Here is a 144,179-nt window from a genome sequence, read left to right as displayed (position 1 = left end):
TGGATACAAGCTACTTGGAAACTGCACAAAAATTGTATGGTGCTAAGGCTTTACAACAAGATCGACTGGCACGACACAAGTTCCACAGCCACCGAACTAAAAACATGGCAGCCCAAGTATGTGATCGCAATAAGCCATAACCCGAGGACGGGTAATATAATGGATCTGGGAGTATGTTGACTCTGTGCCAACATGAACTTATGTAGAAAGAGAATGTGATACAACTTTGTGTTACAACTTCTACATGTAGAGAGAGAATGTGTTACAACTTTGTGATACAACTTTGTGTTACAACTTCTACATGTAGAAAGAGAATGTGATACAACTTTGTGTTGGAAAAAATCTATTATGATGCCCCTTCTGAAGTGATCAAGAAGCTAATTGCTAGCAATTTGATCAAAATAGCTTAAATGGAAGGATGAGAAACTCACCGAGGTGGTTCAATGGGTGCTATATATATGTGTGTCATGTAGCCTTGTCCACATTATTCACAAACAACCATCAGGTTAGTTATGATCTGCATTGTATCAAGCATGTGTATGATGTGCTCATCCCATTTCTTGCATTTTGTCTTATTTTTTTAGATGTCCCTCTTACCTAGAAAAACTCTCCGATTCTCATGCCAAAATGTTGTCATCGATCAAAAACTTTTGCACTTATGCTAGCTCTCCTTTTCTCGCGTTCTGTTGTTGAAGCCCACAAATATCTCGGATCAGAATGATCTTGCATTGCTTTGGGTTTGTGTCCAACTACTAGAGCCATGTTGTTTCTTCTAATTGACAACATCTTTAACATTGTGTGGCCAAGCCTTTTCTCCTTTATTTTAGAGAATACCAATATAGGTAATGTTTCCCTCTTTACAGCTAGGTCATATAAGCTATGCAAGCTAAATCTTGTGAAGACTTGAGATTAGTATTCACCTAAATAGCCTAATATTTCTTCCTCAAATGCTCCCCTTCAATATGATGCCATAGCTCATGCTCTTTGCACTGATGATAATGATCAAATACATGCATCTGCAACCACTTTCTACTACTTTGCAAGGAGTCATCATTCTTCTCATTGTTTCTCCCTCTGCAAACATTAGTCATGGCCTGTTACATAACATGCCATTTCTTTCCTCTCCCTATATTCTATTCCTTGTGCCTAGACCAAGCTTTTCAAGATTCCTATCTTGCAACCTCTATTTGGTTCTCTTGAAAGCCATGATGGGCTGAATTTTGCCATTGATGCCTTGGAGGTGATTAATGAACTTCCACCAAAAGAGAGACTAGCTAACTTGTGAGGAAATCAAAGAATAGATGATGACTTACCCGAGTAAAGAAGATAATGCCAAACCAAAAGAACGAGGTCATGTCAATCTGACTCTACATAGGGCAGGTTGCAAGAGGGTGACAATAGGAGAATGTACTTTGCAAAGCAGCAAGAGATTAATGTTTGAAGAGTTTTAGGGAGGTAGGTGAAAAAATATGAAATATCGTTGAGTAACATATAAGTTATGGGTCAGGCAAGATAAGCATATGCAAAAAAAATCCCTAAACCTCACATAAAATGGCTACACCCAAGCAAACATTGACCCTCCAGTTAGATTGTGAAGATAAAAGGGTGTCACGACTGATCCTCCAAGTGATAACAATAAGATTTCTAGTGATAGTGATAGTGATAGTGATAGAGATGCTATTCCATAAATGGACCCTCACTCGTGATTTTTATTTTGTACAAACATTATAATCTCTTTTTACTTTGATAGGGGTTTGAAAAAATTTCAAGCAATGCTTTGGGGTAGAAATGGGGTCTTATAAGGTTCTTAAATTAATATTTCTTAATCTGAAGGTATTAGGGATAGATTTGAGGTGTACCAATGAGAGTGCTCCAACCTATGGGGCAATGCCATGTTGAATGGACTGTGGGAAAGTTTAAAGAGAGCCCCTATTGGCTATTCCCCTTACATGGCTTGCAAATGTGCACCAAGTATATATAAGAAGATGAAAATTTCCTACCTCTATCACTTAATTAATCTAGGATACCAAGACTCTCTAAAAGTTTTTCTATCTATGTACAGGTTTCCCTTTACACTTTGAGGAGTGGGTACCTATTGAGTCATTCACAAGTAAGTTCATTGTGATTCATGAGGATTTTGGTTAGCAAATGCATGCTGGGAGAAGCCTTCCTCTTTGCAAAATGGATGTGTATTGTTATAATGCAATATACATTAGTCTGAGGATAGCATCGAGCTATGGTTATCGACAAAGCATTTCACCACCACAACTTCAAGATATGGATTGCATCATTGTGGAATCTAGGACATTGTTGTAGAACAAGTTGTATATATCCCCAACCTATTGCTTGAGCAACAGGTTGGGGGATATATCCAATCTGTTACACAAATCAAGAAAATTATTGATTTGTGCAACAGGTTGGATATCCCCCAACCTGTTGCTCAAGCAACAGGTTGGGGGTGCACCCCCAACCACGAGAGTAGAAAAATTTTCAGCTACTGGGTTTCCCCCCTCCTGTGGCGATGCACGTCAGCATAATTGGATATCCCAAACAAGTGCAATGTGGCCTGAAATGCTTTAAAACACAAATAGTCCAAAGGGAATGATATTGGGTTTGATGCTATGTATTATGAAATGCAATGACCTTTGGCATGGTTATGAGCCATATAGCAAGCAAGTGCATGGAAAAAGAAATAATTCAAAATTGTAAATAGTGTTGGATTTATTAAAAGATCTTTGCACAGGCACAAATTGCACATTTTTGACTTATTTCATTTTATGGCGCATCTATATATCAACAATTGTCAATGTTTTAAGACCACCATACAGTAGTCCCACAAGTTTGGATTCCAAATTTTCAACCCGTTTTGGTTTTCAACAAATCAAAAAAAGTTATGGAGGGTGCCATTAAACCATACCTAATGTTCTCATTTAGGTGTGTCCTTGGGTTGGGGAGAAGATCATGTAGTGTACTTTTGAATGATTACTTAGTTGCATGTATGTACAAAACAAAAATTTGATGTTTTTGAATAAATTGTTATTTCCTATACTCTTAAGGATGCACGCTTCACATGCAACATAGCATTTGTAATACCTTGACGGTCTCAATCCAAATCATTATTCCATAATTTTGTGGTCTCATGTTCAAGTTGGAATGTGTACTATAGCTTGAAGACAAATATTTCTGAATACCATTGAGCAATGCATAAGTTATGGGTCATGCAAGATACCTATAAACAAAAAATACCCTTAACCTCACCAAAAATGGCTACACCCAAGCAAACAATGACCCTTAAAGTCATGTAGGTTGCACTGTACCAAAGGGATGTAGGTCTAGGGTAGTCTAAGGGCCGATCCCCAATAGATAAGTCCACATGCCTATTTGGCCAATACGTGTGCCATTTTTCATACGTAGTCACTAGCAGGGATGGCAAAAATGTACGCATTATACCTTCCACGTGGCATAAACCAAATCGATTGGCAACCAAATCGTGCAAGGATGTAGGTCTAGGGTAGCCTAAGGGCATGCAGGGATGTAGGTCTAGGGTAGCCTAAGTTAGGGATGATAAAAATGTATGCATTATACCTTCCACACGGCACATACCAAATTAGTTGGAGACCAAATCTTGCAGCAATGTAGATCTAGGGTAGCCTAAGGGTCGTGCAAGGTTTCATCCCCAACAGATAAGTCCACATGCATATTTGGTTAGTACATGTGCCATTTTTCATACATAGTCACTAGTACTGAGTGCTTGCAAAAATGTACCCATTATACCTTCCACACAGCACATACCAAATCAGTTGGAGACCAAATCTTGCATGGATGTAGGTCTAGGTTATCGTAAGGGCTGCGCAAAGTTTCATCCCCAACAGATAAGTACACATGCCTATTTGGTCAATACGTGTGCCATTTTTCATACGTAGTCACTAGTAGGGAGTGCATGCAAAAATGTACGCATTATACCTTCCACGTGGCACATACCAAATCTATTGGCAACCAAATCTTGCATGGATGTAGTTCTAAGGTAGCCTAAGGGCTGTACAAAGTTTTATCCCCAACAGATAAGTCCACATGCCTATTTGGTCAGTACAAGTGCCATTTTTCATACATAGTCACTAGTAGGGATGGCAAAAATGTACGCACTATACCTTCCACACGGCACATACCAAATAGATTGACAACCAAATTGTGTAGGGATGTAGGTCTAGGGTAGCCTAAGGGCCATGCAGGGATGTAGGTCTAGGGTAGCCTAAGGGTAGGGATGGCAAAAATGTACACATTATACCTTCCACACGGCACATACCAAATCAGTTGGAGAACAAATCTTGCAAAGATGTAGGTCTAGGGTAGCCTAAGGGCCGTGCAAGGTTTCATCCCCAACAGATAATTCCACATGCATATTTGGTTAGTACGTGCATCATTTTTTTCACTAGTACTGAGTGCTTGCAAAAATGTACGCATTATACCTTCCACACAGCACATACCCAATCAGTTGGAGACCAAATCTTGCATGGAGGTAGTTCTAGGGTATTGTAAGGGCCGTGCAAAGTTTCATCCCCAACAGATAAGTACACATGCCTATTTGGTCATTACGTGTGCCATTTTTCATACATAGTCACTAGTAGGGAGTGCATGCAAAAATGTACGCATTATACCTTCCACGTGGCACATACCAAATAGATTGGAAACCAAATCTTGCATGTATGTAGTTCTAAGGGAGCCTAAGGGCTGTACAAAGTCTTATCCCCAATAGATAAGTCCACATGCCTATTTGGTTAGTACATGCACCATTTTTCATACGTAGTCACTAGTAGGGAGTGCATGCAAAAATGTATGCATTATACCTTCCACGTGGCACATACCAAATCGATTGGCAACCAAACATTGTATGGATGTAGTTCTAAGGTAGCCTAAGGGCCGTGCAAAGTTTCATTCAACAGATAAGTCCACATGCGTATTTGGTTAGTACATGCACCATTTTTCATACGTAGTCACTAGTAGGGAGTGCATGCAAAAATGTACGCATTATACCTTCCACGTGGCACATACCAAATCTTGCATGGGTGTAGGTCTAAGGTAGCCTAAGATCCGTGCAAAGTTTCATCCCCAACAGATGAGTCCACATGCGTATTTTGGTTAGTACGTGCACAAATTTTCTTAGTCACATTTTAAAGATGTCCTAAAGCACAAAACACAATTACAACATAACTACTAATAAACAATTTTTTGTTTTGCAAAAACAGCAAATCCCATTGAGAAGACAACAGACATCATGTATAAAATAGAATCTAATACAATGATGTGTATGAACATGTATAAAACCATCATAGTGAAATACAAAATATGAGTCCATGAAAATTACAATGGTACGCTCACACAGTGAGCCTATACTGTAAATCAAATACAAAAATATGTAATGAACTGGTGATACCCAATAAAAATCTATCTGATCAATCAATGATCCCCAAAACTATGATATGTAATGTGCTACTCCTCAGGATTGGCTCTCATGCCAATAGTGGCAAGTATGCTCTCATGATCCTCCACTGCAAGGCGCCATCATGGAGTGGACGTCGCCTTGCAAGAGAAACATGACTCAAAGTAATCTTGATCGCAACAACAAGATGAGAATACATGTATGCCTCTTGATCCGCCATGTACTCCTGGAACTCAATATAACGACCACGCCTCTGTATCTGCTGAAAATAGTAGCCACCTATGATCATGCTATGAGCATTGAAGTGCATCCCATGCCCATCCACTATATCCTCATTTAGCACACTCTTTGCCATAGAGCATCACAACAAGTAATAATCCACACCCTCCTCATTGCCCTCCGAAGCAATGACCGCGAAGATATCACCAATACGCAACATATTTGTAAGTTGGTCGTAATCTCTAGAGGAACTGAATCCTGCATCCTGATCATCATGTACCTCCTCCCAAGGCTGGAAGGGAGAAAGCACTTGCCATGCCCATGGATCGGCCCATGGTATCATGGAGCACCCTCCCCAATCATCACCAATGCATGCGGAGCAAAAACATGCAAACCGTCGAGAAAAGATCATGGGGTGACACTCACCTATGCTCCTGATGGAATGGAAATCAAGAGTGCCAGACACTGAATGACAATCAAAAGGCCTAGACCGATCAATACTCCCAATGTCCACGCACCAAAAACACCGGCTCACCATCCTATCATCACGCAACTGAAACGAGGAGATAGCACTAGTATATAAGTGATGGCTGCACCATATCACCACATCATGTGCATCCTTGAAGCGATCGGCACTATGACACAACTAGTATCGATGCAAAGCACACTTCATGCAAGCACCTACACCATCATGCTCTCCCTTACCGTGCCCTATCTCAAAGTAGCTCCATGATGGAATGGAAATCAAGAGTGCCAGACACTGAATGACAATCAAAAGGCCTAGACCGATCAATACTCCCAATGTCCATGCACCAAAAATATAGGCTCACCATCTTATCATCACGTGACTGAAACGAGGAGATAGCACTAGTGGATAAGTGACGAGATAAGTGATGGCTGCACCATAGCACCACATCATGTGCATCCTTGAAGCGATCGACACTGTGACACAATTGGTATCGACGCAAAGCACACTTCATGCAAGCACCTGCACCATCATGATCTCCCTTACCGTGCCCTATCTCAAAGTAGCTCCATGTGATCGAAATGCCTGTCTCACAGTGCCATCTGTAGAACCAATAAAACTATCTAGCAGATTTGAACCGACCACCACAATGGTCTGACTAGATGCAGTGCCGCTGCCATGTGACACCACGATCCCTCAAGAAAATATCATGCAAAGTGAAGTAGTGCTGCACAAAATGGGCATCATGCGATCGATCATCGCTGATATAGAAGTGATACTCTCGCACAATGACGCATGAGTCCATGGTGCTATCAATGCCGTCCACATGAGCCTATGCATGATGATAGTTAATGTGCACAAATATAGCAAGCTGTAATATGGCATTGAAAAAAACAATGACTATTGAAATAATTCAATATAATGAGTCCATAAAATAACCAATAACTCAATCACACGTCACTTGTTCAAAGAAATAATACTCCGATTGGATCTCATGCTGTGCTGCAAAGGTATAATTCTCCGCAAAGTCCACCACTGAGACAACCACCCCTATAGGAAATGTGCTCAAACATGCACAGAACTGACGATCCGCCCACTTTGCAGTGTGCTAGTGGCGTATGTAGCGGTACAACTTCCCTTGAAAACTGTCAATGAATACAACACGTGGAGTCTCCTTCCCCATAAGCTGCAACCTCCTCAGCTGTGCACCACCATCTAATGCCAAAGGACTGTACTCATACTACTGCCAACGAACCATCTGCACATCACAAGTATCTAGTGCAACTTGTGGCACTTTAGCAAAGTCACCACACAAAGTACACCTGCCTTTAACACAATCAAGGGAATGGAATCCTTCCACACAATCAAGGGAGTGGAATAAAGCATCACCATCTCATGTACACAATATGGAATGAATGAAGTCATGAGGGCTAGTGGGAACCACTCACCTATGACCATCATGGGAACATAATTCGTCATACATCAATCCAAAATCCACATGGTAGCGACAACAACACATGTCATGCTCCTGAGAGCATCGCACAAACATGGCCTGCATCGCTCAAATGACCTCTGCCCAATCCTGAACTCTGGGTGCGCCTCTACAAACTGAGTGTACAACTCAGTCTGCGTACACTCCAAAAAACATGCACCATGCTCAATGTACACACCGCGTGACACCCTCTTCCACACTACCTTCTTGAACACCGAGGATGCTCTGCAATGCTCCTCCCAAAACTATTGTATGAAGGACCTAGTGGAATCATCCAACAATCGATCACGGCGAGGTGCATGACCACTCAAAGCCCAAAGAGCATCAGTCTCACTATCCTCTAGACTCTGCCCCCTAATCATGCCTGCTCGCAATAATGTGCACGGTGCAATCTGAAGAAGACGTGAAGCGGGATGCACATGGCATGTCATCTGAGGTCTACTAATGGCAGCCACAATAGCATGACGTGCTGCCAAGGCATTACTGGAGTTCCTATGCTTAATAGAAGCATAAGAACTCTTGGAGCCGTCATGAGAATTCATTTCCCTAGCTATTGTTTTTCCTATTCCTAATTAGATAAATCATTCAAATAACTACCAATAAATCAAGTTAAGCTCTACATAATGTAAAGAGACCAGCTACAAAGTTTCAATAACATTTAACCTAAAATGAGTGAGAAATTCATAATTTAATATGACACTCTCTGTTCGTGACAAAGGTGTGACCATGCCGTGTGACACAAAGGAATTTTGTGTGCATGCATTGAATTTTTGATCACTCTGGAGGGGGTCCCGAGGTTGAGGTGGTGGGCTCTTTCTGTGCATCCTCGTTAGTGGCGGCATCTTTTCTGAACCTGCATCCATGTGCATGTAGTGTACCATTGATCATAAGATTGATTGGCATGCCGGTATGACCTTTCTGTGTGTGTGTGTGTGGGAGAGAGATCTTTTTTTATACATCCTTTGAGAGTGTGGAATGAAAGTGTGTGGTTCGATTATTCAAGCAATCATCTATGTGTCTAAGTGAAAGCGTGTGAGTGCATGTGACCTAGTAGCTAGGTAGGGACTAACTATATGCTTTTTTGCTAGGATTTTCATAGGGCAGCTAGAACTCATTCATCACTTCTGAGCCCTGGGTAAACTCGATTGATGCTGCCTATATGTGCGAAGATGTACATATGCAAGTGAGTGCTCGCAATACAATCTAATCCTAACTAAGGAAGACTTGGTTTCCCAAATCTTCATTTTTGTCGGGGTTGTTGATGTAGTAGCGCTTCAGTCGGCCGTTTATTGTTGTGTTGAATTGGACTCCATCCAATGTTTCAAGCAGCACAGCTCTGATGGGATTCATCTTTCGTACTCGGTATGGTCCTTGACCTAGATACTTTAGTTTCCCCTTATGTACTTTGGCATTGTATGACAGGACTAATCGCCTTCCTTGATGTCTTTAGCTTTAAGGTTTCCGTCAAACCATGCCTTTCTTTTGCATTTTTCTATTGTCATGGCATGGTAGGCAACTAGTCTCGTCTCTGTATGCTTTTCCAACTGATAGAGCCTTTCTTTCAAGGATTCATGGTCACCCATGCATTCCTGTACTGTGATGTGTAGACTTGGTATTAAAAATTCGAGTGGGACCACGGCTTCAAGGCCATACACCAATTGAAAAGGTGTGTTCCTTGTACTGACCTTGAATGTGGTTCTGTATGCCCATAAGGCCGCATTCAGTTTCTCTGCCCAATCAAAACGTTGTGGTTCTACTACCTTGGTGAGGATAATGCATATGATTTTGTTGGTGGATTTTGCGAGTCCATTCCCTTCGGATAGTAGGGTGTACTTTTTCTATGGATTACCAAGGCACAGTCCTTGCTAGGATAAGCCACTTCATGTGACCCCCTAACTACCACATCATCACTGAGCACATTTGCACTCCTTTTGCCCCTCCACCTAGATCAAGTCGTATCTCTTGATCCAAAAGAATTTGAGGGCGCTCCAAAAAGGAAAATCGGTCGATTTTTTGCTCTACGTGCTCATCATATCATGCGCACATTTCAGCACAAGTATTACTCACTTTTGAGCCTCGCCAACAAATCCACTTCCTGCGTGCACATCCGCCTCTACATCGACGCATTTGACCCAACACATAAAAAGAACCAAAGAAAAGAAATTATTTGATGTTCTTTCATCGATCCGATAGTTGGTATAGATCTATATCAGAGTACACTAGATCACCATCAAGGGGGCACTTTGAATTTCCCCAAGCTGCCAATCTAAGCCATGCTCAAAATTCCTAACTAGTACCTACTCAAGGTATAGATCCCTATGCTCACATATGGTATCACATCATCACATTACCTGAAACCTGATGTTCATCAGTTCAGTGAGCAGACTTCAGAGTGTTCAAAGGCATTGCCGATCGATCAGTGGGCAGGTAGCACATGATTTGATTTCACAAACACATCCCATCATTGTAAAGCCTATTCGGCTATTTCATGGCATTGTGCACATCATTTCAGCCTTGTAAATCCTCTTGGCTATTCCCGGAATCATTTGCCACAAGCCTTGTAATTCACATCGAATTATATATATTGTAGTTCTATTTCACTGATAGTTCAATTTTCACTTGCTATAATTAGTGTTTTGCAGTTGATTCAGACAGTGATTTTCACGACACTTTAAATACATTTCCTACATCATGTCTATGACTAGCAACCTCAATCTAGAAGCATCTGCTAAGCTAGACAACTCCAATTACGGCACATGAAAATACCAAATGGAGACCATTCTTGTAATTCAGGACAAATGGGAGTATGTCGATAGATCTACACCTAGACCATTGGACAATCCAGCCAATAATAGCTCTACTCCACCTATTGTCACAACATTAGCAGTGGGATCTACAGTGAGATCTCAAGCTATACAATCAGTTTCCACACCTGTAGCAGATCCTACCATTGCCCGAGCATAGACATAATAGGATAAGAAAGATAAGTATGCATATCATATGATCAAGCAAAATGTTTGAGATGTCCTAGCTAAGTATGCATATCATATGATCAAGCAAAATGTTTGAGATGTCATGCTAGGACATCTCAAATACACAGGAGATAGACACATAGATTTTACAATCATCTACAGAAAAGGTTGATGAAGTAGAGCAAGAATTGCCAGTGACACCCCAAGAAGAGCCACAACATACCAGATGGTCTACTAGATAAAGCAGACCTCCAGCCAGATTGACATATGCTCATAAAGGCAAAGCAATTCAGGTTGAAACCACCAACTATGCTCTTATGACTATCATCATGCCTATAGAAGAGCCAGTGTACTTTGAAGACGCAGTAGACAAGCCATAATGGCAAACTGCTATGAATGAAGAAATGCATGCTTTGTATAAGAATAATACTTTGGAATTATGCAACCTTCCAGCAAGAAACAAGGCCATAGCAAACAAATGGGTATACAAAGTGAAGTACAATCCAGATGGAAGTATTCAAAGATACAAAGCCAGACTAGTTGCAAAAGGATTTGCATAGCAATATGGTCAAGATTATGATGAGATTTATCCTCCAGTAGGAAAGATGGATTCCATATGGTTCTTGATATTACTAGCGACACTCAACAGATGGAATGTGTACTAGCTCGATGTCAAGAATGTATTTCTCAATGGTTACCTAGATGAGGATATCTACATGCAACAACCAACATGTTATGTTGAGTCAAGAAAGGAGAATAAGGTTTGCCATCTTAAGAAAAGTCTCTACGGCTTAAAGCAAGTACCTAGAACTTGGTACAGCAGAATCGCTAAGTATTTTGCTGATGTGGGATACATGAAGTCCAATGTAGATCATACTCTCTAATACAAAGCTCAAGGGGAAGACATTACTATTGCACTTTTGTACATAAATGATCTGATTGTGACAGGAAGCCAACACTTGAACCATTCTTACTATTTGTAGAACACTTGAGATATCATCACCTTTTAATACAAAACCATTCTTACGGTTTGTATAACACTTGAGATATCATCACCTCTTAATATAAGACCATTCTTAGTATTTGTAGATCACTTTAGATATCATCGCCTCTTAATACAAGACCATTCTTACTATTTGAGAGATTAATGGATTAAAGGTTTGAAGCTCATAGGAGACGAAGGAAGAGAAAGTCAGTTTCAACATGAGGACAATAAAACTAATTGGAATATTTTGACTTATGTATTATACCTTTTTGAAGACTATGAATTTAAGTCAGTTTCAACATTAGGATGATAAAACTAATTAGAATATTTTGACTTATGTATTATATATTTTTGAAGACTATGAATTTTAATGAGGAGAGGCATGCACACTACTTAGTAAATACACTAGTACTACTACTAGCCTACGACTATTAAGCCTAGTAGCACCAGTGTGATTTTGAGCCTTGTATCAACCTTTTGATAATTTTCTTTCATCTTTAGTGCAATAGAAATTATTCCTTCTATCATAAGAATCTTGCCAAATTTATTCAAAGTAATGATTTTGTAGTCTACAGCCACTATCCTCTGACTCTCAAAAATATATTAAATGTGAGCACCCATTTATCGTGTTTGATCAACCCTAGACTATGCTGCGATAGGACATTACTAGAACAAAAAAAAAAAGAATTGATATGGCGATGTTCGGTGTGAAATAACCAAATTAAGGATTTAATAAGAAAGAAAACAATAAGAATAAATAGGCTATTCAATGGCTCAAATCTGCACATAAATTATAATGTGCCTCCCAACTCTTATGCATTCCAGCTCCTCATGTTTGACAAGAATGCAAACAATAATGAAATCACATTATCTTTAGTTTCAAAGTAAACAAAGCACCAAAAATAAATGCAAACGTATTGGATGACGAATAAATAGGTATAGATATAGATAGACCTATATATATGCATTCATAGATATAATGATGATTAAAGTTGGACGGTCGTAATAATATTATGCATACTATCATTGGGATTAGGACTACTATTGGTAATATTGTATGTAGTAGTAGGAGAACTACCATTAAGGAACACTCAAATAAAATTACTAATGGTGGTGATAAAACTACCACTAGTAGTTTGGTAATTACCCCTAACATCTACAACAAATATTTGATGGGTAGCTAGTATTAGGTCAAAAGGCCCCAATTGTGCTATAATAATGGACCAAAAAAGGGAGTGCTATAGCATCACCTAGGGGTCACTTTTTATCCATGAAAGAAACAAGTCGGTGCAACCTAGGTCATACAAATCTAGGTCATGTGGAGTGGTCCGCGTCTCTTTCCTTGACAAAAAAGTTACACTACCTTTGATACTAACTACAAAGATTGCTGCCATAGTGCCGTAGAGTAGCCCCTAGGTTGCACCATCATCCTTTTTTGCTTTTGAGCCATTAAGTTTGATCCACTGATTTTATGTAGAATTATTCTACTATATGTTCACATGTCCTTAATAGGATCTTGATATAATCCCTTCCATTGTAAGTACTTTTACTTCAAGTTTCACATATCCTTGACAAACCACTAGGCTTCAACACAAATTCATTCTTATGTTTCAAGCCTCAAACTCAAACACCCTTGTAAAAGGGATAATGTATTAAAGCTACATTCAATCCATCAAATCTTTTGAATAACAGTTCTATTGAAAATTCATGTATCATCAATAGGATTTCATCCATTATATGTTTATTTGTATTTAATAGTATGTCTAAAAATTCATGTATCTTCCATATTATTTCTCTCATATGTTCCAATATCTTCAAAAGGATACCTTTATTTATGTCCAAACTTGAGCATTGATTTGTATTTATCAAACACAATTTCACTCCACCTATTCTTTAGAATGAAATTTTTTCGCCAAAAGTGGGCCAAATGTAAGGTCTTTCCACATATTCTTAAGAATGAAAATTTTGGCCTTACGTTGGCAAGTCTATGGATTGAGGGTAAGGCCAAAGTCTCTGGTACGATGCATTAGGTCTTGATTAATTCTTCTTTAGGCTTGAATATTTAATGCATTAACTTCACAACTATTATTTATGCTTGAACTTGTAATGTATTAATTTCATGACTTAGGATTTTATGAAGTTATATCTAACATGTCCTAAATTTAATGGAAATTAATATCCTACATAACACAACAAAGTATCATCATATCCCTTCCCAAAATCAATGCTACCTAGCAACTCTCCTGGCATTTTCACTGCCTTGCATTTGAGTTAGCTATGATGAAGAATGTTGCCTGCCTTTGGAACCTCTTAGAGTTACCGTTAGCATGATGTAATTTCATGTACCCCAAAACTTGAGACTTGGAGATTCCCATATCACACCAGCGGTAGCTATCTTGTCCACTCTCAATGCTAGTAAGAGCTAGGCCCCATAGACCGGTAAAAGAAGTATTTTTGGAGGTTCAATTTTTTCCCTCTGTCTTCTGCAGGCCCCCTGATGAAATAGGATATATTCATCACCCTACATTTAATGCAAGAATTGACACAACTTTTTTGGACCTGACTATGTAGTTTACATCCCAAAATTGGTGCTAAAATTGCAGATTGGGAGATTCCCATATCACACCAACGGTAGCTGTCTTGTCCACTCTCAACACTAGTAAGAGCCACGGTCCCCATAGACTGGTAAAAGAAGTCTTTTTGGCGGTTCAATTTTTTGCCTCCGTCTTCTCTGGCCCCAAGACGGAATAGGATATATTCACCACCCTACATTTAATGCAAAAATTGACAACTTTTTTTGGACATGACTATTGTTATGGATAAATTTGACTAAGGAAAAAGACATTAATATGTATGTGTGTTTGAATATGTGGCAATAGTATAATAAACTATGGTGTGCATAGGGCCCAAGGTTGAGGTGGCAAGGCATGACCATGTGCCACCCTTCCATGTAAGAGGACCCATAAGGTGTGTTGTACATAATCCATGATAGTAATATTATAAAATGCAAGGTGGCATGGCTCCTCCATTTGCCACCCCTCCACCTAGGATGCATTAAGTGAGATATGTTCGAGCTTCAAATTGTAATTCTTTTTGGGCTTAAGATAAACTATCAACAAAGAATTGCAAGTTTATTTGGTGCCGAACGTTTGGCTCAAGTGTTGAATTCTCCCCACCCTCTCCTCCTACCTATCTTGGACTACCGAGAAACTTGGGATGTCCGAATTCTCGTCTTGGTGTGATGACATCTTGGATTCTTCAATTTGATGGAGCTTACAAACCTTTGACCAAGGCGGCAGGTGTGGGTGTGAAGCTCACTTCGCCGGGCGGTGAGGAGTTTTGTTACAGCAAGTCTTCGCCCGCAAGTACTTGCAATCAAGCTGAGTACTCGGCGCTCATTTTTGGGCTACAAAAGGCACAAGAACATCATGCCAAGCAATTGGAGGTGCAAGGAGATTCTCAACTAGTGTGTGAACAAGTTAGTGGAAGGTGGAAGGTGCGGAGCAAAGGCTTGGTTCCACGACATCAACAAGCCTTGGAACTTTGCAACCAATTTGAAGTGGTAAAAATTCAGCATATCCCTCGAGCTTGAAATCTTGTTGCTAATTTCTTGGCACGTGAAGCTTGTATTTCAATCACGCATGACGCGAGTGTAAGCGCCACCCCAACAAAGCCGCAAGCCACGAAGGAGGGTGATTGTTTGTAAGGAATGCAAAGGTTGTGGTCATCATGAAACTAAGTGTTGGGCATACTTGATACGAGTTCACTGACTTCGGAAGATCATCAGGAGGGTTCTCAAGGACATTGCTCAAAAGAAGGATGCCAGACCGCACACCCCTTGAAGAAATAGAATGGCGACTACAAGAACTGGAAGAAGCTGAAGGTGATGTGCAAGCTCTCCAATTGCTGACCTTTGTCATGGCATTCTTGTTTGCCTTGATGAACAACCTCATGCAACGCCGCACCTCTAATCCTCGCGTGTAATGATCAATGTGATATCATGAGGATTGGTCCTTTTACGATTGTCTATGAGCTATTCTATGCAGAAAAATCTTCTCGTGTAATATTTCACACTACACCAGTCACACCCTACCCTGCCTATGTGTGCTTTTTGGATGTATCTTCACCCGATTTTCAGTTCAAGCTTCCTCTTACTATTGTTCTTCCATAGATAAGCCCCTCTTTTCTATCTTCCAAGCATGGCTGATATTCCCGTGTTTTGTGGACGGGTAGAAGAAAATCCAAATGAGTATCTTGTGACTTTCAAGCGCCGTTGTGTTTCTCTCAACTTTCTTACAGAAGACAGATGGCTATTGGTTCTTCCCACATTTCTAGAAGGTTTGGCTCAAGTGTGGTATGAGAAGCAAGCCGAAGATGTTCGCCAAAGCTGGCCAAGGTTGACAGCAGCAATGATTGAGTATTTCGGCAAAGAAGAGGAGCCGGAGAATGTGTACCTGCAGGTGGCAAATTTGAAGCAGTCAGAAGGTGAGACGGCGCGTCGATATGTGGATCGAGCGGCCGTGCTCCTGGACCGTTTGATTGCCACACAGGAGGACAATGCCGGGTTTCGAGCTGGAATGACTCAGCATGTGCTGGGCTACCTTGTAGCAGGAGCGAGTGATGAATTCCGCCTCAAGCTTAAATGGGAGAATCCAGAAACTATGGTGCTAGCACATGAGATTGCTCAAAAGTTTGATAAAGTTCAGTCTGATCCCGCTTCAAAGAAGATGATTGTCCCTCCGCAACCCCCTCAATTCCTGCAACAACAACCTGGGGGGTCTAACTCAGGGGCATACCCCCACCCCTCATCAGGGATGTATCCACCGCCTCCACCTCAAATGTATGGTCCTCCCTTAGATGCTTACCCTCAACAAGGTGGATATCCTCATCCTCCGCCTCGAAGATTTCCCCAGCCTCGCCCACGAGCTCCCCTCCTCTCTACTCCCGTGGCCCCTCCAACTAAAGAGGCCCCCCCTGCAACAGAACCTGGAGTCAATGACCTAGCCAAGGCCCTGAATGATCTTCGGCTTGAGATGGTGGGCATCAGAAATCAAGCCAACCGCCCTCCAAGAGATCGTGCTAATGTTGTATGCTACGAGTGCCACCAGAAGGGTCATTATCGCACAGAATGCCCCAATATTCCAAGGGTGAATCTGCTAAGTGAGTCGGGCACGGAGGATTCTGATGTGGAGATCCTTGATCTCGGGAAAAGAACTCGTGCTACCTCGGACCCCTCTCCAAACCGTGGACCAGGCCGCCCCAGGAAGAAGGTGTCCTTCTCAGAGCCCTCAGATGCTGAGATGGCAGACCCACCAACTGAGAAGGCTAAAAGATCTCGCAGGAGTAAGTGGTCACCCTCGGATTTTCCCATCGGCTCAGGGCAAGAGGACTATTCGGTGGTTCAGGACCTTGCTCATCGGTCTTTGAGCATCACACTCCCTCAACTAATAGCATTAAGTCCTAAGGTGAGACGTGAGCTGCAGCAAGGTCTCTCAACAAGGAAGAGCAAGAAAAAGGGAAAGGTACGAGAGGTATCTTCTATCTCCGAAGAAATTGATCGGCACCCACACACAATAGATGTCATCATAGATAATTGCCGTGTCAAAAATGTGTGTGTTGATGGGGGAGCTGCATGTAATATCATGGTGCCCCGCATCATGAAGAAATTGAATATGAAATGTACAAGGCGTTCCTCCACACGAATCAAGGTAGCAGATGGTCGACGACTCGCCACCATGGGAGTCATTGAGGATTTGCCCATCACTGTCAATGGATTGACCACCACTGTCAATTTCTATGTAGTGGACATTGAAGATACAGGCAGAAGTTACCCAGCCATACTCGGGAGACCATGGTTGAGAAAGAGTGATGCAGTCAGCTATTGGAAGACAGGACACATGTCTTTTGGTGCTTCGAAGGAGAAGATCCCAGTGCAACCTGGTGCCATGGAACCGGAAGAAGAAGAGGAGCATGACAGTGATACTATCTCATCTTCAGTGTCTGAGTCCATGGAAGAATCAGACGGGGGGGAGGAATTCTCAGAGGAGGAAGTTTACATGTTGGGGGTGTCTCCGACCCTACCACCTGCAGAAAAGATAACAGCTAGTCCTCAACAGCTCGAATCAATGCTTTCTCCAGACCTCACTCCAGGTGAGAAAGATGAGTTTCTTGACATGTTCAAAGATTTCCCTGACCTCTTTGCAACTAGCTACCACCACCTTCGCCATGTGACTGCCATAGAGCACAAGATAGAGCTGAAGCCTGATGCAAAGCCTGTGGCTCAGAAGTATCGGAGATTAGGGCCCCTACAGACCGACGCTTTGCGCTCAGAGTTGCAGAAGCTTGTAGAGGCTGGGTTTATTGTTCCGGTTCACAATACTAAATGGGTTTCACCAGTAGTTGTCATCCCAAAGAAAAACAACAAGTGGCGGGTCTGCATCGACTATAAGAAGCTCAATGCTGCCACCAAGAGGGATCATCATCCTCTACCCTTTCAAGACCTCATTCTTGAGAAGGTAAGTGGTCATGAGATGTATACTTTCTGTGATGGTTACTCTGGGTTTTATCAAATCAGAATTGCCGAGGAAGATGTGCTTAAAACCACATTTGCCACGCCCTGGGGGACATTTGCATTCAAGGTAATGCCATTTGGCCTCACCAATGCTCCTGCTACCTTTCAAAGATTTATGCAGATGGTGTTTGCTCCTTATTTGGGGGATTTCTTGGAGGTGTTTTTAGATGATTTCTGTATATTCTCATCACGTAAGGAGCACATCATGAAGGTTAGATTGGCCTTACAAAGGGTCAATGATGCAAATGGCAGTCTCAACCCTGAGAAATGCACCATTGGAGCCACTCAAGGGAGGTTATTGGGACATGTTGTCTCATCCGCGGGCATCAAGCCTGACCCCGAGAAGGTAGAAGCCTCATTTGTCAATCTAGCAGGATACTATCGCTGCTTCATTGATCAGTATGCTGCTTTGACACGGCCCATGACTATGCTATTAAAAGATGGGGTTGATTTCTCTTGGGATGAGGATTGTGATCATGGGTTTGCACAAATCAAGAATGCTCTGGCTTCAGAACCCATTCTACGCAATCCAGACTGGTCGAAGACCTTCTATATCAATCCTGGATTTGGTGAGCACACTCTGGCAGGTATTCTTCTCCAGCAAGGGGAGGATCGGTTCATGTATCCTGTTCGATTTGCTTCTCGACAATTGCTCGACACTGAGCGACACTATTCAGAGGCTGACAAGCATGCATTGTCTTTGGTGTTTTGCATTGAGAAATTTAAGCATTATGTGGCTGGAAAGTCCTTCTTTATACTCACTGGCACTGGTCTTGCAAAGCAGGTTCTTCAATCACCAAATCCCATGGGCCGGTTGGCCAAATGGTTGGCAGTTCTACAAGAATATGATTTTTCTTTCAAAATTGTAAAAGGGGGTTGTTCCAACTTGAAGAATGCTTTGATTGATTTAGAGGAGTGCCTTGATGTAACCCTTGTAGCAGCCATAGAAGTTGGGGATCCTTGGTATGGTGGTATCTACAAGTTTTTGACTGCTTTCTCCTTTCCTTCAGAAAGTACTAGCTATGAGAGAAAGAAGATCCGCAGAGATAGTAGGCGCTACACCCTCCTTGATGGGCTGTTGTATCGTCAAGGCATGGATGGGGTACTCAGACGGGCCATTGATGCAGATGAAGTGCCTAAGGTATTGAAGCATTATCATGATGGATTTTGTGGAGGCCACTATGCCAGCGACTATACAGCCAAGAAGATTTTACATGCTGGATACTATTGGCCGACCTTGTTCAAGGATGTCACTTTGTATTGCAAAACCTGTGAACCATGTCAATTCTTTGGTAGGAAGGATTTGCGTCCTGGGCAACATCACCCAGTGATGTCCATCCATCCGTTTCAGAAGTGGGGAATAGATTTTGTCGGACCCTTGCCCATGACTGCCCGCAAAAAGAAGTATCTTTTGGTAGCCACTCAATATGTCACTAAGTGGGCTGAAGCTATCGCCCTCTCTGCTGCAAATGGCAAGGCGGTTTCAAATTTTATATTTGAACGTATCTGCACAAGGTTTGGGACACCCATGGAGATAGTCTCTGACCATGGGAGTCCATTCTTAAATGAAGCAGTGGAGTTACTCATGGATCGCATGGGCATTGATCATCACACTTCTAGCATCTATTATCCAGCCTCCATGGGTCAAACAGAGCGGACCAATGGCCTCCTGTGTAAAACCATGGGAAAAATGGCCGCAGGGAACAGGAGCCAATGGGATCAGAAAGTCACTGAAGCAGTGTGGGCTTACAACATCACTCATAAAACATCCATAGGTCACACCCCTTTTGAGTTGGTGTATGGTACTGAGGCAGTTTTACCACTAGAGATAGAGATTCCAGCCTTGAGATTAGCACAGGAACAGAGGATGACAGAAGATGAACATGTTGAGGCCAGATTGATACAACTTGAGAAGTTAGATGAGACCCGACGCCTTGCACTACACCAAACAGAGATCCAAAAGAATCGACAAAAGGCCCGATTGGATGCTAAGATTCGCAAGGGATGGGAAAGACACTTTGCTGAGGGGGATGTTGTGCTATGCTTTGATAATAGATTGGACCACCAAATGGATAAGAAGTTTCTGCCACTATGGGCTGGTCCATACAAAGTCATCAAAGAACGTAGCAATGGGTCTGTACAAGTTCAGGAGCTGCATGAACCATATGGCAAGAAGGTGATCAACAAGCGTTACCTCAAGCCTTTCTTTGTGCGTGATGGTCCCAGGCATGGAAATGCTGTGCATTCCCTGCCTAGGGGGGGGAACTGTTATGGATAAAATTGACTAAGGAAAAAGACATTAATATGTATGTGTGTTTGAATATGTGGCAATAGTATAATAAACTATGGTGTGCATAGGGCCCAAGGTTGAGGTGGCAAGGCATGACCATGTGCCACCCTTCCATGTAAGAGGACCCATAAGGTGTGTTGTACATAATCCATGATAGTAATATTATAAAATGCAAGGTGGCATGGCTCCTCCATTTGCCACCCCTCCACCTAGGATGCATTAAGTGAGATATGGCTCAAAGTCCATGGGAGAAGCAATATAAAATAGGTGGAGATGGATATTATATTGAGTTATACCCTCCATATGAGATAGGCCCATGTGGGGGAGGTATAGAAGGACAAAGAGAGCTAGTTAAATAATGGGGAAAGTAGGATGAGGTGGCAAGATTCCTTGTGCCAACCCTCCACTTGTCCTCCTAGAGGTTTGAACATATTATAAAATTGGAAGGAGACCAAGGGAGTAACTTAAGATATGGGGCTTGATTTATGTGGAAAATTGAGGCAAAGGGTTGTCGCACACAATTAAGAGTGCGTACCCACCTAGCCCACATGGGAGACTTTTCCACACACACCATGCATGTGGGAGGATACATTAATGAGGAGAGACCCCCTCTCTTGGCTATAAAAGGAAGGGGCTATTCCTTGATGAGACACGCTCATTCTTGTAAAGCCACCTAGCTAGCATTTTGATATTTCCCTCTCTTCCCTTCTTTCCAATAAAGTATGGTTCTCTTCCCTTGATGTCTACATCTCAACATTCCTCCTCCTGTCATGTACATGCTTCTCTTCCCCCTCTCCCTTTCCCCTTGTGTCATAGTCTCCCTTTTCCTTCCCTCCCCTTCTAATTCCTTTCTCTCTCCTATGACATCCCTTCGCCCTCTTGATCTCCTTTTCTCTATGGCCTTTGAGCGTCGCCATACGTAGCCTCTAGCCTCTAGTCTCGAAAACTTTTCCGGCTAAAACTATGCAGCTTACATCCCAAAACTGGTGCTAAAATTGCAAACCGGGCATCTCCATTTGCCGGGGGGTGTCCCCAGCGACCCCTTGGACTTGCTCTATTTGTCTAGTTGTGTCTCTCCACAAAAATCGGAGTAGGGCCTATTTTTCCCATCTAGTAAAACTATATGCATCAATATGTATGTATGTATGTATGCATGCATGCATGCATCCATGTATGTATGTACACACACACATATGTATGTATGTATGTATGTGTACTAAAACTACTAAAACTATATGCATCAAATAATGTTGTTGATCAATTTTTGGCATACCCCACGAAAATCAAGACCCCCATTGCAAAGAAAGGTAAGGAACACAAGTGCTTGTTCTTATGCTCATGAGACAACAAAATGCATGACATAGGCAACCAATGGGGTCTTACTTTTGATGTTTGTATGTATGTATGTATATATATATATGTATGTACATACATACATACATATATATATATGTGTGTGTGTAGGGGTGTGTGTGTGTGTGTGTGTGTGTGTGTGTGTGTGTGTGTGTGTGTGTGTGTGTGTGTGTGTGTGTGTGTATATGTATGTATTATGTATGTATGTATAAATGTATGTATGTATGTATGTGTGTGTGTGTATATATGTATGTATGTATGTATGTATGTATGTATGTATGTATGTATATATATATATGTATCTATATATGTTGATGCATATATGTATATATTGATGCATACAATTTTGATATATGGAGAAAATGGACATAAAAACCATCTAAATTGGTTCTTGTCGTTCAATTTGATATATGACATGCTCCTATTTGGATTTGTAAGTCCAAAGATATGGGGTTCTACTTTTAGGGCCTGAATGCCTAAAATAGGCAGCGTGTTAACGCGCTACCTATTTCATGCATTTAGGCCTCAAAAGTAGGACCCCATTGGCAACACAATGGGATCCTAGTTTTGAGGCTTAAATGCATGAAATAGACAATGCGTTAACGCGCTACCCATTTTAGGCATTGCCCTAAAAGTAGTACCCCGTATCTTTGGACTTGCATATCCAAATGGGGTCATGTCATATATCAAATCGAACGGCAAGATCCAATTTAGATGGTTTTCATGTCCATTTTTTCCACCAACTAAAACTATATTCATCAAATAATGTTGTTGATCAATTTTTGGCATACCCCCCCAAAATCAAGACCCCCATTGCAAAGAAAGGTAAAGAACACAAGTGCTTGTTCTTATGCTCATGAGACAACAAAATGCATGACATGGGAAACCAATGGGGTCTTACTTTTGATGTTTGTATGTATGTATGTATGTATATATATGCATGTACATACATACATACACACACACACACACACACACACACACACACACACACACACACATATATATATATATGTATGTATGTATTTATGTATATGTTGATGCATATATGTATATATTGAGGTATACATTGATGCATACAATTTTGATATATGGAGAAAATGGACATGAAAATCATCTAAATTGGCTTTTGCCATTTGATTTGATATATGACATGACCCCATTTGGATTTGTAAGTCCAAAGATATGGGGTCCTACTTTTAGGGCCTGAATGCCTGAAATAGGCAGCGCGTTAACGCGCTGCCTATTTCATGCATTTAGGCCTCAAAAGTAGGACCCCATTGGCAACACAATGGGGTCCTACTTTTGAGGCCTAAATGCATGAAATAGGCAGCGCGTTAACGCGCTGCCTATTTTAGGCATTCAGACCCTAAAAGTAGCACCCCGTATCTTTGGACTTGCATATCCAAATGGGGTCATGTCATATATCAAATCGAACGGCAAGATCCAATTAAGATGGCTTTCATGTCCATTTTCTCCATCAACTAAAACTATATTCATCAAATAATGTTGTTGATCAATTTTTGGCATACCCCCCTAAAATCAAGACCCCCATTGCAAAGAAAGGTAAAGAACACAAGTGCTTGTTCTTATGCTCATGAGACAACAAAATGCATGACATGGGAAACCAATGCGATCTTACTTTTGATGTTTGTATGTATGTATGTATGTATATATATGCATGTACATACATACATACATATATATATATGTATGTATGTATATGTTGATGCATATATGTATATATTGATGTATATGTGGATGCATACAATTTCGATATATGGAGAAAATGGACATGAAAATCATCTAAATTGGCTCTTGCTGTTTGATTTGATATATGACATGACCCCATTTGGATTTGTAAGTCCAAAGATACGGGGTCCTACTTTTAGGGCCTGAATGCCTGAAATAGGCAGTGCGTTAACGCGCTGCCTATTTCATGCATTTAGGCCTCAAAAGTAGGACCCCATTGGCAACACAATGGGGTCCTACTTTTGAGGCCTAAATGCATGAAATAGGCAACGCATTAACGCGCTGCCTATTTTAGGCATTCAGGCCCTAAAAGTAGCACCCCGTATCTTTGGACTTGCATATCCGAATGGGGTCATGTCATATATCAAATCAAATGGCAAGATCCAATTTAGATGGTTTTCATGTCCATTTTCTCCATCAACTAAAACTATATTCATCAAATAATGTTGTTTATCAATTTTTGGCATACCCCCCCCCCAAAATCAAGACCCCCATTGCAAAGAAAGGTAAGGAACACAAGTGCTTGTTCTTATGCTCATAAGACAACAAAATGCATGAAGTAGGTAACCAATGGGGTCCTGATTTTGCTATATGTATGTAAGTATGTATATATGTATGTATATACATACATATATATCTATATGTGTATGTGTGTGTGTGTGTGTGTGTGTGTGTGTGTGTGTGTGTGTGTGTGTGTGTGTGTGTGTGTGTATGTATGTATATGTATATGTTGATGCATATATGTATATATTGATGTATATATTGATGCATACAATTTTGATATATGGAAAAAATGGACATGAAAACCATCTAAATTGGCTCTTGTCGTTCGATTTGATATATGACAAGATCCCATTTGGTTTGTAAGTCCAAAGATATGGGGTCCTACTTTTAGGGCTTGAATGCCAAAAATAGGCAGCGCGTTAACGCGCTGCCTATTTTAGGCATTTAGGCCCTAAAAGTAGTACCCCGTATCTTTGGACTTGCAAATCCAAATGGGGTGATGTCATATATCAAATCAAATGGCAAGATCCAATTTAGATGGTTTTTATGTCCATTTTCTCCATCAACTAAAACTATACATCAAATAATGTTGTTGATCAATTTTTGGCATACCCCCCCAAAATCAAGACCCCCATTGCAAAGAAAGGTAAAGAACACAAGTGCTTGTTGTTATGCTCAAGAGACAACAAAATGCATGACATGGGAAACCAATGGGGTCTTACTTTTGATGTTTGTATATATGTATGTATGTATATATATGCATGTACATACATACATACATACATACATACATACATACATATATATATATATATATATATATATATATATATATATATATATATATATGTATGTATGTATGTATGTATGTATGTATGTATGTATGTATGTATATGTTGATGCATATTTGTATATGTTGATGTATATATTGATGCATACAATTTTGATATATGGAGAAAATGGACATGAAAATCATCTAAATTGGCTCTTGCCGTTTGATTTGATATATGACATGACCCCATTTGGATTTGTGAGTCCAAAGATATGGGGTCCTACTTTTAGGGCCTGAATGCCTGAAATAGGCAGCGCGTTAACGCACTGCCTATTTCAGGCATTTAGGCCTCAAAAGTAGGACCCCATTGTGTTGCCAATGGGGTCCTACTTTTGAGGCCTAAATGCATGAAATAGGTAGCGTGTTAACGCGCTGCCTATTTTAGGCATTCAGACCCTAAAAGTAGCACCCCGTATCTTTGGACTTGCATATTCGAATGGGGTCATGTCATATATCAAATTGAATGGCAAGATCCAATTTAGATGGTTTTCATGTCCATTTTCTCCATCAACTAACACTATATTCATCAAATAATGTTGTTTATCAATTTTTGGCATACCCCCCCCAAAATCAAGACCCCCATTTTGCTGTATGTATGTAAGTATGTATATATGTATGTATATACATACATATATTTCTATATGTGTATATATATATATATGTGTGTGTGTGTGTGTGTGTGTATACACACACATGTATGTATGTATGTATCTATCTATCTATATATATATATATATACATACATACATATGTATATATTGATGCATATATTGATGCATATCTTGATGTATATATTTATGCATACAGTTTTGATTGATGGAGAAAATAGGCATGAAAACCATTTAAAATGGCTCTTGCTGTTCGATTTGATATAGGACGTGATCCCATTGGGATTTGTAAGTCCAAAGATACGGGGTCCTACTTTTAGGACCTAAATTCCTGAAATAGGTAGCTTGTCAATGTGCTTCCTATTTCATGCATTTAGGCCTCAAAAGTAGGACCTCATTTGGTCCTACATGGGGTCCTACTTTTGAGGCCTAAATGTATGAAATAGGTAGCGCATTGACGCGCTGCCTATTTTAGGCATTCAAGCCCTAAAAGTAAGACCCCGTATCTTTGGAATTACAAATCCAAATGGGGTCATGTCATACATCAAATCAAATGGCAAGAGCCAATTTAGATGTTTTCATGCCTATTTTATCGATTTAATAAAACTATATGCATCAAATAATGTTGTTTATCAATTTTTGGCATACACCCCCAAAATCAAGACCCCCATTGGAAAGAAAGGTAAGGAACACAAGTGCTTGTTCTTATGTTCAGAGACATTAAAAAAGAGGCCTAGTAGCCCAAAAATGGCAGCGCATCAATGCACTATCATTTTTGGGTTGCCAGGTCTCTTTTTTGTTGTCTCACGAGCATACATATGGAGGTTATTATACAATATAACTAAGAAGTAGTATTGAAGTAGTTCTACAATTTGGATGCATTAAGAGCATTCATATAGCAAGGAAGAATATAATAATTGAATACATTTTTTTTTCAATACATATTGCTAGTGAGACTACCAAAAAGAGGCTCTACCCCTCATGATGTCTCTGGATACAGAATATGAGATTGCTTGATGCTTGGATTACAGCTGGAAATAATGCATGGGCAAAGCCACTATATGCCTCAAGTGTTGGAAATTGATGTATGGCTCAAGTGCTAGAATGTGCAAATCATGGCCAAAATCAAGACCCCTTAGAGATTCCATGAGGGCTATCCTTTTTCTACTACACATGTCACCTTTAGTCGAGGGCAGAACCATTCATCATCGTAGGCAGCAGGTTCATGGGACCCCATCCCATGATCCAAGGCATTATTCAAAGACAAAGTATTTCTGACCATTCCCAAATTGAGTTTTCCAATTCCTAATCTGATTGATTTCATTTACTGGACTTGCAATGCTTGCAAAGCCCTTGCTTAAGCTTGAATGAGCCTCTTGATTTTGGGGGTATAGTGGTCAAAAATGGCTTAACACGCCCAAAATCAAGAGGCTCATTCAAGCTTAAGCAAGGGCTTTGCAGGTCTTGTTTTTGGGTGGCAAAAGCACGAAAAATGACAGCGCATTAAGGTGTTGCCATTCTTATGCTTCCCCCCTCCAAAAACAAGACCCCCAAGCTATTCATTGGAGACACCAAAATGAGGAGAAGGATGACGTGAGGAGTAGAGGAGCTGGCCAATGAGGGGAGGGACAGCCTTGGAATTGCCAGCAACAAGCATGATGCAAGGAGGTGAGAAGGCAAAGAAGCAAGGAGGTGAGGAGGTGAGGAAGCAAGGAGGCGAGGAGGCAAGAGGCAGTCTTGAAGGGCAACAAGAGGGTGGAGGTGGCCGAAAGAGTAAGCAGGAAAGGGAGGGATGGAGATTGCTTGTAGGAAATGCTTGGATTAATGCTACAAATGCCATTTTTTTGTGTGTATTTTGCAGCATGAAATTTTTATGGCATTTTTCTTTTAAAAAATGCAAAATTGTTGTGATTAATTGCACTACAAACAACTCAAGCCGTAAAGCACCATGGATTAGTACAACAATATACATCACAAATGGATGCATACACTCATATACATCACCGATGGATGCATACACTTATACTCACATCAATTTCCAATATTGTATTAGATGGACCCTTAGCATATATGTGTGCATAGAAGACCATTTCCTACATTGATCCCTGATTTCATAGTTAAATTATTCCCTTTCTCACATTCTAACATGTGAAGATTTAATGTACATGCATTATGGGCACATTATATTGCAGTTTATGACTAACTTTTTTTATGAATGCATGATACTTGTATATGGTCAAGGAAGGTATATTATCATTTTTGAATGACAACATTACTCTATGCTCCATTTTATCCTATATTAGAAACTATGATCACTAGATATTACATAAATGTATTTCTCCATTATATCCTATACTAAAAACTATTTTGACCCAAATAGATAATGCCAATTGATGTTAGTACTGATCACAAGTGATGAAAACAATCTAATGGTATGAATGAGATCTTGTAAATTTTGGATATATAATATGGGTACTATGTTGATTGAGCTATTTTTCTAAGGGAATATTTTCAACTTAATTACTAAATACATACTTACAATGGTGACCTGATTCCCATCTATATGTATAATCAAGTTTTACTTTGTGTTAAAAAAAAAGCTTTTGCATAAGGTTAAAATTCGAATAGTATTTATATTTGTTTAAGACTACCCATTGAGCTGGCTCCTATCCTTATATTGAACATGATAATGTTCATAAAGATTTTATGAATACAAATAGATAGCATTGGCTCTCTTTTTAGTGGTTGGGAATGAACCCTAAAAGTACCCTAAAATGACTATGTATTCCCTTATTTGTAGCATGGAAGTGATCATGGTAGAGTGGCATAATCCCTATTTTGCTTTTTTCATAGGTTCTTTTGCTACTCATGGTTGGTGGATACACCACGGCATAGATCCGAATAGATATTTGGTTTTTTGCTTCAACTTGCTTGACTAGACTTTCCTTGATGATTGTTTGATTGTGCATGATGAGTAGTCACCGGCTTAACTGATGCATTAAGTGCAATGTTTTCCTTAAAGTTTTTCATACTACAAGATACGACTTTGCTTATACGGGTGGAAATAAAAACTTGTTAACGCCTGGTGCATATCTTCCGTTAGATGCAGTAGGATACTAGTTACAGAGTGTCTTTGCCAATTATTTCACTTGAATCATGCTCCTCTTATGCTTGAGTTTATGGTCACATATTGAGTTTAACATAATAGTCTACAGGATACTGGATGAGCACTCAACATAGTGGTTAGATGCATTCATTTCTAGTTCCGATAGAACTATCATTCAGACATTGGTCATAATAGAAATATGGAGGGCTAAAATCCTTTTTTGGCTCCCTAAGTTTTTTAAAGCATGGTATTTTCCAGATTACATAGGTATTTTCACTAAGCAAAATTAATCCTTATGATAAAAATGTGTTTTTTTTCTTTTGACATAGTTAGTTCTGTTTCCATGTTTTTGGATCGAATGTATGGATGATCTTCTGCAAGCATAAAAGACATGATATGTATATGTAGCACATGATCATGTTTACATACTTTCAGTCATATATTCTACATTGTGATCTATCATTATCTTGCTGTGTGGATGTTCAATCTGAGTAGTGTTTGCTTTTTTTATCGCAAATTTTATGTATTGTTGTGTCTCTACCTCTCCACAACAACTCAAATTGATAGTATGGGAATGAAAGAGAAGTTAATTGTGAGTTTCAGGCATGCCTTCATTGTTGGAATATGTTTAATTTGCTTATGATCACATCAATTGTTCCAATGATATTGAGAGGAATAAGATGCTGGATGAGGTTCTCGCTCACTTGAAACCTATTTAATCTTGCTCGCTTATTTGGGACTGCTCGCTTTTCTCCGCTCGCTTTTTGGTAATCCTCTTATTTTCTATGTATCTCTCCACTCCTAGTGAGGTCATAGTAAAGTTCCTCAAGCCGGGGCGGTGGGGGAGTGGGAGTGGCAGTAGTAGAGCTAGAGCGAGGGGTCATATTGCGAGTGCTTACGGAGTGAGGAGTAGCAAAGTGAGTGAGAGTGAGAGAGGTTAAGGGACCTGACTAGCACTGGGTCTCATGAACAAGTGGATAACTATAGGGATGTGAGTGTGTTAACTCGTCTACATCCCTCGAGTCACCATAGCAACCTCGACCCTTCCTACTCTTCCTTCCCTTACAATGGGTACGCCCTCACAAAATATGAAGAGGGGAGAGGAGAAGAGTGGAGATGAGCAGAGAGGGAACAACTAGAGAGCACACCACAAATGCCTAACTGCACACTAGATTTAGTTGAAAATGTAGAATATATACAAACCCATTTGGGGTTAGGGTTAGGACATCTAACCCTTTCCTTTATAGCACTCTATTGGGTTAGTGCCATGCACATATAATCACATGATGTTGAGTGTGGTCTCTCAACACCTTCCCTCAAGATCAACATCATGAAGTAGGCCTTCCCTCAAGATGATGATTCTGGGGAATCAAAGAAGGACTAAACATTACATTCCATCACACCCCTTTAATGGGAATGTCCTTCCTCTGTGTCAAACCAAGACCTTGTTGGTGTTTCTCAAAAAGATAATTATCGAGTGGTTTGGTTAAGATGTATGCAGCATTATCTTTGCTACCACAATGCTGCATTGTGATGTCACCATGTAGCACTCTTTCTCTGATGAAGTGTTCTCTGACATCAATGTGCTTTGTTTTGGAGCGAAATACTAGATTCTTGGCCAATGCTTGAGATGATTGATGATCACAGTATATTGTTGTTGGCTTTGATTCATCAAAGTAATCTATTTTTGACAATAGTCTTCTAAGCCATATAGCCTCACATGCACCTGTAGTGAGTGCTCTATATTATGCTTCAGTGAAAGATAAAGAAATAGTTGGTTGTTTGTTTGACAACCATGATATAGCATCTTGACCAAGGAAAAATGCATATCCCTATGTGGATCTCCTAGTCTTATGATCTCTGGCAGTTACTGTCATAGTGTCCATAAAACCGTGGATGACTTCCTCTGTATTCTATCCCAAACTATCTTGTACCTCTGATGTATGTCAAGACTCTTTTAGCTGCATTCAAGTGAGACTATTTTGGATTTGCCATAAAATGTGCTAGTGAACTTACTACATAACAAATATTTGGCCATGTGATAGTTAGATATATAAGAGATCCGATGAACTGCCTGTAGTATCTATCATTGACTGTAGGCTCTTCTAAATATCTAGTAAGTTTCAACCATGTGTGATAGTTAGATATATAAGAGATCCAATGAGCTGCCTGTAGTGTCTATCATTGACTATAGGCTTTTTTGAATATTTAGTAAGTTTCAAACTCTATTCCATGGGAGTGGCTGTAATCTTGCAATTTCCACATGAAACTTCTTCAGAGACTATCAACATACTTGAGCTGACTCATGAAGGTGTTGTCCAAATCTCTCCAAAACTCAATACCAAGACCATAGTGCATAAGTCCAAGATCTTTCATGTCAAACTCTGCAGATAAGTCTTGTTTTAGTTTTTTGATGAAGCTATCCTTGCTTCCTATCACAATCAGATCATCTACGTACAAAAGTGCAATAGTAATGTCTTCCCCTTGTACTTTGTAGTAGAGAGTATGGTCTACATTGGACTCATGTATCCCCAATTCGCAAAATACTTGTTGATTCTGATGTACCAACTTCTGGATGCTCGCTTAGGCTTAGGGTTAGGGCATCTAACCCTTTCCTTTATAGCACTCTATTGGGTTAGTGCTATGCACATGTGATCACATGATGGTGCTATGCACACATGATCACATGATGTTGAGCATAAACTCTCAACACCTTCCCTCAAGATGATGATTCTGGGGAATCAAAGAAGGACTGAACATTACATTCCATCACACCCCTTTAATGGGAATTTCCTTCCTCTACGTCAAACCAAGAGCAAATCGGTGTTTCTTGAAAAGCTCTTTACAAAGTGGTTTGGTAAAGATGTCTGCAACATTCTCTTTGCTATCACAATGCTATAGTGTGATGTCACCAAGTAACACTCTTTCTCTGATGAAGTGCTCTCTAACATCAATATGCTTTGTCCTAGACTGATATACTGGATTCTTGGCCAATGCTCGAGCCAATTGATTATCACGGTATATTGTTGTTGGCTTTGACTCATCAAAGTAATCTCTTTCTGATTATAGCCTCACATGCACCTATATGGTTTCATATTTGTGAACCATTCTTGATGATTTGTCATGTGAGATGATGCACCGCTGTTGATGTACCAAGGATCTTGTTCCGCTTGGTCAACTTGATAGCTGAAATCCTCTTTTGGATTGAAATCAGAGTCTAGTTACACTATATCAGTTTGCTGCATTTCCTCATTTGCATTAAACATATTCCCATGTTCATTTGCAAAATGATTGTGACAAGAATGTCCATCACAATGATTTCCTCTACCTAGAAAATTCCCTCGATTATTGCTAGATTGACCGCTTTGGTCGTACTGCTTCTTGAGGCAATCTCTTTCATAGTGTCCAAACTTATGATAGGAGTTGCCCTAGATGTTTGAAACATTGGTGGATGCATTCCCTTGTCCTTGGAATCTCCCTCGATTGGAATGATATCCTCTTTGTTGATGCTGATGTTGCTGATGCTGATTCTAACTTTGTTGATTTTGTTGCTGATGATGACCACTTTTCTGGAATGATCTACCTCTGCCTATGCTTCTGTCTGAAGCTGTGAATGCTTGATCATTAGAATGACCTTTGGGTGCATGAATGGCTTGAGTTATGAGTTCTTCACCAAGTAGGACTAACTGAAGTTCTTCGAGTGTCAGAATTTACCATTGGATGGTAATACTATGGAGTAGATTCTCATATTCCTCTCCTAGTCCATTCAGGATGGCTTGAACCATTTCTATTGGATTCATGGTCTTTCCTACTGCTGCTACAAACTAATTGTTATAGTGTTTAATCTGGAGTACATAAGCATGACCAGTTTCGTTGCAATTGCAGAAACTCTAGTTGATCTAGTTTCTCAGTGTGAGAATCTTGGTTGTGTTCTTGGACTCGTAGAGATCTATGAACATATCCCATGCTTCTTTTGATGTCTTGATTGTGTTGAGCTATCCTAGCAAGACATCTTGCACATTCTTCTTAATCGAATGATATGTGTACTTGTCTCTCTTATCCCATTCTGCCTGAGCTCGAACAATGGTAGGATCTGCTATGGGTGTGGAAACTATTTGTGTAGCTGTAGATCTCATTGTAGATCCCATTGCTAGTGCTGTGACAACAAGTGGAGTAGAGCTACTACTGGTTGGATCATCCAATGGTCTAGGTGTAGATCCATTGACATACTCCCATTTGTCTTGAAGTACAAGAATGGTCTCCATTCAGTATTTCCATGTGCCGTAAATTAGAGTTGTGTAGCTTAGAAGATGCCTCCAGATTGAGGTTGCTAGTTGTAGAGATGGTGCAAGAAATGTACTCAAAGTGTCATGAAAATCATTGTTTGAATCAACTGCAAAACACTGACTGTGGCAAGTGAAATCTGAACAGGCGGTGAAGATATAACTATAATATATAAAATTTGATCTGAATCACAAGGCTTGTGGCAAATGATGCTTGAATAGCCAAGAGGCTTTACAAGGCTGAAATGATGTGCACAATGCTGTGAAATAGCCAAATAGGCTTTACAATGGTGGCATGTGTGTGTGAAATAAAATCATGTGCTATCTGCCCCACTGAACAATCAGCAATGCCTCTGAACACTATGAAGTCTACTCACTGAGTTGATGAACATTAGGTTTCAGGTAATGTGATGATGTGAAACCATATGTGAGCATATGGACTGACTCCTAGTAGGTACTAGTTTGGAATTTTGGGCATGGCTTAGATTGGCAACTTGGGGAGATTCAAAGCATCCCCTCTATGGCAATCTAGTCTACTCTGATCTAGATCTATACCAACCATCGATCTATGAAAGAACATCAAATAATTTCTTTTCTTTTGTTCTTTTTATGTGTTGGGTCAGAGGCATCAATGTAGAGGCGGATGTGCGTGTAGGAAGTGGATTTGTTGATGAGGCTTCAAAATGAGTGATACTTGCACCAAAATGTGTGTGTGATGTGACTAGCATGTAGAGCACAAAAAATGGAGCGACTTTTCTTTTTGGAGCACCCTCAAATTCTTCCTGGATCAAGAGATATGACTTGATCTAGGTGGAGGGGCACAAGGAGTGCAAATGTGCTCAACGATGATGTGGCAGTCAGGGGGGTCACATGCAATGGCTGTGCCTAGTAGGGACTGTGCCTGTGGAGCCCTGTGCTGATGTGGCACGAGTGGCCACATGAAGTGCCTATGGAGCACTGTGTGTGCCTATAGAGGATCAGTGTGCCATGTGGCATTGATGAGGTGGGAGTTGACTAGGCACTGATGACATGGCAATGTTGATGTGGATGCTTATGTGGCACTTGGAGATGTTGCTGGAAATTCTTGCTCTTCTTCATCAACCTGTTCCGTAGATGACTGTGAAGTCGATGCTTCTATCTCCTGTGTAGGTGAGGTTTTTCATTCTGATTCCTCATCAAAGATTACATCTCTAGAGATAATGACCTTGCGGTCAATGGGATCATACAACTTGTATGCTTTGCTTTCTTCACTGCAGCCAACCATGATGCATTTGTGTGACTTCGCATCCAATTTCATGCGATGATGATCATGTATGTGGGCATATGCTATGCAACCAAATATGCGGAGATGCCCAATGTGTGGCTTCTGTCAAGTGAATGCTTCATAAGGAGTCATACCCTGTATCGGTTCAGTAGGAAGCTGATTAAGCAAATAGTTTGTATGGCTATTGCTTATGCCCAATACTGATTCGAAAGATGTTTTTCATTAGGCATTGCCCTAGCACTGTCTGCTAAAGTCCCATTCTTCCTTTCAACTCTTGCATTCTGCTGAGGAGTATCTGCACATGTGAATTGTCTTCAAATGCCGTGATTTGTGCAAAAGTTCATGAATGCTAAAGACATGTAATCACCTCCTCTATCTGATCTCATGACCTTGATCTTTCTACCTGTCTGGTTTTCTACCATGGCTTTGAATTCTTGAAATCTGGAAAACACTTTAGATTTCTCTTTGAGAAAGTAGACCCAACAATATTTGATGTAGTCGTCCATGAAAGTCAAGTAATAAAGTGAACCATTGATGCTGCGGGTTTGGGCATAACCCCATACATCTGTATGTATCAAATCAAGAATACCTCATGCACAAGAGGTACTTCTGACAAAGTTGGTTTGCTTTTGTTTGCCGAAGCAGCATGCTTCGCAAACTTTTCCAAGAAACTGTAGCTTCGAAATCCCAATTGCCATATTCTGATTCCTGAGGTCTAACAAGTACTTGAAGTTGACATGACCATATCTCTTGTGCCATTTTGCAATAGTGGCATCTATTGCGGTTGAGTTGACATGGCATGCTTATCTGGTACTGTAGCTAGCATTTTGTATAAGCAACCTTCCTTACACCTTTTGCTACTAGCTGACATCTTTTAGATTTGTCTCTGATAGTGCATTCATCACCGTCGAAGATGACTTTGTAATTGTGTTCTATCATTTGACCTACTAACAAAAGGTTCTTGCTGAGCTTTGGAACATAGAGCACATCTTTTACTCATCCTTTCATACCGGTGAAATTGTTCATAGGGATAACACCTGTCCCTTGAATCAGATTTGTTGTATTGTCTGCTGTGTAGATGACATTTTTTTGACCTTCTAATGGCTTCATTTCTATGAACCATTCCCTGATGATTTGTCATGTGAGATGATGCACCACTGTCGATATACCAAGGATCCTGTTCCACTTGGTCAACTTGATAGCTGTAATCCTCTTTGGGATTGAAATCAGTGTCTACGGTACAGTGTATCAGTCTGATGCATTTCCTCGCTTGCAAGAAACATATTCCCATGTTCATTTGCAAAATGATTGTGACTAGAATGTCCACCATGATGATTTCCTCTGCCTTGAGAATTCCCTCAATTACTACTGGATTGACCGCCTTGGTCATACTGCTTCTTGCAGCAATCTCTTTCATAGTGTCCAAACTTGTGACAATAGTTGCACTGGATGTTTGACACATTGGTGGATGCATTCCCTTGTCCTTGAAATCTTCCTCGGTTGGAATGATTTCCTCTTTGTTGATTCTGATGTTGCTGAGGATGATGTTGATGCTGATGTTGATGCTAACTTTGATTTTGTTGCTGATCATGACCACTTTTCTGATATGATCTACCTCTGCCTCTACTTCTATCTGAAGCTATGAATGCCCGATCATTAGAATGACCTTTACATGCTTGGATGGCCTGAGTCCTAAGTTCTTCACCAAGTAGGACCGACTGAAGTTCTTCCAGTGTCAAAATTTGCCGTTGGATGGCAATACTTTGGACTAGATTCTCGTATCCATCTCCTTGTCCATTCACAATGACTTGAACCATTTTTGCGAGGTTCATAGTCTCTCCTGCTGCTACAAGTTGATTGTTGTAGTCTTTTATGTGGAGTACATAAGCATGACCGGTTTCGCTCCTGTTGCGGAAACTCTGATTGATTTGGTTTCTTAGTGTGAGAATCTTGGATGTGTTCTTCGACTCGTAGAGAGCTGCAAACATAGAGCAAACATATCCCATGCTTCTTTTGGTGTCTTTACTGTGTTGAGCTGTCCTAGCATGACATCTTGCACATTCTGCTTAATCATATGATAGGCATACTTGTCTTTCTTATCCCATTCTGCCTGAGCTCGGGTGATGGTAGGATCTGCTATAGGTGCAAAAATTATTTGTGTAGCTGTAGATCCGGTTGCTGGTGCTGTGACAACAAATGGAGTACAGTTACTTGTGGCTGGATTGTCCAATGGTCTAGGTGTAGACCCATCGACATATTCCCATTTGTCCTAAAGTACAAGAATGGTCTCCATTTGGTATTTCCATGTACCGTAATGGGATTTGTCTAACTTAGCAAATGCCTCCAGATTGAGGTTGCTGGTCATAGACATGGTTCAAGAAATGTACTCAAAAGTGTCATGAAAATCTCTGTATGAATCAACTACAAATACACTGACTATGCCAAGTGAAATCTCTAAACTGTCGGTGAAGATAGAACTACAATATATAAAATCTCTGGTTTGTATTACAAGGATTGTGCAATGATGCCGAGAATAGCCAAGAGGCTTTACAAGGCTGAAATGATGTGTGCACAATGCCGTGAGATAGCCGAATATGCTTTACAATGGTGGCATGTGTGTGTGAAATCAAGTGCTATCTGCCCATTGAAACAATATGCAATGCCTCTGTACTCTCTGAAGTCTTGTTTCAATTTTCTGATGAAACTATCCTTGCTTCCTGTCACAATCAGATCATCTACATACAAAAGTGCAATAGTAATGTCTTCCCCTTGAACTTTGTAGTAGAGAGTATGATCTGCATTGGATTTCATGTATCCCAGATTAGCAAAATACTTGTCAATTCTGCTGTTCCAACTTATGGGTGCTTGCTTTAAGCCATAGAGACTTTTCTTGAGATGGCAAACTTTATTCTCCTTTCCTGGTTCAACATAACTAGCTGGTTGTTGCATGTAGACTTCCTCGTCTAGATAACCATTGAGAAATGCATTCTTGAATCGAGCTGATACACATTCTATCTACTGAGTGTCACTAGTGATATTAAGAATTGTATGGAATCCATCTTTGCTACTGGAGCATAAGTCTCATCATAATCTTGACCATATTTCTATCCAAATCCTTTTACAACTAGTCTAGCTTTGTATCTCTGAATACTGCCGTCTGGATTGTACTTCACTTTGTATACCCATTTGTTTGCTATGGCCTTCTTTCCTGGTGGAAGGTCGCATAATTCCCAAGTATTATTCTTATACAAAGCATCCATTTCTTATAGTGTGAGCGTATGGACTGACTCCGAGTAGGTACTAATCGGGAATTTCGAGCATGGCTTAGATTGGCAACTTGGGGAAATTCAAAGCGTCCCCTCTATGGTGATCTAGTCTACTCTAATCAAGATCTATACCAACTGTCGATCAATGAAAGAACAGCAAATAATTCCTTTTCTTTTATTCTTTTTAAGTACTGGGTCAGATGCATCGATTTAGAGGCAAATGTGCATGAAGGATGTGGTTTTGTCAACGAGGCGAAAATGTGAGTGTAACTTGTGCTGAAATGTGCACATGATGTGACGAGCGTGTAGAGCACAAAAAAACAAGCGACTTTCCTTTTTAGAGCCCTCAAATTCTTCCTGGATTAAGAGATACGACTTGATCTAGGTGGAGGGGCAAAAGGAGTGCAAATGGTGCTCAATGATGATGTGTCACTGTGGCTCACATGCAATGATGATGTGGCACTATGCTTAGCAAGAGGTGTGCCAGTGAAGCCCTATGTTGAGGTGGTAGGAGTGGTCACATCCAGTGACTATGGAGCACTGTGTGCGCCTGCAGAGGTCACTACTGACTGGATAGCTGAGGTGGCATAGATGATGATGTCAGTAGATGACATGGCAATGATGATGTGGCAAATGACATGGTAGTGATGATGTGGCAAATGATGTGGCACAAGTGACGTGGCTATAATGATGTGGTAATCAGTGATGACATGGTAGATAAGACATGGCAAGTTGACGTTGGAGGTTCGAAGGCCCGTATGGTTGTGTGGAGCTCGGAGTGCGCTGTCTGGAGTGCTAGAGTCGATGCGTTATTGAAGCTGGTCGTATAGTGCAGAGCTTGACCTGTTTGGAGATCTGGATGGCAGGAGCGCTAAGCGCTGGCTACTAGTCCGTGGCACTGTCGGAGAGCCTCATTGTGTAGGTCATTGTAGGAGGTGAAGGCGCAAGTTCTAAAGATCATTGCTGTGGCTAGTTGTTTCGCAGGAGCAACAGGAGTGTCTAGTGAAGGCTGTGTGGTGCTAGAGCACTACGCTGGAGATGTTGCGCCTCAAAGAAGAAGGCACTGTGGTAACGGTTGGAGGAGAGACATCGTCAGAGGTGGAGCCTGGGAAGCTTGGGCTTACTGCTGTGAGGCTGAGCCTTTGTAGATCAGAGGCCGGTGAGACTAGTCGTTTACTAGAGATGTGGTCCGATTACGTAATCTGGCTTTGTGCTGGGCTACGTGAGTTCGTTAGAGGCGGTGTTGCAGTCCTCAACCGTGGCATAGTAAGCGATCGGGTGGCGAGGCTCTAGGAGTTGTCGAATGCATCAGTAGCCTTAGAGCTTTCTATTGGAGCCTTAGTTAGAAGCTTAGGTCGTTGGGCAATGCTGTGTCAAGTCATTGAAGAGCTCGATTGCTTGGATGGCTTGTTGGAGTAGAGGCTAAGCAAGAGTTGATGAGCTCACTAGCAATTGAAGGCGGTTGGTCTTGCTTGAAGCTGGAGCTGAGCCGAGCTTTCTGTAGATTTCCACAAGCTTTTTCTTGCCTTAGCTAGGAGGCTGGAAGTCCCTAGGCTTTCGAGTCTCATAAAGAAATCTCAATAACTCTTTTCCTCTATCTCTGGACAGAAAATGGACCTCTCTCTCTCACACACCAAGCCAAAATCTATTAAAGAAATGAAGGAGCATATATATCTCTCTCAATTAGAAACTGTCTTAAGCACTCAAGCAATGAATGGAAATATGGACGAAAACTTTTCAAATGGACAGAAATTCTATCACTCATCGGAAGTGAAAGGAACACTCAATCTCTCTCGATCTCTCAATCATTCTCACAAGAAGGATGGCACCTCAGTAGAAGGCAAAACAAAGCTCTGATACCATGACAAAATATGAAGAGGGGAGAGGAGAAGAGTGGAGATGAGAAGAGAGGTCACAGCTAGAGAGCACACCACAAATGACTCACTGTAAACTAGATTTAGTTGAAAAAATAGAATATATACAAACCCATTTAGGGTTAGGGATAGGGGATCTAACCCTTTCCTTTATAGCACTCTATAAGGTTAGTGCTATGCACATATGATCACGTGATGGTGCTATGCACACATGATCACATGATGTTGAGCATGAACTCTCAATAGACTTTGCTCGGATGCATGGAGGCAAAGACCTTCGAGAAGCATCGGTGCGCGGTTGTAAGTAGGATGAGGCACAGCTGTTCAGGGGGGGGCCACCTGGAGCAGGAGGCTTGCTTTGTGGAGCAATGGTCGTGGAGGCCTGTATGGAGGTGTAGCAACCCTTTGTGTGCATTGTTTGCTGTGAGGCCACCCTGTCAGAGGTGCATGTATCCTGATAGCCAGCCTGTGTGCTGATTGAAAGCCGTTGAAGGGCGCTAATACTAGTGATGGGTGTTCTGGGCTATAGAATCCATGGGTCAATGGTGTCGCCTCTGCCCAGTACTCTGACTGGCTATGGATGGCCAGGTCATTGGCATTCATGGTCGTTGCAGAGTGGCGACTGCTAGAGGCTCGCTATTCTTCCCATCACCTTGACTACTCAAGGATGAGCTTTGGTGTCGGGTCGTTGCTGTGTAGAGCACCTACGGTGGAAAGCCTGGTAGGAGCTAAGTTGATCAAGGATAGTGTCATTTCAAGCAGTAGAGCCGTCTCTTGTTGGTTGGAACATTGGTCGATGTCTCGTCGATGTGGCAGCTAGAAGCTTGTAGATGGAGGCTTTTCTAGGTGTCGTTGTTCGAAAGCTTGCATGTGCTAGAGAAGGAAATTGATCCCTTGTTGCAGGGAAGCCTGAGTAGCCCTTGCTTGTAGATGCAACTTGGATTCGTTGGAGAGGTATTCGTTGTTGCAAAGGAGCAAGCTAACCGTCTCTCAAAATAACAGTCTCTCCCTATCTAGCTCTCACAGTATCTTACTCTCTCAAAAGTAATCGAACAACCACTCATTCTCACAGAAGAATGAACAGAAATCTATTAAGTATGAAGTGAACAATGTACTAAATCTCTCTATGACGGAAATCTATCAACAATGGACATCAATTCTTCACATGAACAGAAGTCTCTCACAGAAGAGAACACTCAATCTCTCAATCACTCTATCACACTCTCACAAAGATGGCACCTCAGCGGAAGGCAAAACCATGCTCTAATACCATGACAAAATATGAAGAGGGGAGAGGAGAAGAGTGGACATGAGGAGAGAGGGCACAGCTAGAGACCACACCACAAATGACTAACTATACACTAGATTTAGTTGAAAATGTAGAATATATACAAACCCATTTAGGGCTAGGGCTAGGGCATCTAACCCTTTCCTTTAAAGCACTCGATTGGGTTAATGCTATGCACATATGATCACATGATGGTGCTATGTACACATGATCACATGATGTTGAGCGTGAACTCTCAACAATCTTTTCCTGGTTCAACATAACCTGCTGGTTGTTGCATGTAGACTTCCTCATCTAGGTAACCATTGAGAAATCCCTTCTTGAAATCAAGCTTGTACATATTCCATCTGCTGAGTGTCGCTAGTGATACTTCAACTAGTTTGGCTTTGTATCTTTGAATTTTGCCATCTCGATTGTACTTCACTTTGTATACCCATTTGTTTGCTATGGCCTTCTTTCCTGGTCGAAGGTCACATAATTCCCAAGGATTATTCTTGTACAAAGCATCCATTTCTTCATTAATAGAAGTTTGCCATTCTGGCTGTCTACTGCATCTTTGAAGTACACTAGCTCTTCTATAGCCATGATGGTAGTCATAAGAGCATAGTTGGTGGTTTCAATCTGAATTGCTTTGCCTTTCTGAGCATGTCAATTTGGCTAGAGGTCTACTTTCCTTAGTAGACCATCTGAGTTGCTGTGGCTCTACTTGGGGTGTTTCTTGCAATTCTAGCTCTTCTTCATCAACCTTTTCTGTAGTCGACTATGAAATCGGTGTGTCTATTTCCTGTGTGTTTGAGGTTTTCCATTATGATTCCTCATCAAAGATTACATCTATGGAGATAATGACCTTGCGGTTGATGGGATCATACAACTTGTATGCTTTTCTTTCTTCACTATAGCCAACCATGATGCATTTGCATGACTTCGCATCCAATTTCTTACGATGGTTGTCATTTATGTGGGCATATTCTATGTAGCCAAATATGTGGAGATGTCCAATGTGTTTCTTGTGTCCAGTGAATGCTTCATAAGGTGTCATACCCTGAATCGGTTCAGTAGGAAGCCAATTAAGTAAGTAGTTTGCAATGGCTATTGCTTCTTCCCAATACTGATTTGAAAGATGCTTTTGACTAAGGATTGCACACTGTCTATTGAAGTACCATTCTTCCTTTCAACTCTTGCATTCTGCTAAGGAGTATTTGCACATGTGAATTGTCTTCAAATACCGTGACTTCTACAAAAGTTCATGAATGCTAAAGACATGTATTCACCTCCTCTATCTGATCTCATGACTTTGATCTTTTTCCTTGTCTAGTTTTCTACCATGGATTTGAATTCTTGAAATCTAGAAAACACTTTAGATTTCTCTTTTAGAAAGTAGATCCAACAATATCTATTGTAGTCGTCGATGAAAGTCAAGTAGTAAAGTGAGCCATTGATGCTACAGGTCTATGCATAACCCCATACAGCTGTGTGAATAAAATAAAGAATACCTCATGCTCGAGAGGTACTTCTACCAAAATTGATTCTCTTTTGTTTGCCAAAGTAGCCTGCTTCACAAACTTCTCCAAGAAACTATGGCTTAGGAATCCCAATTGCCATATTATGATTCTTGAGATCTAGCAAGCTCTTGAAATCGACATGACCATATCTCTTGTGCCATTTTGCAGATAGTGGCATTTATTGCGATTGAGCTAACATGGCATGCAAATCTGGTACTGTAGCTAGCATTCTATACAAGCGTCCTTCCTTGACTCCTTTTCCTACTAGCTAAAATATTTTGGATTTGTCTTTGATAGTGTATTCATCTCCCTCGAAGATGACTCGGTAGTTGTGTTCTATCATTTCATCTACTCACAAGAGGTTCTTGCTGAGCTTTGGAATGTAGAGTACATCTTTCATCAATCCTTTTGTACTAGTGAAATTGTTCATAGGGATAATGCATGTCCCTTGAACTGGATTTGGTGTATTATCTACTGTGTGTAGATGACATTCTTTTGACCTTCTAACGGTTTCATCTCTGTGAACCATTCAAGATGATTTGTCATATGAGATGATGCACCACTGTCAATGTACCAAGGATCCTAATCTGCTTGGTTGACTTGATGACTGAAAACCTCTTTTGAATTGCAATTTGTGTCTAGATACACTGTATCAATTTTCTACATTTCCTCGTTTGCAAGAAACATATTCCCATATTCATTTGCATAATGACTGTGACTAGGATATCCACCATGATAGTTTCCTCTTCCGCAAAAATTCCCTCAATTACTACTGGATTGACTGCCTTGGTCGTCCTGCTTCTTACGGCAATCTCTTTCATAGTGTCCAAACTTATGACAGTAGTTGCACTGAATGTTTGACATGTTGGTGGATGCATTCCGTCATTCTTGGAATCTTCTCATTGGAATGATTTCCTCTTTGCTCATTCTGATGTTGCTGAGGATGATGCTGATACTGATTATGACTTTGATGCTAATTTTGTTGCTGATGAGGTCACTTCTTTGGAATAATCTACATCTGCCTCTACCTCTGCTTCTGTTAAGCCATGAATGCCTAATTATTAGAATGACCTTTGTGTGCATGAATGGCTTAAGTCTTGAGTTCTATTAGATATGCTCAATGCCCCACCCTCCTGGTAACCACCAATGGTCCAAGGTGCTCAAGTTGTAAGGAACCCATATGAGGAGAAGCCATGTGTGAGCCCAGGACATTGGATGGATCCTGACTTGCATGTCAGATGAGGTCTATCAATGAGATCATTGATGGTAGAAAGGTGATTGTGTGGGAGCCCCTTGCTCTTGCTGGGGTCTGGGGGCCAGTTGGTCCCTAGCTGGGGGGTCCCAGGGGGGCCAGCAGCCCCCCTGGTGACACCCCCAAGGCAATGGTATAGGGAATATTCCTTGAATATTCCATGGACGACTAGTCGGTTCCATCGACTAGGTTGACTGGTCGGCTTCACTGACTAAGTTGACTGGTCGATTCCACCAACTATGTTGATTCGACTACCACCCTCATAGCTATAAAGAGGCGACCTCCCCAATCCATTGTACTAGATCAGATCTTCCAGCAAAGATCTTCCAGCTAGTAGCTCTTCACCTAGTATCTGTCTAGATTGCCATCTAAGCTCCACTATGGGAGCACATGGATGGACAGAGCCATCATTTGTAGTACATCAGTATTGAAGGAGATTTTTGTTCATCTCTAGTTTGCTGTGTACTTTCTATTCTTTGTTCAGTTTCTGTTCCACTGTGCCGTGTAATTTAACAAGTTCTTCACCAAGTAAGACTGACAGAAGTTCCTGCTAGAAGTTCTTCGACTATCCAAATTTGCCGTTGGATGGTAATACTCTAGACTAGATTCTCATATCCCTCTCTTAGTCCATTCAGGATGACTTGAACCATTTCTATTGGATTCATGGTCTCTCCTTCTGTTGTGAGTTGATTGTTGTAGTCTTTGATTCTGAGTACGTAAGCATGACTAGTTTTGTTGCTGTTGTGGAAACTCTAGTTGATTTGGTTTCTCAGTATGAGAATCTTGGAAGTGTTCTTAGACTCGTAGAGGGCTGCGGACATATCCCATGTTATCGTACCATGACATCTTGCACATTCTGCTTGATTAGATGACATGCATACTTATCTTTCGTATCCCATTCTGCCTGTGCTTGGGCAATGGCAGGATCTTTTACAGGTGTGAAAAGTGTTTGTGTAGCTAGAGATTCCACTGTAGATCCCGTTGCTAGTGTTGTGACAACAGGTGGAGTAGAGCTACTACTGGTTGGACCGTCCAATGGTCTAGGTGTAGATTGATCGACATACTTCCATGTGTCCTAAAGTACAAGAATGGTCTACATTCGATATGTACATGGCCATAATTGGAGTTGTCTAGCTAGCAAATGCCTCTAGATTGAGGTTGCCAGTTGTAGACATGGTGCAAAAAATATACTCAAAGTGTCGTGAAAATCACTGTCTCAATCAATTGCAAAACACTGATTGTAGCAAGTGAAATCTGGACTATTGGTGAAGGTAGAACTACAATATATATAATCTGATTAGAATTACAAGGCTTGTGGAAAATGATGCTGGGAATAGCCATGAGGCTTTACAAGGCTAAAATAAAGTGAAAAATGCCATGAAATAGCCGAATAGGCTTTACAATGATGGCATGTGTGTGTCAAATTAAATCATGTGCTATCTGTGACAAAGTGAGGGATCAAGGAGGATCAAAGCACCACAAGACAGACATAGGGTAGCAAACACTCAATCTATTGCAATTTGTGTAATCAACAATACATGATAGGCTTCTTATATAGAGAGAGCCTTTAGAATAGTCAAACCATGTGGGATCCTCTCATCCACATCTCTCCTTGTGGATATTCTCAATCCACATCTCCACATCATGTAGTCCACATCCTAGGGTGGCTACTTTGATTCTTTCCTATACCATACCTTAGCCTCTAATTATGTGCTCATGGCACCACAACTCTCAACACCTCCCCTTGGTGCCATGATCCTTTGGCTACTGCAAGGTGGTCAGATGTGAGTTACAAGATCAAACCCTCCCGTGGATGCTTTCCTAGCTACTCTTAGGTGGTCAGGTTTGATTTACAAAATATAGGCAAGGTTGGCAAGGTTTTTGTTCTCAATACATTCCATTGATGTTGCCTTTTGGCTCAAGGCTTGATGACGATGCTGTGTAGTTGACTTGCTGGTTCTTTAATCTACAATCTTCTTCCTTAATCCAAAAAGGCACTGTGTTCAAACTGCTTGGCATACCCATGGGCTTCGAGGTGTCTATGAAGGATCAATGTTACTAGGTTCTTAACAAGTTCAGTGCGCAGCTGGGAAAGTGGAGAGGATTTCAATCAAACCTGGCAGAAAGAAGAATGGTACCATTTTTTACTTGTCTTGTTGGCATCCCAGTTAGGCGAGACTAGATAAGCTTATCGCCAAATGCAAATCCTTTTTGTGGGGGGGATATAACAGAATCACCAAAGTGAGATGGAACTTTTGCACCCAACCCAAGAGTGGAGGAGGTCTGGGAGTAGTCGACATCAAGTAGGCGGTAGCGAAGTTGGCTACTACATGGACTCTTAAAGTCCTTTTAAGCCCTGAACTTGATTGGGCTACACTTCTAGCTCGGAACTTCAAACTTATTCGGCCCGTCAGAGCTAAGAGGTGGAAGAATTACCCAATACTGTCTACAATTTTCTGTCCCGAACCGTGCTCAACTAAGGGAAGTGATCTATGGAAATCCTTGTGGAGTGCACTAGAATCAATCAAAACTCAACTGCGCTTCTCTGAAAAAGGTGCTTTTATGAGGCTTGACTCCATTTGGACTTCATCAATTCACAGAAATGCTTTACTTAGCAACACATATTTTATTAGAGCCTGCTTCCTTTTCAACAAGGACCTCCAATCTTGGGGACAACTGTGGCAAAGGGATAAATTCAGATGGAAGACCTTGCTAGAAATTAGGAGAGAATTCAGACTTACCAATCAAGATGCGATGTTTGTCACTGCTAGACTAGCTCTTTGGGAAGGAGACACATAGTGGAAGTGGGGCTGAGTGATCAATTACGTGTTAGAGTTTAGCTGGATACTCTCCCCCATTTGCTTCCGGTTCCTACACCCTATGAATCTATTGACTATATCATCCTTGTCCTATATTCTCAGTGGAACACCTCCGACTCTATGCTTTGCTGGAAGCTAAGATTTTGATATATTTGGGCTAAAGCCATTCCGGAGAATATGTCAACCTTGCTTTGACTTGTTATGTTGAAGGCAGTTTGGACAAATGCAAGAGGGCTTAAGATTGAAAAAGGTGATGGCAAGTGCTGACGGTGTTCGAGAGCTCAAGAAGATTTTTTTCACTTATTCGTAGCATGCCCGTCAGTTAGGAAAGTCTAGAAGAAAGTGCAGATACAATTAGGGGAGCCAGTCAATTGGAAAGCAATTCTTCTTGGGGATGCATCTAAAGTCAAACACACATGACGGCCACTCGTGCGGGCACATGCATTGTGGTTTGTGTGGATTTCTAAGAATGAATTTCAATTTAACGCTAAGCATACTGATGCAGAATATATGTTTTTTGAATGGTCAGAAGGCATCGCGGATCTATGATAGCGACCTCGAACAGTTCTTCACGGAGATCGAGTACCATGAATTGGAGCATCACCAGACCTTCAACCAAGAATGCCATTTCAAGGGATCCATCTACTATGAGACTGACTCAGAATGAATTAGTTACGGAGTATCATCTGAATGATTCATGATGTGCAAACCTACTGTTATTACTATTTTTTTGGGAGTTTAAATGTATATCTTATGAACTGCTTATAATATAAAATTTCTTTTCTAAAAAAATAAATTTGTTTTGCTTCATTATATACTTTAATTAGATTGTGTTTGTCTTCTTTTAATAGTAGCAAAAAGGGGGCTCAATGTTCTGTTGTTCCCACATGTTGGGTCAGTAGACGAAGTTGTATATCAAGTTTATGGATCAGAAGCCAGACATTTCAATTGGGCAGAGGAGCTCTGAGCATTGTAAGCCCTGGTATGTCAAGAAAGTCAAAGACAGGAATGTTTGTTGTTGCAAAACACACATAGACTTTGACCTGGCCCGGCAAGCTATGAATGACTTGAGATCTGGTTGTGTTGGAGCAAATGGCTCCATGGGGATTGATGCCCATGCCTACCCAATGAATGTGCAGTCTCTAGGCCACCTAGATCCTCATCGTGTGTTGCAAGGGAGGGTAGGTTTTGTAGCCTAAGGTCTCTGTGGGAGCCAGTGGTTTGTCCAAAGGGAGACCGTGAGTGGCACCGGATTGAATGCATTTGTGGCACATGCGAGCATTACAGTTTGAAGCTGAAGAAGAAGATGTTCAATTTCTATCCAAATGAAATGAGGGAAGACAACCATGTTGCAAGGATCTGATAAAAAGAGATGGCTACTGTCATATAAGAGCACTGAGCCAAGGGAGCTTATAGGTCACGTGGTTCAATCCATCCCAAAATATGTGCTTCACAATTTCATGGCCAGTTGGCAGGATAAGCAATTCAAGACGTGCCTTGCCAATTTTCCCTGTGACACTATTGTCTCTGTCATAGATTTTGCTGAAAATTATTTATTTCAAGAACAAGATGAGATACAAATTGCTCATTGGTACAAGTAGATAACAATTCTTATGCATATCATGTATAGTCATTTGTTTGATTCTTCCACGCTTGATGCCAATCTGCTTGCTGGCTCACGGGAATCCAAGCCAGTGCAACGCACATGCCATTTCTACATTCCAAATGATAGGGAACATGACACCTTATTTGTGGAGCATGCTTTTCTACTACATTGGGAATGGATGAAAAAGGAAAATCACCAGGCAGAAAATATTAAACAACATTGGGTGTGGTTAGATGGTGCTACCTCTTAATTTAAATCAGCTCATGGATTCTTCTACTTCATCTCAAGGTTAAAATCCCCAACCAGTCTAGACATGATGTGGAACTTCTTTGGGTCTAACCATGACAAGGGTGAACATGATGGATGTGGTGTTGTTATTAAGCAACACCAATCAGCATGCCCTCAAGAAAAACTCAATGATGCCCATGATGCTCTAACATGGCTTATAGCCAACCTCTCCACAGGCGCACATTCAACATATAGTAAACAAAGCCTTAAGAATACTGTAGTACGCAGAGTATTCCATGAAGTGACAGTGGATGAAGTGCAAAGGAGAAGCTGGCATGATTGTGAGAAAATTAAAGGAGTTCGTGGTCTGCACAACATATGGGGCTTTTCAAACAACCAACTGATTAAAACAAGAAAACTTTCTTGTTTTTGCAGTGCATGCATCATAGGGAATCATGATGATTGTGAGAACATTGAACTGTTAAGACATGGGAGCAAGTTCAAGTTTTCACTCTACGTTCAGATGGAGTTTGGAGAGACAAACGACTTGCCATATCGAGAGAGTTTTGATGACCTCACTGACTGTCTGGTAGAGGAGGATAACTTTGCAGTTGTCACTGCATCTAGGGAGAATGAGGAAGATGACCCATACTTTCTATTGTAGTGCACAAAACCTAAGCACAAGGTTGCAGAAATATTTAAGGATAATTAGGGAACAACCTATGAGAAGTGGGATGTAGTAGTTGGAGCTTTTTGGTACAAAAAACAATCCAAGAGAGGCTGCAATTATGAACTACTACATAAGAATCCACATACATTTGTGTACTCTCATCTAGTAAGAGCTATTAAGTTCTAGATGATGCAACATGTGCCACAACGAAAGAAGGGCAAGAGTGTCTTCAAATTGGATTTAGACACGCATGAGCACATCTTGGGGTGTCTTGGAGCGATGGATGAGAACGAATGAGATAGTACAAAAATGTAGTCTCATTGCAAGAAAACAATATTCCACTTGTCGTAGAGAATGGAAAATGTACTTGAGACTATGCTTCTTTTTAGTATATCCCAAACAACCACCATGCTGGTTTTATTAAATTGTTTTTGTAAATCCCATGCTTGTTTTTAGTATATCCCAACAACCACTGCACTGGTTTCCCATAACGAATCCACACATCCACAAATCCATTCATCTTGTAATAATAGAAGCAAACCACCATGCTGGTGGCTATTAATATCCTAGTGCAACCAACCATCGTGCTCGATCACTTATCCTGCACCACTACCGTGCTATCCCTACACTACTGCCATGCTATCCTAAAATTTGTTGCATAGTGCTATACTAAAAAAGTCCCCTTTAGACTAGTTATCGTTAACCGTAAAATTTCAGCCACTGGGCTACTTAAAACATTTAAGTACTAACATGGAAGCAGGTCGACACAAAATCAGGTATTAAGAGCACCATGAGAAAGTCCACAAGTCCAAGAAATGTCTACAAGATTTTTACTTTTTCAAAATACAATGACATTTTGCGGCTCAAGGAAATTCCAAACTCCCAACTATCTTATTAGCCCCTATATAGCAAGTATCTCCCAGCTCTTTAGGCCAGTCTAATGCACAATGGCAGACCTCTTCACACACTCGGATTACACACTGCTTGCTTGACTCTTCTGACTTGTACGCCCATAGTAACTCCTCCTTTTGTTGGGGGTCCTCTTTATCCTGGTCTTTGCGCTCTATACATCTTTGCGCCTCCATCATGTCCTACCAAAAGAAACCTACATCATGAGCTTGACAAGTGCCTTAAAGGAGCAGTAAAAACAATAGCCAGGGAAATTAATATTCACCGTCCGTGCCAACTCTAAGTAATACACCCACCAGCGAAGCATGTCCTCCTTGTAGCTATTTTCCTCCTTCTTCTTCGAGTTTGTTTTTGCAAGGAGGTCATCCAACATCATTTTCACATAGAATAAAAGCATTCGAAAGTCTTTTGGGTATGCCATAGAGATTCACAGTAGGTGGATCGGTGTACAGAGTTTTGAGGCTAGATTTCATAATGGGCTCGTAGTTGTGTCTACGTTGCACTTAAATAGGGAGAGAGTTCATTGAACCCGACCTTTTCATTCTTCAGTCTCATGTTAGTTGTCTAATCAAAATCTTTTGTCTCACATTAGTTTTTCTAATCAAATCTTTCGTCTCACATGAGTTGACTCAAATTTCTTATTTGATTCAATTTGAGGTCCTTGTCTTTTGCATCTTTTGCCCAAATGGCAAATTGAGCTATAGCATCTACTTTCTCGTCGTAGATAGCTATAGTAGCAGCAAGCATATTTGATCTATCCATGACCTAGGCAATGGCAAATAGCATTCTCTACATAGTAATTTTGCATGCACAAACACCCCAAAGCAAAAATCGTGCATAGGATGGTAGCATGCAAGCCATGGGACCATGCAATCATCTATGATGGGATCATGCAAGCCATCTATGTTGGTAGCACATAGGCCATCGGATCATGTAGTCATCTATGATGGGGGTATGGCAGACCATGCATTTCGGACCCTGCTACATAACACCATAGGCATTCGGAGATTCCACCAGGATGTAGTTAATTACTAGCCATCGGAGTGGCCTACTCATCCACCACATGGCATCTGTTTCATGATTACTAGCCCGTCTAGGATGGTGCCTAAGATTCCACTGTAGTGGCTTGCAAAAGGCCTCAGTATTTTTAGAGCAGAGTACTCTTGACTTGTTGGGGGGGCCGTAATCTGAGTCCTAGCAATGTGCATCTCCATCGTCTCCTCCTTTGGCTTCCCAAAAGTTTTTAATGCAACAAGCTAGACTGGCATAAATACTGAGTTGTACAAATTCCCTCTTGCTCAGATGAGGTTCTCAGCAATGGTGGCTGGATGTAATCTTTTGGCCACTAAGACTATCAGCGATCTTTTGGGTCACTGGATGTAATGTTTTGGTCTCTAAGGCTCTCAATTGAGTTTTTATTACATGTTAAAATTGAGGCACTCAGTATGCATTGTTGTTAACTTTTATATTTGAATGGTTATGGTCGCTAGCTGTAATCTTTTGGCCTTTAAGACTCTCAGCAATTGCTGAGTTTTTATAAATGTATGATCCTCTATTCAATTTTTGCTCGGTATAAGTTGTTAATTTTTATATAACTTGTTATTGGACGTAGATGTACATTGTAATCCCTTTTGCTCAATTTTCACTCGATAAATTGTTCTTTTGCCCTCATTTATATTTACTGCAACAAAGACTAAAATATCAGTAAAGCAGGAATACAATTTCCTTGGTTTATAACCAAAATAGTGCTAAAATAACTCCCACGACCCACCGTTGTGGTTGCATGGAGATACATCTAGAATAATACAATTAAACTTTTAAAAAATGCAATTGATGATCTTGCCCCTAGAGGGGCCCCCTCAAGGGCCATCCCCTAGAGGGGCCCCCTCAAGGGCCATATCATCAATTGCATTTTGCTTGGTTGCATAAGGGAATACATTTTCCTTGGTACACAAATATATAACTCCAAGAACCTGCGCGATGGATGTCATAGATCTCCTTCTATTTGCAAGCGTGTAGGTTATCATAGACCTACTACTATAATACATAAAAATAGGTAACGGAGCTATAACTCCAAGAACCAGTGCGGTCGTCTCTCCAAGACAACCTTGAATTCTAGGCGATGATGACAAATCATCAGGCTACTATGCTGAGGCGATGCTCAGAATGATAGATTGTGTCTCATTATTATGCCAAAAACTAGCGCGATGGTCTCTCCAAGCCAACCTATGATTTGCATGGGCAAGGATGTGGCAAAAGGCTGCACGATGACAGATGGTCAAGCCAGATATTGCACTACAATGGTGTTCAGAATGATAGATTGAGTCTAATTATTACGCCAAGAACCAGTGCGGTGGTCTCTCTAAGCCAACCTTCAATTTTAATGATCTGCATGGGTGCAGTGCCCAGTGTGACAAGTGGCAAAGCTACACGGCAAAAGGGTGCGTGATGATAAGTGGTCAGGCGGCTCAGGCCAGAGACTACACTGCGCGAAGTAGTGCAGAGATGCCGTGCATTGAGCTATGCGGTGTTCAGAATAAATAGATTGTGTCTCATTATTACGCCAGTGCGTCATCATGATGTTGGGAAAATTTTCGACGAGAGCGCGGGTCCGCGCAAAATTCAAATATTCACCCAAGAGCGCATCGCATCGCGGCCCCAAAATAGACCCGAAAATAGTTTCGTGATTGGCTACACCCAAGTAAACATCGACCCTTTGGGCATCGTTATCATGACAATGGAATTCTTAATTCAACACAAGAAATTGACTAGATATTATGTGCATGCAAATGGACAAGTGCTCAAAATGATTCTTCCCAATGAGCAAAAAATGATCACACTTAGCTTCAATCAGCATTCAAGGTCACAATAAAGCACACTCCATTCTAGCTAGCGTCTTTTGTTCTTGCAACAATTATACTAGTCAAATTCCTTGAGCTAAGCCTCAGGGTGGCCATCCAACATATGAGTGGCAAAAAGGAAGCCCTTAATAAGTGATTGGATGAATTGTACAAAATTGAAGAAGTAATGCTGAGGGCAGGGCTGGATGCAAAGTGTAATCTGGTGGAGAAGAAAGGCATGGCATAATTGGCACATTAAGAAACAAACATTTAAAGATGAGATGCTCATGTTACTATACAATGTGCGGGAGCGAGGCACCAGGAGCAATGAAACTAAATCTACATTGGGTATAGGTATGGCCATATTGAATCAAGAAGTGCTTCAACAATGGGACCACCAATTTGGAAGATTTGGAAGGAACTAAACTGTCGAAGCAAAGAAGCAAGATGAAGGTCAAATTGTTTTGGCCACAAGTGCGATTTGTTTAGGTTAAATTTATTGAGAAAAGTACAAAGGGTCACTTTATGAGCACTAATTGCAAAGGTCTGTTGCATTTCAATCTAGGGTTAATGATGTAATAAGGGATGCAAGGAAGCCCCAAAACATGTCATGAACTCCTAGTAAAGTATAACCATGATTGCACGATGAGGGATGACTTAATGAGATGAAAAGAGAGGCGTGAAGAGGGCGGTGATCTAATAATTGGCATGCTATTGGGGTGATAAACCCTAAACGCCCGCATATATGAACACTTCAAAAAATTTGAGCTCACTTTTCTCTTTCAAGCTTGGTGCAAATTGCGCTCTTGCCTCTATACCCTCTAGAACCCCATCCAAATCCTCCACCTTCCACAAAGAAAGCGAGGGGCTAACCCATGAGAAACAAATGCAAAGAAGTCGAAGGGGCGAGAGATCAATGCACCACCAGTTTGGCAATGGCCAATCATAGCCCTCAAGTGGTTGCATCTCCTCAATTTTAGGGTATATCTTGGAGGGGAAGACGAGGGGAAATAGGTATGAACCTTATACAGTGCAAAATGCACCACGAGGAATAGAGGGGAAATACAAGGGAAGTAGAGGAAAATAGCAGGATAGCATTCCATGCTCTAGATCTCATGGTGTTATTTCCCTTACTCTTGAGAACCACATGTTGAGTTTAGACCATGCGGACGCCCAACTTGCCAAAGGGATGTTCGCATGAAATGGCAGCACCTAATTGGAAGGAAAGTTGTCTGACGGTAGGGGAGGTTGTCCGACACCCTCCCCCGGCCAAAGATTGCAACAGCCAATGGCGGGTGGCATCAGCTATGTATTGCTGGAGGTCTACAAATGGGCTCCATCACTGTTCGTGTCATGCGAACACACACATAGAGGGGTGGCCAACATCCTTTGCCACATGTAGATGTGAAATTCTCTTCTATTGATGTGACATTTCTTTTTACATGTTCCCCTTTGATCCTTATGTAATGCACTAGGGGAAAGCATCTTTTCCATGTGGGCAAAACATCCAAAAAATGCCGTCTTGGTTCATAAACTATAATGGGCAGTGCACCATCTTCGTGAATTGCCTACAAGAATTCCTCTCCATACATTTACCTTTCATCCTCACAGCAGCACTTGCTGCATATGGTGCTTAATGCCTCTGCCTGAGATCCAGGTGTTCAGGCTTCATGGGCCAAATTCCTAGATTGGAGGAAGACGACCAGCTGACTGAATATGAAGTCTGCATTGGAAGCTTTTGTTTTTTGCAGCCCCAACGGGCATACGTGCCCCCACCCTTTTATCGCAGATCCCCTGGTTGGGTGAGTCTCGTGCTGCACATATTTGACTGATCGTTTCAGCTAGATCATTGGGTGCACGCAGCGTTATACCTGACACCCTAATAGTTGTCTGGATTAAAATCCTTGTTTCTCGTATACAACATGGAGCCACCAGGATTTACACACAAACCTTCAGATTTAGAGTGAGTGGGTTGAGTCACTATGAGAGACCATCATTTTAGCGTTCTTTATTTCAACTCCATGAATGCGCATCGAACCTTGGTATGGGGTATAATCCACCTCGCAAGAGGAGGTGAACACTAATTTTACCATACTTGGTTCTAGATCCCATTTGTTGATTATTATTTTGACTCCCTGATTCATGAGTTTTGTCTGGAAGCAACTGTCTGAATTGTATTGTACTGTCATAGCCTTCACAGCTTTAATCAGCCGCTCTTCAGAGGCAGCCAATCTCTGCATTGCTGTTGACTGACGTGGGAGACTGCAGTAGTTCAGTGGCATTTTATTCAGCGATTCATAATGTGCATTTTGCAATTTCAGTAATACTGACATCGTAAAGCTGGTAATCATGCAATTCATAGTCATCTTGATGATGGGAGATATTGATCAAGTGTAGTGGGATGCTCATGTGCGTGTTGGTGTGTGAATATGGACGAATGTATGCGACCATGTGTTTATACCATGCCTGCAATTGTGTGCCAGTGATGTCGCTAGGGGATTTGTAGAAGCTATGGAGTTTACGGTGTGGTCTTTTAAATCATGGCCTTTTGTGGTAGTTTACATCTGCTTCATAATGTGTGTAATTTGTTTTCATACTTAAGATTTTGGTTGCATGTGTGTTTTTAATGGTATGTTTAGTTCTTGCTTGCATTCTGTCAAGTCTACGCTTTTAGCATTGCATTTTAACAATGTTTGGCGATAATTAATATTATTCTGCAGAACTACAGGTGGAAGGTAGGAGCTAAGGTGGCAGCAGGTCATGGGTTCCAATTGAAGATCCAACGGGCATTGACTATCCCCAATTGTTTTGGTTTAGGTAGGTTTCTTGTCATGCTAAGATCAGTCTTGTTTGCTGATGGATAAATTTTGACCACAGAGGGCTTTCTATTACGTGAATGATGTCTTAATGTGTTTCTCCTGCTGCATTGCCTTATGATAGGCTTGAGTCGCTCTTGGAGTCTTGATGCTGAACTGTAATCTGATAGGGCTTTTCTTCTTGGGTGAAAATTCACAGACTATTCAAGGCACTCCGTGAATACCTGACCCCGAGTTGGGTCCCCTATTAAGTACAAATGTCCTCTCCAGATCGGGCTGACCTAGATTAGGGTTCAGCCAATCAGACCTGGGCTGACCCAATCTGTGCCCTGTTGACCAGCTGACCATGCCACGTGGCACTCGTATGGCTGACCTACGTACCAAAGATACCACGTGTCCTAATTGTCCCATGGTTAGGACACATGACCATAGGTTAAACTGACCTCCATAACATTGGCCTAGTAATGTCCATGTGTGGACATAACAAATTCATAAGATAAATCACATTTTCATCTTCATATAAATTAATGTATAAGTTATAACAAACTATGCATGTGACATGTCACAAAGAACACAAAGAGGCTAAGTTCCCAAAAGCTCATGAGTCATGACTCATTAAGTTTCGAAAATGGGGTTATGAGTCACATGAAATGTCAAGCAAAAGCTCATGAGTCATCATAAGTTCCCGAAATGTTAAGCAAAAAGCTTATGAGTCACTACACGAATTGGATGGAGGCTACAGATGGAAGCATTGACCTGAACCCCGTTGAGGGAGACACTGGGCAATTAAGTAGGTTCCACAGGAGGTCAGATCCAAGTTTTGGACGTGCCTTTGGTCCAGCCTACGACAGAGAAAGGTGTCCTATTTCTTCTGGCTGGCCGCCCACGGTGGTTTGCCCATAGGACTTTGGTTGGAGCAGATGCGGGTGGATGGGTGGTGTCACTGTTGCACTGACAATGTCCTTGAGACGGTACCTCATTGCCTATGGAGCTGATGGCTAGCATTACTGCATGGAACATTTGGGTGTGGACATAACAAATTCATGTGTGTCCATGTGTGGGAGGTGATGGCTAGCATTACTGCATGGAACATTTGGGTGACTCACTGCAGCCTTGTGGTGGGTGAGCATCCAGTTTTGTTGGGATAAGTGTGATCAAGGGCTTGCTCTATGGTGCATGTGTGCATCTAGGGGAGTCACATGTGTGTGTGTGTGTTGTAGAGGCACATCTAGTGCTATGATGTGTCTAGTGTGTGACCTAAGTAATGATGTAAGCCAAAAGCCCCCACATGGGAGGTTCCTTTGATTTAGGCCAGTCCCACTGATGTAGGGACTGATTGCCACTGATTTAGGGGAGGTGCTTACACCATCCTCTCTTTCTATAAAATGGAGGTCATTCCTTCATTCTAATACATGGGTTTTGCCTCACTTGTGCTCTCACTCTTTGTGCCATGATGCATCTCTTCTATCCCACACTCTTCTACATTTGGTATCAGAGCAAGGTCGATCCTACCTAGCTCCTAGAGTCACCTAGAGCCCAAGATTTCATCTTCATCACCTTCATTTTGTTTGAGCTCTCTTATGGCCTGACCATTGGATGCGCCATATCTCAACATCCGACTGTTAATTTTTAGAACGCTTCATGCTGTAGCTTTATCTAGTTAAGGTGCATGTCTTCACTGTTGGGATCTGCGCAATCAGGCTTCTGCTGCCCGTGTCGACACTCAGACTAATCGTGGAAATTTCGCGCAATTCAGCCTGCTGGAGCCATATCTCGTCAATTCCTCTTAGCACGTGCTAGGCGAAGGTGCTGATGAATTTTGGTGGACAATGGTCCATAGAATGTTGAGGACAGAGCAAAAGATCTCTTTGAAAAAGGCGGGATTCCCACAGACAATGCAGCTTGTTTTTTCGCCTATCCCTCCTGAGGATCTTCTGTAATGTTAGGCCTTTCATTTGTCTTTGAAAGCCCCTTGAATGCCCTTCTGTACAGCCTCAATTGCACCCTCCAGCTTCAGATTGTTCGATTTGGGGGAAACAGTTAAAATATGGTCAAACTTTGACCATCCCAGAGGTTTGACCAGTCAAAAATTTTATTCTATATCTGTTTTAGCTGGCTGCACTAATAGATCACTGTTTGACTAAGTATTGACTCCGAAATGGACTCAAGTGTCATGGTACTTGTCATTTATGGTGATGATGTTTACATCGTCTATGTTTGAGTGCCATTTGCAAAGGGATAGTTATCATTTTGAAGATATGTGACTTGTGTTGAGAGATACTGGTTGTAAGAGAGTAGACAGTTCCTGACAAAGGTAAGACCCTCGCATGGCTACTCATAAAATTGACAAGTTCAATGGCCAAGGATTCCATACTTGGCAGATGAAGATAAAGTTTATGCTTATGAAGGAAAATCTATGGGACTTAGTCAAGGAAGGAACTCAAACCTCTCAGGAAGGTGAATCAACTACAACAAAAGGTAAAGGAAAAGCCACTGACTCTACTTCTACACCTGTAAATGCAAAGAGAATTAAGAAAGCATATGCCATCATTGCATTAGGTTTGGGTGATGACTATGTACACCACATTTCAGATTTGGAATCCCCTTTTGAAGCATGGCACAAGTTAGACATATTGTTTGGTGGAGTATTATGACACAACTAACTTCAATTAATTCTCCCGTCACCGAGGATGATGCTATGGCAGTGCTTTTAAAGAGCATGCCTTATGATTTTGACTATGTGGTTACTACTTTGAAGAATTTTCCTCAACTCTCATTAGAAGGCATCATTAGTGCCTTACAAGAAGAGGAAAGAAAGAACACTTAAGAAGGACAAAATGCATACAGAGACACTTGCAGTGAAGTTTTCAAAGAGCAAGTACAAGGCTTGTAAACACTGTGGGAAAAACAATCACCTTGAGAAGGATTGTTATAGAATCAACCCTTGCTCATACTGTGGCAAGAATAATCACTCTGAGAAGTTTTGCAATGAGAAAAAGAGGACTATGACAAATCTGGTTGAAGAGAGAACTCCATCAGCAAAAGAAGCATCCAACTTTGTAGTAGAAGACAAGGACTTTGCCTTTTGAGCAACTTGTCTTTGATTTTTTGTTTATCATCACTTGGTTAAATTTTGAGGTTCTCTGCCTGGAGTAGTACTCCAAAAAGAATGCTATGTGTTTTGTCTTTTGTAAATCACCTTTGGTCACCATATGTGTTTTGGTCTATCCCATTTTTGTAAACCTTGACCCTTGAGCACCTTTGCTAGCATGAGATCCTAGACATAGATTTATCCTTGACCACCATGAGATGGCCATGTGTGACCACCATGAGATGGCATGAGAAACTATGAGACTAGATGAATGCTTGACATTGTAAGAGGCAAACTTGAGGGGGGGTATGTTGGGATAAGTGTGATCAAGGGCTTGCTCTATGGTGCATGTGTGCATCTAGGGGAGTCACGTGTGTGTGTGTGTGTGTGTGTTGTAGAGGCTTATCTAGTGCTATGATGTGTCTAGTGTGTGACCTAAGTGATGATGTAAGCCAAAGGTCCCCACATGGGAGGTTCCTTTGATTTAGGCCAGTCCCATTGATGTAGGGACTGATTGCCACTGATTTAGAGGAGGTGCCTACACCATCCTCTCTTTCTATAAAATGGAGGTCATTCCTTCATTCTAATACATGGATTTTGCCTCACTTGTGCTCTCACTCTTTGTGCCATGATGCATCTCTTCTATCCCACTCTCTTCTATCCCCTGGTCGCCACGAAATAGTCCCTTATGTATATTTATTTCTGTAAATTTTAGGAATAAAAAATATCCTTCTTTTGAACTCACGTGATAGTGTTACATATGATGAGTGATCCCCCCGAGGTCATGGATTGGGTCGTGAGCTTGTTTCTCAGCCTCAAATTGAGCTTGTTCATTTTGGAGGGCGCGTTTCTGCAAGTGTTTTCTACATTCTCACGCCATGAGGGATTCGCTGGTTGTATAAGTTCCCCTCCTTAGTTGTTAGCCCTTGTTCTAGAGATTCCCTAGGCAGTGAGCTGGATTCTTTGGAATAGGCTGGCTTTTCTTTTTCAGCCAGGTTTTTCTGTTTATCCCATACTCATCTTTGGGGCTGTTGATTTTGACTTGTGTGTATGGAGGTTTTTCCAAGCATTAATAGAAGGTTCCTTTCTTTGCCCAAAAAAAAAAGAAGAGTTTATGAGTCACATGCAATGGCGGAAGAAAAAACAGGAAAAAAACAATAAAAAAAGTACTTCACGATTTGGGCAAACATGGTTTCGTACCCCCGTCTCCTTTTTTTTTTGCGAAAATGTTTTGTGTAGAGCGCTATGTCCTGTTTCAAAATGTTTCGTTGCATTTTGATAGGATGAAACACGTTGTATGTGACCATGATGCTGCTCTGATCAGCAGCCCTACAGGCCCTCCTGGGCAGTATTGGTGGCTGCTGTACTTGCTGTGCAACTCCAAATGAATGGCCATGTGGCAGCCCCCAGTCTGCCCACATGGCATCCTCTCCATCTCTCAGTTAAGTGTTAGAAAAAACTAGACCCTTGGCTAGTTTCTCCATGTAGTGGAAATGGAAATGGATAAGCTGTGTGCAATGGAAGAATCTTAGGGAGGTGAAGGGAATGCTTCAATTCAAAACTTCAAAACTTCTGTGTCCACAAGAGAGAACTCACAAGTGCCAAATTCAAGAGAGAGACAGCAGTAGAACAGTCCAAAACGTCTCAGAATATATTGCACACATCTGAGCCAAACACTCTTACAGAAAGCTTCACCAGAGATCCCAAAACATGAAGCAGTCCGGTGCCCTGGATTCTCTATGATGAGCACAAACATTGTTCCTACATCTGTCCTTGCTCTCCTCAAATTGCGTGCTCCTCATTGAGCTTCAGTGACCATCCATAGTGCGAGCTCCTTGGACAGCACCCTCCTGTAGACATGTGCTCTCCTATTGGCTGTAGGTATGCATCAAGTTCTGCTCCAGAACGTGAGGGTTGCTTCCAATCTGAACTGCCTGAAATGCCTCCACAATGGGACCTTTTAATAGAGGGATTTACACCCTTGAGACTGGCTGACCCAGTCTGTAGGTCCAGCCAACCAGCCACAGACTGGGCCGACCCAGTCTGCTGGCCCGACCAGAACAGGCATATATAAGGCAACTCCCTGTTCTGCCAACCTGTCATTCCAGGGACTGCCCTGGTCCCTTGTGTGTATGCTGGCTGCTGGCTCCTGCTGCAGCCCACCTGCGAATCTACCAACCAGCCTGTTGTAGCCTTTTTGTTCCTGCAACAGCCCACCATTCTGTCCCTCTCCAGAGCCTTTGGCAGTGCCTGCTTCTGCACAGCAGCTATACCTCTCTGCAGCAGATCCACAACCATTGTCAATGCTCCAGGACGACCTACAACTATCACCTTACAGCATGTACCTACTTCTGTACCAGACATCCTGTTCTTGCTGCATGCTGCTCACAGGTTTGCCCTCCTCTAGAGCTTCTGTCCATCTCTAATGGTGGAATATGTGGCAGCCAACATGGCAGTGAACAGTGCTGCCCACGTGGCTGACCTCTGGATGATTTCCTCCATCTAGATCTGCCCGTGTGGCGTCTAGACTTGATGCACACACTGTAAGAAATCCTAGATTTACTATATTTAAAAATGTGCTAAGGAGCAGAAAGGAGACTGAAATAGCAGAGAACAAGGAATAATTGTATTGCTTGAATGTCTGTAGGGTATCCGTTGTGTGTCATCCATACGATTGGGCCTCTCTTATATAGAGAGTGAAGAGTCACACATGAAAAGGTGTGTACTCCAAAGTGTGTGTGCATGAAGAGGTGTGTACCCCTTGTGAAGGGTGTGACCCTTGATGAGAGGGTACATTACAATAGAAATGTCTCTTCAATAGAGTGTCTCTTGTGAAGGGTTGTGCCTCATAGGAAGTGTCCCGTCGAAAGGGCAAGGGTTGTGCCTCATAGGAAGTGTCCCGTCGAAAGGGCATACCCTTCCACAAGTGTCCATTCATCAAACCATCCATAAGTCTAGAAATAGAGAAAGGAATACGTCACAGATCGTGACATCTCCTCCTACTCAAAATAAGATCCTGGTGGAGATAATGAACTGATGTAGAAAATATCACTGTAAATTCTGAAAATACTGCTGTAAAATGTCAGGGTACTGCTATAAGTCTTCATCAGATTGCCAAGTAGCGTCGGAGTCGTCCAGATCTCGCCAAAGAACAAGGAATTCCGTGATAAGTCGATGTCGAGTCTCTCGCTGTCGATGGTCCAGAATACGCTCAGAATAAGGAGAACATAATCGTCTTCGATTTCTGGGACATAATCACCTGTAGGAGGAACTGCTTCATCGCCTGGAATGTACGTCTTTAGCCAAGAAACGTGAAATGTCGGATGGATTTTACCCCATGATGGTGGTAATTCCAATTTGTAACTTAAAGGTGAATTTTTCTTGACGATCCGGAAAGGTCCATAGTATCTTGGTCGCAACTTAGGAAACACAGACTTAACTGTCTTATAGCGATGTGGGGCTACAAATAATAGCACCATGTCACCAGTGTTAAATTCTAGGTGACGTCTATGTTTGTTGGCAGACCGTTGATACTGCTCTTGCGCTTTTCGCATATGATCCCTGACTTGGAGTAGAATGTCTTGCATTTCTTGAACCAGTTGATCAGCTAGGGCCACTCGATGTTGAAGTACAAAATTCGTTGGTACAATCGGAGTGTGTCCATAAGCTGCTTGGAATGGAGTCATGCTGATGGCACTATGGAAAGAGTTATTATAAGCAAACTCAAGGAGTGGTAGATACTCTTCCCAAGCTGCTAGGCGTGACTGAATATAATGTCGAAGCATTTCTTCCAAAACTTGGTTGACTCTTTCAGTCTGGCCATCTGATTCTGGGTGGTAGGCTGAACTGAACAGTAGAGTTGTACCCAAAGATTCGAACAGTGAAATCCAAAAGTGACTGGTAAACTTAGGATCTTTGTCGGATATGATATTCTTGGGCAATCCATGGTGTTGGAAGATGTGTTGTATGAAGAGTTTGGCGATGTCCGGAGCCTGTGCACTGCTTTTGCAAGCAACAAAGTGTGCCATTTTGGACAATCGATCAACAATTACCGTAATCTGAGTGTTACCTCTGGAGGATCGTGGTAGTGTTATAATGAAATCCATGGAAATACTTTCCCACCTTTCAGTTGGAACTGGAAGAGGCTAAAGAAGTCCTGCTGGAAGTCGTCGGCTTGCTTTCATTTGTTGACAAGATAAGCAAGATGTAACCATTTTGATGACGTCGCTTTTCATCTGAGGCCAGTAGTATGTTGCACTGAGTAACCTATAAGTCTTGTTGATGCCTGGATGGGCAGCATAAGGAAATACATGATGCTTTTTTAACAAAAGACGTCGAACATCCTTGTCATGTGGTACACAGACGCGATCTTGATAATACAGAAGGTCGTCCGTATAAGAATAGGATGAGAAAATCTTCTGTTCGGAAGTCGAAGGTTGATCTTTTGAAAGAACTTGTACTGCTGTGCCGAAGTCTTTATCATTGAAATACTTCCCTTTGAATGAATTCGGAACATCCACAGATAATGTAGAGATTACCATAGCTGATGCTAGAGGTAACTTGCTGAGAGCATCTGCAACTAATTGCATAGTCCTGGAATGTACTCAGTGGTCATGTGAAAGTTGGCCAGAAACTCAACCTAGCGTGCTTGTCGAGCGTTCATGACTGGTTGAGTAAAGATATACTTTAAAGAGTGATGGTCTGTCTTGACCACAGAGTCGGCTCCCATGAGATAATGTTTCCAAGAGCGATAAGCATGTACAACGGCAAGAAACTCCTTATCATAAACCGGGTATCGGGTTTGGATATCAGAATGTTTATGGCTGTCAAAAGCAATAACTCTGCCGTCTTGCATCAAGACTGCTCCTGTAGCGATGTCGGAAGCGTCGGTCATGACCTCAAATGGAAGGTTTGGGTCAGCAATAGCCATGACTGGTGTGGTAGTGAGTGCTTGCTTGAGTTGTTGGAAACTATACTCTGTTTCGGAAAGCCACTGAAAAACTGTTGTGCTTTTCAATAATTCGGACATAGGAGCTGCGATTTCGGAAAACTGATAGACCTTTGTATGGTAGAAGTTTGCCAATCCGAGAAAAGAGCGGACATCATGAACATTCTTAGGAGTAGGCCAGTTTCGGATTACCTCGACCTTCTTGGGATCCACAGAGATGCCTTGAGCTGAAATAACATGTCCCAAATATTCGAGTTGGGTCTTGAAGAACTCACTCTTCTCAATGTTGATGTAGAGAGAATTTGCGCGGAGAACTTCAAAAACTTGGTGAAGATGTTGTTTGTGCTCATGTAGGGATCTGCTGAAAACGAGGATGTCATCGAGGTAAATGATGACGAACTTATCGAGGAAAGGCCTGAAGATGTCGTTCATTAGTGTCATGAATGTGGCCGGGGCATTGTTTAACCCAAAGGGCATGACCAAACATTCATAGTGTCCATACTTTGTTCGAAAAGCTGTCTTGTACTCATCGCCTTCTCGGATGCGAATTTGATGATAACCTGAACGAAGATCAATCTTTGAGAATTGTGTTGCGTGTAGAAGTTGATCGAAGAGGTCATCGATGCGAGGCAATGGATCTTGTTTTTTATAGTGAGCTTGTTGAGGGCTCGGTAGTCGATGCAGAGGCGCATTGACTTATTCTTTTTGTCCACAAGTAGTACAAGAGATCCGAAAGGGCTGCGACTGTATAATGAAAGTACTTGGAGACAAATAAAACAATACTGAAGACTAATAATGGCTGAAGAAGAAATATATATCACAAACGGAACTCAGTACAGGAGAAGATATGAGAGAGAAGCTCTGGAGGAAGCAAACATCAATCCTCCAGGGAAGACAACTGTAGTGGACTTCTGCACTAGCTCCACAAGTTGGAACTGAACCAAATCTGAGACAGCAAACTGATGCAGGAGTTGCTGCAGATTTGGAATAGAAAGAACATAATCTGGAGCAGAAGTTGGGGGCAGATCTGGAGCAGATCTGGAGCAGAAGTTGGGGGCAGATCTGGAGCAGAAATGGGGCAGATCTGAAGCAGAAAAGGAGGACAGATCTGGAGCAGAAAGGAGGGCAGATCTGGAGCAGAAAGGAGGGCAGCCAGGAGGCAGAAGTGGAGGCAGCAGTGGAGGCAGCCAGGGGGCAGAAGAGGCTCAGGGTGTGCAGGTACCTCTGGAGCTTCAAGTGGTGAAGAGTACCTAGGCCCCCCCCCCTTTAAATAGGGAGGGGCCAGTCGGTCAACCAGTCTGGTCGGCCAGCTGGTTGGCCCAGATCTGACCGACATGGTCAGATATGGACCGAGCAGGTCAATCTGGTCGGCCAGTAAGGGCCCTTTTTTTGGCCTCCGATCCGGGGCTCTTTGACAGGGCTTTGTTTGTGGAATTTGCCTCCGATCCGGGACTCTTTGACAGGGCTTTGGTTGTGGAATTTTGTCCGGGTTTTGATTGTTGATTTGTGTCCTGATGGAGAGTCACCTGTGGTGTTTTTACCTGTAAGTGATCGAACCTTTGCGCCAGTATGACCTTTGATTATCTGTCCTCTAGAATTGGAGATTGCCTGGCTTAACAGACTGGGCCGAATATGACCTTTGTCGAGTAGTTCGGTGACCTGTCTTTGGATTTCTTCATTTTGAGTGTAAGAAACCCGATAAGGAGGTTTCGACGGTGGATAACTGCCGGGAATAAGTTCAATTGGGTGATCCACTGGTCGTCGAGGTGGTAACTGATTTGGCAATTCCTATGGAAAAATATCCAGGTAAGGCTGGAAAAAAGGTTGGTTGAGGTATTCAGGAGGATCCTTTGTTGGTGTCTCCTCGACTGCCGTAACCAACAGAAGTGAAGTCTTTACTTGACGTTTACGAACCCACTTCTTTACTTGTAGGGCAGAGGCAACTGGGGTTGAAGGAGAGTCCCTAGAACCAGTTAGCTCAATAAGTTTTCCCTGGTGGACAAACTGGATAGTATGGCTACGAAAACTGATTGATGGATCATAGTCGTAGAGCCACTGTTGTCCGAGTATGACATTGTTGTGAGAGAATGGTGAGTGAGAGAGAGCAAGAGAGAGTGAGAGCTGGAAGCTTGGAAGCTGAAAGCTGAGTTGCAATAGAAGAGTGTGACAGAGTACAACTCAATGAGTGAGAGATAAGGTTTTGTCCTAGTGACAAAATCTTAGTAGTCACTAACCATAGTTAGTGAACTAACTGCGGTTAGGGAAAAAAACCTCTTAAAGAGGGAAAAGTGCCCCTAACTAGCTTATTATATTACATTGGTCACTGCTGAATTATATCTATAATTCTAACACCCCCCTGCAGTGCCAATGTCATGTACAAGGCTGATCAATCACCAAACGGAGAGTCAAGTATCTTTGACCATTCTTTGATCATTAAAATAACTCTTTGACCATAATTAACACATATGAAAACTCTTTAATTATGATTAGATAAATGGTTAATTGTACTTTGACTTAGGATATTTTCATTGTGGTGACAGATGTCCTCATGTGATGCCCAGATCAGAGGTGCAAAGTCACAGTTCTCTTTGAACGTGGCAATTTGAAGGATTTGATTGATGATAGGCGAAATACTAGGTGACTCCGCAAAATACTAGGCATCGATCAAGTCATTTTCACTATATTTTGGTTTTAAAATTCTAGGTGAGAGACTTATGCAACCAGGTCGAGGCGTCTGATTTAGAATGTGATGTCAATTAAGCTGAGGTATCTAGTCTATGGGTCGATAAATTTTTTAGGATCGTGCATGTGCACGCCACGTGTCACACTAGGATTTTATTTGACTTAGGGTTCTACCAAACCCTCTCATTCTTTGTATTGTCAAGTGCGTGCAATCCATTTCAATCTATGCTCCACTCTATGCTCTCTCCTTTCCATTTCACTTCAAGTGGTATTAGATGCACCCTCCCAAATGCATTCCCGTGTCAAGTTCACACGCCTTTGGATTGATCGGATAGAAACCACATGAGCATCTTGCGACCGTAAACATGGTAAGGGTTTGTAAGTTAAGGTTGATTGAGATACCTATGGGTGTTCATATGTTTGAGTTATGATCTCGTTTTAATTTGATACAGGATGGAGTGCCACACCCGCATATGTTACCCTATGCTCGCCGTGAGGAGGCGGAGCGTCGGCGATATGAGGTGGGATCTTCAAGAGGGACCATTACGGATGCATGGAGTGATGGTGATAGTAGCCCTCCGCCATTACCTCATGAAGCCATGGAGGAGGAGGTGTTTGATGATATGGTGCGGGATTTATATGTCCATCAAGGGAGGGATGATAGCATGGAGCAGAATGATCTTTTTACTCCAGCATCGACTCCATTGTTTGAGGGGTGCACATTCTTTGTTCTACGTGCCTCCCTTGAGTTACTAATGTGTGGACACAAAGATCATACTGATCTCTCCTGCATGCAACTTCTCTCTGACGTAGTGATAGTGAACCTCAATGTGCTTCGTGCGAGCATGAAACACTGGATTCTTTGCCACTGCAATGGCACTCTGACTATCAGTGAGAATTGGAGAAGGACCCTCCAAAGACAGATGAAGATCAGTAAATAGACGTCGCAGCCAGACACATTCAACTGTTGCTGTGAAAGCTGCCCTGTACTCAGCTTCACATGATGAGGTAGCCACTATAGATTGTTTCTTGCTCAGCCAGGAAATGCAAGATTTACCCAAAAAGAAACAATTGCCACTAGTGGACTGCCTAGTGTCATAATCACCAGCCCAATCTGAATCACTGTAGGCATGCATCTGCAAGTCATCCCCCCTGGGAAATAGCAAGCCAAAAGACTTCGTGCCCTGCAAATAACGGAAGATGCGCTTAACTGCCTGCCAATGCATAGTTTTTGGGCTGTGCATGTACTTGCTCACCTGAGATACTGCAAACCGAATGTCAGGTCTAGTGTTGCAGAGATATATGAGGCATCCAACAGCCTGACTGTAAAGTGTGGCATCAACTAATTCTCTTGCATCATGCATTGTGCGTTTCAGCCCCGGCTCCATGGGAGTGGCTATGGGCTTACACTCATGCATGTTAAATCTGTCCAAGAGTTTCTGAACATACTTGGACTGAGACATAACAGTGCCACGTCTCTCATGAGAGAACTGGATCCCCAAATAAAAGTGAAGCAGCCCCAAATCTGACATTTCAAAGTTGGTCTGCAAATCAGCTTTGAAATCTGCAATTTTGTCTTCATTGGACCCTGTGAGCAGTAAGTCATCGACATAAAGAAGGATGACTAAAATTTCCCCCCCATCCATCTTGATGTAGAGGGTGCTCTCAGTAGGACTATTGTGCAGCCCCTTGCTGGTCAAAAAGGCATGGATCTTGGCATACCATGCACGAGGGGCCTGTTTCAGCCCATATAAAGCTTTGTTGAGCTTGCATACTTGAAGTGCATTTGCTGTAATTTCAAAGCCTGGAGGTTGTTTGACATACACCTCTTCCAACAAGTCCCCATTTAAGAAGGCTGTTTTTATGTCCAACTGATGAACATGCCACTCAAAATGTGCAGCCATTGCAATAACTGATCGGATGGTGGTCATCCGGGATGTAGGAGCGAATGTCTCCTCATAATCTATGCCCTTTTTCTGAGCATAGCCTTTAGCAACCAGCCTTGCCTTATATCTGTCAATGGAGCCATCTGGCTTCCGTTTGACCTTGAAAACCCATCGTGTGCCAATGGCATGTTTACCCGGTGGCAAGTCTACAACATCCCAAGTCTGATTTTTTGCAATGGACTGCAACTCATCGTGCATGGCATTCATCCAATGCACGTTATCCTTTGCCTCTTCGAATGTGGCAGGCTCCTCCTCATCAAGAAGAGTACCTGCATATGCTGATTCCACTGAATTAGCACCTTCCATGTGCCTTGCTGCGAGTCCTGCCAGGTAACGGAGCATCAATTTTACTCTTTCTGAGAGTCTGTAACAGCCAATTTGGGACTGTTTTTGCTGCATGTATGTCTGCAATTTCTTGCTGCACCACCTGTTCCACTACCTGTGGAGGGGGCAAGACATCCTATGGCGGAACTAAAGCATCTGAAGGTTGCTGTAAATTCTGATTTGCATGAGAAAAATCAGCAGGGGAACCCAAGGCAATGGATAGCAACCCCTCAAAGACATCCTCTGAAGACGAAGGCATTTGAAATTCAGCCTGAGTGTGAGCTGAATTTTCAGAAAAAATCACATCTCTACTGACTATGATCTTGCGTGTAGCAGGATTGTAGAGACGGTCCCCCTTGCTTTCTGCACTGTATCCAACAAATATGCACTTAATGGCTTTATCAGACAATTTGTGCCTAAATTCAACTGGCACATGAGCTTATAAGCAAGGCATCCAAAGACTCGGAAGTGATCCACTGAAGGCTTCCTGTCATTCCAGACCTCATAAGGAGTTTTTGTTTTTAAAGCCTTAGTGGGAGACTGATTCAAAATGTAATTGGCACACATCAAACCCTCTAGCCAGAATTTGTGAGGCATGTGTTTGCTTTTCAGCATACATGTGTCCATCTCCATGAGGGTTCTATTTTTCCTCTCAGCTTTGCCATTTTGCTGAGGGGTCAGCCTAACTGTGAGCTGATGCACAATACCCTTGCCTTTGAGAAAAGCATCAAATTCTACAGACAAGTATTCCCCACCTCTATCTGTGCGCAATGTCTGTATCTTGAGTCCGGTTTCATTTTCAACCATGGCTGAAAAGTGTTTAAACACCGTGAACACTTCAGATTTGTGTTTCAGCCCATAAACCCAAGTAAAATTGGAGTAATCATCAATAAATGTAACGAAGTAGAGATGACCACCCAACGATGGAGTCCTCATGGGACCACAGACATCACTGTGTATAAGCTGTAATTTGCGGACAGCTTTAACTAAACCATCCTTCTTGAAGGGAAATCGATGCATCTTGCCCAAAATGCACCCTTCAGAGGCATGTGGAGGAGGTATCTCAAGAGGTGGCAATGCATCAACCATGGAATACTTCTGAAGTGTCATCAGGCTGTTGTAATGCATGTGGCCATATCGGGCATGCCATAATTCTGCATTTTGCATGGCAGCTGTAGGGGTAGAAACTGCAAGAGCATGGGCTGCTCTTTTCTAAAAAATATCAAGCTGAAAAAGCCCACGCAGCAGAGTACCAGATAACCTTAAGGCATAGTCATCTTCCTTGTCTCGGACAGCACATTTATCATCCTCAAAGATGACCTGAAATCCACCTCTGTTAAGAGTGGACACTAAAAGAAGATTTTTGGTTATGCCAGGCACATATAAGACATCTGAAAGTCTGAAAATTGAGCCATCAATGGCAGTGAGCTCAACATCTTCTGTGCCACGTACTGAATATGATGAGTTGTTGGCACAAGTGACTTTCTTACCAACGGGAGGTGGATGCAAGGAAGTAAAAAGACGCTTTGTAGAAGTGATGTGCTTGGATGCATTGCTGTCAAAATACCAAGTGTTCAGTGTTTCATTGACACTGAAAGCAGATGCATCTGTAGAAGAGTCATAACTGCAAGTCAAAAATGCATATGTATCATCACTGCAAGTGGCTGTACTATCCCGAGCATCTGGAACAGCCAACCTAGAATCTGAAATGCAAGATAAAAAGGCATAATCCTGTCCAACAAAGTTGGCTGCAGCATCCCCACTGTCAGATGCATGAGGAGCTGAATCTGAAACAGCCATACCTGAGCTGTTTTTCTTTTCTTTTGCAAGCCTTTTCCTGCATTCTGCTATGTGATGACCTGGCTTTTTGCAGTAGTGACAAAAACCCTTCTTCTTGGGCTTACTTGCATCATTTTTAGCCTTTTGGGAAGGCTGTCCTGACCCACTGGAAGGCTGATTTACTGATGTCTTTGCCTGTCCCTTTGTTTTTTATTTAAACTTTGAGAGCATGGCTTGTTCACCTGCACGTGAAGCCAAATTTTTCCTGGTCTGCTCTTCTTGAAGCAGAAGTCCTATCAACTCATGAAAAGTGAGAGGATTTGCACCCCCCCTCAATGATAAGTTCAGCGAGGTATGAAAGCTGAGATAAGACTCAAGAAGAGAATTCAGAGTGGTTGTAATCATCTCTGAATTAGGAATAATTTCATCTATATTTAACAATTGCTCTCTGAGATCCTGTAGCTTTGTGAGGTGGACTGACATGGAGTCGCCCTCTTCCATATGTGTATCACTCAACTCTCTTTTCAAGAAAGATACCCTTGCATCATTTCGAGCTGCATACATGCTTTCCAAAATATCCCACGCTGCCCTGGAGGTCTTACACGACCGGATATGCGGAATGATAAATCTTTTCACTGAAAGAGAGATGCATGACAAAGCTAAGGCATCCCGTGAATCCCATCTCTTCTGCTCTGGAGTAGTGACTGTAGCTGCACCAACAACCTGTCCTGCAGCTGCACCCTGTGCACGACCTCTTCCACCTCCTTGCTGGGGAGGGGTAGCAGGTGCAATATCTGCTGGTCGGATCTCATCCCCATTGACATAATCCCATAAATTGTGAGAAATCAGAATATTGTGTACCATGAAACTCCAGAGGGAGTAGTTGGTACCATCCAACTTGTCTTCCTGTGAAAGACCACCGAACTGGAAGTCATTCTGATTTTGATGGGCCATATCTGAGAAAGAGATTGAAGCAGATACAAAGCTGAATTCCCTTACTGGGAATGAAATGCACAACTCCCAAAAAACACAGCCAAGCACGGGCTGTAAATGCAACTTAGATTTCTGTACTTGCACTGTCAAAAATCTGTCCAAGCATAAAAAAACTCTCGAGAATGTGCCAAAAGTGCTGCAAAACACTCCAAGCAAGGCAGTATGAACTGAAAACTCCAGAAATTGCTCTCCCAACACAAAAGCCCCAAAATAGGCCTGAAATTGCAACCGGAAATGGGCAAATTGAACAAAAGCCCCAAATGTTGTAAGAATTGCGCTCTGTCTGCAAAAGCCCCAAATTTTACTGCAAAATTGCAGTGTAATCACAAAATCCCCAAATTTCTTCAAGAAATTGTTCTGCAGAACTGAAAGCCCCAAATTTCGAGCTTGAAATTGCAACCAGAAAGGGGCACAAATACTGAAAGCCCCAAATTTTGCAGCTTCAGCAGAAAGGCCCAAATTTCAGACCAAATCTGCAATTTTTGCTCCAAGTGTAGCTCCGAAACTACACAATGATTGCAATGTTTGCAACAAACAAAATGCCCCAAATGTACTCCCAGAAAACTGAGCCAAACAATGGCTATCTGCAAACAATCCCTGCAGAAATAAAACTCTGCACAGAAGGCCTGCAAGAGAAGTGTACGGACAGTGAGCTGACAGTACGTATTTGTCAGTGTACGGTCCTGTATGGAATTCGTACGTTGCACGGATGATCGTACGAATGTACGGAGTACAGACGACGGCGCCTGCCTGCAAACGTGGCGCAGATCTATACGGCGTAGAGCTGTACGGCGTTGAGCTGTACGGTTGGTACGACTGGTATGGTACAGTCGCGATGTACGGCGAGCAGGTCTGGTACGCGCTGCACGGACGAGCAGGTACGGTACGATACGGTAGATAGGTACGGTCTGATTTCGAGTCTACAGGTACAGTACGTGATGCAGCTGGAGCAGTACGGCGGGTACGGATGTGCAGAAACCACGTGCAGGTTCCGTACAGTCGTATGGACTGTACGGACGATATGTGTTGTAGCGAAGCTGAGTTGCAGCTGGAGCTCAACAAGGAAGTCATAGGGGGATGGATCTAATGCTCTGATACCAAATGTGAGAGAATGGTGAGTGAGAGAGAGCAAGAGAGAGTGAGAGTTGGAAGCTTGGAAGCTGAAAGCTGAGTTGCAATAGAAGAGTGTGAAAGAGTATAACTCAATGAGTGAGAGATAAGGTTTTGTCCTAGTGACAAAACCTTAGTAGTCACTAACCATAGTTAGTGAACTAATTGCGGGAAAAACCTCTTAAAGAGGGAAAAGTGCCCCTAAGTAGCTTATTATATTACATTGGTCACTGCTGAATTATATCTATAATTCTAACAATTGTACCGAGAAAGAGGCATGATGTCGAAGGTCAACTTGTCCGTATAATGTTGGATGCGAAAAGACAAGTTTTTGATTCTGGTGTTGCACAAGACAGTAGTTCCATTTGCGAGTTCAATCTGATAGTCCATGAGACTAGGACTGGTGGTCAACCGAAGTTTGTTGACCATAGAACTAGCTAGGAAGTTATGAGAGCAGCCACTGTCGATGAGGATAGTGACCGTTGTTTCACGAATCGATCCTTGAACACAAAGTACTTGAGTGGCCAGGGAAGGTTCGGGGTTGCTGGCAAGGCTCAGGTGGATGGTATTTGCCATTCGAACAGCTTTGCCTTTCTTGTCTTGTGTTGGGGTAGCATCTTCTGTTTGAGAAGTGCTAGGTTGCATATTGGAATTTTGCTTTGGTCGCTTGGGACAATCGAACCATCTATGGTCGCCTGTACAGATGGTACAAAGTCCTTTTGTGCTGGAGTAGTTCTTCTTGTTACTGGCCGCACCTTTATGTTGGGGATGTCGGTAATGACTTTGTGAAGAAATAGAGATGCGATCCTTGGAGGAGTGCTTTTGTTGAAATCCAGCATATGATTTCTGAGTCTTCGAGGGATCTTGAGACTGTCGCTGACCTTGATTACCGGAGTTTTTTCGAAACCTGGTGTTATCTTGAGGGCGAGCACCTTTGGCCATAGTAGAGTTCTGTGTGCGATTAACACTTTGCTTCCCTGTGTTTTGGAAATTTGTAATGCGCTCTGCGTAAGCAATAGCGCCAGCTGTGGTGGTGATGTTTGCTTTAAGGACATCAATGCGTAACGAGGGATTTAGGCCTGAGATGAAAGCATGAAGGCGATTATCCTTAGTTAAACCATCAATCTCCAGCACCAATGTGGTGAACTGAGAGATGTAGGAAGACAGGGAGCCCGTTTGCTCCAACTGTCGGAGTTTTGAACGTGCTTGGAAGTCTGCATTGGCAGGTATGAATTGCTTACGGAGCACGTGTTCAAAACGTTCCCATGTCAACACACATTTGCCGTGCTTTAAGCGTCTTTGCCACCATAGAAAAGCTGTATCCTTGACGAGGGAGGCTGCCAAGGCGATCTTTTTGCCTTCAGTGAGGTCAACAGTATCAAAATACATGCGCATTTTTGCGAGCCATTGGTCAACTGTTCGGCGATTGCGTTGACCAGTGTAGGCTTCCGAAAGTTTGATGTCAAGTCTTTTAGTTTTGGAAGCTTAAAGTAAATGGTAGAGGGCACGTAGTTCAGTGTTTTCTACCTCTGGTGGGAATGAATCCGCATAGTCATCTGGTTGCGTCACGTCATCCTCTGTATGTGTGGTACTGCGAGAATCCTAAAGTTGTTGAACTTTCTGGACCAAGTCGGAGATGTTGTTCTAAAGCTGGGAAATTTGAAGTTGCAGTAGTGTTTCGCCTTGTACGTTGACTTCAGGGGTCTTTTTTGGACTTGAATCTTTGATCTCTGGGGAGGCTTCACGCGAGCGTTGCGACATATCGGAGATCCCTGTGAGAAAAGCGCGAACTTGCGTTCTAGTTTGTACCATTCGTGGAAGAAGATTCGGGCTGCTCCTTGAGGTTGCTCATGTTGGAGGGGGCAGGCGAGGCAGGATGGAACCACACGTGGAAGTTTGGTAAAGGAGGTCCTGTCTGAGGTAACACTGGTGATGCCGAAAGTGGTGTTACTGCTCGTGAGAGGACAGGAGTAGGTTGCAGAGTCCACGGATTTGAGAAGGGATAAGAAGCTGCTGTCGGAAGTGGAGGATATCCAGGAGAAGGAGTGCCTTCAGAGTGTAAATACTGTCTTGGAGAAGGTACAACCTGTATAGGAGGATATCTGGGAGCTGAAGGAGGTGGAGAGTACCCTGGAGATGCCGAAGGTGAGGGGTAAAATTCTCTCCAAAGATGGATAGCAAACTCTTGAGGAATATCGGGTTCTGGGTATCTTCGTGTCTCGTGGAACACCGATATTGTGTGGTAGATGATGCCTGAGGTGTCCTTGAAATGCCGGGTGAACTACCAGGGGTTTCCATGCTTTAAGGGAGCGTCTTTCATTTGCTGTAATTTGATAATGACAAAAGAATCCTTAAAAGCAGAATGGAAAGGCTCCACCGGGCAATGATTTAATCTGCCAAATTGTTGCGTAGAAGAGGCCTGCAGATTTCTGTCCGGAGGTCCATGTTGCAATGGGTGGCGAGGAGCAGAGCTGGGCTTGGCATTTAATAGGCTGTCTTCATCGCCATAGGAGGCTGAAACTGCTGCTGATCTGGCAGGAAAAAGGTGGCGAACCAAGGAGAGCAGGTTATCAATGGCGCAACAGGCTGCAGGTACCCAATTCTGGATCGCAATAGGGGCTGGCGCACCAGGCTGCTGATGTCATGGAAGACTGGCGAAACAGAAAAGGGGAGGCGGGCTGTCAATGGCGAAAATCTGGTTGCAGGCTGATTTGCAGCAGAATGGCTGGCAGGCGCTGTGCTCACGCTGCAGGCTGGCAGGGAACAGGGCCGAAAAACCAGCGAGACTAGGGCTGCAAATGGCAAGGGGGCGGGCAGCAAAATGGCGAGGGCTGGCAGCGAAATGGCGAGGCAGGGCTGGCAGCGAAATGGCGCAAACAGGGGCTGGCAGCGAGCAGGGGCTGGCAGCGAGATGGCGCAAGCAGGGCTGGCAGCGAAATGGCGCAAGTAGGGCTGGCAGCGAAACCAACCTGATTTGACGAAAGACCTGTAGGCATTGAAAAGGTTCGTCCCCTTTTTTTTTTTTGTTTGGGTTGCCTACATGTGGTGGTTGCCCAAAAATTAAAGGGTGGGTTTATTTAACCCTAGGGTAGCTAGGGTATCCCTAAGGTAGGGGGCTGGGTTTTCCATTTTAACCCCTCTAGGTACCCTTTTATAAGTGCTTGGTGCCTAAAAGGTGTGCCTATTCGAAGGGGTGTGACCCTTGGAATAGGTGCACCTTTTCATGAAGGGGTGTGTCCTTGTTTTTAAAAGGGGTGTCCCTACATGAATAGGTGTGTCCTTTTGTCCACGATGGGGTGTGTCCCTTGGGTGAGGAGTTGAGACTCTTCATCAAAAGGTGTGTTCGATGGTGGAAAAGGTGCGTCCCTTGGTTTTGGGACAGCCCAAGCACATGAAAAGACACGATTTTTGTCGTGTCCATTCACATCAACTCGTGATGTGTGGGAGATGGAGAGGCCATAGATGACTTTAGGCAGGATTGGCACGAAAAATTTTGACGCTCATCCTCTCCATCTCTTCCATGCACAATGTGCACAGATATCCTTCTAGCGGAAAAGATGTATCAGATCGGCGCTAGAAGGTGGGGGGCATTTCCTACAGGCAAGAGCGAATTTTGCTCTGATACCACTGTAAGAAATCCTAGATTTACTATATTAAAAAATGAGTGCCCATTCATCAAACCATCCATAAGTCTAGAAATAGAGAAAGGAATACGTCACAGATCGTGACACACACAGCAGACTCTCAAAACCCCCAATTCTACATTGGTACCATGTCCCTTGCGCTCTCCTCATATGGGGCTTACAGGTGGGACAGTGAACCCTATGTTCCAACATCCTTTCATTGTCACATTGTGGGACCTCAATGACCCAAAGATGTATATAGTTCCTCTGCTTTCATTCAGAAGCTCTTAGGAACACATTAAGATGTGTTGAAATTAAGTCCCCTTACCAACATACTGTTTACCTCTATGTTACCTTGGTGGTCTTAAGGCTTGAACTTGAGAGGAGTCCCTTCAAGCTTGTGTCTCGAGACAACCTGGAGTAATTTCACGTTTTTTGGACGTATGTTGTGGATCTTGAAGGTTGCATAACGGGTTGAAATAGAGCCAAAAGACTTGGTGCTTTTTAGGCCAAATTCAGAGGGTGTTAACTGGAAGTACCCAGAGATTGTACCTAAGTTGTATGGTGTGCCAGGCTTGCTTGTGACAACATTTGACAGTGCCATTGGAGGATGGTACTGTGTTTGAACCCATGCACCAGCTTGGTTCATGAGTTCTAGGGATATACGGAGCTGGACATAGTACTTTTGTCTGTAGATACCTTTGACCCTCCTTGCAAAGTCTTCATCGACAGTGTTGCCTGTAATTAACAACTCAGTAGAGCTATCCACGCCAACTAGGTCCAGCAACCAACAGAAAGCTCCAAACGTCCTTGTTAAGAGAAAGCTTCTCCAGTAACTGTTTGGAAGGTTTTCACCCTCCAACATACCAAGCATTGAGTGCCAAGCATACTATTGTAACCATCATATAAATACAAGGAGATTACATACCCATGGTCATTTGTTTATTGCTTGCTGTCAAAACAAGCCCAATACATCAATGAAGTACCCCCATCAGGGCAAGGGGCCAATGGGCAAGCCTCCGTGAGCGCCCATCTAGAAGAAGTAAGAAATCTTCTGTGGTCTGAGGCTGGTCTAGAGATGTGAATAGAAGCGAGAGATGACCTCCTTGGGAACCTCTTGCTCTACCCAATGCTGCTCCCTCAAGGGGGTCCAGGCTATTGCCTCCAGCTGGAGATGTCGGCCAATATGGGTGGTGTATGAAAAGAAGGGAACCTCCTCAACCTTGTCCTAGTGCCCTACCCGAGCGGGACGAGAACCGCCCAAGATTATGTCAGGGTCTATAGTCTACACTCTGCCCAAACGGTCCACAACCTTGACCCTCTGCCAACTCTAGCAAGCCCAAGCCTTGTCGTCCTAGAGGTCTTCTACCATCTCGAGCTGTAGGAGGCCCCCCCGTCCCACTTTGTAATATGGACAACAGTAAGAGCCAATTGACTGCCGTAAAAACTGAATCCTGAGAGGCATCCCTATCCTCAAGAACTGACTATACAATACAAATGATGAGGAGCTAGGAGTTGTGCATTCCCTTCCACCACGAAACAGGGATTGCTGCATCAATCTCTATCATCTGTGTGCCTGCCCTCCTCAGTCTGCAAGAGTGCCTACACCCATGCCTCCACCTCCAAGGGGAGACGTCCCCAAGTCCCAAATTACTTGGCTGAACCACTATCCCATTGTGACCAGCTAATGTTTGCAAAAAAAAACCTAGCAACTCCGCTACAAAGAGGAAAAGAAAGAGGGCGAGGGGACAGCCTCGTCGAACTGAGCGAGAAGGCCTTTCCTACCTGGCCACCAATAAGCATCTGGCTAGAACTCCATGCATGTAAGGTTGAGACCCCTTTGATCCATTTGTTCGAGAAGCCTAATCTCTAGAGGCATGTTGTCCTCCGAAAAGGACCACTCCACCATGGCTTAGGCCGCCTTCTCAAAATCCAAGAGAAGGATAGCAATAGTCTAAGACTCCTCCCTAGCCTTTGCAACAGTGTCCCTACTGACCTAGGCCTAGTGGTCTAGAAAAATTGTTTGGTCGTCCTATCATCCTATCTTGCTGTACCCACCGGGCCCTGGATGAGTGATAAGAGAACTCCGCACGATCGGTCTCAGTGTCCTAGAGGTCGAGCTAGAGCTCTCCATCTAAGCTAGGTTAGCTGGAGATATATCTGGCTAGGAGTACTCTTGTTTCAATCGAGGACTCCCCCAAAAAGGGGCCCGCATTCCAGATGCCTTGTTCCAAGAGGAGGACGTACAGCAAGCTGTCATATAGATTTGGCGGCAGCCCAAGACCCCACAGAAGGGAGTTTGGGCCCTATGGGCAGCAGATGCGATCCAGAGGAGCAGCAAGCAGCTTCAGTCTTAGGCTCTGTGCCGACATCACCTCCTTCAGGCGCACGAGAGCACTTGGGGGCTCAATGGCTTGCTGATTGGTACCAGGGTGCATAAGCGAGCCTAGCAAGTCTAGAACAACTAAGAATATCTTTGAACAGGAAATAGGCTAGGAATTACATCATGTAGGCATTGCTTGAGTGTGTAGGAAGTATAGATGAAAGGACAGAAAGACCTCTAGAAATAAGGGAGAGTGGGTAAGTCAAGGGCTGGACTAGATTTGAGGTCAATGTCATTGCTTGTTCAACTGGGGATTAGACATAAATCAATCCTTGATTACTTGAATGAGTTGTGCATTGTCCTCTTTGTATCAATTATTACTAGAGATACAAACTCATGAGATTTATAGCTAGACAAGGACCCCGGAAATAGGTGATTTATTTCTTCTTCATGGAGGAGGATTCCACGTGTTCTCATAAGCTTTTGGGCATTGTGTAGGTGCTAATAGATCTTTCCTTCCTTTCTTGCTCTTTGTCCCCCTCCCGTTGGTTGAGACACAAAGACCACACATGATGTAGAGGTTGACTAGAGCACATATAATAGAGGTGCAGCCCATCTCTGCCCTACTCAAAGGAGACCATCCTAGCCGGGGTGTCACTCTTGATATGGCCCACCGGATATAGAGATCATGGAGACCATGCCCCCTGCAATAGCAAGAGACGACCCAACGGACACATATACGAGACATCTTTGCGTCTCATCAGAGAGCCACTATGGCACTTGGATATCATCAGAGAGCCACTATGGCACTTGGATATGTATTTGGAGCACTAGCTTTGAGTGTTTGAGTTTTTGAGATTATTAGCCTAGCATTCAGCAAGGGTTTGAGCTAGCCCTTTGCTTCAGCCCAGAGTATCTTGTATTAGTTAGTTTCTTGATTGTATTTTGTCTCATAGGCTCGCGGAGGCCTCCCGAAAACGGATTCGGCTCCCTCCCACACATGCTGCAGTTCCCGGATCAGCGATGCCTAGTCGCTTTCTTACATGAGATGACTCGCCACCGAGATACCTCTCTCCGAGCACGGCGACACGAGCAGCACACACAGCGTGAGGACACCCAGCGGCCTATCACAGACTTCTTTCAGTCACAGGATACCTCTTCTCAGTCTAGCCAACGACGCGGACGTGAGCGAGAGCCAGAGCCACGACAGCTGCATCAGCAGACAGACTCACACATCCAGGTCCATGACATCTCGTCTCTGCTCTCTGCCCGCCCCACCGGGGTTACCGTTGCCCTCATCCACAGGGCCACCCGCCGCCCCCGACGATCGAGCTTGACTAGGCCGCGTGACGTCAGAGGCCAATCATCTATCGCAGGGTTTTTTCCGACCTCCCATTTGACGGCCCCTCTATGATTGGTCTCTGACGATCACCACCTGCACTATCTCCCCCCTCTGCCCCATTTTTGGTGCCCCCCCCTTCTTCTTTGTATCATCTGTAGGTAGACACATTTTTTTTGTATCAGGACTAGACACACAGTCCTTCATAACCTCTTTTTTGTAGAAACGGTTGGTTGGCTCGTTTTGAGACCACCACCGTTATGCTCATTGTATCAGTTATCTTTAGTCTCATAGACCTTCACGGTCTCCCGAAGACTTTAATAAACTTTCTTTCTTTCTTTCTTTCTCTCTCTCTCTCTCTCTTTGTCAGCTTCACTTTCCCCTTTCGTCTCCTTGCTCTTCCTATTCTACCCCCCCTTCCCTCTTCACTTTGCTAGAGGGCTTACTCTCAACAGAATCTATGATAAACTAGACATGACGAAATATATGATCTTTTACTACAGCTCTAAATAGTGCACCATGCATCATGGATTACATATCCTCTATGAGAAAATGAAGAAGAGGGAGGAAAAGAGAGAGAGAGAGAGAGAGAGAGAGAGAGAGAGAGAGAGAGAGAGATGTATTAATGTCTTTGGGAGGTCTCATGGGCCTATGAGACAAGGTACAATTAAAAAAAGTACCTCATACTAGGGCCCTTACTGGGTGCTATACTAATATACTCAAAAAACTTAAAAAACTAGTACTCAAAATACAAAAAACTTTGAAATAATGGGATGTCAAGAGATGTGATCGAAAGTCATCTATGATCTTGGTGCCATGGCAGCTCTCTGGTGGGATGCAAAGATATCCCGTATTTGTCTTTGATGGGTCGTCTCTCACTATAGTGGGGCCATGGTAGAGAGAGAGAGAGAGAGAGAGAGAGAGAGAGAGAGAGAGAGAGATGTAGGCCATTCTATGGGCTATCCATAGGTGCCACTTATTCTTTGGTATGTGCCTTGTAGGCCTTAGTTAGGACTATTGGTATAATTAGTACATGTACCACCTAGGTCAGTTAGGACACTTAGTCCAGTTAGGACAGTTAGCCCTAGGGTTTTGTTATGTTGGCTTCCCCCTCAGTTTTGCAGCAATCTATTACAACATCTCGTTTTGATCCTTCTTGATTCCATTTTTTTGAGCTTCCATTGCTTGTCATAGCCAACAGTGGTATCAGAGCAGGTCGGGAATTCATTCCCACAGCCATTGACAGCTTTCCCAAGTTGTTTGGCAGCCTCCTAAGCCCTCATTCCTACTGGTCTTGCTGGTTTCTACACACCCGTGAGTGTTTGAGGTCTCTCCAAGCAATTCTGTCGCGAGAACGCTCATTTTGATGCGAGAAGACCGCACTTTGGAGCATCCACCGCGAAGGGAGCTGCATTTCGAGGCGATTTTCACCTTCATCGAGCTGTTTTCTCCCTGTACGGACTCACACATGTGGACAGCGGCTTCTATACGGATTTCGTACAGCTGTACGGTGCTGTAAGGACCTGTGCGCCTGCATTTATTGCCCCTTGAAGGCTGTACGGACTGTTTTTCTCTGCATTAAATGCTGTACGGATTCCATACATCGCATTTATGACTGTACGGACCTGCAGAACTCACATTTAGGGCCGTACGGTCTGCCTTGAGGTGCGTGCCAGCCAAGTTGAAGATTTTCCAGCACTTTTGATCTACTTCGTGAAGCGTCAAGCTGCGTGCCGACTGTTGAATCTCTTTGGAGCTTGTTGAAGTGATCTGGAGTCCACTCCTTGAGCCCATTCTTCCTCTTTTGGCATCCCTTTGCCTTGGGCTGCGAGTTCCCCTCCATTGGATCTCTCTCTTTTCATTTCTAAGTGCTCTCCTCCTCGTGGGAGCACTTTCTCTTGCTGTAATTCTCATTTCCAGCCCTCATTTGCTCACATTTAGAGCTTTACATTGCTGTCCTTTCGGGCTACATCATTGGGTAATCCATTGTTGCATTGGTTGTTTCCAATTTCTGCTTCATTTGCATTTTGGAAAGGCCGTGTGTTGCCTTTTGGGAAAATTTCTTGCAACAGGTACACCTGGGACCAATAGAGTCTCTTGCAGGCATAAGCTTTGAAGCTTGGGCAGAATTTTGTCATTTGATTCTGAGAGGTTGCCTTTCTCTCATTTGCTTTGCCAGTTGGTGCATTTGTCTTGAATTTCAGCATCATGTCTAACGGCAAAGATGATTTCTTTGGGATGCTTGGGGCTGATGACAAGCTTGATGGCATCAATTATCCCATGTGCTCATACATGATGGGACATGTTGTGGTTGCCAAGAATCTATGGCATATTGTTTCAGGTTCTGAGGTCAGGCCTACACGTGGTGCCACTTCTGGGATGGAAATGGAGAAAGAAAGTTTATTAAAGTCTTCGGGAGACCGTGAAGGTCTATGAGACTAAAGATAACTGATACAATGAGCATAACGGTGGCGGTCTCAAAACGGGCGAGCCAACCGTTTCTACAAAAAAGAGGTTATGAAGGACAGTGTGTCTAGTCCTGATACAAAAAATATGTGTCAACCTCCAGATGATACAAAAAAGAAGGGGGGGGCACCAAAAATGGGGCAGAGGGGGGAGATACAATATATATGTGCAGGTGGTGATCGTCAGAGACCAATCATAGAGGGGCCGTCAAATGGGAGGCCGGAAAAAACCCTGCGATAGATGATTGGCCTTTGACGTCACGCGGCCTAGTCGAGCTCGATCGTCGGGGGCGGCGGGTGGCCTTGTGGATGAGGGCAACGGTAACCCCGGTGGAGCGGGCAAAGAGCAGAGATGAGATGTCATGGACTCGGATGTGTGAGTCTGTCCGTTGGCGCAGCTGTCGTGGCTCTGGCTCTCGCTCACGTCCGCGCCGTCGGCTGGACTGAGGAGAGGTATCCTGTGACTGGAAGAAATCAGTGATGGGCCGCTGGGTGTCCTCATGTTGTGTGTGCTACGCGTGTCGCCGTGCTCGGAGAGAGGTATCTCGGTGGCGAGTCATCTCATGTAAGAAAGCGGCTAGGCATCGCTGATCCGAGAACTGCAGCATATGTGGGAGGGGACCGAATCCGTCGCGGAAGAGGCAGTGGTACCGGCCTTGAATGGCATAATAGATAGGACATCTGAAAGCAAAGTGCTCCTCCGACTCGATCTCCTGCAAGTCGCAAAGTGGGCAAAGGCAGCCCTCTCGTGGGATACCCTCCGCGCGTCCGCTCTCGATCCGTAATTGGTGTGACGAAACCCTAAACTGACCGAGGGAGATCCGGAGCGCATGTGGTAGATGAAGCTGTGTGTAACCCGGAGGTGTGATAAAGCCCTCCTGTGAGATCTGGAGGCAGTGTCGGCGGTAGAAGTCGAGCTTCACAGGAAGCTCGGAGTGAAGAAACCATGTCCGCCAGGTGTGGAGCTGGAGCAGATCCGCTCGAATGAGCCGATTGACCTCTTGGTCAGTGGGGGAGAGGGGAGATGGTGGAGTGTCGAGGCTATACTGGAAAGGAGGCAACTGGTCTAAGTCGAGGCCCAGTTGGGTGAACCAACTGGAAAGACAACTATACTAGCATCGCTGGTTCCCATCAACGGATAAGGCCATAGAGGAGGATAGGGCTAGCCAAGGTAGGCGGAGGCAACCGTCGGCGGGGGAGCTGAAATCCTTGACTCTGTGGAGATAAGTGATAGCCTGGAAAGCTGCATCAAGCTGTAGGGGTGAGGCGTCGAACTCTGCTAGAATGATTTGGTGTGGTACCGATGGTTTGCTGCGGATCATCCGAGCAAACATCAGTATTTGTAGGCGCTCGACTCGAGCCCACTCTGTGTTTGAAAGGTCGACTCCCCACCACGGGCTACCGTACATGCCTGCTGGGCGGACCAAAGAATAAAAAAGGAGAGACTTGGTCCGCGGGTCCTAGAAGTGGGAGTGGTAGCACTGTCGCTCCAGCCTGGCAAGAGCGGCGTAGCCCCGACTGATCCTAGCCTGCATGGCCGGGCGCATCGTGAAGATCGGGCTTGAGAAGACAACGCTTAAGTATGTGTAAGAGTCAACTATCTCAACAGGGTCGCCGGCGAAGAGGAACTGCTCTCGGTGCATAGCGGGTCTGGAAGTGTTGAAGATCATCACCTTGGTTTTCCCAAGGTTGACCTTCAAGTCATGTGTATCACAGAAGACCTGAAGTCCATCCAGGTGTCACTGAAGACCAGTAGTAGAAGAGGATAGTAGCACTACATCGTCTGCGTATAGGAGAATCTGGATGACAGCCTCCGCAAGAGAGCAGCTTGCACCTCCGAGTGTCCTGATGGTGGTCTCGAGCTCGTCGATGTAGAGGTCAAATAGAGTCAGTGACAAGGGACATCCTTGTTTGACTCCGATAGTGCTCGTATCTCTGGGGTCCAGCTGGTGCCAATCCTAACTTGGCCCGTCACCCGCTCATAGAGAGCTACTACTGCCCAGATAACCTCCGAGTCGTAGCCTAACTTCTGCAGGCGTCTGACGAGTCGGGCGCGGGAAACGGTGTCGAATGCCTTGCGAAAATCCACAAAGCAACAATATACTCTCTGTCTCCTGTGTCTGGCCTCCTCAATGATCCCTCTAAGTGTAAAAATGTGATTGTAAGTCGAGTGATCCGCCCTGAAGCCGGCCTGTCCGGATACCCTGAGCCCGTATACCTCTGCACGAGCACTGACCTCGCCATCTAACACTGATGCATAGATCTTGGACATAACATGTCCAATCATGATGGTCCTGTAATTCCCTGGATCCATGGGATCTCCTGCTTTGTGGATGGGTGTGATAGTGTTCAGGGTCCAGGCTGTGGGAAACCCGTGGTAGACAACTTCATTGAACAGCGTTGCTAGGATGGGGGCTAGAGTTTTGATGCCATAGGCAACAAACTCTGTGCATAGGCCCTCATGATCCTTAGCTCGGCCGTTGTGAAGCTTAAGCGCTGCGTGGGTGACTCCCTGGGTTGTGAAGAGGGTGCAAGAAGTGGGGCGGGGGGTGGCTGAGAGGTCGGGAGGAGGCTGATCAGGGATATCATAGAGTGTACGTGCGTAGGAGTGCCAGAGGGAAGTGTCTGTGAGGGGGGAGGGGGATCGGCATTCTAGGAATTTCCTCTAGAAATCCTTGGAGTTGCTACTAAATAGAATGTTCAGTAGCGTATCCTCATTTTGGCGCAGGAAGGCTAGCTTCTTGCGACGGACTAGTTGACGATAATCCTTGGTGAGATGTGGGTTGGCCCTAGCGTTTCGCTGGGTCGTGAGTCGGAGTGTGTGGCGTAATGCTTTACACTCGTCATCATACCAGCTATTGCAAGGGGTGGAGCCAGCGGGTGGAGGGCGGGTGGACCGAGTAGTGGAAGGAAAAATGTGGCGGGCTGCATTGTGAAGGGAGTGGGTGTTAAGGGTGGCTCGGTGATCTAGAGAGGGTATGGTGTCTATGTGTCTGAGGAGGGAGGCTAGGTGGGCTGAGTAATCAGGTGAGGTTATGATCAAAGTGTATATCATGATAGGTGGGCTGAGTAATCAGGAGAGAGAGAGAGTAGGAAGCAAGAGAGCGTAAGCTGAATGTCGAAATATGCAATAGAATAGAGTGTGAAGCAATACAAAGGGGGGATAAGGTTTTGTCTAAGTGACAAACCTTATCCTTCACTAACCGTAGTTAGTGAACTAACTGTGGTTAGGAAAAAAAACCTCTAAAGGAGGAAAAAGTGCCCCTAACCCACTTATTAACATAATTTATCAATAATTCTAACACCCCCCTGTAGTGCCAATGTCATGTACAAGGAAATGATCAATCACCAAAAGGAGATAAGTTCAGGGCACTGCGAAATGCCTCAAACTTCTCACGTGGAAGTGCTTTGGTGAAGATGTGTGCAACATTGTCATGTGTTGACACATAGATCATACTGATCTCTCGTGCATGCAACTTCTCTCTGACATAGTGATAGTGAGCATCAATGTGCTTCGTGCGAGCATGAAACACATGATTCTTTACCATTGTTATAGCACTCTGACTATCAGTGAGAATCGGAAAAGGACCCTCCAATGAAAGATGAAGATGAGCAAGCAAACGACGCAGCCAAACACATTCAACTGTCGCTGTGAAAGCTGCCCTGTACTCAGCTTCACATGAGGAAGTAGCCATAGTAGATTGCTTCTTGCTCAGCCAAGAAATGCAAGCTTTGCCCAAAAAGAAGCAATTATCACTTGTGGACTGTCTAGTGTCATAGTCTTCAACCCAATCATAATCACTGTAAGCATTCACCTGCAAGTCACCCCCCGTGGGAAACATCAAGCCATAAGACTTTGTGCCTTGCAAGTAACGGAAGGTGCGTTTTACAGCTTGCCAATGTGTTGTCTTTGGGCTGTGCATATACCTGCTCACCTGAGATACTGCAAACTGAAGATCGAGCCATGTATTGCACATATATATAAGGCATCCAACCGCCTGACTGTAGAGTGTGGCATCTACAGATTCTCTTGCATCATACATTGTAAGCCTCAGCCCTGGCTCCATGGGAGTAGCTATAGGCTTGCAATCTTGCATCGTGAATCTATCCAAGAGTTTTTTAACATACTTGGATTGAGACATAATGATACCACGTCTCTCTGAATGAATTAGATCCCCAAATAATAATGTAACATGGCCAAATGTGACATGTCAAAAGTGGCTTTCAATTCAGCCTTGAAATCTGCAATTTTATCACCATTTGGCCCTGTGAGCAGTAGGTTATCTACATAAAGAATGATGACCAAGATTTCCCTCCCATCCTTCTTGATGTAGAGGGTGCTTTCAGTTGGACTATTGCTGAAACCCTTGCTGGACAGAAAGGCATCTATCTTTGCATACCAAGCACGGGGAGCTTGTTTCAGCCCATATAAAGCTTTATTCAGCTTGCATACCTTACGTGCATCATCTGATACCTCACATACACCTCTTCCAACAAGTCTCCATTTAAAAATGCTGTTTTTATGTCCAACTGATGGACTTTCCAATCCAAATGTGCAGCCATGCCAATAACAGTTCTTATGGTTGTCATCCTGGATGTAGGAGCAAATGTCTCCTTATAAAAATGCCCTTTTGCTGAGCATATCCTTTGGCAACCAGCCTTGCTTTGTATCTGTCAATGGACCCATCGGGGTTCCATTTGACCTTGAAAACTCATTTTGTACCGATGGCATGCTTACCTGGTGGCAAATCCACAACAGTCCGAGTCTGATTTTTCTCTATGGACTGCAACTCATTGTGCATGGCTTGCATCCAATGCACATTATCCTTTTCTTCTTCAAAAGAGTCAGGCTCCTCTTCATCAAGAAGAGTCCCTGTATAAGCTGTCTCAACTGAAAGAGCCCCCCTTGCGTGCCTTACGGCACTACGAGTTCTGCCAGGCAATGGAGCCTCAAGCCTACTCTCCCTGAGAGTCTGAAGCAACCAATTCGGGACTGTTTTGGCTGCGTGTATCTCTTGAATCTCTTGTCTGACAACTTCATCCACACCCTGAGGTGGTACTAAATCAGCCAGTGGCTGAATTGGGGCATGTGGATCTGGAGGAGGTTACTGTAAATTTTGAGTTTCAGCGAGAGAACCAAATGCTATAGGAAGCATCCCCTCAAACACATCATCTGAAGAAGCTGGAATTTGAAATTCAGCATGTGTATGTGCTGAATTTTCAGAGAATATTACATCTCTACTAACAAAAATCTTGCATGTAGCAGGATTATAGAGACGATAGCCTTTGCTTTGTGAACTATATCCCACAAAAATGCATTTGAGTGCCTTATCTGACAACTTGTGTCTAAACTCCACAGGCATGTGGGCATATGCAACACAACCAAAAACTCTGAAATGGTCCACTAAAGGCTTTCTCCCATGCCATGCTTCATAGGGAGTGATTGTCTTCAAAGCCTTTGTAGGAGTCCGATTCAAAATATAGTTGGCACACATGAGGCCTTCAAGCCAAAACCTGTGAGGCAACTTCTTACTTCTGAGCATGCATCTATCCATCTCCATGGCAGTGCGATTCTTCTGCTCAACTTTGCCATTCTGTTGAGGTGTAAGCCTCACTATAAGCTGATGCGTGATGCCTTTCTCCTTCAAAAATGCCTCAAATTCATGAGACATATACTCTCCCCCTCGATCTGTGTGAAGTGTCTGTACCTTGAGTCGTGTCTCATTCTCAACCATAGCCACGAAGTGTTTAAAATGCATAAACACTTCTGATTTTGCCTTGAGACCATAGACCCAAGTTTAGTTAGTGAAGTCATCTATGAATGTAACAAAATAGAGATAACTTCCAAAAGCAGGTGTCCTCATAGGACCGCAAACATCACTGTGAATAAGCTGTAATTTCCGTGTAGCTTTCACTGCACCATCCTTCTTGAAGGGAAGTCTATGCATCTTGCCAAGGATGCAACCTTCACATGCATGAGGAGGAGGTGACTCCAAAGGAGGCAATGCATCAACCATATCATGCCTCTGAAGTAACATTAAGCTGCCATAGCTCATGTGCCCATACCTAGCATGCCATAACTCCGCATTCTGCATCGCAGCAGTGGGAGTGCTCACTGATAATGCAAGATTGGATCTTTTTTCATATAGATCAAGCTGAAAAAGACCCCGATACAAAGTGCCAGAGAACATCAAAGCATAGTCATTCTCTTTGTCTTTGACTGCACACACTTGTCATCATAAAAATAACCTGAAATCCTCCTCTATTGAGAGAGGACACTGAAAGTAAATTCTTCTTTATGCCTGGCACATAGAGAACATCTGAAATTATGAAATCTGTGCCATTAGTTGATGTGAGAATAATGTCTCCCACTCCACACACTGAATAAGAATAATTATTTGCACAAGTCACCTTCTTTTTGGTGGGTGGAGGATGTAGAGATACAAACAGAATCTTCTTGGAAGTGATGTGCTTTAAAGCACTACTGTCAAAATACCAAGTATGGAGTGTCTCATTGACACTAAGAGAGCATGCATCCTTCGAAGGATCGTAGCTGCAAGTCAAAAAAGCATATGGGTCATCATCATTAGTGGCTGTAGCATCTGAACTACCCATTGAAAAATCTGAAGTGCAAGACAGAAAGGCATAGTGCTCTTCCACAAAGTTGGCTGCAATATCTCCCCCATCATGAGAATGTGGAGCTGATGCATCTGACACAGCCATACATGTGTCCCTTTTCTTCTCTTTGGCTATGCGCTTCTTGCATTCTCCAATATAATGACCTGGCTTCTTGTAATAATGACAAATGCCCTTCTTTTTTTGCTTATTTGCATCACCCTTTGCCTTATAAGAAGGCTGTTTAGAATCAGCTTTATGTTATGTGTGGACTGATTGGCATGTGGCTTTTGCTGCCTTTTACCCTTGGGCTTGAACTTGGAGATCATAGCATGCTCGCCAGCCCGGGTTGCCATATTTCTGCGAGTCTGCTCCTCCTGCAATAGAAGTCCTACCAACTCATGAAAAGAGAGAGGATTGCTGCCCCCCCTCAATGACAAATTCAGCGAGGTGTGGAAACCGAGATAGGACTTAGGAAGAGAGTTCAGAGTGGTGGTGATCATCTCTGAATCTGGAATGACTTCATCAATATTCAACAATTGTTCCCTCAAGTCCTGAAGCTTTGTGAGGTGGGAATTCATGGAATCCCCCTCCTCCATATGTGTATGAGAAAGTTCTCGCTTCAGAAAGGAAACCCTGGCATCATTTCTTGCTGCAAACATACTCTCTAGTATCTCCCAAGCTGCCATAGATGTCTTGCATGACCGAATATGAGGTATAATGAACCTCTTGACAGAAAGAGAAATTATTGAAAGAGCTTGTGCATCTCTAGAGTCCCATCTTTTCTGCTCTGCTGTGGGAGCTCCTGGAGCGGCTGCTCCAACTACTTGTGCTGCATTTTCACCTCTACCCTTGCCTCCAGTTGTAGGAGTACAGGTGTAGCCGCTGTATCTGGTCTTGCTTCATCTCCACTGACATAATCCCAAAGATGTCTACCAACCAAGATATTGCGAACTATGAAACTCCACAAGGAGTAGTTGGTGCCATCCAACTTATCCTCTGTGTGAGAAAACCGAACACCTCATCGAGGTTGTTCTGAGCCATTTTCACTAGGTAATCTCAGAAAATACAGCAAACTGACCAAGTAAAATCCCTTCCTGGGATGTAAAATGCACAAGTAAAATCTGCAAAGAAAAATCTGCCCACAGTGATACTGTCACAGCCTATCAAAGGCTCAAAATGCATTTCAATTATCCTGCAAATGCTCTCAATCTGCCAAAAAAACATTGCAAAATTTGCCAATGTCGGCAATGTCACTCAAAATGAGTCCAAAATTGTCTGCAATAGTCCCAAAATGCTTGTACACTGCCAATTTGCATCAGAATGCCAAAAGCCCCAATTTCTTCAGGGAAATTGCAGCCAAAAGAGGGCAAATTGTTTGAAAGCCCAAAAAATGCATGAAATTGCAGTGTGAAGCAAAAAGCCCCAAATTTTTGCAAGAAATTGCAACTCTAAAAAGGGGCAATTGACTGAAAGCCCCAATTTGCAATTTATCTGCAAAAGAACCAAATTCTACTGCCAATGTGTGCAAATGAGCACACCCATAATCCCAAAATGCACCTGCTTGAATCCACAGCCAATCAATGGCTCCTTGCAAAATGTACCTGCAAAGAAAATAACCTGCGCAGAGAGTCTTCTCCACCACAACACCTGCAAAGGAAGCAGTCTCGTACTAGTTGTACGCACTGCTGCATGAGATGTGTATGTACATTGTACACCGTACGGTTGTACGCTCACACGTGCACAGATAAGGTGTAGGTACAAATTACATTGTACGTACGCAGAAGGTGAGCTGCATAGATGGCAAGTGTATGGTCGTCGTGCGAGAGAGTAGTATGGTTGTCGTACGCCGTACGATGTACGAGCGTTGCTTGTAGGTACGGAAGTCCGTGCTATACGGACTGCCTGTAGGTACGGCAGATATGCCAACGCAGGTACGACAGATATGCACAGTACTGTTAGCAGCGTGTACGGACAGGTGACATAGCTATACGGCAGATGGCTGTTGTACGGAAGATTTTGGTACAAACGTCGGCGCTGGTACGGACGGCGCTGGTACGAAAGCTGTACGGAACAACCAACTATGGCTGTACAGAAAGATGCGTTGGTAGGGAGCTTCTCACACTTGGGCTGAAGCTTGTGGGTGAGAGCAGGTTCAGGAGCTCTAGCTGCTTTGATACCAAATGATGGAAATGGAGAGAGAGAGAGCAGGAAGCAAGAGAGCATAAGCTGAACGTCGAAATATGCAATAGAATAGAGTGTGAAGTGAGACAAAGGGGGGATAAGGTTTTGTCTAAGTGACAAACCTTATCCTTCACTAACCGTAGTTAGTGAACTAACGGTGGTTAGGGAAAGAAACCTCTAAATGAGGGAAAAGTGTCCCTAACCCACTTATTGACTTTACATTGGTCACTGCCTAGAATTTATCAATAATTCTAACATTCTGGTGCTGCACCTATTGCCTCTGGTTCTTCTTCAGGTGATGGTTCTAATGCTACTTCCAGAACACCTACGCCTCTTGGTATAGGTAGGAGTAGATTCAGTGGGATGGTCGTGATGCCAAAGCACATGCCTTGATTGCTCTTTTAGTGAAACAGGTTATTATCCCTCATATCCGGTCTTGCAAGACAACTAAGCAAGCATGGGATCAGCTTGCATCTTTGTATCGGGTGCGGAATGAGGCAAGGGTTGCCTATGTCCACAAGCAGTTGAAAGACTTGAAGCTTGAAGAGGGTGGTAACATGGATGCCTATCTCACTAATGTGAAGGATTCGAAAGAGTAGTTGGCCAACATTGATGAGATTATGCCTGATTCTCAGCTTGTTTCTAATACCCTTGATGGGTTGCCTGATTCTTATCAAGACTTTGCTACTACATTGAGGTTGGTTGCAGGGGGTGATGCCAATCATTTCTCATTTGACCAGCTGGTTGCTCTTTTTCTTCAGGAGGAGCAAAGTCGTGCGAATCGCAATGCTTCTATGGCTAGTGAGCAAGCATTTGCTGCCCATCACAAACACAAACGTAAAGGCAAGGGTTCAGTTGGTAAAACCTATCATTCCCATGCTGATCATTCACATGGTGCCTCTTCTTCAGGGGATAACAAAAAGAAGAAAAGATGTAATTATTGTAGGAAACCTGGACATGATATTTCTGAATGCAGGAAGCGCATTGCATCTGAAAATAAGAAGAAAGAGTTTGGTCTTGCAGTATCTAGTTCTTTTAGTGCAGAAGATCGACATGAGTCTGATGTTCATGATGCTTGTATGGTAGTTCCAGATGTTCATGATGCCTGGTTCTTTGATAGTGGTGCTAGCAAGCACATCACTTCTTGCCAGAAATTATTTAGCTCATTAGAGCATACATCGCAGGGGGGCAGTGTCACATGTGCCAATAATGCATCCTATATCGTGAAAGGTATTGGGCAAGTTACTCTTACTTCTGTCTCTGGTGGTATTGTTACTCTAGAGCATGTGCTTTATTTTTTAGGCATTCGTAAGAACCTTATTTCTATTTCAGCGATTGCTACATGTGGCTTTCAAGTTCTTTTTGATGGTGTTAGGTGTGTAGTGTATGATGCTACACGTGCCTTTACCATGGTCTTGACTAGTGTAAGAAATCCTAGATTTACTACATTTAGAAATGTGCTAAGGAACAGAAAGGAGACTGAAATAGCAGAGAACAAGGAATAATTGTATTGCTTGAGTGTCTGTAGTGTAGATGTAGTGTGTCATCCATACAATTGGGCCTCTCTTATATAGAGAGTGAAGAGTCACACATGAAAAGGTGTGTACTCCAAAGTGTATGTGCATGAAGAGGTGTACCCCTTGTGAAGGGTGTGACCCTTGATGAGAGGGTACATTACAATAGAAATGTCTCTTCAATAGAATGTCTCTTGTGAAGGGTTGTGCCTCATAGGAAGTGTCCCGTCAGAAGGGCAAGGGTTGTGTCTCATAGGAAGTGTCCCGTCGAAAGGGCATACCCTTTCACAAGTGTCCATTCATCAAACCATCCATAAGTCTAGAAATAGAGAAAGGAATACGTCACAGATTGTGACATCCCCTCCCACTCAAAATAAGACCCTGGTGGAGATAATGAACTGAGTAAGTCTTCATCAGATTGCCAGAGTCGTCTAGATCTCGAGTGTTCATGGCTGGCTGAGTAAAGATATACTTTAGAGAGTGATGGTCTGTCTTGACCACCAAGTCGGCTCCCATGAGATAATGTTTCCAAGAGCGATAAGCATGTACAACGGCAAGAAACTCCTTATCATAAACCGGGTATCGGGTTTGGATATCAGAATGTTTATGGCTGTCAAAAGCAATAACTCTGCCTTCTTGCATCAAGACTGCTCTTGTAGCGATGTCGGAAGCGTCGGTCATGACCTCAAATGGAAGGTTTGGGACAGCAATAGCCATAACTGGTGTGGTAGTGAGTGCTTGCTTGAGTTGTTGGAAACTATACTCGGTTTCGGGAAGCCACTGAAAATTTGCTGTGCTTTTCAATAACTCGGACATAGGAGCTGCGATTTCGGAAAACTGATAGACCTTGGTATGGTAGAAGTTTGCCAATCTAAGAAAAGAGCGGACATCATGAACATTCTTAGGAGTAGGCCAGTTTTGGATTACCTCAACCTTCTTGGGATCCACAGAGATGCCTTAAGCTGAAATAACATGTCCCGAATATTCGAGTTGGGTCTTGAAGAACTCACTCTTCTCAATGTTGATGTAGAGAGAATTTGCGCGGAGAACTTCAAAAACTTGGTGAAGATGTTGTTTGTGCTCATGTAGGGATCTGTTGAAAACGAGGATGTCATCGAGGTAAACGATGACGAACTTATCGAGGAAAGGCCTGAAGATGTCGTTCATTAGTGTCATGAATGTGGTTGGGGCATTGTTTAACCCAAAAGGCATGACCAAACATTCATAGTGTCCATACTTTGTTCGAAAAGCTGTCTTGTACTCATCGCCTTCTCGTATGCGAATTTGATGATAACCTGAACGAAGATTAATCTTTGAGAATTGTGTTGCGTGTAGAAGTTGATCGAAGAGGTCATCGATGCGAGGCAATGGATACTTGTTTTTGATAGTGAGTTTGTTGACGGCTCGGTAGTCGATGCAGAGACGCATTGACTTATTCTTTCTTTCCACAAGTAGTACAGGAGATCCGAAAGGGCTGCGACTGGGCTGAATGTGACCTTTGTCGAGTAGTTCAGTGACCTGTCTTTGGATTTCTTCATTTTGGGTGTAAGAAACCGGTTAAGGGGGTTTCGACAGTGGATTACTGCCGGGAATAAGTTCGATTGGGTGATCCACTGGTCGTCGAGGTGGTAACTGCTTTGGCAATTCCTGTGGAAAAATATCCAGGTAAGGCTGGAAAAGGTTGGTTGAGGTATTCAGGAGGATCCTTTGTTGGTGTCTCCTTGACTGCCGTAACCAATAGAAGTGAAGTCTTTCCTTGACGTTTACGAACCCACTTCTTTACTTGTAGGGCAAAGGCAACTGGGGTTGAAGGAGAGTCCCTAGAACCAGTTAGCTCAATAAGTTTTCCCTGGTGGACAAACTGGATAGTATGGCTGCGAAAACTGATTGATGGATTATAGTCGTAGAGCCACTATTGTCCGAGTATGACATCGTACCGAGAAAGAGGCATGATGTCGAAGTTCAACTTGTCCGTATAATGTTGGATGCGAAAAGACAAGTTTTTGATCCTGGTGTTGCACAAGAAAGTAGTTCCATTTGCGAGTTCAATCTGATAGTCCATGAGACTAGGACTGGTGGTCAACCGAAGTTGGTCGACCATAGAACTAGCTAGGAAATTATGAGAACAGCCACTGTCGATGAGGATAGTGACCGTTGTTCCACGAATCGATCCTTGAACACAAAGTACTTGAGTGGCCAGGGAAGGTTCGGGGTTGCTGGCAAGGCTCAGGTGGATGGTATTTGCCATTCGAACAGCTTTGCCTTTCTTGTCTTGTGCTGGGGTAGCATCTTCTCTTTGGGAAGTGCTAGGTTCCATATTGGAATTTTGCTTTGGTCGCTTGGGACAATCGAACTATCTATGGTCGCCTGTACAGATGGTACAAAGTCCTTTTGTGCTGGAGTTGTTCTTCTTGTCAGTGGCCGCACCTTTATGTTGGAGATGTCGGTAATGACTTTGTGAAGAAGAGGCGCGATCCTTGGAGGAGTGCTTCTGTTGGAATCCAGCATATGATTTCTAGGTCTTGTGGGGATCTTGAGACTGTCGCTGACCTTGATTACCGGAGTTTTTTCGAAACCTGGTGTTATCTTGAGGGCGAGCACCTTTGGCCATAGTAGAGTTCTGTGTGCGATTAGCACTGTGCTTCTCTGTGTTTTGGAAATCTGTAATGCCCTCTGCGTAAGCAATAGCGCCAGCTGTGGTGGTGATGTTTGCTTTAAGGACATCAATGCGTAACAAGGGATTTAGGCCTGAGATGAAAGCATGAAGGCGATCATTCTCAGTTAAACCATCAATCTCCAGCACCAATGTGGTGAACTGAGAGATGTAGGAAGACAGGGAGCCCGTTTGCTCCAAGTGTCGGAGTTTTGAACGTGCTTGGAAGTCCGCATTGGCAGGTATGAATTGCTTACGGAGCACGTGTTCAAAACGTTCCCATGTTAACACACTTTTGCCGTGCTTTAAGCGTCTTTGCCACCATAGAAAAGCTGTATCCTTGAGGAGGGAGGCTGCCAAGGCGATCTTTTTGCCTTCAGTGAGGTCAACAGTATCAAAATACATGCGCATTTTTGCGAGCCATTGGTCAACTGTTCAGCGATTGCATTGACCAGTGTAGGCTTTCGGAAGTTTGATGTCAAGTCTTTTAGTTTTAGAAGCTTGAAGTAAATGGTAGAGGGCACGTAGTTCAGTGTTTTCTACCTCTGGTGGGACTGAATCCGCATAGGCGTCTGGTTGCGTCACGTCATCCTCTGTATGTGTGGTACTGCGAGAATCTTGAAGTTGTTGAACTTTCTGGACTAAGTCGGAGATGCTGTCCTGAAGCTGGGAAATTTGAAGTTGCAGTAGTGTTTTGCCTTGTACGTTGACTTTAGGGATCTTTTTTGGACTTGAGTCTTTGATCTCTGGAGAGGCTTCACGCGAGTGTTGCGACATATCGGAGATCCCTGTGAGAAAAGCGCGAACTTGCACTCTAGTTTGTACCATTCCTGGAAGAAGATTCGGACTGCTCCCTGAGGTTGCTCATGTTGGAGGGGGCAGGCGAGGCAGGATGGAACCACCCGTGGAAGTCTGGTAAAGGAGGTCTTGTTTGAGGTAACACTGGTGATGCCGAAAGTGGTGTTACCGCTCGTGAGAGGACAGGAGTAGGTTGCAGAGTCCACGGATCTGAGAAGGGATAAGGAGCTGTTGTCGGAAGTGGAGGATTTCCAGGAGAAGGAGTGCCTTCGGAGTGTAAATACTGTCTTGGGGAAGGTACAACCTGTATAGGAGGATATCTGGGAGTTGAAGGAGGTGGAGAGTACCCTGGAGATGCTGAAGGTGGGGGGTAAAATTCTCTCCAAACATGGACAGCAAACTCTTGAGGAATATCGGGTTCTGGGTATCTTCGTGTCTCATGGAACACAACCTGGACTGTGCTGAGGAAGTAATGTAACTGAGGTGCCTCATGCAGAAGATATAGGATGTGGTCCAAATCACTTGGAGGGCACGTGACACAGAAGACCCACGATGCAAAAGCTCCGAAATGGGCTGGTTGTGCAATCTAAATACGATATTGTGTGGTAGATGATGCCTGAGGTGTCCTTGAAAGGCCAGGTGAATTACCAAGGGTTTCCATGCTTTAAGGGAGCGTCTTTCATTTGATGTAATTGGATAATGACAAGAGAATCCTTAGAAGTAGAAAGGAAAGACTCCATTTGGCAATGATTTAATCTGCCAAATTGTTGCGTAGAAGAGGCCTGCAGATTTCTGTCCAGAGGTCCATGTTGCAATGGGTGGCGAGGAGCAGAACTGGGCCTGGCATTTAACAGGCTGTCTTCATCGCGATAGGAGGCTGAAACTGCTGCTGATTTGGCAGGAAAAAGGTAGCGAACCAAGGAGAGCAGGCTATCAATGGCGCAAACTGGTTGCAGGCTGATTTGCAACAGAATGGCTGGCTGGCGCTGTGCTCACGCTGCAGGCTGGCAAGGAACAGGGCTGAAAAACCAGCGGGGCTGCAAATGGCAAGGTGGCTGGCAGCAAAATGGCGAGGGCTGGCAGCGAAAATGGCGAGGCAAGGCTGGCAGCGAACCGGTGCGGGCTGGCAGCGAAATGGCGAGGCAAGGCTGGCAGCGAACCGGCGAGAGGCAGGGGCTGCATATGACAAGGGGCTGGCAGCGAAATGGCGAGAGGCAGGGGCTGCATATGGCGAGGAAAGAGGGCAGATCCTGCGTGACCAGATTCCGTACGATGGAGGCGAGCCTGCGTAACAAATCTGTACGGGCGTCAAAGGGTGCGTCCCTTTTTCGTTTGTGGCTGCCTAGATTGGGTGGTTGCCCAAAAATTAAAGGGTGGGTTTATTTAACCCTAGGGTAGCTAGGGTAAACCTAAGATTTGGGGCTGGGTTTTCCATTTTAACCCCTCTAGGTACCCTTTTTATAAGTGCTTGGTGCCTAAAAGGTGTGCCTATTCGAAGGGGTGTGACCCTTGGAATAGGTGCACCTTTTCATGAAGGGGTGTGTCCCTGTTTTTAAAAGGGGTGTCCCTACATGAATAGGTGTGTCCTTTTGTCCACGATGGGGTGTGTCCCTTGGGTGAGGAGTCGAGACTCTTCATCAAAAGGTGTGTCCGATGGTGGAAAAGGTGCGTCCCTTGGTTTTGGGACAGCCCAAGCACATGAAAAGACACGATTTTTGTCGTGTCCATTCACATCAACTCGTGATGTGTGGGAGATGGAGAGGCCATAGATGACTTTAGGCAGGGTTGGTGCGAAAAATTTTTACGCTCATCCTCTCCATCTCTTCCATGCACAATGTGCACGGATATCCTTCTAGTGGAAAAGATGTATCAGATCGGCGCTAGAAGGTGGGGGGCATTTCCTACAGGCAGGAGCGAATTTTGCTCTAATACCACTGTAAGAAATCCTAGATTTACTATATTTAGAAATGTGCTAAGGAACAGAAAGGAGACTGAAATAGCAGAGAACAAGGAATAATTGTATTGCTTGAGTGTCTATAGTGTAGATGTAGTGTGTCATCCATACAATTGGGCCTCTCTTATATAGAGAGTGAAGAGTCACACATGAAAAGGTGTGTACTCCAAAGTGTATGTGCATGAAGAGGTGTGTACCCCTTGTGAAGGGTGTGACCCTTGATGAGAGGGTACATTACAATAGAAATGTCTCTTCAATAGAATGTCTCTTGTGAAGGGTTGTGCCTCATAGGAAGTGTCCCGTCGAAAGGGCATACCCTTCCACAAGTGTCCATTCATCAAACCATCCATAAGTCTAGAAATAGAGAAAGGAATACGTCACAGATCGTGACAACTAGCACATTGACTAGAGGTCTTTATAGACTTAATGCTTATGACAGATGTTTGGATGATGATGCTGCACTTGGCAGATGCACATGCCTTTCTCTTGATTCTACCATGGCAGATCCCCAGCAGGATCGCCAGTGTAAGGTGCCACCCGCTGGCCCCTTAGCCGAATCCCGAGCTAGCCCGCATGCGCCTCATATTCATGCCCAAAACCCAACATGAGCCGTCCTCCTACGTGCGGATCTCACATGCCATGCTCGTCTTCTCAAGATGATCCCCACGACAAGGTCGCCAAGCTTCCACTCTCATGAGTCGCGAAGCCCAAAGCAGCTGCAGCCTCTTGCGGTTGTGCCAGGAGCGTCTATGTTAGTAGTCTGCCATTCATGACTATCGGGGTCCAAGCCAACCATGAGGACCTCCTCAAGTAGCTCGTACTTGTCCGCATCTTTGGCCCATAACCTTCATTCATGCTCTCCTGAGCCTCCAACGTCTAGTGCGCTTGTAGCCAGCCTCTCCGCGAGTCTGTGCTCCCGAGACCCCCTTGGATTTCTTTTCAAAACTGCTTTTACCAGCAGCCTTTCAGCCCAAGCTGATGTGCTAGGATCGAAGAGCCGCTCGTGCTCTTCGCAACGGCATAGGTCTCGCCTCAAACGGAGTCCAGACGACCAAGAAACGTCCATTTCTGTGAGCAGCCCGTAGCCATGCTAGAACCTCAACAGGCACCCCAGGGGTGTGCACGGTGCGTGCTGTGCATGCCAGTCTGCCTGGCCTCACTCCCCTCCACTTCTCGTTCCGTGCTCTCAAGCCCACCCACGATCCAGTGTGTGCATGTGCAACACTCACGAGAGACCATCATGTCAAATACCAACGTTATTCATCATACGTCAAGAGGTTGGCACCGCGCCTCTGGGGGAGCACCACCTTCCATATACTAACCATGGCAGATACCCTTTTGTTGCATGAGAGGTTTGGACACCTAAATTTTGGAGCCTTGGTGAAGTTATATATAGGAGGGTATGGTTGTTGATCTTCCCAAAATGCATATGTCTACAAAGCATGTTTGTGAACCATGCTTGCTTGGTAAGATGCACCGTGCTGCGTTTCCCAATGAGGGGAGAGTTGGTGCTTCTCGCAAGCTTTATTTGGTTCATAGTGATGTTTGTGGACCCATGAGGGTTGCAGCTCTTGGGGGATTCTATTATTTTGTCACTTTTATTGATGACTTCACCAGCTACACTTGGATTTTCGCATTGAAATTTTCATGCTTTAAGCACTTTATTGCCTTGGCTGAGAATGAGAGTGGGCTGCACATTGCTCACCTTAATATAGATAGGGAGGGTGAATACATGTCAAAGGAGTTTGCTGTTTGTTTGGCTTCCCGTGGCATACATCATCGATGCATGGTGCCTTATACTCCTCAACAGAATCCCTTGGCTGAGCGGAAAAATAGATCAGTGATGGAGATGGTCAGGTGCATGTTGAAAGGCAAACATTTGCCTAACAAGTTTTGGTTGGATGCGGTCATGTGTGCAAATTACATCTTGAATAGATGTCCCACAAAAGCATTGCAGACTATCACACCTTATGAGGCTTGGAAGGGTCATAAGCCTCGCATTTCTCACATGAGGACTTTTGGATGCTTAGCTTATGCTCATGTGCCTTCACAGACACGTACTAAGTTGGATGATAAAGCTGTCAAGTGCATTTTTATTGGGTATAGCTCAGAGACCAAGGGCTATAAGCTATATCAGTCCCGCACGGGCAAGTGTTTTGTCAGTCAAGATGTTGTGTTTGATGAATCTTCCACTATGCCTTTGCTGGACTGTCAAAAACAGCCCGTTGTTGATACCCCTGACATATTTGACAGCTTGATGCCTTTGTTTCCATCCGATGCTCGGGATGATGTTCCATCTGAGGATGTACCTCCTTCATCTGTTGGTCATTTGCAGCCACATGTACATCCAGATATTCAGCCTGATATGCCTCTCATTGATCACTAAAAGACAGCAAACAAGATACTCCTCTGCTAGCCTGTACTAGAGCAGCTGTCTGGAAAGAGCATGCTAGTTTTATTGCTTATGCTTTGGTTGCTACAGCATGCAATGAAGAGCCATTATGTCATGAAGATGCCTTTCAGAATGATTGTTGGATGAAGGCCATGCAAGCTGAATTGGATTCTATCCATCAGAAAAACACTTGGGAGTTGTTTGATTTGCCTCCTGGCAAGAATGCCATTGGAACTAAGTGGGTTTATAAAATCAAATGGAAAGCTAATGGTTCAGTGTACCGTTACAAAGCCCATCTTGTTGCTAAGGGCTATGCTCAGCAGCATGGCATTGATTTTGAAGAAAATTTTTCTCCCACTTCCAGGATCACTACTATTCGCATTGTTATAGCCTTTGCTGCCCACTTTCATTGGGAGATACATCAGCTTGATATTAAGACAACTTTCCTTCGTGGGCATTTGCAGGAAGAGGTCTATGTTTCCCAACATCCTGGCTTTGAGATTGAAGGTTCTGAAAGCAAGGTATGCCGCTTGAAAAAAGCCCTCTATAGATTGAAGCAGACACCTCGGGCTTGGTATTCCAGGATTCATACTCATTTGCTCACACTTGGCTTTCAGAATAGCCCTACAGAGGCGCCCCTTACATTCGCAAGCGTGGGACAGATTTGTTGATTTTAGTCCTTTATGTAGATGACATGCTTGTGACTGGGACACATGCTCAACAAATTATAGATTTTAAACTTGATTTGCAGTAGATATTTGCTATGTCTGATCTTGGTCTTTTGCACTACTATTTGGACATCCAATTTGCTAGCAGTGAGGCGGGCATTTTGATGTCACAATCCAAGTACATTGGACAGCTTTTGCAGCGTTTTCAGTTTGAGGATTGCAAGCCAGTATCCACACCATAAGAGCCTGGTTTTCCCTAAGTTTGAGGCTTTTCGGCAAGCTTTAAACTTAGTACCTTTTGTAACTTGATCTGTTGTACTCTGTACAGTCATCGGTTGCTATATTCCTATAGGACGAACATGTGCAACCATGACATTAGATATTTAGATTTCTTGAGCCATGTCCAGGATACTTCAGCCCATACCATGGAGGGGGATTTGTAGGCCATTCTATGGGCTATCCATAGGTGCCGCTTATTCCTTGGTATGTGCCTTGTAGGCCTAGTTATAGTCAGTTAGGACTATTGGTACAGTTTGTACATGTACCCCCTAGGTCGGTTAGGACACTTAGTCCAATTAGGGCAGTTAGCCCTAGGGTTTTGTTATGTTGGCTCCCCCTTGAGCCTCCACTCTCAGTTTTGCAGCAATCTATTACAGCATCTCGTTTTTCTCCTTCTTGCTTTCATTTTTTTTGAGCTTCCATTGCTTGTCATTGCCAGAGAGAGAGAGAGAGAGAGAGAGAGAGAGAGAGATGATTGTTTTAAAGTCCGTGTGAGACTGTTCAGGGTCTATGGGACTGTTTATTACTATTAATAGATAGTGATCCTTTACATCTAGTGAAAGAAAATATTCCAGACTTGCAATGTGTTCAGTACTTGTCAATCTAGCTGGTGCGCTACTCCGAGTATTTTGTTGCAGTGTTCCAACACTTCTTTAAGAGGCTTCCTAGCTTTTTGGCTGGCTACTCCAACAAGATTTTCAGGTTGCTTCTGCTGTCCCCATAGCTTTCTCTGATGTGTGCATAGGCTCGGCATCTTAGAGGACATGATGCTCATTTTCTATCACTCATGTGGGGCAAATTTTGCAGATTCTTTCCTCTCTTGAGACCCTGGGTCTTGCTTACTTCACCCTTTCCACCTCTAGGTCATGTGAGCTGGTTCTCATTTTGCAAATTAGATGCCTTTTAAGCATTGATATGCCTTCCATTAGGTATTTTTGCATTCCATGGCTTCCCATTGGATTAATTTCTTGTTTGTAGAACTGAATTTCGCCCCCGGGTCTTGCCATAATTTCTATAGCATTTTTTGTGTCACTAACTCCCTGATTTCACATGCATTTTTTGGTATTTCAGAAGCTGTTATACCCCATAATTCCATCCATTTCATTCCCTCTCTGTGCTACCCAGTGGTTTGTGTAGCTTCTATTGCCCTATGTGGCATCCTACTGGCATCCATCTTCTCAACTTTGTTGAGGTGGGCCATATAATGTGTACCCTTCCAGACGTATCATACCTATCTCTGGAAGTGAGAGTGAGTGCACTGTTGCTGAAGCCTGGTAAGTGCGGCATACCCCTTGCTCAATTCGGCCCCGGTAACCCGTCAAAGGTGAACTACTCTCTATGGATGACTACCTTGGATGTGTTGAAGATTTTAACCTTGGTTTTACTAAGATTGACCTTCATATCATGTGGATCCAGGTGTTGCTGAAGGCCCTCAGCTGAACCAGGAGAATAAGACCACATCGTCTGCATAGAGGAGAATTTGAATCAAGAAGCCACCAGGGGATAAACCTGCCCCTCCTAATGTCTTGATGAAGGTCTCAAGCTCTTAGATGTAGAGGCCAAAATAGAGTGGATGATAATGGACAATCTTGCTTGACCTTGATAGTGCTACGGACGTCCTCTATCCACCCTGTAGCCGTCCAACCGTGCCTGAGACCCTCTCATACAATGTCATGACTGCCCAAATGATCTCTGACTATATCCCATATCTTGCAAATGTTTCTTGAGGCGGGCTTTTGGCACTGTATCAAAAGCTTTCGAGAAATCCACAAAGCAGCAACAAAGCCTCTATCTTTGTGCCCTGGCCTCTTCAATAACCCCTTAAGAGTGTGAGATGTGATCTAGAGTTTCACGGTTTGCAGGTGGAAGCCTGCCTATCCATCAGCTCTGAGTCCCTCGATTGAGGCATAAATCTTGGACATGACATGCCCAGCCATAATGGTCCTGTAATAAATGTGCATGGGATCCATTTCCTTGTGAATGGGAGTGATGTGTTTAGGGTCTGGGTGTGGGGAAAACTGGTGCAGATCGCTTCATTAAAAAGCTTTGCCAAGATCAAGGCCAAGGTATTTAGTCCATATGCAATGCATTCAATACGTAGCCCCTCATGATCTTTGGCTCGGCCATGATGTAGCTTTAGAGCTGTGTGTCTGGTGTCACGGTTGGTAAATGGTGCACAAGACGTGGGGCGGGGTAGCTCTGAGAGGTCTGGTGGCAGATGGTGGGCTATGTCATATATTGTGTGTGCATAAGAGTGCCAAAGTTTGGTATCGGTGAGAGGAGAGGGGCTCATGGCTCGAGAGAGCGTTAATGTTTCTGATCCTTAGGGTCCCATGAATAGAAATGTTAAGTATTGCTGCTTATTATAATATATTGGTAGCCTGTGTCTTGACTGAGTCTTCTTGTCATCTTCAACAAAAACAATAGACACCTTTTATGTTGTTCTGTGAATGTGAAAACTTTCTTCCATCTTCATTCTTATGAGAATCAATGCCTTGAATGGGATATGATTGCTTATTATGGCATGAGGAGTTATTAATTTGAGCATTCTGATGGGCCAGTTCTGAAGGTTGTACTCATTTTGGATACATATCTGTTGTCGGAAGCAGTCCAAGCTGTTTTTGATCTATAACGTGAAATATGGACTGGTTTTTGCAGGAGATGATGCAAGGTGGCAATGGCAGGGGATACCTCTTTCATTATTATTAGGAATTAAGGTTAAACCATTTTTATGGAAAAATTGTGGTTGCAGTTCTCAAGTTTGTTCTTGTCTGGTTCCTTTTGTTCACCTCAGATCCTTGACGCCTATTTTGGGCAAACTAGGTATGCTCTGGGTTTAACACTCGCTTGGTTATCTTGTACTAAGAAATGCAGTTATTATATTGATGTGGAAGGTTTTTGGTTGACAGGACAAATTCAATTATTATATTACTGTAGAAGGTTTTTGGTTGACAGGATAAATTTGAGTCTTCCAAGTGAATGAAAGGTGTTACTGTAATTAGAATGAGTTATCCTGTAGGGAAACGTGAGGAATTGTTTTGGAACATTGGATGAGTGAATCTTGATCTTGTTGTATCAAATGGTTTTTTATTTATCATATTCTGAATGTGTCTACGACAAAAGGTCTGGAGTTAAGGCATAAATTCAATGTTGATGTCAAATCTAGAACGCTGAAATGATAAGAAAAGAAATTTCAAGAACTGTATTGATGAGAACGATAATAGTTCTACGATCGCTTTAGTCCTGCCTCTCAGGCTAGCTGGGCTCTGGCAGGTGCAGAAGCAGTGCATATTCTACATTGGTGACATGAAGATGTTGGGCTGTGCAGCCCTGCAGCCTATGCTGGAGCTTTTTCCAAATCCTACCGTAATTATGAGAAGGGAGTTTCCAATGGGTCAGTCAATGTTCATGCTTCGAGCAAACATCGAGGTGTGTTGTATGCCACAGTTTACTGCAAGCCTTTAAAAGGGTGTGAGTGTGATTATCCCCAAGACAATGCTTATCAACGTTTAAGAATAAGATTAGTAATGGAGATCCTCAAACAGTTCTTGATTACTGAGCACCATAGTTTTGGCTTCCACTGTTTATTCTTCCCCTTGCAACATTGAACAAAATCTTTAATATAGTCTCCATGGAGAAATGGTTTTAAATTGATCCCCTATGTTGACACTGCAGGTAAGGAATTCTTTCAAATGTTTAAATCATGGGCGTAAATGGCTCATCACGCTCGATTGGCATCCAACAGACACTGTAAGTTTTTAGAAATTTTGTGTCATTTGAAGACTCGCATTGGCTGTTGTTGCAATGGTTGGGTTTAACCATAGACATTCTGCATTGCTTGCAATTCATATAAGGAACTTTTTTCCTCCTGGCTGAAAGGCCTTGGTGCAGAGCAAGCCAGAAAACGGTGGTTTCGCTGTTCGATACTCTCAGGTTTTCAGCATACCTCAACATTGCAAACTTGTGAGTCAATCCTTTCTTCAAACCAACCCCAAAACCTGCCTCCCCCTCCCCCTGCCTGTCCCACTTCTTATTGCAGACACCCCTTTTTAAGGATTTGAAAAACAGAACTTTGACATTGGCTCATGACTTGTTTTAAAAAACAGAACTTTGACATTTGCTCATGACTTGTTTGACCTGATTTGAATGGGGAGTTAGAAAATTTAACAACCTGAGGTATTTAGCTTTTGGTACATGAGCATTTTGTTTTGCCATAATGGATATTCAGTCAGGGCTTGGACTGTTTTAATATTTCAACGCACGTGCATGGTTGCCATTTTAACTTTAAGATACTCATTTCAATGATTTGCAATATACTAGAGGTGACATTACCACCGGAACATGTGCGTTTGATTTTGTGGTGCTATCAAGGCTATTTTTGAGGTCCATGTTTGACTAAATTTGGTGCTATGAAGGTGGATTTGGAGGTCCATGGTTCACCGAATCAATGGATTAATGTTGTGGAATCAGCATGCTCCCAATCTGTCTTGGATCTGGACAGAATAAGGGACTGCTATTTTGAAAGATCAGACATAGGCAGCCAACCACATGCTGCCATGTGTCAAAGGGAGCGCCAAGTGCCAATCCCTTGCCTCCTAGCCACACGTTTAAGGGATTAATAATCCCTCAAATGTTATGTGTGTCACAAGCGCACACGTCCCCTTCATTAGACCACGCTCCGTGCCAAGCGTGGGGTGAAGGCCACCACCTCCAACACCCCCTTGTGGACAAACCACTAAGTACACAACGTGGCCAAGCCTGATCAAACTGAAGGCGACCACAACCAAAAACAAAGGCTGGGCCAACCAAACCAAGGCGACCATGACCAAACACAAGGCTGGGCCAATAAACTAGCTGCCACCAAAGTCTCCAGTTCAACAAAGTCCACGAGGAGCCAGCCGCCATGGAGCTGTCAGGAACTACTGCGGCCGCCTCTACACATTGAAGTCACACATAATTCCGCCCACGGAGCACGACACCTCCGGGCAAGACACACAGTCCTGTCCAGAAACAGCCACTGCCACGTGTCGGCCACACAAGAGCCACCTTAAGCAGGCTCTGATACCGCTGCTAGCTCAAATACAAGCAGCCAACCACATGCTGCCACGTGTCAAAGGGAGCGCTGAGTGCGGGGGGCCCCAATCCCCCGCCTCCTAGCCATATGTGCCTCCCCATCTCCCAGAACTCTCAGGACGGAAATGAGGACAGTCTTCTCTATGAAGCATATATGTATCCAAGGCCACTCAGGCCTCATATTTGTATATGGGATTAATAATCCCTCAAATGTTGCATAGGTCACAAGCTCACGCCCATGGTCCACGCCTAAGTGAGGGATGAAGGCCACCACCTCCAACTTATTTGAGAAAAATCACCAAACACACATGCAAGACATGGCAGCAATCTAAATTCCGAAACAGTTCATACACATGGAGAGGAAGAAGATGAACAACTAGATGTGAATAGATGCTGCCCAATCATGCTGAAGTAGCATGTCACCACAATGCAAATATCCTAAGTCAAAGTACAGTTGACCATTTATTTGATCATAATTAAAGAGTTTTCATATGTGTTAATTATGGTCAAAGAGTTCTTTTAATGGTCAGAGAATTGACTACGGTCAAAGATACTTGACTCTGGTCAAGTAAGCTTGACTTTGGTCAGGGAGACTTGGTTTATTACCAAGAGGGTTAACAGCGGTTAACTAGAGAACCACAGAGCTGACTACGGTCAGAGAGTGTTGACTCCAGTCAACGAGACTTGGCATTGGCCAAGAGGATTAACTACGGTTAACCAAGATGTGCCAACTTCGGTTGGAGAGACTTGACTATAATTAAGGCGCCTTGACCCTTGGTCAAAGCCTCTTAATTATAATCAAGAGTGTTGACTCCGATCAACCAGAGAATAAATATATTTATTATATTTGTTATGTGTGCACATGTGTTCAGTGGGGACGCCCACCGTGACTAGAATTAGTCCACAGTGTGTTATTTGCATGCAAAGGGCTAACAATCATAGTTTTTTCCATACATTACCATACACATACGTCATACGAGTATGGAAGTATGATTGGAGTATGGTTCAGCGCTTGGGGCTGAAACATACGTGACCCTAGTTTTACCCTAAAAATTTCAGAAAAATATAGATTGATCATTGATCATTGTACACATTAAATTGACATAGAGGTATTAAACTGAAACTTGAAACTTGTATTAATTTTAAAGTCATCACTCATGAGTCATGAGTCGTGAATCGTGATTCATCATTCATGAAAGACTCCAGCCCCCAAAAGGCACGTACGGAAATCCGTACGGTTGTACGGAAAAAAGGACCGTATGCGTACGGATGCAACAGTGCTAACAATTAATGGGTCCCATGGTGGTGCGCTTTAATTAATTGTTGTAGGTACTAGGAAGAGTGATTTTCCTAAGCGCAATGGAGCCTAACAAGCATCTAGGAGGCGGTTCGCGTGACCAAGTGCTTCAAAGACTCTAGAGTTGCCCTTGGTGGCATGTAATTAGGAAAGTAATGTAAAATTTGACAAGTGGCTTGTTGCCAAGAAAGAGAGCCTAAGAGCTCATGTATATTTATTCACGTTTGGATTTTTGTATGAACAGCTTCCACGCTGAACTCATGTATCCTTCGGGGGGATCCAGCCCGACTGTTGTCCTGGGCCCTAGTGTCTTTGTTGAGAGAGGGAGAGAAATGATAGTGTCTCTGTTGTATTTTACGAGTAAGGTTACATTGGTATCCGAGCGTAAGGATCTCCCTACCTTCCACGGTGGGAGCAATCAAGGGGAAAAGAACCGCAGGCCATCGCATGGGCAGCGAAGCTATTGTGACGCAAGTAGAGATTTGGGAGTGCAAATCTGAAGTCAGGCGTCGTGAAGGTGTAGACACGCTTTCACAAGGGGCCTGTGCGTCTGATGAAGAGCTGGATGATGAAGATCTCCACGCAACGACACGCCTCTCCGTGAAGTGAATTATTCACGTGACGCTTACCTTGGCGTGCATCCCCGAGTATCTCACAACGCCAAACGATCAAAAGGACCTGCAAAGGCCTTTCAATGTTGTCTGGAGGTTCTGATAGCGTGGAGGTTTCACGAAGCCAAATGCTACGCTAAAGACCCCAAAGGAGTATTCCGACGTGTGCGCTGACGGTTGGTAAGCGTGGGGTATCGAGGGGTGAATGAAAAGAGAAGAGCTTCCGAGGCGTTTGTTGTGGAGAAGGCGCGAAAGAGCGGGTCATGCTAATGCTACTGTTCTAATTCCAGCCAATGGGCGGAAATCTTTGCTAGTCCCGTGACGCTGTGTGGAAGTGATGTTTCGTGAGGCAGATTCCTCATATGTTGAAGGTCTCGCGACGCGCGACCCCGTGTGAGAGAATCTGTCGCCTGTCTTCAGCCAAGGTCTCACACCTTAGATGACGTGGCTTTCGTGACGTGGCAAACACGTGTACTACGCTGACATGGCACGTAGCCAGGCAGCAGATGACATGGCAGGTCGGCAGATGATGTGGCGCACACACGTGTGGTGCTGATGTGGCAGGGCTGACAGGAAGCTGACATGGCACTGACACGTGGCAGACAGGTCAGCTGCTGATGTGGCAAACCAGTGGTTTAGTTAACTTTGGTTAGTTCACCCTGGTTAGAAGTTTAGTTAGTTGGTCTAACCAAACCAGATTGGTTAGACAAACCACAGTGGGTTGAATTCAGTTGGGAGCCAACCAAACCAGACCAGAACTAGTCTGGTTAGAGTAACCAGCCGGTTACTTCATCTAGTTACTGTTTAAAAAAAAAGAGAGACAGTTACAGAGACTGTTTCTGCTAGCAGTTTTCATCTATGTGAGAGAGTATTTACTGTCAGAAAAAGCAGAAAAAACAGAGAAATCAGAGATTTGCAGAAAAGAGAAAATGTATGCCTTTGTGCTCAGGAAAAGGGAGTCAGATGCATTCTGAGTTTTTTTTGCAGCAGCCAGAAAAGGGGCAATATAGTTGTTGATGCCTTGGCAACCTTGTGGGTATATGTCTTGAGTTGACAGCCCGGTACTGGCATAGATTGTGAGTGCAAGACACCTCTTGTTGAGGTAATTTTTCTCTTTGAAAAGCAAAGGTTGCGTGCATCAGTTGCATACACAGTGTGTGTGAGAAACTTGCAGATCCCATACGAGTTGTAAGAAAATGGCTCAATCACCTATCCAGAGGGATTTACAAGATAGGGATGCACATCCAAGACAGAGAAGTGTGCAACAAAATCAGCAAGAATTTGAGCAGATGGTACACACTCGTATGCAAGAGATGGAAAATCTCAGAAAGGATCCAAGAGCTCAGCATTTGTTTCAAACAGAAAATATGCCTAATGTAGCTTATGATGTGCCAATGCCAGAGGCACACTCTCGTGTACAACCAAAGAGAGAGAGATCTCATAGGGGACAGTCTCATAGCAAGAAGAGATCGAGGCATCATCACCGATCTCCCAGTTCTTCACCGTCTACCTCGAGCTCAACTTCTATATCTTCTTCTTTATTAGATAAACCATCCAGGAAAAGAAGACAACACAAGAAGTCTAGGAAGAGAAAGTCTTCCAAGGAATTCAAAGAAGGAGGTGAATATGTCAAGTCAAGTTTATGACCTATAATGGACAATATGGTCATACAGACAAAGCATTGCAGTTCATCAGGCAATTTGATGCTGCATTTGGTACAGAAAAGTTTTTAGAATCCTCCAAGTTAAGAATGGTCAGTTTGCACTTGACAGCGACAGCTAGTGCATGGTGGAGTGCACAGACCACAGATGGGTCAGCCCCAAAGAGGTGAAAGGACTTCAAGAAAGCCTTCTACCAGCAGTTTATGCCTAAACAGTTTAGAGATCATGTTCTTCAAGATTGGGACAGTTTGCATATGGATGCAGGAGATACAATGGATGTGTACAACCCATAGTTACCAGCCGAAACGGAAACGGAAGAAACGGAGTTTCCGGGCCCCGCCGAAACGGAAACGGAAGAAACGGCAATATGATACAATTTATGTATAAAATTTTATTTTTTATACATAATATAATTATCAATAGAGTGCACTTTGCAAATCATACATAATACAATTATCTATACTTGAAGCTTCAGCCTTCAAGCATCAATGCATCATTCATACTTCTTGGAGCCACTGCCTCCTTTATAACTATCTAGGAGGGAGACATGGACCCAATAAGCATCTCTCGGCATTGAGGAGGATGGAGAGGTGAGAAGGAGGATGGAGAGGTCACAAGTGAGAAAGGATGGAGAGGTAGAAGGAGGATGGAGAGCTCAGAGGTAAAAGAGGATGGAGAGGTCGAAGGAGCATGGAGGATCAGAGGTAGAAGTGAAGGAGGATGGAGAGGTTACAGGTAAGATTAAAGAGAGGATGGAGAGAAGAAGGATGGAGGGATGGAGAGCAGGCTGCCAAGCTGCAGCTTTTGCAAGATGGAGAAGATGGAGCAAGGATGAAGAGGATGGAGAGAGAAGGATGGAGGTCCGAGGAAAACGGGATGGAGAGTCCAAGAGCAAAGGATGGAGGGATGGAGAGAGCTTAGAGAAGGTGGAGAGAGCAGCAAGGATGCACAGGAGGAGTGCAATCGGCGGGAGGTGGCGAAAAATGGAGCCAGGCGGCGAAATCACGACTTTTGGGGTTTAGGGCAAAAATAGGTTTTACGAAACGGCGTTTCTTCAAGAATTGAAGAAACGCCGTTTCCGTTTCGCCGTTGCCGTTTCCGGCCACGAAACGGCCGTTTCGTGCAACTATGGTACAACCAAAAGTTTTGGGATGCTTCTTTACAGGTTGCACCTTTCAAAAAGATTTTCAAAGGAACCAAAATGAGAAAGTACAGAGCAGGTCTTAATCCAAGAATTCAGGCAGTTGTAAATGCTTTGGGGGCAAAGAACATTCAAGACCTTATGCATTCAGCTTTAGTAGCTAGTCTTGTGCCGTTACAAGATCCATCTACAGTACTATCCTTGCATGCAGGACGTGCTGAAAGAAAGAAAACTGATTTTTCAAAATAAAAAAAGAAAGAGTATCCCAAGGTTGAGAAGAAAGGGTTTCAGCCTCAGAAGCCGAGGGGTACTCACCCATTCACTCCTGAACAGATAGCAAAATTCTGCAGAGATGGGAAATTCTTTAAGTGTGGGAAAGAGGGGCATGTGGCTGCCCAGTGCCCAGAAAAGCCTTCAACTTCGAAGGGAAAAGAGGCAGAGAAGCCATGGGGACCGCAAAAGCCAATGGCAGGAGAAATTCCTGACATACTGAGTCATGTTTCAAACCCAGAAGAATGAGAATTGATGCTATCATGGGGAAAAGTTAGAGACTAGCAAGCGCTGATTTTATTTGATCCAGGGGCTACTGATAATTTCATATCAGAGAACCTAGCCTTGAGACTAGGAATGAAGATGGAGGAGTTGGGCAGGGCTTTGGATGCCGATCAGATGTTCTGTGGGAACCCCGTGCCGGTCACTCTCTTGATAGGGAAGCTCTGCCTTCATGTACAGAGTTATGTGGATCAGTAAGGCTTCTTCATTTCTCCATTGAAACATTATGATGTAGTCTTGGGTATGCCTTGGTTCCATCGCAAGGCAGTGAAGTTGACCCTTCTTGAAAGAGTGCTGGAGTTTGTACATAGGGGCAAAGTACATCGTGTGGTTGCTAGGAATAGAGGGGAAACTATTCCCATTGTATCAAATAGTTCTGTTGGAAAAGAAATAAAGTCTGCAATTTCAGCTTACATGATTTTTGTAAAAGAGAGAGATGATGCTGAAATAAGTGAGGCAGATCAGAATAAATTTCAGTTCCTTGAAAATTTTAAAGATTGCTTTTCTGACGCTTTGCCAGGGGAGCTACCCCCTGAGAGACCTGAGGATCATGGCATAGAACTCATTCCTGGCAGCAAGCCACCCAATAGAGTTAGTGCAACTCAACAAGAAGAGATTATGACTCACGTGCAGGACTTGTCCAAGGGGTTGATTCAGCCCAGTTCTCCTCCTTTTTGTTCTCCTATACTGTTAGTACAGAAGAAAGATGGCTCATTCCGTATGTGCGTCGATTACCGCACATTGAACAAAATGACCATCAAGAATGGATTCCCTATTCCGCGCATTGATGATGTGCTGGACCAGTTAAATGGAGCTTCAGTTTTCAGCAGGATAGACTTAAAGAGTGGCTTTCACCAAGTGAGGATACAGCCTCAGGATGTGCACAAGACAGTGTTTCACGCTACTTTTGGGTTGTATGAATATCTAGTGATGCCTTTTGGATTGACAAATGCCCCAGCTACTTTCAATAGGATGATGGATCGTATCTTCCGACCCTACAGACAGTTCACTGGTACCTTCTTCGATGACATAATTGTTTTTTCTAAGTCCGAAGAAGAGCACAAGGAACATCTTGCTATAGTGTTTCAAGAGTTGAGAAATCATCAGCTCTATGCAAACAGCAAAAAAAGTGAATTCTTCCTGGAAGAAATCCATTACTTGGGGCATAAAGTATCCAAAGATGGGATACGGATGGATCCGGCAAAGATTCGTGCCATTCACGAATGGCCAGAGCTGAAAACTGTGCATGAAGTTCGAAGTTTCCTAGGCCTGTGTTCTTACTACAGAAGATTTATCAGGCATTTTGCGGATATAGCCGCTCCGCTCCGCTCCACGATCTTACTAAGAAAAATGTAGCTTTCAGATGGGGAATTTCTCAAAAGACAGCCTTCATCACACTCAAAGAGAAGCTGACCACAGAGCCAATCTTAATAGTTCCAGATTTGTATCAGCCATTTGATGTGGATTGTGTTGCTTGTGGGGAATGTGTTGGGGCTGCATTGCATCAGAATGGTCATGTAGTGGCCTATGAGAGCAGGAGACTCCGAGATGCAGAGAGATATCTGGGAATCTATGAGAAAGAGTTATTGGCTGTAATCCATGCCATCCATACATGGAAGCATTATCTTTTGGGTGAAGATAGCTTTCCGAACAGCGCGAGCTCATTACGAGTTCGTTGTCATGCCCTTTGGTATGAAGAATGCACCACCAACATTCAACAAGATGCTGTGATGGGTATTTGCAGAGTATATTGGGAAGTTCATGTTCATCTTTCTCGATGATATCCTTATCTTTTTCGCTATAGCCAAGCAGCATATTAAGGATGTGCGATGTGCCCTACAGTTATTACGTGATAACTAGCTATACCTCAACGCAAAGAAAAGTGAATTCGGCTTGTTGGAAATTCAGTATTTGGGCTACATCATTAGTGCTAAAGGGATTCGATTGGACCTAGAGAAGATTCAAGCTATCACAAGTTGGGTTGTCCCCACGACGGCTCAGGAAATCCGATCCTTTGTGGGTTTGTGTCAAGCATACAGCTCACACATGGATGGTTTCTCGACACCTGCAACCCCTCTTACAGACTTACTCAAGCGGGTAAAGACACATAAAAAAAAAGTTCAAGTCATAGGCAAAGCTTTGCAAGCCTTCCATGACTTGCAACGATTAGCCACGACAACACTAGTTATGAAGATTGCCTCCTGGGATGATTCATTTCTGGTAATCACAGACGCTAGTAATGTCGCCATCGGGGCAATTTTACAGCAAGAAGATAGGTCCATGGCAGATTACATCAGAAAGCTTAATGATACCGAAAAAAACTATTCAGTTTATGATAGAGAGCTCCTAGATGTCATCCAAGCATTAAAACATTGGAAGCCTTTTCTATACGGACGGAATTTCACAGTTAAGACAGATCACCAAGTCCCTTAAGTGGCTTCAGACAATGCCTAGTGCGCAATGGAGTGATCAGCAACAAAAGTGGAGCCATATATTCCAGCAGTTTGAGAGAATGATGGAGTACGTTCCCGGCAAAAACAACCCGGTTGCCGACGCTCTCAGTCGGAAAGGTTTCATCCAGACCATTGAACATGCCATTGTGCTTGAAATCGAAGGAAAGGATCTGGATAGCATGAAGGCACAGTACGCGGAGTCAGCAGAGTTTGGCACGCAGTTTGAGTTAGTCCCACGACACGTGCTCCAGGCCATTACTCATTAGAGGACGGTTGGCTTTTCTATAAGAAAAGATTATGTGTACTCAAAGACAAACGGCAGTTGCTTCTTCATGATGCGTATGACGCCCTTATCGGTGGTCACAAAGGTATCAACGGGACTTTGGAGAAGTTAGAGCGCTATTTCTATTGGCCAAAGATGCGGAAGGACGTATACGGCTATGTTCAGAATTGTCAGATATGCCAAAAGATCAAGGCTTCCCACAAGAAAGCGGCAGGCTTACTTTTGCCATGGCCAATTCTTGACGGTCCTTTTGAGGACATAGGTATGGATTTCATGGAGCCACCTCTAGCATCCGCAGGTAAGCGTAATACTCAATGTCTTACTATTGTTTGTCACTTTAGTAAATATTGTATGCTTATTTCTTGCAAATAAACAGCCAGCGCTGAAGATGTAGCTCGTTTGTTTATGAAGTATTGGTATCCCATTAGAGGGTTGCCAAAGACCATCACATCCGACAGGGACTCTAAGTTTACGTCTCACTTTTGGCGAGCCTTGTTTTATAATTTTGGTACTAAGCTACAGATGTCCAACGCTTTCCATCCGCAATCGAATGGCGAGACAGAAAAGTATAATGGTATGGCGTTTGATATTTTAAAAGCATACTGTCATGATGCTCAGGGAAAGTGGGAGCAGTTTCTTCCACTTGTGCAGGCCATTCTGAACGATACCTATTCTTCGAGTATTAGTTGCACACCTTATGAAATGGCGTTTGGATGGCGGTTTATATCACTCCTCACCCAGATGGTGTCTCCATCTCTTGAAGCCAACAAAACCACCGAATCAATGGGAGAGATTACAGAGTCCAGACGAGATGTCAAGTATAAAGAGGGGCAATGGGTGTATTTACGCATTATCAAGCAAAGATTGAAGCAGGTGGGCAAGCGATGCCCTAAACTGTCCTTCAAGAGCTTCGGACCATTCCCTATTATTCAGAAGATCAACGATGTCTCAATGAAGTTACGCCTTCCAGACAGTTGGACTATGCACAATGTATTTCATGTAGCTTGGTTGAAGCCATATTTTGGACCTCCTCTTTCAGAGATTTCTGACGAGTAACAACCTGAAGTTCTTGATGAAGCCGAAGTTTTGCAGCCAGAACAGATCCTTCTTCATAAACTCAAGCATGGGTCAGAACATAGGATCCGAGAGTTTTACACCAAGTTCGGTGATCAAGGTACCCATGAAGCAGTGTGGTTGGATTTTTTCCAGGAGTTTCCCCAGATATTAGCGGACTACTTGGAAGCAATAAACCTACCGCCAAGTTAAGAAGGAGGGAATGTCACATGCACCCTTGCACTTGGGTGCAAAAAGTGACATTGGCTACATCGAAAAGTGCGTAATAGTTCCCTAATAGGAGATTTTGTCGTATGCTGTGACCCCTTTGTGAGCCCGTGTCCAGGGACAGTTAGGCACAAGCTACGTAAGTCAATCTCTCAGTCTTAGGTCAAGTCGGAAGATCAGTCCTTGTTCACTAGTACCCACTGGAGAACCGTAGGGTAGTGTATTTGTCTTAGGTTTAGGGATAGCAGCCTAGGATAGGAGCCCTTCTGGGCCCCCTCAGGGCTGGAACAAGTGAAGAGAATGGCAGGGGAAGGGCTGCCTTTATAGGCTACCTTGCACCCCTCCCTAGGGCTTCCATTTATGGGGCCTAGGGCTGCCTTTATGGGGCCAAGGGACCACCAACCAGCCCCAAAAGCCCTATAAATAGGGGGCCTCCAGGCCCTCTTTCCTCATTCAGTTCTGCCAGTACTTCAGCCTCCTACAGCTCCTCCTCAGCTCCCTCTGAACAGCCTGACACTCACCCCCAATGGCCCTTTGACCAGCCTCAGCCCTTAGCATCAGTTCAGCCCTTTGGTAAGGTGTTCACACAGCGCATCAGACGGGGAGTTGGGACAGCGAACAGAGTAAGGTTTGGGGTCTGTTTCAGCAGCTCTTTTCAGTTATCTCTTACAGTTTTACACAACTCATTCTCAGCTCTTTATTTCAGTCATCTCTCAGCTCTCTTATAGGATCTATCACTCCTAGCTTTCACTCTCTCACTCACGCAGTAACCCTGCATTCCGGTGGACAGCACAAGCCTCTCCCTTCACTTGCAGAAGCGTCCTACATCGTTAGTGTGGACAACATCAAGGTCTCGGTATTGGTCGGCGTTGCCTCTCAGGTCTTTGGGTGTGCTCTACGTGTGCAAAGTCAAGTCGGAAGATCAGTCCTTGTTCACTAGTACCCACTGGAGAACCGTAGGGTAGTGTTTCCGTCTTAGGTTTAGGGATAGGTTTAGGTCCAGCCTAGGATAGGAGCCTTTCTGGGCCCCCTCAGGGCTGGAACAATTGAAGAGAACGGCAGGGGAAGGGCTGGCTTTATAGGCTACCTTGCACCCCTCCCTAGGGCTGCCATTTATGGGGCCTAGGGCTGCCTTTATGGGGCCAAGGGACCAGCCCCAAAAGCCCTATAAATAGGGGCCTTCAGGCCCTCTTTCCTCATTCAGTTTTGCCAGCACTTCAGCCTCCTACAGCTCCTCCTCAGCTCCCTCTGAACAGCTTGACACTCACCCCCAATGGCCCTCTGACTAGCCTCATCCTTTGGCATCAGTTCAGCCCTCTGGAAAGGTGTTCATGCAGCGCATCAGACGGGGAGTCGGGATAGTGAAGAGAGTAAGGTTTGGGGTCTGTTTCAGCAGCTCTTTTTAGTTATCTCTTACAGTTTTACACAGCTCATTCTCAGCTCTTTATTTCAGTCATCTCTCAGCTCTTTTATAGGATCTATCACTCCTAGCTTTCACGTTGTCACTCACGCAGTAACCCTGCATTCCAGTGGACAGCACAAGCCTCTCCCTTGACTTGCAGAAGCGTCCTACATCATTAGTGCGGACAGCATCAAGGTCTCGGTATTGGTCGGTGTTGCCTCTCAGGTCTTTGGGTCTGCTCTACGTGTGCACAATGAGCTCTTCAGAAGCGCGTTCCGTGCTCTCTCGAAGACTGTTCTTTGTATTTTTCAGTTCTACAAGTATAAAGCAAATTCTCCCCGGATTGGGGGAGGGGGCCCTCAATGGGTACAGGGACCCAATCGGTTGTCGACCCTCATCTCCTTTCTCTATGGTGTACATCGCTAATTCCTCACTAAAGGTTTAAAGGTCTTGTTGTGAATTATACGATCAGATTACCGTTGCATGTTACATTGCTTGTCTGGTTCATCTTTTGGAGGTGTTGAGTAGCTTGCCTTGGGTCTGTCTCATCATGGTTCTACTTTTGTTGCTCGTTGCAGTCTGCCCATCCATGGTTGTTCTTTTGCTTTTGTGTATGATGTAGGAGTCGCCATTAAAGATTTCGAAAGGCCGGCCGTATGCTCTCTTTGAGTTTCCTATGCATAGATGCGTAAATACAGCTTTCAAACAAAAACGTGGATAGCTGTAGCCCTTCTTCCTAGAGTACTAATTTGCATTCATTTTGGCATTGCAGCTCATGTAAAACCGCCACCATATCGGCCTTCAGAAGATGTGGTATATTGGTGTTGAATACCGCAAGGACATGGTCGCTATCTATCTTTGCCCTCTTCAGCTCCTGCACGGCTCACAAAGCTTCATTGGAGAGAATTATACCCTTTCAGAGAGGACCCCTAGGCTTGCTCAGGTTTTGGGAGCTACAGACAATTCACATGGGAAGCCTAGAAGATGGAAGGCTTCTTAGATGTCAAAATATTGCAAACTTGGGGAGCTCATTTGTGAGAGGTCAGTGGAAACCATTGACCAGTCAAAGAAAACAACAACCGTAAAGATTGAAAAAACACTTTCTTTGTAGCAATCATGTGCTTTCTTTCAAGCACTCTCCATCCTTTGTAGCAGCAATCTTCCCTATGTGCCAAATTTTCACTATACACAAAATTCAATCTATTCCAACTTGTTCTATTGCAATATAAGAGATGGGATTCTTATATAGAGTGGTCAACCCATGTGGGATCCTCTGTTCCACACTTCTCCAAGTGGATGTCCTTGCTCCACATCTTCACACCATGTAGTCCACATCCTTGGGTGGCTACTTTGATTCTTTCTACACCATACCTTAGCCTCTAATTTATGTGCACATGGCACCATATCTCAACAAACTTTTTGTTGGATGTTTTGTCTTGGAGCGTGTCATCTCTATGACCCAAATCTCCTTGTGGATGGACTGTAGTGTCAACAATGCTGACTTTTTGCATCAATCTTTGCCTAGCATTCATATGGAACATGCATATAGCTTTTAGAGCCAAAACCTTTAAATGCTTGACAGAGGATGTTTAGGCTTGATGTGGAATCTTTTTGTCTTTTATCGAACTCCAATTAAGTAGGTACAATGTACTATGAGCTGCTTCAGCCTAGAACTGAATGTGAAGTCCTTAATCTTTTAGCATTGATCTTATCCTGCCCATTATGGGGATGTTCTTCCAATTTGCTACCCCATTTTGTGGAGAAGTGAGAGCTTTTGTTAACGGACATTGGATTGGCTGAGGGGAAGGGTGACCCCTATAAATTCTAGATTGTTGAGCCCTAGCATTCTTGACTCTGTAATTGAAGAAGGATAGGATCCTCAAGGGGATTCTGCATCAATCCATCTCTTTTGGATCCCATGGTAAATGTTGACGGGGGTAGCCACCTATGCCCCCAACCAATGGGCACGTGTCCCTCTCTTTGCTTGGGCATTCCCTTGGAATGATTTTAGAAGGATGGCTTGGTCAATCCATAAAGTGTGCCTATGAGTGCTTATAAAATCCTGAGCAATAGTGTAACGCTCCGGCAAGGGCAACTCCCTCAAACTCTCTAAGCGCCAACTAAGAAGTTGGACCTCTCTCCCATCTAGACCATTGCATGTAGCTTGAAAAGCCCAGTGGATTCCCTAAATTATCAACATAATGGGCTGCTTGTCTATCACATTGAGAGTTTGTGGGGAGTCTCAAGTTGGGAACTTTCTGATTGGCATTAGGCTTTGACGACTCCTCCTTTCTTGGGACTTACAATGAATTTGGCATCCCTTTTTATAGACAAGAAGAACATCAGATAATACCTTGGTTTCACATGTGCATGCGATGAATGGTAAATTGCCTATGCCCTCCACTGGGCACTTGGACTTGTCCCCCATCATGATGGATGATCGCGATCCACGGGTCTAAGATAGCTTCACCACTCTCTTTTGTTGTATTGTTTGACATATACACTGCTGTATTCCATTATTATATTATTCTTTCTTTAACTGCTGGATGAGCGGCAATCTATTGAAACAGGCCTGAAATCATCACTTATGATAAGTTTGGAACGTCTGACTGCCAAATTGTGTAGTCAGTTTGTTAGAAGTCTGTAAGCTTTATGTGATGCTAGTTTGAGGCCTGGCATAAGTTCTGTGAAAGGAGTATCTGTCAACCGCAATTATGATATGCTCAAAAGAAACAAAGTAAATTCTGTAATATGAAAAAGGAATCCTACAACTGGGGCTTGAAAAAAAATGCAAGCTTGGAGGGTTAAGAGGAAACTTTTCTTGGAAATGAGCATGGTATATTGTCTACAACAGCGTATACACTCAATATTGGTTATTCTTGGATTCCAAAGAAACAGTCATACTGATGCTGTCTTATTATATGGTCCAACTGTATAAACTTGCCCCTTGGATGAGTCAATTTGGGTCATCAGCAGGTAATGGTCTCAAGGCAACTCCACTTTACGATGATGTTGAAATATGATACTTCCTATATGGCAAGATGATCAGCTACTTGAAATGTTCACCAAGAGCTTGACAAATACAAGCATAGAGTGCCTGCTTGCTCACATTAAGTAGACATGTCCATATATATATAACCTGCACCTACTTCTGGGCAATTTCTTAGCAGGCACTCTCAGCTGTGCAACATGGGAACCATGGGTTCAAGTCTTGGGAGCAATTTTGTGTTTACATAGGTGCTTCACCTACTCATCAGATTGTGATCTGATAATTTGTATCACAAGGGAGTAAAACTGTTAGTCTCGATTGTTATGTCTGGGACTCAGCATTAAATTGTGATCTGATAGTTTGTATCAGAAGGGACTAAACTGTGTTAGTCTCTATTATTGCGTCTGAGACTAGACCACATTTGTGTTTTTATTGTTGTGTCTGGGACTAGACCACATTTGTGTTTTTATAATACTACTATAATTTTTTTCAAAAATGCAGGTGGCTTCGGCTGTCACAGAATTTTCATCTGCGCATTCCGATTCTCGATTCCTGGGGAGTCGTCCAAGGCAGCTGAAGCTTCGTTCAGTGAAATTATCGGGGACTTTTGGTATTAGGGTCAGTGATGCTCCTGGTCCTCTGTTTTCTTCTTATCTGCAGGTATCTGCAGGTTTCTGGATGTCAAATCTGTGAATTTCTTTTCACAGATAGCTACTTGCAGTATTTTCTAATGGTGTTGTAATGGCAGTGTAGGCTTCCAGAGACACTCCTTTGCCGACATCCTCATATTTGAAGGCCTCAAAAGATGTCGGAAGACAAGATACAATAACGGTTGTTCCAGGTCACTGGATTGATCCTGGATGCGAACAGGGAGCTCCTGGGGAGAGGGACTTCAATCTCGAAGTAAATATTTTTCTTAAAGTTGTGTATGTCCTGCACTTCAGAAATGCTTTGACCCCTCGTGAACTTTGAACTCATTCCCGGAACAGGTTGCAAACATTGTAGAGAGACAACTGAATGCGAATGGTTGGGAGGTACTACGGCCTGATCGTGATGCTCCATACTTATCATGGGAGGAGTATTTGAACTGGGTTTCAAAGCAGGTACACTGACGATTTGTGAAACTTCAAGAACTGGAGTTACTGATTTCTGAAGGAGTTATACGTTTTGGTATTTTCACATGTTACCAGTACAGAATTATATGTTATTGCTTTGATCGCAGACACTCAAAGGCATTCCTGTCTTGGAGATCCATGGTCAGGTTAGGGCCCAGCCACTGCCAGCAGTTAGTTTTTTTGTAGAAAATATTTGTAAGGGCTCAAGCTGGCATACAGCAAGTCAAACCTGTTATTGAGAGTGAAAGTCTTAATAGATGGTCAATTTTGCAAGGATAGGGCTCTACTGCAGACTATAGGGGATTTGTTCTTGGAGTCATCGGGGACACCGAAGCGCCTCTCAGCAAGGTTAGGCATGGAGAGAATCCAAATTCAACAATCCTTCAAAGTTCTAGCTCAGTCACAATATCAACTGGCATTTGATTGCTGTGTCTGTCTTGCAGGAACTAGCAGGGGATTTTGGAATTTTCAAAATGGATTGGAGAGAACTTGGTGTGTCTCGCCGTGGAGGAGTGATTGTCGAGAGTTTCAATGCTGATGAGGTAACGAAACAGCTAGTGTTGTAGTCTTCCAGGAATGTGTGTGATGGTGTTAAATGTATCTTTGTGCTTTGGTTAGTCAAGGGTGGGGTAAATTGTCTAACAAAGGGGGAGGATTTTTTTTCTTGTGTCTAGTATGAAGGAGGCTCAGCTTGCTAAACTCCTATGCATTTAAGATACTTGGAAAGCACAACACGATGGTCTCTGCCAGTGCCTTCAATGCTACTGAGTGAATTTATATAGATTGCAAGTGATACCTTTCTCTGAAGTGCTGGTCTTTCACTTGAGAGTCGACATTTCAGCTATGTACAAGTTGGATGAGTTAGCTCAGCATTAAGTAGTGTGCAAACATGTATATTATAATGTATGTATGTACTAAACCCATAAGATGAAAAAGGTTAAATCGTGGAAGATATGGGTATGAACTTTCTAATGTATACCTACTGCAGGCACATCCAATTAAGCACCCAAGAGTCGTTCTAATCTCTGAAAAGCTTGTCCTCGGCAAACTCAAGGTGGTTGAAATCTCCTCCAACAACCTGATTCTATGTCTGGCAAGCAACCTGTGAGCTATCACCATAAGGATTTACATTCAAGATTGCAATCCAACTCGCAAGCTAGACTTACGGCCTCCAATGAGATCTCTTTGATAAAATATTGACGTTCTAGAGACTTCTGATCGAGATGGAAACACGTCGAGAGACTCCTGAGAGCAAGACTTCCATGGGCTCAGGTATGAGAGAAAAAAAGAGCATGCACAGCATCAGGCTGCCATATATATAGATATTCTTCACCACACGCTTCACGGCCTCCACATTCAAGATGCAAAACCGCCTCAAGTGATTGGTCAGCCACTTTCCATGTCCAATGAATGCCATCCATGCTGCCACATTACTTTGTGTGAAGGAGTCGCGTATATCACATGTGCAACCCCCGCTTTAACCTTAAAAGTATAAACCATGCAGGCCAAGGCCTCTTGTGGCCTTGGCCCCCATGAGGATTTTGCCAACATTCCCTCCTAAATCTGAATTGGGGCAAATCAAAAGATAACCTGACATATGAGCTTAGATGCAATACTGGCATCTGATTGGCTGCCCCAGAGTAAGATGGTGAGTGAATGTCTCTGTGACATGTGGCAAGGCCACATGAGATAGCCAATGAACAGTGCCATGTGGCAACCATCCCTGATGGATGTATATGGGGGCTTGCCACATCATGTGGCCCCTTAAAATTCTCTAACCCTTTTCCATGGCATAACGTCATGGGTGTCCTATTCCAGGATCTAAGGTCACCTACCACCCGTTTTGACCTTTTATTAGTCCTATCGGAAAATTACCCCAAGGGTAATTTAGTGAACTGAGTCCATAGTTCATCACTTTTTCCAACTCACACACCTCTCATCCCCAAACCCCTTTTGCTTGAGGGAGAAGGTTTGTCAGGTGGTGTGCCAGGGCTCGCATGTGCATGTTAAATCGCCCCATGACACATGCAATTTTCTCTCACAACAAAATCTCCAGAAACAATAAGCATTGAGGTTTGTGATACTTTGATGTACAAAGATAGTACTGACCTATTGTAGAGCCAGTTAGCAATATTACTAAGGGTTGTGTATCATGGATTGGGCCTTGATATAGCTTTGTTTCTGAAAGCAGGTGCTGCAGATGGCTCCCTGGCACCGCATTTGGGCAGTGAAGCACATTGCCAACCGAATAGTAGGCTGTATTGAATCAGCCTCCTTGAAAAATCGAGCTGCTCGTGGGATGCTTGTTGATTTTGAATCAGAAGATGATCCTATCAAACTGTGTGGGATTTCTTAAAGATAATAACATCGATAGGTATTCTTTTATGTTGAGTGTACAGTGCAGTTGTTAGAGACGTTACTTGTAACATGGGTTTGAGCACCTTTATTTCTGTGTATATTCTGACGGTGCTATGTAAAATGTATACAACTTAAGCTTTAATTCTTTGGATCTCACAGATAGAAGGAAAATCCTATGTACAGGATGAAAGCAATGCAAGATTGAATTAGCAAAAATGTTCAAAGTGAGTCAGTGATTCTGATCTCTATTTGGTCTTAAAGGCACGGAGCTCTTTTTTGACCAGTACATGGAATTCCCTGGCTGTTTGTAGTCTTAGTGCATGCCTTGTGTCTGGATCAACAGAGCAAAGTTATTGATCAACATAGTGGAGCATTTGCTTAGTCTGAGAATAGCAATCAAAACTCTGTAGAGGTGATATTTGAATATAGGAAATAAAACCACAAAGAATAGTAATTGAAACTCTTTAGAGCTGAGCAATGTGAATATGGGAAGTAAGACAACGAAGATTAGTAATTGAAACTCTGTACAAGTGATATAGGAAATAAGAAAACAAAGAAGACAAAGAAACAGCAATTTGAAGATGAAGATGATGAGCAAGAGAAATTGAAGATAGAACTTAAAAGATATTGAAGATATAACTAAAAAAGAAAGTTCAATTTGAAGGAGATAGAGGAACAAGAGAAATTGTGAGAAGATTAAATTAAAATTATTAACCCTTGCTGCTATCACTCCCAAGGTTAGAAGGACCCATCTTTTGCATATAGGTCTTGACTACCTTTTGCTATTGTTTTCACTTTTTGGAGGCATTCTAAAGCTCATCTTTAACAAGCAAGGACATAAAGTATAAAATTGTAGAAGGTTGAATGCATAATACAAGTGCGTGACAAACAAGGACATACATAAGACTATTGGTGCAACCGTCGTCACATCGCTCCCAAGGTGATAATTGGGCATCTTTGTCATACGGCTCCTTGTTATCTTTGCTACTGTACACTTTTTGGGGTCATTCTAAAACTCATCCTTTTGCCAATTCATGTGCATGTCGCCTTTGCAACTTATCTTTTTACTGTATCTCAAAGCTCCAATCAGATGCCTTGTCACAAGTCACATGCAATCAACCGTAGCCATAGTCCAATTGCAATCAATCATAAATTTAGATGGCTTATCACAAGTCACATGCAATCAACCATGTAGCTATAGCCAAATGCATCTGAAACTCCCTATGCAGTTGATTTATGACAGTCCTTGTTGAGGGGTTGACAACACCAATGCTTCAAGATATAGACAATAGGTAGACGGGGGGATGAAACCTTGAACACCCCACCACATGAGAGTTGGCCTCACTTCTCTCATTCAAACTCTGCGCAATACACTCTATTGCCTCCACAACATTTTACCTCCTTGCCACCTTCATCTCCCAAATATCTGCACGATTAGATCCATAGTGAAGAAGATAAAGGTTGACAAATTAAAGGGTTTGGGGATCCATTGTCCTCCAACATGACATTGTCCCTTGGCAGCCATCAATTGGTTGCATCATATAGGATTGTAGGACTTCCACAAGCTCTACACTAGGGGAGCATTGCGACACAGTTTGACAGGCCATTTGGCGTACGTCGTGACTCCTTTGTGAGCCCTAGTCCAAGGACGCGAGCTACGGGGGTCCATTTCTAGTTCCCAAAGTCACAAGCCATGGTGGAGTAGTTTGGGTCACCAGGGGGAAAGCGTTGCGAGGTATCCACCTAGTAATAAGTTCAGAAGAGGGGAGTGTCACATGCACCAAGGTCAAGCCTAGGTTGGAGTGACTACTAGTTGCGTTGTGAGCCAATTGCAACTTCCTACGTAGCATATATGGCAGGTTTTGGGGTCTCCAAAGGGAAACAATAAGAATCGAAAGTGGGATAGGGGAGGTGCCTTTTATAGTCATACTCAACCCCCTCCACGTCGGTCCCTATGTCTAAGCAACTAGCCCAGCCAACCAAGCTACTAGCTATTCAATCAGTCAAGGTTGGTTGGATCAACTAGAACAGATCCTTCTAGCCCCTATATAAGAAGTATTGGCCCCTCATTTCAGCACTCAGCTCCCAGTCTCTAGCAAAGCATTTTAGCCTATGGGCAAGGTTTGGGGTCATATTTCAGCCTTATAGATCCATCTCCCACATGTTGTCGTTAGGGGAGTGGTCTCAACGTAGTTTTGTATGCTGATTTGGCAATCATATACAATAGTAGTATAAGTACTATAGTTAGGAAGATCTCTTGTGTCTCTCATGCTTGAGTTCCCGTTGTATGTTCATCTATTTTTCGCACAGCTAGTCCCCCCCATGTTACATTGGTATTAGAGTAGCATGGTTCCTTCTGAATTTGAAATAGCTTTGAGGGAGTCCACGTATCAAAGCTCAGTAATGGTGGCTTAGTTAGCACACGAGGGAGCATGTTTGGGATTTTATCTAATTTTGTATTTTGTGCCTACCCTGGACTTGTGGTACCACATATCTCCCTTCCTTCCTTCATCATGTATCGTGCTTACTCATGTCTTCACTTGTATGCATTTATACCTTGTGGAGTAGTATTAGGGGGAAATTTATGCCTCTCGCAGCCATTGTTGCAGAAGTTGATGGGTCTACCAGTCTTTTATCTGGACCTGTCCAGTAAAGCAGCTCTTAAGCAAGCATTCGAGGCACAGGATCATCTCCTTGAGCAGAATCGTCCCTTTTCTAAGTAGCCTAGCAGGAAAAGAAGACAAAGGAGGATGCAATGACATTGGACCGTTTTCGGCTTCTGTTGGAATAGGAATGCCTTGAGGCCCGATCGCACGTCGATCCAGACATCGTGCCAACTTGGTAGCATACAAGGTCCAGCGTAGGTGAGGCCGAGGCAAAATGCTTTTACAGCATCAATAGTTTCTCACAGCTTACTAACAGTTCCTCTCCTCATCAACAACAGCTACCAATGTAAGTCCATCATCCTCTCATCATAAGTCCATCAGCAGTTACCAGCGCAAGTCCAACATCCGCTCATGGGTCTTCAAGTCCATCATCCACTCATGGGTCTTCCACCCTAAAGCACACTATGGTGGACTATCTATATTTAGCGCCCACAGATAGCTCTTCATCAGCAAGTGGTCCTTTATCCGCTCAAGAGCCTTCCATCTCCAAGCACAGTTCAGTGGAAATTCTGCCGTAGCAGCTCAGACATTGGCTTCCCTTGGGTCTACCAATCCACGGGACCATTCAATTTCCATAGTAGCTACATGCAGTTCCTCAGGTCTTCCACCCATGGGGGTAGTGCATCCATTTCCAAAGCTAGCCCTTAGGAGTCTTCCATCCTTGGGGCCAGCTCATAGTCAGCACGCTCATATGATGAGACTCTTGGGTCTACCACCCATGGGAATCATCCAGCTAAAGCAACTTATTCTCTTGGGGTTCCTACTCGAGGGGATCATTCAACCAGTATAGTTAAGTCAGGTGGGTTTTTCACTCTCTTGCAGCTTCATCATATCCATTTAGTTCTTATGGGTCTTCCATGCAGGGAGCTCAGTCAGCTGGATCAAGTTTATTAACAGTTTTCACAGTTATCAGTGATGGCTTTTCCATCCTTAAAGACATCTCAGCCACATCAGTAGTTGCAGTAGATGAGCCTCTTGGGTCCACACCCAAAGAGGTTGTCTAGTTCCCATAACTAGTTCTCTTAGGGTTTCCACCCAAGGGGACATGCCAGATGCAGCAGATAAGTATTGTCTCTATGCCAACATGGACTTAGGTAGCATAGAATGTGTGTGTAGGGTAGCGGCAAAGCTCCACTTGACATGCAAAAGGCTAGAAATAATCTCTCTTAAGAATCCTCAACATGCATCTCCAACATGCAACTCCTACATGCATGTCCTACATGCAAATTCTACATACGATTCCTACATGTAGTTTGTACATGCAACTCCTACATGTAACATGCAATTCCTACATGCAACATGCAACTCCTACATGCAACTTGCAACTCCTACATGCAACTTCTAGACGTAAGTTCTACATATAGAGAGAAAATGTCTTACAATTCCTACATGTAGAGAGAGAAGCTCTCCAACTTGTATAAATATCCCATAATGGGATGAAGCCCACACTCCTTGGGACATTGTGTTGAGTTCTACTTTGGTATTCCAAGCAATTGTCTCCAAGTGTCCATGCTTCCTTGCACTCCATGTCCAAAAGCATGTCCTAACCTTGCAACTCCTCCTCCCCTCTCCTCTAACCTTGCAACCCCTCCTCTCCCTCTACTCCCCCCAACTCCTCCTTCGCCCAACTCCTCCTCCCTTCTCCTCTCGCCTCCTCCTCCCTTCTCCTCCCTCTCCTCCTCCCTTCTCCACCCTCTCCTTCTCTCCTCCCTCCTCCTCCTCCCTTCTCCACCCTCTCCTCCTCCCTTCTCCACCCTCTCCTTCTCCACCCTCTCCTCCTCCCTTCTCCACCCTCTCCTCCTCCCCCCTGCTCTTACACCTTCTTTCTCTCGCACTCCTATGCTCCCCCTAAACCCTTAGTCCCTCAACCCTTAACCTCCATGATCTACGAGGGAGTCTGGAGACGAGTTCTCCGCCATGTACTCTACCTTGAACCTTGGACCTCCTTCTGAACCCTGAACCTCTTCTAAAGCCTGGAACCTCCTTCTAAACCTTGGAACCTCCTTCTGAACCCTGAGCCTCCCTCTAACCCTTAAACTACTCCTAAACCCTTCAACCCCCAATGAAGGCGAAATCCTTCGTTACCCAAAACATGATAATGCACGTTCCTTTCACACATGCATGCACTAGTCTTCTTACCACACTTAAGCCTACGTCTCTCATCGGAATACGATCCAAGGTACTAAGCTACACTTATACTACAAACGACGACTTCAATATATCTGTAGGTGACAAAAAGCCTTGGAACCTTGCATGTTGAGAAGACCCTACTCTTCCTACGGCAGCCATGGGAAAGAGCCAACATTTGGTGCCGTTACCAGGGAGACTAGCATCTCAAGTAACGAGCAAACATATGCAAGTATGTGTAAAAAACAAACTACCACAAACTTTCACGAACATAGCACCCAAGGGCGAGGTGAGTAAATATTTTTCCCAACTCTAGCAAAAAATATCAACCCCAAGCATCAACCTTAGGTTACTACCTTAAGAAAATTTCTTTATTTCTTGAAAAGAAGCCACTTAAAGAACAAATTAGGCTATCTAATGGAAACCAATATGTAAAGCTTGCAATTTCAAACATTTCACCTTTTTACAGAAAAGCGATCCGAGCTAACCATGAAAAGTTATGGTCCGGGAAGAGTTTAGGGTTTAACCCTAACCCTAAACCCGTTCCTATTAAAACCCACTCCACCCCTTCTTCCACATCTAGCTTCCATCCTCTTCCCCATTCCGAGCCCTACGCGAGACCCTCCTCCCTCTCCATCTCCCAATCTTCATCGGTGAGTTGTTTCGAGCTGTTCTCATAGCGATAACCTGGCCATCCACCCACTGTCCATTCGCCCTCAATAATCTTATTACATCGAGAAAGAATTGGGAGAGCATTGTAGGTGATCATCTTCCCCTCCCTTTTAATTCCTGTCAAAGTTTTATGTTCATCAAGTTTCCACCTCCACCCCCCTTTCCGTCAAAGTTTTCTGTTCGTCAAGTTTCCACCCCCCCCCCGCCCCCCTCTTTCCACCTCCACCCCTCTTTCCCCTCCACCTCCTCCCCCCCTTCCCCCTTCCCCCCCCCCCCTCTCCCCCTTCACACACCCCCCTCCCCCTTCTCCCCCCCCCTCCCCCTCCCCCCCTTCCCTCTCCACCCCCCTTCCCCCTCCCCCCCTCTCCACCACCACCCATCCCTCCAACCCGTGGCGATGCTTGCCTCGCCAACCGCGACGCATTGGCGACTTCTGCCATCATGGCGATGACGGCCGTAAGGATCACACAGCACCCATCAATCTGCCTTCTCCTCCCCCTCCAATGCTCCATCCACCTCCGCCTCGCCATAGCCTCCACCCCCCCTTAAAAAAATTAATATTTATTTATTTACCTAATCCTAAATGTAACCTAACCACTAACCTAGGTTAGCTTCACTAGGTTAGGTTAGTCTAACCTAGGGTGGGTTAGTTAGGTTTGGTTAGGTTAGAGTAACTATAGTATAGTTAGTAGACTAATTATAGTTAGTTTAACTAACTATAGTTACTTAGCCCCACGATTAGGTTAGACTAAGTTAGGTTAGAGTAACTGTCATTATAACTGGCAGTTTCTCTAAATAACAGTTAGAGTAACTGGCCAATTAAAGTAATTGGACAGCTAGGATAACTGGCCAGCTAGACTAACTGGGAGTTCCCTAATTCAGTTACCTCCCACTAAAGTTCATTCACACTAGGCTTAAGGCCAAAGCCCGCCCACCCCCCTCCCTCATCCCAAAAAAAGGCCACATTTTACCCCTACTTTAACCCATCGTAACTCATCCATTTGGGACTCAAAATGAACCCCGATAGAGCCAAGATTTCACACACAAAAACACCACACTATGGGAACTTTTTCCAACCCATTTCAAACCATTTTAGCATCCCTATCACTTGCTAATTTGCACCCTCGTGTGGGCCTCTTTTTGTAGTAATTTGCTCATAAATTTCCACTGTGACCTCTAATTGATGACCTGTCTGTATCGGCACATTGCCACACTAACGTGGGACAATCCTAGGCACATTATTAACATGACAGTCCCTACTTTAGTAATGAATCTCTAACCCCCCTAACACACCTACATCAACACCCGCAGTTGTGCGGAAGAGACACCCGTTCCACCTCTCGACAAATATGCATGCAACTACGCTCCGGCCAATGCCTTCGACAACCCTCTGACCCAAATTCCCCCCTAAAATTCAGCCAATCCCATTGACTCCTCCACGACGCGACATGGCAGATCGTCGTTGCCATGATGGTGACCTTGAACTCGAAGCAGATGGGAACAATTTCTTTAACCCTCGCAATAATTTTGGCTGCAACAATCAAGGCAAGTGCCCTTGGGAAAACTTGAACTTCCCAAATACAATGGTTGAGGCGATCCAGCAAGATTCCTCCAGCATTTTGATGCCGCATGCCAAGCTGGAGAAGATCAATCAAATGACACCAAGGTCGCATGGTTCCCCATGGCCTTAACTGGATGAAGCCTCAAAATGGTACCTAGACCTCCTACTGGAAGAAAGAGCCACATGGGACCTGCTACAAACTGAAGTCAAGAGGACTTTCAAATGGAGAGACTACAAGATGGTCCAGCTCTCCAACTAAGCAAGCTTGAACAAGGTCGACAAGAAGATGTACGCACGTACCTGGGCAAGATGAAATGCTTAATTGCAAAATGTGACCCATGCCCCAATGATAAGTACCTCACAGCCTGGTTCAATGCAGGCCTAAGAAATAAAATCCTCAAAGACATGAAAAAGATTAGCAGTTACAAAAAATTCAATGCTGCTCATGCGACAGCCATTGACATCGAGGATGGCATGATAGACTCTGACATGAGAAGTGATGATGGAAGAGCCAGTACGTGAGATAAGCACTCTAAAAAGGAAAAATCCAAGTCCACTACGAAAACATCTAATGAAGATCGCCTAGAGACCATGACCATGAAGTTAAGAGAAGAAATGATGCAGGCCATGGAACAAAAGCTTCACATGTCTCAGCTGCCACCTCACACTTATCCACAGCGAGAAAATGTATGGTGTCCACATTGCATGGCCAATCACAGAGCAAATTGATGCCATATCCTAAAAGCCAGGATCAATGCACAAGCCAATCCACCGCCAAGGTTGTGGTGCCACATTTGCACAGTCGGTGGGCATGACGAAAATAGTTGCATCTTCAACATGCGCAACAACTCGCCCTTACCTCAACAATACCAATCGGCACCCATCCTAGTGTACAAGAAATCGACACTTGCGCAAGCACCCCCAGCTCCAAGGCTGAATCTTGTTCTCGCAAGTCCTACAATTACTCAAGAATCTGAATCCACGACCATATCCAAGAGTGCCAAATCCAACTCCTCCGACAGTTCCAATACAACAACTTTAAGCTAAGGAAGTGGATTCACAATTTGACTATGAAGCTGAGTACCCAGTGTACTATGTGGAAGGAGAAGAAGGTTTAATATTAGTCTATGCGAATCAAGTTAGTCCCAACACATATCGAGCGTCAATCAAGTGCTACGGTGTGGAGAGAATCACGGGATTGCAAAGTGCCCTCATCCTAGTAGCCTCACGATTTTCCAACCACTCTGCAAAGATTGTGGCATTGGACATGCCTGTATGGATTGTCCCATGAAAAAGGTCCCACAACAAAATGAGGCTACACCTAATATCCCAGTCAACATTATTGCAGTGGACCATCAAAGTATAGGGCCGATAAGTATATTATCACAACTTGTGAATGTACTCCATGCCACAAAAAGCAGCCATCAAGGGCCCTAAATTTCCAATTCAATCAATAAGACCTCTTCAAAAGAAAGAACAAGTGCCTATACCTCTGCCAAGCAATGAGCAGCCAAGCTCATCCACAACAGCTCGCGAGCCTCAAATAAAAGAAGCTCCATACCCTAATGCAAAAGTGGAGAAGTCTCGATTTCAAGCACTTGAACAATGGGTGTAAAAAGAACAAGCTCAATTTGAGGGCTGAGAAGCAAGCACAAGATCCAATCCCTTGGCCCCACCAAGTATTGACACTGTACTTGAGCCTCTGTTCCAGCACAACAAGATCCACAACATAATGTACCGCCACCCCAACTTGAAGGTGCCACACTCTCTAGCATTCTAAGTTTCTTGGTGTCCATTCCCATCAGAATCCTCTTACGAAATTGTCCCAATATCTGGGAGAGTTTCAAAGGACGGATTGAACTAGTAAATCCCCCTCCCGTTATGGATGACATCGAAGATATCCCTGTACGGATGGGTGAGAGAGATGACATACACAACATCATCGTGCCTGTGATCCATAAAGCATATGATGAAGTCTAGGCCATAGTGGATGGTGGAGCATGTGTGAATGTCCTATCCAAGGAGCTCTACGATGCATGGTATCTCCCACCAATGCAAAAGGCTAATTTCAACATAAGCCTTACAAATGATTTACGTGCAAATCCCTTGGGAATAGAGAATGGAGTGTCAATAAAAGTCGTAGGAGTCCGCTTTTCTCTTCAATTCACAATCTTGGATCTCCCCAAGAAATCTTATGAATTCTTGCTTGGACGTCCTTGGTTGCGTGAAGCATTGGTCCTCCATGATTGGGGAATTGATAGATTGACAATCCAAAATCGTGACACCGCAGTAAGTGTTAATGCAGGGCCAGGAGCAATAAAACCAATTGTGCCTAAAGCGTTGGATGAAACCTCTTCAATGATGATCTCAAGAAAATCAGCCCCCTACAACAACATGCCTTAGTGGGCGATACACAAAGCAATGTCAACAATTGGATCCAAGCATTGGCAACCATTGACAACAACTGCCATACACTAGATCCCATCTTCTCACAAATTGATGCTAAGGTCATGCAGGTAAATCCTCCACTCACACATGAAGAACCAATTGATTCAGAGGTGCCATTCTTTATGGTTGACCTTGAATGGAATAGTGAACCTTAAGAAGCTACCTATTCCATGGCATCTCCCTAAATCCAACAAAATGCCAGTTCATGGTCACCCACGGAGTTGTTTTGGGACACATTGTTTCTCAACATGGGATTGCAATTGACATGGACAAAATCAAAATCATCATGGAATTGCCTCCTCCTACAAATTCCAAAGTTGTACAGGTCTTTATGGGGCATGCCGGCTATTATAGAATATTTATCTTGTGGTATGCCATGATAGTCATACCACTTTACAAATTAGTAGTGGAATTCTTATGGACAAAAGAGTGCAACCACGCCTTTGAGCTTTTAAAGTGGCACCTAATCACAACATCCATCCTTATATCTCCCAATTGGGATATTGATTTTCATGTTCATACTGATGGCTCTAAGTATGCAATTGGGAGTGTGTTGTGCCAACCTGGTAACCATAAGAAATACTACCCATTATACTTTGCCAGTCGACAACTCAATGATGCAGAGATCAACTATACAAGCATAGAAAGAGAAGCCCTAGCAATGATGTATAGTGTTAAGAAATTTTGACACTATTTATTGGAAAATGATTTTGTCTTCTACACCGACCATCAAGCATTGCTTTATCTTGTGAACTGTCCATGTAAAATAGGAAGAATAATCAGATGGCTACTCTTAATTCAAGAAGTCAATTTTAAAATAGTGGTCTGCAAAGGTGCCCAACACTACATTGCCGATCACATGTCTCGTGTCAAGTCAGGAGAAGAAGCCACTGGAGTAGAAGATGACTTGCTAGATGCCACACTATTTAAAATAGATGATGTTCTAGAATGGTGTGCAAACATCATTGGGTACTTAATGGCAGAAAGACCACCCCCTGAAATGAAAGCATTGGATGCCAGAAAACTAATTTTAAAAGCTGCACCCTATCAACTCATTGCAAGACAACTATACAAGATGGGTAAGGACCAGGTTTTAAGGAGATGTGTAATACCACATGAAATCATGCCAATCCTATGTAAAAATAAGTTCTCTAACAATACTCACACATGAGTGTCATACCTACACACCAACTAATCTAATGATCAATGGTACACCATATCAACATGGATGTAGGTTCAAAAACAATGCTGCCACTAAAGAGGATGCAAAGAAAGAGCCCATCACCTCAGCCACCACGAGACCCTCTCCAGAGTTCGCATCCATCTATCTCCTCTCAACCAAGGTGACCACATGCATTTGTGGTTCAGAGAGATAGCTTTGATTAGGATTCTGTGCATGACATGGAAACACAAGAAGTACAAATGCCACCCCAGTCACCACCGGCCTACACAACCATTGACAGGGCCTAGTCCTTGGAGCTTGTGTAGCCATCTACATCAACTTATGCTCTTTCCAACACCACAATAGATTTCTTAGAGCAAAGGGGTCTTGGCAGTTTGTTTGAGAGCCTAAAATCCTTGAAGGAAAGTCCTATAATGATCGCATATATCAGCAACTTTGTCCATTCTTACCACTCCAGCGATGCATAGGTTGGCAAGTACGGCACCATCACTGTACATCAAAGTCAATATTATACTCAATAGTACAGTGATTCAGTGGGCCTTTTCACTCCCAAATCAAGGTGGAAAATACCCCAAAAATCCTAGTGACGCTAAATTTCTCAAAATACAGCCTCTCCTTGCCAAGGGCACCAAGTTCCATAGGGATGGGATATTACTTCGCACCATCATTAACCCTCGACTCAAGGAAGCAACAACATTCCTATCCACAATCTTGGGGGTTAAGTGTGGCAAGAATCGATACCTCCCACTCCGCACATTTGTTTTGCTGAGTAGGCCACTAAAGCTATTCTAGATCCAACATGTGGGCTCAGTTTCTAGTACCATTGGCCTTGATGCTCAATAGGACAGGTTTGCGAGACCAGTTTCATAGTTGGAGTGGCAGGTGTAGCTATCAACAATATGGAGGTTTATGACTCCTCGATAGTTAGTGAGTATAGTCATGTAGTTCCCTTCACAGTTACCCTTAGTTCTTTAGGGAGGCAGCCATTGTAGTATCAGTCAGTTGACGAGGCTTTCCCATTATTATGTCCTTCACTCTAGGAGGTTATTTATACAGTGTCCTAGACCATTGGTAGTTCCCTTTGTGATGATATCAATTCGGCTGATTCATCAATAGTGTGCTCTTCAACCTTGGTAGTACCTCAGTACCTTAGGGGGACATGCTTAGTCCCAGTATCCCTTCTGGAAGAAGCTATGCCATCCATCTCTCAATCCTTTCGAGAGGCATACCAGTCACTCAATAAGCATGCAAATCATTAAAAAACTATGGAACATCTAGGGGTAGTGTTGCTAACTCTCATCTTCTCCAAGGAGCTGTCACCCTACAAAATGAATAATATACAAATAACTCCTCTCCTGTAGATAGAAGCCTAGGGGCTACAACTGCTATATGTATTGACCTACAAGTTGAGAGATATAATTAGGCTCATATACTAAATGCTCCTCATAGATACAACAATGTTCTATCTCTATCTCCCATAGAGCTATTTAGTAATCATACGATGTTGCCTTGTGTATAAGGCCTGCCATCTACATAGACATGACCTCTATAGCTTGATTACTATCCCTCTCTAAGTGATGCATCATTTATACATGTGCCATATATTGACAAACTAAGGATGTAAGTAGATAGCTGATGGTAATTACCCCATGAATGATTAGGGCCAAAAAAATTCATCAATGTTACAACATGATCACTCGGTACTTGAACATACTACAAAAATGTATAATTCTAGACTGGTACGACTAAAAGTGGATGGAGCTAACAAATATTTTCTTGTAGAAGGGGATGATCCTGTGTTCACATAAGTGAAGGGTAGAAGAAGTAGAGATAAAAAGGCTAGACCTCCCCTCCAAGAAGAAGTAGAGATAAAAAGGCTAGTCCTCCCCTCCAAGAACTGTCTGAGAATAGGAAAAAGCCAACTAAGGGTGTGCGTCTGACCCCCAAGATGGAAAACCCTTTCAAGAAGAGCAAAAAAAGAGCTAATTTTATCAATTACATAGATTTTTCTTCCTAACTATTAATATGTAGGGCATCTCCAATGAGTTTAGGCCTACATTGTTAAGAAGACGGTTGAAAGCAAAAAATTAAGATCTAATTTCTTGGGTTAACAATAATTCAAGGTAGGTGGCTCTCAACTTCTTTGGCAACTTCAAAACATTAACATCTCATATTATGATGCACATTAGGGCAAGTCTCCCCTACGTGTTAGTAATAAGTTATCATATTGTGTTAATAGAATAAACCCACCACTGGGAAGCATCGAATAGGATCTATTTTTTGAGTTTATGCCCCTATCTCTTCAAAGAAGATGGATTTTCTCTCCAACTAATGTTATCCTAATGGGGGCTTTAATATGTTTGAGTTTCTAGCTAACAGGTGGAAGGTTTCAGCAAGGCTATATATAGGTGGCAGTAAATTAGATGCTTGGCTTGAACAAGATTTTCTCAAAACAAGAGCTTTTGGAAATATGGCCCTTAGAGGCCCATGAAGAGGAAGCCTTAGGCAGCCAAGCAAGGAGATGTAGAAGAACAATAGAGGGAGGTGGAATCACTAGCATGGGAGATGGAAGATAACAAATTGCCGAGATGAATGGATTCAGCAAAATGCCAGGCAGATATATATTGAGGTATATCGGAAGGTGCCACACCATAATGAAGTGGCAATGTACTTTGCAAAATTCTTGTACACACACTTCATAAAGGGTATCCAAGGTCATTGTTTGCTTGGGTGCAGCCATTTTTGGTGAGGTTTAGCGAATTTTATGTATATAGGTATCTTGCATGACCCATAACTTATGCATTGCTCAATGGAATTCGGCAAACTTTGTCTTCAACTTCTAGTACACATTTAAAACTTGAACATGAGAGAAAAAAAATATGGAATAAGGATTTGGAATGAGACCATTAAAGCATTACAAGTGCTATGTTGCATGTGAAGCATGCATCCTGAAGACTATAGGATATAGCAATTTATTCAAAAACATCAAATTTTTGTTCTATACATACATGCAACCAAGTAATCATCCAAAAGTACACTATGTGAGCTTCTCCTCAACCCAAGGACACACCTAAATGAGAAAATTAGGCATGGGTTAATGGGACTCCAATGTTGTGCTAAAGTGATGCATACCTGTTTGAGGGCATGCTCCATAACTTTTTTTTGATTTGTTGAAAACCAAAACGGATTGAAATTTGGAATCCAAACTAGTGGGACTACTGCATGGTGGTCTTAAAATGCTGATAGTTGTTGGTATTGGTACTCCCACAAATTTCAAATTTTCACTCCTGCCCATCAAATCTTGGAAGATTAAGTACTTGCAACCTACCTCTGCCCTGCAACCCACATGGACCTCGACATGACCTTGCACAGACTTTGGTTTGTCATTGTCTTCTTTCAGGTAAGTTGTTTTCTATTCTTTTCTTGCCTCACTAGCTAGCTTCGCTGGGTCTATTCTGGACTGATCGTGGCCATGGCATCAATGGCAACATGCAGCTCACCATGGCTTGCAAGAGAAGCAGACAGAAGCTGCGAGACTGGAAAGCTGAAAAGCCAGGTCAAGGCACAAGGAACAAATTGAGGATCGAGGAAAGCGCTTCTACAGTATCAAAACAATAACGTAAGACACCTTTACAACATCTGTGAAGGGAGAAACAATGAGAAGAAAGAAGACTCCTTGCAGAGTAGCAGCAGGAAGTGGCTGTGCAGATGCATGCATTCGATCATTGCCATTAGAGTGAAGAACACGAGCTGTGATGAGGCTGTGATGTCACGATTGGCGGGAGCATTTGAGGCAGCAACATCAGGCCATTCAAGTGATTACTAGTCTCGAATCTTCACAAGCTTTATCTTGCACCCTAAATTTCGTAGAGTAATAAACCTACCAACACCTCGGGAGATGCACGCCCAAGAGGCGATGCTCTCTAACCTAAGAAATGGCCAACAGAAAATGAAAGGGGTGCATAGCTTAGATCAACTAGCTGCAAAGAGGGCAACAATAGCTATGTTGGTGTCCCCTGAAACAAAGCAAAATGGCTTGGGCGCACAATGTCAAAGATGTTGTCAATCAGAAGGACCAACGTGGCTCAAGTGGTTGAACACAGAGTAGAAGCAATGCATGATCATCTCGATTTGAGAAGTCTGTGGGCTTCAACAGAACACAAGACAAGGAGAGACAGCCTAAGTGCAGAAGTCATTGCTATAGTGATGATGTTTTGGCATGAAAATATGAGAGTTTCTCCTCTGGTAAAAAGGGTGATACAAAATCGCTCAAACGAGCCAAGCAACAGAAGCATATACATGTCGAAGATATACAACATTGTTTGTTACAAAATTATCCTTTTGAAAAGGGTGATACAAAATCGCTCAAACGAGCCGACATGCAAAAGCATATACATGGTAAAGTATATGCAAACTACTACTAATACTGCTCATCCAAATCGTCATCCTCGTCCTCGTCCTCATCGCACTAGCATGATCCTTGGCCCTTGTGAGCTATGCCTGATCCTTGGCCCTCGTGAGCTATGCCTGATTCTTGGCCCTCATGAGATGCGCTTGATCCCTGGTCCTCATCGAAGCTATGTAAGCCTAATCCCTCATCATCACCGCTCAACTCCACTGATGGGACATTCGGGCTTTGACTCTAAGAGTGTTATACCGTGCAAGCAGCCACCTCATCCCAATCGATTGTCGCTCCCAATGCCTCCTGCTCAATGAACCACGGCTTTGTTCCTACACAAAACGCACATCTCGTCTCTGTGTCTGTAGGAAGGCGACCCATTGCAGCTTGCTGTGGGTCCAATTTATGAGAGTTAGATAAAGTGCATGCAATATGTAGTAAAACAAAATATAATAATACATTAAATGAGAAGAAGTAAACTTAGCACGGTTGCCTTGAATGCCAATTATCCACCTACACCAAAGTGTGAAGTACTTACGGAGTCCAGCCGTCTCCTCGCAACCCTCCTCTGACCCTCAAACAGTTTGGGATGGTCCCTGTACTGCTTCTTGAAAAACTTCCAGTCAGCTTTGTCTGCCCAACTGGGTTTAGCCTTCCTCTTTGTGAAGTATGCAAAGTTGGCCTATAATGCTTCAAGAGGACCCCCATGCACTCTTTCATGTAATCCGAATTAAACTCCCAATTTGGAGGGTTAGGATATTGTCTTTTCAATTCATCGATGATTGCCTACTTCTTTCCCTCATCTTGGTACTGCCAGTCAGTAGCTATGCCGCTCCTAAAGTGGTGGCTCATCAACAGCCTCATGGTGGCCATCATTGCTAAGCCCTTTTTATTTTCTATTATCTCTTCAACAACCGTGATTTCATAGGACAGGTCCTCGACCGGATAAGAAGGACTCATGGTAGTGGTAGAGTCAGAGTGAGTGGTGTTAGTGCGAGTGCTTACGGAGTGAGGAGTAGCAGTGGGAGTAGGAGAGGGAAAGGGACCTGACTGGTACTAGGTCTTTGGAGCAAGTGGAGACCTGTAGGGATGTGAATGTGCTGACTCGTCTACATCTCCCAAGTCAGCACAACATAAGCGACCCTTCCTACTCTTCCAATGGGCATGCCCAGGTGATGACCCCTCAGTCGAAGGGGTTAGAGGGGATGGTTGGATAGTACGTCCAGTCGTCAGTGTAGGAGAGGGATTTACTAAGGTCCTCTAGGATAGCAGAGAGAAGAATCTTGCTGCCTCTCCATCAGTCATCTATGCGACAAACATGTCGGGACTCCCAACAAAGCCACGGGCTACTAGCAAAGGAGTTTCTCGAGGGGTAGTCACAGTGCTACATTCGAGAGGAGTCAGTAGTCGCAAGGGTAGGCCCCTGAGGTGTCGCCTGAGTGGAATCAAAGTCCTCTGGAGAGTAGAGATCATGATGTTTGAAAGAGGGAAAAAGAGATCGAAAGAGGGGGAAAAAGAAGAGAGGAAAATTGCATAAGCATAAGAGAAGGAAGAGGGAAAAAGAGCATAAGCATAAGAGAAAAAGAAAGAAAGCATATGCTTATGCTTATGCATGAGCATATGAGCATAAGAGAAAAAGAGAGAAAGCATATGCTTGTGCTTATGCATAAGAATATGAGCATATGCTCATGCATAAGCATAAGCATAAGCATAAGTATAGGCAAATATATATGCTTATGAAAAGAGGAGAAAAAGAGATCCAAGATGGTGGTACATGATCCACGTTGCACCATAAAGTAAGTAAATTTTTAAAGATAGAGATGTGGATATGGAGATGCCACTACCAATGCTGGATCCAATTGATCCAGGTGGATCTAGCGACAAAGAAGATGAAGATCACAATATGAGCCAAGAGGAAGATGCGCATAATGACATCGTACGGGAGGAAGATGGAGATCACAATATTGAGGAAGGAGATGACGATCATCAAGAATCAACACACTTTATTGAAGAAGATGATCAAGTCTTAGATGAACGTACGATGCTAGAGTACAATGATGATATAGGAGATCAACTTGGTATAGAGTTAGAGATAGACTTGTTTGGCGCATTAGACTTGGCTCAAGATGAAGTCGTTGATGTAAATGCTCTTCATTGATTTTTTTCATCTCAAACTTGGACATGAATATATGAGCTTCAAACTTGATGTAAATGCTCTTGTACTTTTATTCTCTCAAAGGATCAAACATGTATGAAAAGGAATAAAAATCTGTCATTGGAAAAAACTATCTTTTAAGGTCGGTATGGGAAAAAACACTCTCTGTAAAATGTCGCTATAGGAAACTATCTCAGTGTCACTATATAACAACCATTCACAAGTCTAATAAGTGTTGCTATATAGCGACGCTCTTTAAACATCGCTATATAGCAACACTTAATGAATCCCACTTTGGTTACTGGCAATTAGCACCCCAGAAAATGGTGTCAATTTTCTCCCTCTTAATCTCCCAAACTTCCATTATAAGGTGTGTTCTCATGTGATGTTTCTCAATTGTTGTTATCTTGTCAATGGGTATTTGCATATTATTAATATGAAAATTTTCAAAAGTTGTCCTTCACCAACAACTGCTTTGTCTCTACTGGTTCACTATGCATGGTGTTTGTTAACACCACCAATTGGTGTTTATTAACACCTCAAATAAAATATACATGTTGTCCCCAAATGGTGTTTATTAACACCACCAAATACATGATTTTCAAACTGTGCCACCATAAATGCTTTGTTCTGGTTTTTACACGCAATGAAATGTTTCACAACCAATGAAGTTTTTCATAATCATTGGAATTCCAAAATATTAGCATATTAAATATTGGCAAAATTCCCACAATCAATGAAAATTTTTCCAATTTTAATGAAGTCTTTTCCAATTTTAATGAAATCCACCCAATTTCGAAATTCCCAAAATGCAACTTTTGTCCCACTTTATCTAATACGGTGTTACACCACTTATATGTTGAATTCAACAAACTCTTTCCAAATCAAATGGTGTATCTATACAGCACCTATTAGGCCATATTTGCATGTAGGTGACCATTTTGTTGCAAAATTACCCATTATGATGTATTGAATGGAGGTCACCACTTACAAGTTTGGGGAATTTTGAGATTTATTAGGCCATATTTGTGTGAAATTGACCCATATAGTGCTCCCAAAAACCCAATTTTGGAGTTCGCCAAGTGATACTGAGTGGAGGTGACCATTTCAAAAAAAAAGTCCAAACAAAGGGAGAAAGTCCAAAATTTTTGAATAGTGTGTTTATCATTACTCTTCACTCATTAAAGGTGATGTACATTCTAAGTAGACTCCTAAGTTTCCCTTAATGCATCCCAATACAAACTTTAGCCCACTATCAGGGGCCCTTTATATAGGGTACACGTCAGCCAATTAGACCAGGTAAATTTCCCTAAAAAGAAGCCAACCATAGAGTGTTCTTTGCTAGCCAGTCTACTACTATTGTTTGCACATATAAATTAGGCTTTTTCTTTGCTAACCTCTACTTATTGGCCTCTACAATTGCTATTATTGTGCAGCTTGGTGCAACTTCCACTCTTACTTCCATACGTAGTGTACCTTTGTAATTCCTATTACTACTCTTGCACCAATCATAGCATTCATGTCCTAGCAGTGGCTGTAGGTGGTAGCCCTTATGGTAGCCATATTGTTGCCCACATGGCAGTCTCACCTTTTCCCTATAGGTCTTTCACTACTACACACGGGCCCTATTTCAATGCTTAAGTAATGACGTTTAGCACACGCAGGGCGCTAATCGTTGATAATGAAAGCGAAATTCGTTAAGTGTCACTATATAGTGACTTTAAACAAGTGTCGCTATATAGTGATGTTTAAAGAGCATCGCTATATAGCGACACTTATTAGACTTGTGAATGGTCATTATATAGCAACACTGAGACAATTTCCTATAGCAACATTTTACAGAGAGCGTTTTTTCCCATACAGACCTTAAAAGATAGTTTTTCCCAATGACAATTTTTTTTTCCTTTTCATACATGTTTGATCCTTTGAGAGAATAAAAGTACAAGAGCATTACATCAAGTTTGAAGATCTATATTCATGTCCAAGTTTGAGATGAAAAAAATTTAATGAAGAGCATTTACATCAATGGCTTCATCCTGAGCCAAGTCTAATGCACCAAACAAGTCTATCTCCAACTCTATACCAAGTTGATCTCATATATCATCATTGTACTCTAGCATCGTATGTTCACATAAGACTTGATCATCTTCTTTAATAAAGTGTGGTGATTCTTGATGATCGTCATCTTCTTCCTCAATATCGTGATCTCCATCTTTCTCCCGTACGATGTCATTATGTGCATCTTCCTCTTGTCTCATATTGTGATCTTCATCTTCTTCACTAGATCCATCTGGATCAATTGGATCTGGCATTGGTAGTGGCATCTCCATATCCACATCTCTATCTTCAAAAATTTGCTTACTTCGTGGTGCAACTTGGATCATGTACCACCATCTTGGATCAGAACGATCTGGATGAAAAACCACCTATATTGAAAATGGGTGACAAACGCCATCAATTATATATATGAAATTATGCTTAAGTACATGTATCAATGGATCTTTAAAAATGAAAGCTTCGATTAATGAAATCATTAGTATGCACCTGCTCACAGTGCTCGGGAAGAACAAAAGTATCACTTTCATCGGTCCAAAGTTTGGTGGAGTCTATTGTAAAGAAACGGCTACTGTCTTTTCTCATTATCACATGGGGACCGTTGAAAATAGTTCTAAACCATTTTATATCAAGAATGAAAATACTAAATCGTCTGAAATCAATTTCATAGATTTCGCATATGGTTCCACAATAATCCAACTGTAAGGAGAGAAGATTGGTATCCGAAGCACTTGCTCGGCTATCTTGTGTGAAGTTAGCCATGACTTCACATTCATACGTGACTCTCTTTGAATCGATGCGTTCCATGAGAAAATGTCATCCACATGACCATAATGCATTGTACTTTTTGTACTGCAAAAGAGCATCATTAAAACAATCAAGATGCATCTATTTTATAGCGTATATTGCCACAAATAATTACTTAATTATGTCAAGAGGTAAGAAACTTACATGCATCATACATCCAGATGATAACTCTTGCTCGTGCTCGTTTATTGTCTCTCCATCACGTTCGGCTTTACGTAGAGCAAGTTGTAGCCAATCAAGTGACATGTGAGTGGGGAGAAAAGTGAGATCCTGTGGATATGGTTGTGATCCCCTGTAAATTACTCTGAATCTCTTCCTTGTAACTATTCTTTCTACTTTGGCTGCTTCATATGTCTCAATCCACCTCTGCATCTCCTTGCTATTGAGGATACAAAACTTATTGAATTTATCCATTTGCTCTTCGCTCATCTTTCTTTCAATCACTTTTCCTTGGGGAACCTCGCCAACGATGCGATCATCATCCTTGTTATGCTAAGCCTGCGGCATATCGGGATCCGTGGATGCAAGAAACTCCGTGATATATACTAATGACTCTTGCATAAGCCATCCCTCTACCATGCTTGCTTCTGGTCTTGCTCTTTGTCTTACAAATCCCTTCAAAGTTTTCATAAACCGCTTGAGAAAAAATATCCATCGATTATGAACGGTACCTACAATGGCCACCTGTAAGGGAAGGAAGAGTAGGAAGGGTCGCTTATGTTGTGCTGACTCGGGAGATGTAGACGAGTCAACACACTCATATTCCTACAGGTCTCCAGTTGGTCCCGAGACCCAGTACCAGTCAGGTCCCTTGCCCTCTCCTACTCCCACTGCTACTCCTCGCTCCATAAGTGCTCGCAAGAACACCACTCGCTCTGACTCTGCCACTACCATGAGTCCTCCTTACCCGCCAATCGAGGACCTGTCCTATGAAATCATGATTGCTAAATAGATAATAGAAAATAAAAAGGGCTCAGCAGTGATGGCCACCATGAGGCGGTTGATG

At 43.3% G+C, this 144,179-nt stretch overlaps 1 protein-coding gene across 5 annotated transcripts; it reads left to right on the top strand.

Moving 5' to 3' along the window:
* The first annotated feature begins 53,895 nt into the window (after nt 1-53,895).
* Nucleotides 53,896-123,280, top strand: LOC147882037 (uncharacterized). 5 transcript variants are annotated; one of them, XM_087401892.1, is made up of 13 exons: nt 53,896-54,190; nt 55,117-55,205; nt 103,543-103,707; nt 104,213-104,313; nt 104,560-104,634; nt 104,764-104,847; nt 120,129-120,287; nt 120,381-120,530; nt 120,617-120,730; nt 120,850-120,888; nt 121,022-121,090; nt 121,186-121,284; nt 122,934-123,280. In XM_087401892.1, exons 1-13 carry the CDS (start codon nt 54,105-54,107, stop codon nt 123,096-123,098), a joined length of 1,395 nt encoding a protein of 464 aa, XP_087258018.1. In that variant the 5' UTR covers nt 53,896-54,104; the 3' UTR covers nt 123,099-123,280. The 5 variants fall into 5 exon arrangements, with proteins under 5 accessions (XP_087258018.1, XP_087258015.1, XP_087258014.1 ...); XM_087401889.1 differs by having other exon boundaries at nt 55,109-55,205; nt 104,776-104,847; XM_087401888.1 differs by having other exon boundaries at nt 55,109-55,205.
* The last annotated feature ends 20,899 nt before the right edge of the window (nt 123,281-144,179 follow it).

Source organism: Dipteris shenzhenensis, chromosome 30 (genome assembly GCF_047967505.1).
Source record: "Dipteris shenzhenensis isolate YYH24624 ecotype China chromosome 30, Dip_SZ_1.0, whole genome shotgun sequence".
In the NCBI taxonomy this organism is placed as follows: Eukaryota; Viridiplantae; Streptophyta; class Polypodiopsida; order Gleicheniales; family Dipteridaceae; genus Dipteris; species Dipteris shenzhenensis.
The sequence above is the reverse complement of the archived record's forward strand: the minus strand, read 5'-3'. Positions and strand labels throughout refer to the sequence as shown.

Excerpts from the sequence above, each read along its gene's own strand:
- LOC147882037 (XM_087401888.1), top strand. The coding sequence starts at position 54,059 with ATGGGCCAAATTCCTAGATTGGAGGAAGACGACCAGCTGACTGAATAT. Across the intron at positions 55,206-103,542 it reads CCCCAATTGTTTTGGTTTAG|GAGATGATGCAAGGTGGCAA; the intron begins GTAGGTTTCTTG and ends TGGTTTTTGCAG. Across the intron at positions 104,848-120,128 it reads TACCTCAACATTGCAAACTT|GTGGCTTCGGCTGTCACAGA; the intron begins GTGAGTCAATCC and ends TCAAAAATGCAG.